This window comes from Stenella coeruleoalba, assembly GCF_951394435.1.
Source record: "Stenella coeruleoalba genome assembly, chromosome: 12".
Classification (NCBI taxonomy): domain Eukaryota; kingdom Metazoa; phylum Chordata; class Mammalia; order Artiodactyla; family Delphinidae; genus Stenella; species Stenella coeruleoalba.
Window position 1 is genome coordinate 12,159,656 of NC_137158.1, and position 144,179 is coordinate 12,303,834.

Sequence of the window (144,179 nt, forward strand, 5' to 3'; positions counted from 1 at the left end):
CAGATTACTTGACTTTTCTGTATCTCTGTTTCTTCATCCATATAATTAGGATAATAGTGCTTTAGTTATGTCATTATTGTGAGGATTATATTAACAGTGTGTGACTTGTACTAAGTTCTCAATAAATGTTAGATATTATTATATGCTTAAAACTCTCAGATTTATATCTCTTGTCTAGACCTTCTAAAGTTTAGATTCATATGCACCTGCCTATTTAAACTATACATGGATGGCTAGTAGGATCTCCAGATTAACATGTTCAAAAGAGAGGTAAAAACTAGTTGGATCCCCAAATTAACATGTTCCAAACAAACTTCAGAATTCTTCATTAACCACCAAACCTGTTCCTCTGTGTTAACTCTCTCGCTAAATGGCGTTATCTTTATCTATTCAGCAAAAATTATTCATGAATAATACATAATCTGAAATTAGGAAATTGAACTATAGGTAGAAAAAATTAAAACCATTGTAGTGTTTCTCAGATTAGATAAATCTACCATCCACCAAAAGTGCCTTGTTGAACTTTCATGATACAAAAATCCAGTGAGTGTGTGTGTGTGTGTGTAGGCATTGGTGTGTTTGCTTGCTAGAAGTTAGGAGGAAAGTGACATGCATCCTAGAAATAGAAGATCTGGTCTCATGACTTCCATTCTACAGGAATATTTTTATTTACCTGGGCAGCTAAAACACATAGTACACACAGAATCACACATATCTTTGAAACATGTATGAAACAACCATATGCTATCAAAATAATCTATAAATGTCTGTCACTTCTTCATGATTACATTAACACTTGTTCCATTTCTAGTATGTTTTCCAGGTATATTTATAACATTTTCTCTTAAGTGGTTATTTATTTTCTGCAATATTCAGTTTTGCTGGCCCATGTTTTTACAACTCTTCTTTGATTGCTTTCATAATGACTCCAGATATAGATACAAAATTCTTTATGGTACATTACCAAAGGAAAGAAATTTTGGATTCACAAAGAAAATAAATACCTTGGACTTTCATGGTCTTATAAATTCAGCAGTCTTTTAGTGATCATTGCAGACACTGTGCGATATTAATTACCAAGCACATACTACGTTCCAGCCACGGGACTAAACAATTTTTATGCAGTGTGTCGTAGAAGCATCACATTAATTCTACCAAGTAGGAGTATTATTAACTACAATACCAGATGGAGAAAGTGGGTTAAAAGATGCTAATTAATTTGCTTTCATTAAGGTCACAAAACTAGTAAAGGACACAGCCAGCATCCAGGCTCATATCCTCCTACCTCCAAAGCCAGTGTTCTTTATTATTAGCTTAATTTAAAACTTTACATAGTGATTACAAAGAAATAGTTTATTCAGTCGTGTGCCCTAACAGTTTATTAACTGGCCTATTCTTTCTGTTTAAATTTTGTCTTTTTTCCAGTTGATGAGTTCTTAATTTTTTTGAGATTTTCACATGAGCAGTTTTATTAATTCTTTTTACACATTGGACAGAAAACTTCATTACCTCATTCTTCATTATTTACTCAACTGTAAGATTCAACTTCTAAGTTCCAGCTAAGTGTTTATAGATCCCTTTCTGTTGTATTCACCATCTCTCTTAGTACTATGGTTTCATTGTATGATGATCATTTTGAAGTCTGCATTTATTGCAAAGGTAAGACTTTCCACATATTAGTTCTTTTACAAATTTAGCTCAATTCCCAGATCATGTCCTCGGGCTGCCAAAATGGCTGTGTGGCAACGCTGAAAACTGATGATAAATCGGGAATGTTTAGATTGAGACTTGTGAAACTGGACTGAAGCACTTATCTTTAGATCCAATTTTGGTGATGTATGTATTATGACTCCTGGCAAGGAAAAAGCAGTTTCTCGTGGATGGAAATCTTTCTCTGAAGTAGACTCTCACAGAAACTCCAGAGGGAGCAATGAAAAGAAAATGTTGAATTCTCTGACTTTGTTATTGAGGAATATAATAAGCAGTGTCTTCCACAGCAGCTTTACCAGTCATGCAGAAAATGTCTTCATAGGGCTGTTTCCACAATGTTGGCTTTCAATGAACGTTTAGGGAATCATTTTTACATTGTAGTGTGGAAGATATTCCCACAGGGAGCTGACACGATGAAGGCCAGGGAAGTAACTTTCCTATGACTAGACTGGATCAGAAATAGGACTGAGGTCATCGAGCCAGAGTGATTTGGCTAGAAGGCTTCTTAGATTTTGTTGCCTGTCAGTCTTAATTAATCAATACCCCATGTCTTTCTGTAAAAGATCTTAACCAAATTAACATATGCAGTTAAAAATCAAACAATTGAACAGATCTGGGTAAGGAGAAAAGCTGGGTAAGGAATTAATAAAGACAGCAGCAAGACTGATGCCCATAACACACCATCCTGAAGAGTGCCTGGAGAATGACCAAGAATGTGGCTCTAAGTTTCCTAGAGGGCAAAGAAAAAGTGAAAGATAATTATAAATGTCAGCGTCCATTATAGAGAAGCCAACTAATGGGTAATGAGAAGCATCGATATTTCTGGTATGGAGACTTGAGTTTTCCCCCAGAAGTACTCACAAACAGCCTAAAATCCCTAATGACATCATACTGAGGCAGTTACATATTGTGCTGTTTGAATATATCTTTTGGAGGAAGGTGAGTACATGAATCAGCCATATCACTGAGTGAAAGTGTTTCTGTTGCCATAGTTGGGAGTGGGCACTAAATAATTTGGCCCATATATTTAGCTCTGAGATGATATGGTGTGTTTCAAGGGAAAAATTAGACCAACTAGTTACAGCATACGTGAAGGGACTACATATTCTTAGGGCCATAAGTATTTTCTAATTAAAAATCATCTTTTGTTATTACACAGTAGTATATGTATATTGTAGAAAATCAAATGATACAGATACATAAGAATAAGAAAGAAGACATTTTACCCCTACCCAGAAAAAATGATCATAGTGTGTCTTGCAAAAAACGTAAAATAGATAGCTAGTGGGAAGCAGCCGCATAGCACAGGGAGATCAGCTCGGTGCTTTGTGACCACCTAGAGGGGTAGGATAGGGAGGGTGGGAGGGAGGGAGACGCAAGAGGGAAGAGATATGGGGATATATGTATATGTATAGCTGATTTACTTTGTTATAAAGCAGAAACTAACACACCATTGTAAAGCAATTATACTCCAATAAAGATGTAAAAAAAGAAAGTCATATAATGCATAATGTTTTGTAAATTGCTTTTTCCAGTTACATTGTTAGTTAAAATATTTAATTTTTTATGTCAAAAAGTTTTATGTCTTCTAAAAACCAGTCCATATTCCATATTCCATTTCCCAACTTCCCCCCAAATGTCCTTTATATAAATGGTTTGTTGAAACCAGAATCCAGTCCAGGTGCATGAACTGAATCTTGTTTTTATGTCATTGAAAGTTTGTTAATCTAGAACAGTGCTTTTTATCATGACACTGACTTGCTGAAGAAACTGTGCTAGTTGTCCTATATTATATTTTATCTTCTGGATTTATGTGGCTGTTCTCTTATAGAAAACCTCCTATATTTCCTAATGAACTGGAATGAATTCCAATTAAACAATTTTGGCTGGAATACACCATGGGTAATGCTGTGTCCTTCATGGTGCATCAAATCAGGAAATACATTATATCTGGTTGTCCCACACTTAGCAGTGCTGAGACTGACCTGTGGATTAGGGTGATGAAAGCCCGATCCCCTCTTTGTACAGACATGTTCTCTCATTGAATTGTGTAAGTAATCAGTAGAGTGTTGCTTTGTCACTACATAAGTGTACAGTTCTCCATCAACAATTTATCTAATGTTTTAATGAAAATTGGTAATCCTTAAAAAAATGAATATTTTTTCTATCATTTGATATTTATTTACTGGCATTTCTCCAGGCCATAGAAGAATGGGTCCAATTAGTCTATTTAGTTACCTTGAAGTACAGTTTCTACAGGAAAATCAAGATACCTACTTAACTCTTTCACTTTAATTACCAATTTTTGAACTATGAAGGTGGCTCAGAAGACACCTTAGAGAATGACAGCTGTATTTTCTGGCGTCTTTTCCTGAGCATAATGTTCTGGATTTCCAGGGGATCCATGTGTGTTAATTTACTAGAATCATTATTCTTTGTGTTGTTCGAAAGTTCACAACTTTAGCCAGTGGGAGCCCCTTCGTATTAGCTCTCATATCCTATGACCAACCCACTAACCTTTGAAAGCTTCTTGCTTCCTGTCACAGTACATCTCAGACACACCTGTACCATCCCTGCCCCAGTCTTGGAATCAGCTATTTGTCCAAGTGGAGAATGGTATTAGAGATTAAGATATGACATGAGAACTACAATGGTAATGTTTGCTTCTAACGACTATAAATATTTTTTCCAAAATGGTTTTTAATAAGCACTGGCAGCTGAAATTTCAAAGATGTGTCCACCGGATATTATCTGCTATAGCTAGGATACTTAGTAAGGGCAGATGTTTATAATAAACAACCAGTCCAAAAGTAGAATAAGGACCTCTTAAGAAAAGTGAGAAGTCTTTTTTGTTGTTATTGTTATAATGAAATCTTCAAAGTGACTCTTTACTTCTGAAAAAGTTCATCATTGGGAATTCGTGAGTTACAAATCTATGAAGAGATTGAAATACTGGCAGAATGTCACAGAATATAAAAGGCATACATAAATAAAATGGGAAGGCTATGAATTCTTGTAAGGGACAATGAAATCACCATTTTTTAAAGAGAGTGGTGCTATATATTTTGACATATTTCTTTAGATAGAACCTGATTTGTTAGTGAATATTTCAAATAAAGGTTGCATCTGTATATCCTGTATGACTTTTAATGGAAACACTAAACTAAGAGTGACCTTAAGACTTCCAAGAAGCTCCAGATTTGTACAGGTAGATATATTTTGAACCAATCTGATTGGATCTAATTTTTAAAAGACAAGTGAATTCAGCAATGAGTTTCTCTGTTCATATGACTCCTAGTCTGGATACAGCTGTAAGGATAAAGTCAACTTAAGAATCGTAGGAGTTGTCTGAGAATCCGTATTTAAGTTAAGTCATATATATATATAAACATTAAAGAAAGCAAACTGTCGAGATTTATTTATGGATATGAAGGAACAGAAAAGAGTAAGAAATTTCTTTACTTTGAGATTATTAAGCAATTACTGAATGATTAGGGCACTAGGGTATAACTTTTGAAGTGCCTTACTTTCCTATGTTCTAGTTGCAGTTAAACATTTTTTCTCAACTCTTTACTTTTTAGGGATACCATTATCAAATTCTCAATGCACTTAACCTCTCAAGTTTTCAGGATAAGAATCTCATGGAGCAGTTCCGCAGGAAGCCAGACACAAGTTTGCTCAGTTTTCTTTTTCTTTCTTTCTTTCTTTCTTTTTTTTTTTTTTTTTTTTTTTTTTTTTTTGCGGTACGCGGGCCTCTCACTGTCGTGGCCTCTCCTGTTGCGGAGCACAGGCTCCGGACGCGCAGGCTCAGCGGCCATGACTCACGGGCCCAGCCGCTCCGCGGCATGTGGGATCCTCCCTCCTGGACCGGGGCACGAACCCGCGTCCCCTGCATCGGCAGGCGGACTCTCAACCACTGCGCCACCAGGGAAGCCCTGCTCAGTTTTCTTGCCAAGACCTCCCCGTATTTCTGCCTCTGCCACCCCTGGTGGCCTGGTGGGAAAGCTGCCTTGCACATCCCTCAGGCCCAAGTGGGTTCAAGACTCAACGTCTCCTACCGGGGACCCTCCCGATACCGAGGACTGGAAGTCGTTCCTCTGAACTCTCCCTGCTTCTAAGCGACCGTCAGTCAGACTGATCTGTGCCTGTGTGCTCCCAGGATTTTGGGTCGCCAACTATAAACAGTGAGTGGAGGAGAGCTGTTGCTCATCTAGTCCTCCACACGGGGACCTGTCTTGGGGCTGCAGCCCCAAGGAGGAGAACCCACACTCTGCTGAAGATGGAGGTAGCGGGGCAAGGCCGCTATGGCTGCAGGGCCTCCAGCTTCTTCCATGAACAAGCAACTTGCTTACTTATGCACTTACTCTGCCCGGACTACTGCCTGACCCTGAGCAGACGGGCGAACATCACACATCATCCAAAATGGACAGTGGGAGCACTGCTTTCTGATTCTTCTTCACCTCGTAAACTGTCTGAATCAAAAATTTTTATTTATTCTTCCGCCAAACACAACTGATTTCCATCTACAATTATTTTTTAAGGTAAGAAACGTGAGTCAACTGAAGAAAGGCCTGTGGCCTTGAGCTACGGAAGGGTGACACTGTGACACTCGACTGAGCCCCCGGGCTGTGGGGTTGAGCTTGGGCCGCGCAGGACTGGACCCGGGTCAGCGGACCTTCTCCAGGGCAGCTCTGCAGCACTGCACGCACTGCTGGTAGATGGTCTCAAAGTGAACGTCACTGCCGTCATAGCGATCTTCAGAAATGAGTTGTTTTTGTGGCTCGTAGCTCCCAAGTAGTTCAATTTTCGCTCTGCAGTTTTTAACTTGGTTACTTTTTCTATTCAAATCTCTACGGTTGCTTTCATCCATACGTAGTATACAGTCAAAAGCAGCGGCAAAGTCTTCTTTGGTAGCCTGCCGGGCAACGTGACTCATGGGAGTACCATGCTTCTTCATGCAAGCCTGCCCCCCGATAATCAGGAGGGTTTCCTAGTTCATACGTGGACGTCGCTGCACTGTCCATCCTCCAAGTATCTGAAACGCTTTGATCAGTTACAAGTTTCCTGAAGACTGCTTCTGCAGTGGGTAATAGACAGATGTTACCCAGACACACGAACACCCCCGACTTGGTCACCTGCTTGGCCATCTTCCCCCCCTCCCCACCAAGAAGTCTTAATTAAGATTGATGCCTGAATGAATGACATTCTCGCCTTTGCATAAAAGTGAAATTAAGGACAGCAAGTCTTCAGTTCCCAGCCAATTTAATTATTATGTATATCAGAGGTTAGCAAAATCTCAGGAGAGTTGTGCCTAAGTTCAGCTTTTTTTTTCTTATGTAGTATTTTTGTTAAAGACACAGTTCTGCAGTTCATGAAAATCTTATAATTTGAGGGCCTCATTCATCAAATGGCCAAATCTGTAAGTTTAGCTAAGATATAGAAAATGGAGCTCTTTTGAGTCAGAAATTTGATCCACAATCATTACCAAATAATGTCTCTAGAATCTCTTACTTTTTTTTTTTTAAAAAAAAAATCAGAATATAAAAGTGTTTACATGTAATGGATGCTTTCTTTGGATTCTCCTTGAAATGGGATACTTTTCACTTTGCTCGACCTTTTCTTCTTTAAATTTCTTAGACTTTCTTAAGACAAGAAATTGTATGACTGTTTCCTAGTGTCTCCTATTGTCAGGGTAGGTTTTATTTATTTATTTATTTATTTTGCTGTATGCGGGCCTCTTACTGTTGTGGCCTCTCCTGTTGCAGAGCACAGGCTCCAGACGCTCAGGCTCAGCAGCCATGGCTCGCGGGCCCAGCCGCTCTGCGGCATGTGGGATCTTCCGGGACCGGGGCACGAACCCGTGTCCCCTGCATCGGCAGGCGGACTCTCAACCATTGCGCCACCAGGGAAGCCCTCAGGGTAGGTTTTATATCTTTTTTGTTTCTTTGTTCTTTTGTGCTTTTGCATTGTTTTGTGGCTTGCAATTGGTGGGTAAATATTTCCTAGAAATTTGGAGAATAAAATGATGCAAATTACTTGGAATAGAGATTAATTATTGTTCAAAGAAACCCATGCTGCACCTCAGACTTCTGAGCTCTGCCCACCTCCAGTCTTGTTATTTCAGACATGTGAGATTAAACTCATAAGACAGAATAAAAATAAGTTAAAAAAATCATTTATGGAAGTAAGGAATACTTTCTACTTAGTGTCTAAGTTGTCCATCTGATAGAAGGACATACATTAGAATATTTAATTATTAAATAAGAAATAACTCTGGCCCTTTGCATAAAATTGAATAGCCGTAGGTTGGAATTAGAGATTTTTGGCTAAACATTATTCTTTGATTAATATATCTTAACCACAGACATCTATATATCTATATTCACACTATATCTATCTATATCTCTGTTGTCTATTACTACGGGCTGAGGATTAAAAACCAAGTTATTGAACTTCTTCAACCTTAGAGTTCCCTGACTTCTTCAGAGCCTAGGAAGGCGTTAGGGAACTCCATTATCCCAGGAAAGTGTTCACTTACTTTTGAAACTATTTTGTTGCTTTCTGATACATGGGTGCCTTCATTTCAGAAGCCCTTGGACTCAGTTGTCTCCATGTTTTCTTTTGAAGCCATTCTCATGATTTATAAACCACATGTTTGTGTTCTGGGCAGAGTTGATGCATTGTCTCCATACCTTACACGGAAGCTTTGGTGTCAATCACACCACAAAACCTCACCAGGATGAGATCAGTTTGTTCTGAGCAGCACAGCAACAAGAGAAACTTTCCATTATGTTCCCTTTGATTCTTTAAACAACCAAAACATGGTTCATCCATAACTACTTTCTGTGATTTAAAATACCGAGGGTTTTAACAAAAATATTTACTGAATAATACTGCAAGTTAACAACCACTTACTTCTACTTTGAGAATATTTACATTCAGGATGAGAAATTATGCTACTAGAAAAGTTTTATTTTAAACATATAAACTGCATGGAAACATACTAATGAAAATAAACAGATTATTCTCCATGGAGTTAATGTTTTCCAAAAGTTTAATGATTTAGATTTCTCTAAGCAATATAATATTTTTAAATGCAGTTCTTCATAACTAGTGAAAAATAGAATCGAAATCACAGAATCTAAATTTCAGAGTTTTAGATATTGCAATGTTTTGCTTTGGCAATTTATAATTATTACAATGTTCTATGGTAAGAAACGTCTTTGAAAATCTTTAAAAAAATGTATCTAAGGTGAGGTTAATAGAGATGAAATAAATCTTCACAAATGAGATGAAGAATTGTTAGAAATTTAAGTAAGGACATTAAAATCATAAGAAAGGTTCATACAGGAATGCTTGCCCTCGAATCCAACATTTGCAGGTATGTTTTATACATTTTGGGAGACTTTTTAAAGAATATTCCAAACCAACCGCAAAGTCAACATTCTGTGAAGGATGATATAGTAATGTGAACATGTGATTGTCATCAACAATGAGCTCATTAGAAGGTATTGGGAGAAATGCAAATTTGAAAAATTTTTTGACTTCCAAGATTATATTTTAAATTTGAATTGGTTTTAAATCTTAATATTACTACAAATTATAGACATATATTAATTAATTTAACAAAGACAGTAAATTCTGTGTTCCAGGCACTGTAACAGGCATTGGGGATATAAATTAGCATAAATGTGCTATGAAGGAAATGGATTTCTATAGCAGTTAGAAGTAATTTTGGCTGTGCATAAGGAAATGAATAGCTTTCTCTTACTGAGGATTTCTGGGGGTTGGGAGGCTTCTGGCTTTGGTTCAATGGCACTGAATGATAGAACCATCCTTATGGTCATTCTTTCATGCTTGCAAATTCCAGGCATTGGCATTGTGACTGCTTTAAAGATAGGTAGACAGGGGCAGGGGCTGTGCTAATGACATCTTTTCTTTCTATCAGGGAAACAAATGCTTTCCTAGATGTCATCTAGCAAAATTCCATTTATTTATCATTGGCCAAAACTTGTCACATGCCCACTTCTAGCAGCAAAGGGAACTATAGCTGAGTATTTAGTTTTTTCAACTTCTGTGATAGAGATGGAATGGAGCAGGAGGGTGAATATCAAGTTGGGTTAGCTTGTCCATAAAGTCTACTGTAACCCCCCCCCCCACTTGAAAAGTAATAACTGATATATGATAAGGAAGCTAACAGTATTTTTCAGCAACTAGAGAGTGATATGATTGATAACCTCTTATATTCTCTAGCTATTGAGGTATAACAAGAAGAAGGGCTCTACTAGGAAGTTAGAATAAGCCTGTGAAGTAAGAGTAGAAGTTATTGCAGTAGAATTTCTGTGTATTTTTAAAGGGAAGAGGGTAATTTAAAAATGTAATAGAAGAACTACCTTTTTTTTTTTTGTCTTTGAATTTGTGGGAGTTAAATGCATATATTTTAAACATTTGTTCACTAGAAAGTAGGGAACTGTTTATTTTGGCTGCATGGGCTCTTCATTGCGGCACGTGGGCTTCTCTAGTTGTGGCGTATGGACTCCAGAGCATGCGGGCTCAGTAGTTGCAGTGCACAGGCTTAGTTGCCCCGTGGCATGTGGGATCTTAGTTCCCTGACCAGGGATGGAACCCACGCCCACTGCATTGGAAGCGTGGAGTCTTAACCACTGGACCACCTGGGAAGTCCCCGGGAACTGTTTTTTTTTTTTTTTTTATGTTTTCTATTCAAATAAGCTGGAGTTAGGTATTATTTTATCTTAATAAACTATAAATAGGAGGTGTTACTTCAGTTAATGGTAGAGTAGTTTGTATTAGACAAACCATTATGCAGAGAAGAATAATAAATTCTTGGTGAAGTAAAAAACATCTAGTTGAAGGCACTGGAGAGTGACCAAAAGCAGGCAGAAACAGGAGTATAGACACTTGAAAAGGGAAACTGCTCTGGGTGAGTTTTACATTGATGAATTTTCTGCCTGAGGTCATTCTCTTTGAAAGTGCCATGGAATGGCTGGAATTCAAGCAGAAATTTGCAGTCTTAGTGGCTTGAGGAGTCAAAGAATGGAGTTTGATATTGCCAAGGTAGAAGATAAGTGAGGAAAAGGCTTTCTGGAGAGGGAGCTAATTGAGGTGGAGGCCCCCAAACCAGCAGATAAACCCCACTTTGATTGGTCCCTGAACTATGCATACATGGTGGAATGCAGCAGACTTGCCAGAAAGCAAAACTGAGTAGAAATTTCAGCTGCTTACAGAAGAGCCAGAGTTTGGAATTTGAATCCAATCAAGTTAACTGACTACTAGAACAAAAATCAACACTGTAGGAAAAACTGACAGAATCCAGCATATTAAAATGCATCATTCATAATGATCAGTATGAATTGAAATGTAAAGAAACAGGAAAATGTGACCCACAGACAAGATAGAAAAAGTAAAGAGAAACCAACCACAAGATGACTCAGATGTTCGAATTAATGGAGAAGTTTTTTTTTAAGGCTGTTGTAAATATTTTCATGGGTTGGAACAAAAATATTTCATAATGAATGAACAGATGGAGAATCTCGGCAGAGAAATGGAAATTATAAAATAAGACCAAATGGAAACTATAAAACTGAATATACAGTATTTGAAATGAAAAATTTGAACTGAATGGGCTTAATATGAGATTGGAAATTAGTGAATGTGAAGAGAAGTCAATAGAACAGGGGAAAAACTAAGAGGAAAAAAAAAACCAGCTCAGGTCTTACAAAATGTATTGCTTAAATGATAAGAATTGAAAGTTGAAATTACTCTTTGATCCATGGGCTGAGGAATAGATGTTGTGCTTAGCAGGCATGAAAACATTAATCTCATTGTATATCTCCATCAGATCCCTCAGGTGACCTGGTGCATTGTCAATGAGCAGTAATATTTTGAAGAGAATTTTTTTTTCTAAGCAGTAGTTTTCAGTAGTGGGCTTAAAATATTCAGCAAACCATGTAGTAAACAGACGTGCTGTCATCCAGCCTTTATTGTTCCATTTATAGAGCACAAACAGTTAAGTTAGCACAATTGTTAAGGGCCTTAGAATTTTCAGAATGGTAAATTGGCTTCAACTTAAATTCACCAGCTGCATTGGCCCCTAACAAGAGAGTCAGTCTGTCCTTTGAAACTTTGAAGCCAGGCATTGACTTCTCCTCTCTAGCTATAAAAGTCCCAGATGGCATGTTCTTCCAATAGAAGGCTGTTGTGTTTACATTGAAAATCTGTTGTCTAATATAGCTACCTTCATGAATTATCTTAGCTATATCTTCTGGACAGCCTGCTACAGATTCTACATCAGCTTCTTCACTTTGCACTTTTATGTTATAGAGATAGCTTAAACCTCATGAACCAACCTCTGCTAGCTTCAAACTTCCTCACCTCTCTCAGCCTTCATAGACTTGAAGAGAGTTAGGGCCTTGCTCTGGATTCAACTTTGTCTTAAGGGGGTTGTTGTATCTTAAGGGGGTTTGATCTTCTATCCAGACTGCTAAAACTTTCTTCATATCAACAAGAAGGCTGTTTCACTTTCTTATCGTTCATGAGTTCACTGAAGTAGCACTTTTAATTTCCTTTAAGAACTTTTCCTTTGCATCCACAACTTGGCTAACTTTTTGGTATAAGAAGCCTAGCTTTCAGCCTGTCTTGACTTTCAATATGCCTTACTTACTAAGCTTGATCATTTCTAGCTTTTGATTTAAAGTAAGAGACATGCAACTCTTCTTTTCACTTGAACACTTAGAGGCCATTGTAGGGTTATTAATCGGCCTAATTTCAATATTGTTGACATTAGGGAGGCTGAAGGAGAGGGAGAGAGATGGAGAAATGGCCAGTGAGTGGAGAAGTCAGAACACACACAATTATCAGTTAAATTTGCCATTGTATGTGGGTACAATTCGTGGTGTCCCAAAATAATTACAGTAGTAACATCAAAGATCACCATAATATATATAATAATAATGAAAAATTTGAAATATTGTGAGAATTACAAAAATGTAATGCAGAGACCTGAAGTAAGCAAATGCTGTTGGAAAATTTGCACCAATAGACTTGCTAGATGCAGGGTTGCCACAAACCTTCAACTTATAAAAAATACAATATCTGTGAAGCATTATAAAGCAAAACACAATAAAGCAAAGTATGCTTATAGTCTAAAATGCGTGTAACTGTAAGACTAGAATGAAAAAAAATAGTGAGAGAACACAAAAAGTATGTGAAGACATCATGCCTAAAATTTTTCCAAAACTGGTGAAAAACATAAACTAAAAATTCAAGAATTTTAGCAAAACCCAAGAAGCGTAAATGCAAATAATGCCACACCTAGGAATATCATAGTCAAACTGGTGGAATCCAAAGATACAGAGAAAATCTTGAAAGTCACTTGAAAAAATTGACTCATTACATATAGAGAACAATGATGCATGTAACTGCTGACAGTGATATATACATAACTGTTCCTTGTCAGAAACAATGGTGGCCAACAGACAATGAAGCAGCATATTTAAGTTCTGAAAACTAAGGAGAAAATGTTCTGTCAATCCAGTGTTATGACCAGTGAAAATGTTTTTTAAAAATGAAGGCAAAATGAAGAAATTTTCAGGCTTAAAATAAAACTGAATTAGTCACAGCAGTCCTGCATTACAAGAAATGATAAGCAAGTTCTTCAGTCTGAAGAGAAATGACTATCTAGAAACTCAGATCTACAGAAGGAATTGAATGGCACAAGAAAGAGTGAATATGTGGGTAAATATTAAAAATTTTTCTTCTTTTAATTTCTTTAAAAGACATATGACTATTTAAGGCAAAAATTATAACACTGAATGGTGAAGTTTATAATGTATGTATGTATAACATATATGACAACAATAACACAAAGTTTGAGGTGGGGAGTATAAATAGAAGTATAATATTTTTACATTTGACATGAAGTAATACAAAATTAACTCTATGTAGACTGTGAAAATTTAAGGGTGCACATTTTAATCCCTACAGATTCACCAAAAATAATGCAAAGAGATATAGCTTCTTAGACAATAAAACATTTTAAATGGAATACTAAAAATATTCAAATCAGTTAAATGAAGGCAGAAAAATAGCAAAGGAATAAAAAACAGTGCAAATAAAAAATATCAGAGTACTAGATCTAAGTGCAACTGTTTCAATAATTGCATTACGTATAAGTGGATTAACATTCCAATGAAAAGAGGTTGTAAGACTAGGTAAAAAGGCAAGACTCAGTTACATGCTGTCTGAGAGATACTTTAGATATAAATACTAGATAGGCTGAACATTTTTACTTTTCTCACTTTTATTTCCTCTTCCCGTTTGGATAGATGAAGATATACCATTAAAACATTAACCATAAAGATCATATTAGGCCAAAGTGACTTCAAGTCAAGGAGTATTATCAGAGATAGAGAGGAACAAGTCATAATGATAAAAGGGTCCATTCAACAAGAAGACTTAATATTTGTAATTGTGTATGTGCGTAAGAGCTTCAAAATATATGAATCAAAAACTCAGAGAAGAAAGAAGATGCTAGGAAAATTCACAATCATGGTTTAGAGTTCTTTTTAAACACCAATCTCTCAGTGATATGTAGAACAAATAGGCAAAAAATCAGGCAGAATGTAGAAGACTTGAGCAACACTGCCAATCATTTGAGTCTATTATTATTTATAGAGCATTAACTCCAACAACTGAAGAATACACATTCTTTTTCAAGTGCATATATATTGATAAAAATTGCTCATTAGAACAGATTATCCTTAACTACCAAACAAGTCTCAATATATTTTAGAAGATTAAAATCTTACAGGGTATATTCTCTGATGACCATGAAATTGCATTAGAAATCAGTAACAATGAAAGGTTTAGAAAATTCCAAAATGTTTTAAAACTAAGCAACATACTTCTAATAACCCATGGGTCAAAGAAGAAATCACAGGGGGTTTTAGACAATTTTTAAACTAAATGAAAATGAAAAGACAATATATAAAAATTTGTTGGGATGCATCCAAAGCAGTGTTTTGAAGAAAATTTATGACTTTGAATACTTATATCAAAAGATAGAAGAGTTTAAAATGAAAGGTAAAAAAATCAGCGCAATAGAAAACAGATAAAAATAAAGAAATCAACAAAGAAAAATGTTGGCCCTTTGAAAAGTTTAATAAAACTTGATCAACCCCTAGCAAGACTGGGCTAAATAAATAAATAAATAAACAAACAAATAAATAAATAAATAAATAAGAGAGGGAAAGAGAGGAGAGAGAGAGATAACTAAGGTACTAATATCAAGAATGAAAGAGGGGATATCCCTACAGATTCTATAGACTTCAAACAGATAAAAAGAGAGTACTACAAACAGTGTTTTACCAGGAAGTTTAACAGCATAGATAAAATTGACAAATTCCTTGAAAAAACATAAAATATCAAAATTGGCACAGGAGAGTATAAGAAATCGGAATAGCTCTGTATATACTAAAGAAATGGAATATGTTATTACAAATCTTCCCATTAAGAAAACTTCAAACCTAGATGGATTCATTGGTGAATTCTATCAACTGAAAAAGAAATAATCCCAATCTTATACAACCTTTTTCAGAAAAACAGAGGAGGAAGAATCACTTCCCTACTTGTTTTATGGGATCAGCACAACCCTAAAACCAAAATATGAAACAAAACAAAACAAAACAAAAAACCCAGAAAAGAAAATTGCTATCCAACATTCCTAAAGAACATAGATGCAAAATCATTGATATACTATTAGCAAACTAAATTCAATAACATATAAAAAGGCTAATACATCATGACCAAGTGAGGCTTGTACATGGAATGCCAGGTTAGACATTTGAAAACCAAACAGTCTAATTAATCATGCTAACAGAATGAAGGAGAAGCACCATATAATTATCTCAATTAAAAAAATTTGTGGGAAAAGTGGTCTAGCAGAGATATACAGGATATATTGGAGCTGGAAAAGGCTAGCATCTGAGGAACCAGTTAGAAGATTATTGCATCAGTCCCATCACACAGCAAGTGCCAGGATGTCACTGGTTGTACTGAGAACACAAAAGAAGAAATGGGGAATTCCCTGGCATTCCAGTGGTTAAGACTCGACGCTCCCACTGTAGCGGGCATGGGTTCGATCCCTGGTCAGGGAACTAAGATCCCACATATACCAGGCGGTATGGCCAAAAAAAGCAAAAAATAAAAAGAAGAAGAAGAAATGGCCTGGAGGGGTGTTGCAGAGGAGGAATCGTAGACTTTTATACCTGCTTACTGTTGTTATTCCGAAAAGAATCTGTGGCTCTTAAAATTTAGACACACTATACACAAATAATTCTGAGGAGAAATCCAAAGGGAAGGTTTGAAAAGAACAAATGACATCAGGGTTGAGTCATGAATGAATGACTCATGAATGATGTCAGGCCTGTCACCTTTGCACGAAGGGACAGGCTTTTCTTCACCAACACCCCTAAGCTATTGTAAATTTCAGAGGCCCTCTTTCTCTTGATCCTGAACATAGATAACAGGTTCTTAGGAGCCCCCTGCAGTTTTATCTGACTTTGCTTTTCTGCTTGAGAATAAATATTCTTTATTCTGTTGTCTGAAAAAAAAAATTGCAAAATTCAACACCCATTCATTATAAAAATGTTGAGCAATTACAAGAAGGTAACTTCCTCAGTCCAACAAAGAACACCTATAAATCATAAACTACATCTAACTATAAAAAATGATGCAAAATTCTATAATTTTCCCCTAGCATGAGTAGCAAAGCAAGAATGCTAATGCTCACCACTTTAACAGTGTCCTAGAGGTTCCAGTCAGTACAATAAGGCAAGAGAAAGAAATAAAAAGAATAAAGATTGTAATGGAAGATGTAAAATAATCTGTATTCACAGAGGACGTAATTATCTATGTAGACATTCCTAAGGAATCTCAAAGCAACTACAAGAAATAATGAATGAATTTAGAGATTTCATAGGTAAGAGATCAATTTACAAAAATCAAAGGTATATCTATATACTGTGTACAAATAGGAAACAAGTTAAAACAACATTACATTTAAAATATAAAAACAAAATACTCTGGAATAAATCTAATAAAATATGTGAATATCCTCTGTACTGAAATCCACAAAACAATGCTGAAAGAAATGGAGTGGAAAAATATACCATATTAATGAATTGGAAGACTGAATTTCATTAATTGTTAATTTTTCCAACTTAATTTGTCAATTCAGTGAAATCCTGATCATAATATCAACAGAAAATTTTGTACAAATTATTCAGTTCATTATAAAATTTATATAAAAATACAAAGGTCCTGGAATATTCAAAATAATTTTTTAAATGAATGAAGTTGGAGGATTTAAACTTCCTCATTTCACGGGTTACAATAAAGAATTGTTATTCAAGAGAGTGGGGTATTGGCATAATAATAGACAAAGAGATCAATGAAACCAAATAGCAAGTCTGAAAATAGACCACACATATACAATCAATTGATGTTTAACAAAGGTGCTAAAGCAATTCTTTGAGGGAATGGATGATACACTTAAATGTAAAAGCTAAATCCCTGGCATTTAGAGAAGAAAATATAGCCTGAGGTTGGCAAATATTTCTTAGAAAGCAAATACAGAATAATAAAAGTAAAATTTAAAAGTGATTAATTAGGTTTCTTCAAAATTAAAAGCTTCTTCTCATCAAAATACTCTATTAAGTAATTAAAAAGCAAGATAGACTGGGAGAAAGTATGTACAAAACTTCTCTCTGACAAAGAACTTGTATCTAGAATATTTAACAAAATAATATAACACATATAATAAAATAATAAATACAACCAATCAATTAAAAAATGGGCAAAATTTTGAACAATTCATCAATGAAGATTTATCAAATGGCCAATAAGCACTTTTTCTTTTTAATATCTTTGTTGGAGTATAATTGCTTTACAATGGTGTGTTAGTTTCTGCTGTATGACAAAGTGAGTCAGCTATACATGTACATATTTCCCCATATCTCCTCCCTCTTGCGTCTCCCTCCCACCCTTGCTATCCCACCCCTCTAGGTGGACACAAAGCACCAAGCTGATCTCCCTGCGCTATATATAGCGCATTTGTTTTTTGTTTTTTATTTTATTTTATTTTTGGCTGCGTTGGGTCTTTGTTGCTGTGCATGGGCTTTCTCTAGTTGTGGTGAGTGGGGACTACTCTTTGTTGCAGTGCATGGGCTTCTTATTATGGTAGCTTCTCTTGTTGCAGAGCATGGGATCTAGGTGCGTGGGGTTCAATAGTTGTGGCACGTGGGCTCAGTAGTTGTGGCTCATGGGCTTAGTTGCTCCACGGCATGTAGGATCTTCCTGGACAAGGGCTCAAACCCATGTCTCCTGCACTGGCAGGCAGATTCTTAACCACTGTGCCACCAGGGAAGCCCAGCACATTTGAAAATGTGTTTAATACTCATAATCATCATGGAATGCAAACTAAAACCACAATAACATAGCACTACACAACCGTGAAATTGACCCATTTAAACTGGATGAAGTCATATGACGAATTCTGGCCAATGGGTTGGGAGCAAAAGTGACCTGTGTCGCTTCTGGGCTGGCCCATTTAATTATCAATGTAAAGCCTGTAGATCTCTCTTTTCCCCTCTGTATGATAACTTGTAACCCTTGAGATGATTATAAGCAGGATGGTTAATTTTATGCGTCAGTTTGATTGGGCCATGGAGTACCCAGATATCTAATTAAACATTATTTCTGGGTGTGTCTGTCAGGGTGTCTTTGGATAAGACAAACATTTGAATCAGTAGACTGGAAACAAAGATTGCCCTCCTTGATGTGGGTACCTCGTCCAATCTGCTGAAGGCCTGTATATAATACAAGGCTGAGTAAGAAAGAAGTCTCCCTCCCTGTCTGACTGTCTTCAAGGCAGGACATTGGTTTTCTACTGCTTTCAGACTCAGACTGGAACTTACGCATTGGCTCTCCTGGGTCTCCAGCTTGCCAACCACAGGTCTTGGACTGCTCAGTCTCCACAATTACATGAGCCAATTTCTTTTAGTAAATCAGTTTCTTTAGTAAATCATATATATACATATATATATACATATATATATATATATATATATATATATATGTATATATATATGGTTTTTTTCCTATGGAGCATTTGGACTAATACAGATTTCTGTACTAAGAAGTGGGGCTCAGCTGTAACAAATACCACAATGCACAAGCAGCTTTGGAACTGAATGTGGGTAGAGGCTGGAGGGGTTTTGAGGTGAATGCTAGGAATATGGACATTAAGGGTGATTCTGGTGAGGGCTCAGAAAGAAAAGAGGACTGGAGAAAATGCGTCCATCTTTGAGAATACATAAATAATCATGAATAGAATGTTGGTAGTAATATAGATATTAAAGGCCATTCTGATGAGGTCGCAGACAGAAATAAGGAACACATTATTGGAAACTGAAGGAAAGATGATCCTTGTTAAAAAGTGGCAAAGAATTTAGCTGAATTGTGTTCATGTTCTAGTGTTTTGTGGAAGATAGCACTTGTGAGTGGTGAAATAGGGTATTTAGCTGAGGTTATATCTAAGCAAAATGTGCTTGGTTCCTCTTGACTGCTTATAGTAAAATGTGAGGAGAGAAATGAATTGAAGAAGGAATTGTTAAGCAAAAAGGAAAGATTTGGAAGATTCTCAGCCTGTCCACAATGCAAAAAATGAGGAAACATTAGTAGAGAATGCCAAAAGTTTGACTGGAGTATTGCTTGATAAAAGAGATTATGGGATTATATGAGCAGAAAAATTGCCAGTTTTTTTAAAGGATATACTCCATTTATAGTTATTTAAAATATTTGATATATTCCCCGTGCTGTACAATATATCCTTGTAGCTTATTTTATACCTAATAGTTTATACCTCTTAATCCCCTACCCCTATATTGCCCCTTCCGGTTTTAACTGAAGGAGTCAGAAATGGAATGAAAGGAAGGAAGGCTATTGGACTTCTTAGATCTTACAGGACCAGACCGTAGAGTTATTTGGCTGTGAACGCATACTGTTCTTCAAAACAGGGGAAGAATGGAGCCTTATGGGTGGGCCCCCTGCCTGGCAAAGTCTTGGGGACATGACCTCACCTAGCAGAGCCTTGGGCACATGACCCCATCTGGCAGAGCCTTGGCAGTGCGACCCCTGTCCAGCAGGGCTGTGGAGTTGGGTCTGCTGCCTCAGTGAATCCAAAAGACAGAGCATCAAACCAAAGAGGATTATTTCCAAGCCTTAAGATCTTACGGAACTTGCCTTGTTAGGTTTTGGCCTTTCTTGGAACCCGTCACCCCGTTCTTCCTTCTGATTCTCCCTTTTGGCATGGGAACATCTGTCTTATGTCTGTTCCACCATTGTATTTTGGAAACACACAACTTACATGGTTCTTCAGGTTCACAGCTGGAGATGAGTTTTGCCTCAGGTTTAGTTGTACCTCAAGTCTCACGCATATCTGATTCAGATGATATTTAGATGAGATTTTGGACTTTAAACACTGGAATGAGTTAAGACTTGGGGAGATTGGGATGGAATGAATGTATTTTGCGTGTAGAAAGATTTAAATTTGGGGGACCAAGGGGCAGAATATCATAGATTAAAGATTTATGTCCCCACAAAATTCATATATTGAAGCCCTAATCCCCAATGTGATGGTATTTGGAGGTGGGGCCTCCGGAAGATAATTAGCTTTAGATGAGGATATGAGGATGGGTCCTCTGTGATGGGATTAGTGTTTTTCTAAGAAGAGGAAGAGAGACCAGTGCTTTCTCTCTTTCTCTGTCCTATGGGGACACAGTGAGAAGGCCATCTGCATAATTTTTTCCTACACAGTCAGTGTTATCCTGTTACATTGTTAACAGATTGTATAATAATGGCTATTGTCAGTTGGTGTATTTCACCTCTGAAATGTTGACTGCTGTGTGGTGATGCCCAACAGTTGTCTCCTGTCATGCAAGGCCTGGGAGATACTGAACATCAATTTCAGTCCTGGCCAGGGACTACCCCAAAGAACTACTCTTTCACTTTTTATTGTGAAAATAGGTCATCATACTTGTTATACGCTCTGATAAGATTATTTCAGTAACTCTGGTACTTCTCAAATAAATCACAAAATTCAAGGATGTCAATGTTTTAGATAAGGCCAATTCTTATACAGTCAGCCCTTCACATCCATGGGGCGCACCTATGAATAGAGGTTGCTGACTGTAAGGAAATGGACCGTGTGCAGACTTTGGTACCCACGGGGGTCCTAGAACCAATGCCTGGCGGACACTGAGGGACAACTCTATATCATTTTCTAATATTGCTATTTTTCTCTGAACTGTGTAGATCTACCATACGTATTTTCCTTTTTTATTCTCTGGTTTAGTAATTTTTGCTCAACAGAATATAAAAAATGGTATCCTAAAAAATGAGTGGCTACATCCAAGTCCTTATTTTACTGGGAAAAGTTAATGTAAGTAAGAGCAAGTCTTTTGATAATTTGTTAGTCTGCATATTTAGTGTAAAAATGAGAACTGAGTATTTTTTTAATTTTAGCCTTATATGTATGCTTCAGATGTAATCTGTTTGTCTGAAATATTGTTGGAAGTAGTTAAATTATTTGTAACAGCTGGGATTTCTGCTTTGATTTGCCAGAAATGAGGAAAAAAAAATGTTTTCTACTGAAGTCAAAGCTCATATCATTAAAAAGTTTTCCCCAAAAAACCCCTTTTCAAATTTATCATATGACTTAATGTGATATGACATGATTAAACATAATTCCATTTCTCTTATTTATTCTATCATGTCACAGTATATCACATTAACTGATTGCTCTTGGAAGAAAAGCTAACTTCAGAAGTTTTTTTGGTATCAACCAATAATTATTTTGCAGCAGCGCAATGCTACTTCTGCCCTCAGACTTTCGAATTTTGAAACACCTTTTCTGAACTTCAGAGCAAGCTAGATAGAATTCTGTCACAAAGGTGGCTGGGATCAGCCCCATAGGAGCTTGTGATGTCCTGTGTGATATCTGGAGTGGAAAAAAGATAGTGCAGGTCATTTGAGAGGCAAAATAACTGAGTATATATTAAATAAATTCATGTGCCCTCCAAGGTATGCTAATGAAATCTGCCCTCAACAGATTGGTTCTTAGGCTCTACAATATTTTAGGTGGAGAGATTAAAGATATTTGAACAGAAGCACAGTGAGGTTCAAGGTGCATTTCCCTTTTGACACCAAGGATGTACTTTTGAAAAGTCTGGTATATGTATTGTTTTATGCCACTGAAGTTTTAAGATTATTTGGAGTGTTTGAGAGGAACAAGGGGACACTGTTAATAATTATGCCAAGTAACATGCATAAACCTGGACTTTAAAAAGGCAAACCAGGATGTGTGTATACATATTCTCATTTAGTTTTAAAATAATTATATTTAATACAAATTGCACACAAAATAATACAAAATACAAAATTCATTACATAAAATAATTACAGAGGCACTTGAACTTCATTTAACTTTACATCAGATTTAGTGTTCAGTACATACATAGCTTTCTATGGGCTTGGCTCGTCTATTTGATAAACTGAAGCCAGAAATAGATTGAAATCTTCCTGTTGTCATTCTTGTTGAGCAGATCCTGAGTGGATCCTGCTCTAAGACCCCATGGTTAAGAAGTTCATGGAGGAATCAAAAGAAGTTAGAAATGTGAATACCTAGAGCTGGGTTTCATTTCCAAGGATGCTGTACTTTATGAGATGGGCACCAACCCTCAACTCTTGCTTTCACTGTACAGATAGTAAGAGAAGACACTACAGGTGCCACAGAAAAAAAGCAAGTAAGAGAATCTTCAGAAATGCTTTGTTCTCTGACTTAAGAAATCCAGATTTAAGAAATGCTTCATTCTCTGATTTAAGAAAATAATTTAAATATTTTCTTTAACATAAGGCAAGGTTAATTCTTGATTAACCAGGATAATGGTAGTGAAGGAAGTTATGAATACCCAAATCTATGGTTACAATAAAACTGGTCAAGTATAATACACAATAGAATGATTGTAAAGTTACTTTATTAAAATTGCATTAGATGTTTGAAAACATTCAGTATTCTATGGATATTTTCCATATATGAAAATAATAGACATATAATAGCTTAGGAATATAAAACATAGACATTTTTTGATGAAAAATGGCCAAAATTCTCTATCTGTTGAGAATGTCTGCTACTTGCTTTTTATTTCCTGTCTGACTCTCTCTCTCTGCCTCTTCCCCAGTCCCGTCCTGCCCGCCCTTCCTACCCTCTCCTTCTTTTTAATTGAATGAGACCTGAGTTGGGCAGAGACGCAGAGATATGTGTGTGCTCCTTTCCTCTCCTCTTCAGCCCTCATTTAATGCCTCAGAGGCTCCTGTCTCTGTTGTGTAGCTGTGCACTGGCTCTCTGGCTATTTGATAGAGGTGACACATTTGTGCATGGCAGTGAACACAAGTTGGTGTCTGTCATTGTGTGGGACCAGATGACAGAGGTAAGCTTCCTAATTTCGCTGTCTGTGTGTGGACGGAATAGTGACAGGGAGGGTAGGGTTGGTGAGAAATGGAGCCAGGTTGAGCCAGGGCTCTAGGTGATGTTATAACGTGGTGTAAGGGCCACTTTCTCAGCATGGTACACATGGTCTTTGGTCCTCACACATGCCCTAGTGGCAGGACGAGCCTCTGGTCAGTTTCTTACTGCAGACCTTCATGCAGTTTTCAGTCCATGACCCAGTGCCATTTGATGTTGCTCTTTATAATGCCAAAGAATTCCCACCAGTCACTAGATATCCTTTGACCTTTACCTCTACCAGATTCTTAAAGGTGACCGAGGTGCCATGAAATTGGATTTCTAATATTCTTGATGCTCATCTTTCCTTTGGTCCAGAATTATCATGTCCATATCTTTTCATTAGTTATTACAGATCAGCAACATAAATGGTAGAAACAGAGGTCCAAGTGCAGAAAACATGGTCCATTGCAGAACTTTCTTGCCCAGGGTGGCATGGTACAGGGCACACTGTCATGGGCATTGCTGCAATGTGCCGCTCTCACTGGCCCAGAGAGTGAGAGCTCTGAGAATGTGGCCAAAGCATGCATTGTCAGTGCCCTAGAATAAATACGATGACAATCACTACTCAACTCAACTGCTTTTGTACGTGTGTTGTTTTATATATGTGCAAACATATATGGCATTCCCGTAGTAGAGGCTGTTCAGCGGTCTCTTTCTGTGCCACCCCCTTCTGCCACTCCCATACACTTCCTTGCATTCATATGTGTCCTTAGTACACTCCCTGTCTCACTAGAAGTAGACTTTCAGATTAAAGCTTCCTTCCTGGGGCCTCTGGGGTGAACCCCTTCTTCTCATACCTCCTCAGGGACCTCATGTGATTAATTATTTCCCAAAGGGTGGGTAGTGCTCCCACGCATACACATCTTGGTAGTGGTAGCAAATATTCAACTAAAAATGGAAGGCAATGTCTCCATTTTCCTAGTTGCTTGATATTGAGAAATTCTCTTGCTTCTCATTTGACTCTAGAACTCACGGCAAATGGACTTTTCTAGGATCCGGCTTTTCTGGGCCAGCTGCTAAGAGTAGCTCTAGGGATGTGCAGGTCACTCTGTTGACAGCTTCTCTCTCCTCATTTCTTTCCCAGCAGTTCTGAGCTATTGACAGTAGAGAATTGTCTACCTAGGGACCACTGGAGCTTCTTATCTCTTTTCTCATGGTCCCAAACACATTAAAAAAAAAGAAGCATCCTTTTTCTAAATCTGAATCTTATTTTGTTTTGGGTAAAAAAGCATAATATAAGAGATGGGCATTAAAACAGGCAAATAATTTAAAAAAAACAACAACCACAGACTTACATATTTGAATCTTACCCTAGTGATTCAGAACATGGTTTTAGTCTTGTAGTAAATGGCTTAAATGGATTCTACTGAAGTTTAAAAACAGGCTGATCTCCATAAGCTATAATTGAGAAAAGGATTTCAGGTCACACGTTGGTCTTTGTAGCTATATACCCACACAGGGATACTACTGCCAGCAGCGCCATCTTTGCATAAAAAGAAAGACAGTATTTGTATCGTAATTAAATCTAAGAGGGATAATAATCTCAGGAGAGATTTATTATAGCCTGTCGCACTTAATTTTCTTTTATGTACCATTGAAAATAATGAAATCTTTTTTATTGAAATAAGAACACCTCAAGTAAAAGCATAGCATAGCAGGATGAAGATTGTAGAAAATGAAGATTGAGCAGGGAAAAGGAGCATGAGAAATTGAAGATAAGACCATGCAAAGAATTATTTTAATATGATTCAGAGCTGGAATTAAGATGGTGACAATGGCTCGTTGGTTACCTGATCTGATGCTCAGCTTATACATTTTATATAACGTTTTCTTTAATAATCACTTCAGTTCTACAAGGTAGATATTTTTCTTCCCATACTTACAGACGAGGAGCTGAGATTCAGAGAGAGCAAAGAGCCTGAGTGACAAAGCTAGTGGGTGGGAGGATTTAGTCTAGGTCTGACTTCATGGCCAGTGTCTTTCTACTTTCTCAAAAAGCAGACTGAAGAGAGAACTAAAGAGTTGGCTTGGGCTTCCCTGGTGGCGCAGTGGTTGAGAGTCCACCTGCCGATGCAGGGGACACGGGTTCGTGCCCTGGTCCGGGAAGATCCCACATGCCGCGGAGCGGCTGGGCCCTTGAGCCATGGCCGCTGGGCCTGCGTGTCCGGAGGCTGTGCTCCGCAACGGGAGAGGCCACAGCAGTGAGAGGCCTGCAAAGAGTTGGCTTACCCTGTTATCTCCAAGCTCCTCCAGCTCTCTCTACTTAAAATTTCCATGTACATTTTCTTTTATTTTTTTCAAGATTACATAATCAATAGTTACATCATGTAAAACTTGAGGAACAAATTTAGATTCGTTGAAATCATTTTAAGTGATATCACTCAAATCAACAGCCAATACTATCAGAAAACCCCATTTCAAAGGTAAATTAGCATCACCTTTAAAATTGATAAATTGAGAATCTCAATATTAAAGAACTCTTACAGTTTTCTAGTGAGTTAGAAACTCTTACAGTTTCTAGATTTAAGAATCCCCCTTTTTGAACCCTGCTACACTGTTGGTGGGAATGTAAATTGGTGCAGCCACTGTGGAAAACAGTATGGAGGTGCCTCAAAAAACTCAAAATAGAGTTGCCATATGATCCAATCCCACTCCTGGGCATATATCCATAAAAAACAAAAACAGGAATTTGAAAAGATACATGCACCCCAATGTTCATAGCAGCACTATTTACAATGGCAAAGGTATGGAAGCAACCTAATTGTCCATCAATAGATAAATGGATAAAGAAGATGTAGTGTATATATATATATATATATATATATACACACAATGTGTGTATATATATATATACAATGTATATATATATATATACATTGTATATATATACATTGTATATATATACAATGTATATATATATACAATGGAATACTCAGCTATAAAAAAATGAATAAAATTTTGCCACTTGCAGCAAAATGGATGGACTTGGAGGGCATTATGCTAAGTGAAATAAGACAGAGAAAGACAAATACTGTATGATATTACTTATATGTGGAATGTAAAAAATACAGCAAACTAGTAAGTGAAATAAAAAAGAAGCAGATTCACAGATATAGAGAACAAACTAGTGGTTACTAGTGGAGAGAGGGAAGGGAGGAGGGGCAACATAGAGCTGGGGAAAAAAAGGGTTTTTAAAGGATTATATGAAATCGTGTGTGAAACTTTTAAAAATTGTAAAGCACTATAGAATTTAAAGAATCTTTCATTCAATAAAGAAACTTTTAACCTTTGATCTAAAAATAAATGCTAAAAATGTACAGTACTTATAAATGTATTATGCACAATATTAAGCTCCAAATAGTTCACATGTTTCATGCTGTATGTTATAGATATGCTAAGCTTAATTTCAAGCAGATTAAATAAACATTGAAGTGCAGAAAAAGTCCCCCCTTTTTAATAATTTCAACCCCCATTTCTCAAGCTTGAGAATCATTACATTTCTTGCTATGTGTTATGGGAACTGATTTATATTTTTTAAAATGTTGAGAGCCAGAAAGTTACTTTTCAAATACAAAACACTAAGTCACATTTTTGCTAAAGAAAGGCTTGTGTAAGCACATGCTGTTTCATTTTATCAGCCCTCCTACCAGTGTTATTGGTGAGGGTGGATACAAGACCCCTAACTGTAACATGAATGCTTGTGGCCCAGGTGGGGTGCATTGCTAGCATGCTTTTGGGTAGAAAACGGATACTGAACCCATGAGAACTTGTCCAAACTTCCCATTTCTTAAACAATGTCTATGATTTCTGAATAACTGGTTTCTGCTTTAATCTAGCATTCCACCAGGAGCACATCGTGACATCTCTGATTTATCGATCCATTTATTTCTGAGTTTATATATGGTGACTTTTGTCCAAAGTTCTAGACACTTGAATAAGCTTCAGAAAGAGATTGTTCTTAAAAACCACTCTTTGAACAAGCATGATATAAAATGATGTAAATTTTATGTCATTAGTTCACCACAGTCCTCTAAATATCAGTTATGTGGTTTCATTTTTGTGGAATTACATATGTGTGTAAATACATTTATTTTAATCTGTATCTGTACACGATGAAAAATTACTAGTGCATTGCTGTGGACACAAGCTGGTGAATTAATCTTCCTTTTACCACAAGTGGAATATGTGCCCTGGACAAGTTAATGAATGTCTCTGAGCTTAGGTTCCCATTCTGAGTTGTTGAAAGTATATGGGGCTGGACTAACATCAATCTCTTGTCTTCCCCCCGTCCCTTTACCCTTGTCAAATGCTATGCACGTTTCCATTCCTCTGTTTTGGATATCACTGATTCCTCCCTCTGGAATACCTTCTCCTCTTTCCTGGATCCTACCCATGATTTCTTTTAGAGCATCAATAAGAAAGGAAATGCTCCAATGAGAAAGTACAAATTATACATGGATCATTGGAAGACAAGTGTAAGTTAACTAGACTTTAGGCCCTGAAATGGTGTCATTTAAAGATCAAATACCTGCTGAGCAATTGCCATGTGCCACACCCTGAGCTCAAGATAGGACTGGAAAACCAAACGCCAGCCCTCCTGTTGCTAACCAGGCAGCGTGGAAGACAGTGAGTGAGTCAATAGAAGTTTATGCAGTTCCTCTGTGGAGTCTTAAAGGCTGGTATAGATAATATTTTCTGAAGTGATGAAAGAGGAAGAATTCTCCTGATAGTCAAACACAAATATTCAATGAAGTCCACTGGGCCATTGCAGAGATCAAGTGATGAGTTAATATTTGTCTCTACCTTCACCAGCCAGAATGACATCTTACTATGAATTAGAGTGCTTATTGCTGAATCTAAGGCAGGCAGACCACCTAACCCAATCTAGCAACTAAAAATTACTTACATTTTTATCAAAGAGATAAATGCACAGAGTTTAAAAAACAAATCATTCTTCAAAGTTTATAAGAAAAAACAGCAGCCTCTTACCAGACCCCATCCATCATCTAGTTTCTCTGCTAGAGGCAACCGCTGGTGAATACTTTTACCTTTAAAAGTAGTTTATTCTGGTATTTTTCTACATATTCTAAAATAATATACTCATATTGTTATTATTCATCTATCAGTTTTAAGTATTATGTTGACTAATTAAAGAAATGGGGTTTACTCTTCTAGTAACACCACCTTGTTTCACCTTCCAAATTGTTAAATCACAATTACTGATTAAATCAATATCCAGTGTTTACATTCTTATGACATTATAACAGCATATTACTGCTAAGTAAAGTGGTGTTTTCTAAAGACATTTGCTTTTTTATACAATTTTGTTTTCCCTGGAGTTATTAATTGCTTCATATTTTTATATTCCATATTTTGCTTAGTTTTCTATGTATCTATTTCTTCCTAGATATTTAAGATCAGATTCAGTTAGAGTGACAGAAAAAAATAGCAGTGGCTTAAATAAGTAGAAGTTTATTTATCCTTGGAAAACAGAATCTGTAGGTGAGCAGTTGAGAGCTGTCGTGGCAGCGCTGTGGTCATCAGTGTTTAAGTCTTCTCCTTTTATCTTTACTGCTCTTCCATTTTCAACACGTGGCTTGTACCTTATGATTCAAGATAGCTACTCAAGTTGTATCTAGTTGCCCACCTTACATTCAGAAGCAGAGAGAAAGAAAAAAATAAGAGCATATCTCCTTTCCCCTTTCTTATTTTGTTCTTGTCTCTTGTGACTTGATAACTATCTTTAGTGTTTCGATTCTTTTTTATTTTTTCTGCACTTATCTATTATAGATTTTTGGTCTGTAATTACCACGAGGTTTTTGTATAGCAGTCTCTCTCTCTCTATATATATACATATATATGTGCTTAAGTTGCTGATCTCTTAATTTCAAATGCATTTTAGATACCCTGCATCTGTACTCTCTTCACTTCATGATTACTGTATTTGATGTCATATTTACATCTAATTGTTTTGTGTATCCCTTAACTTATCATGGATACAAATGATTTTACTATTTTTGTCTTTTAACCTCCCTACTAGCTTTTTTTAAGGGGATTTTTAAAAAATTAATTTATTGTATTTTTGGCTGTGTTGGGTCTTTGTTGCTGCGCATGGGCTTTCCCTAGTGTGGTGAGTGGGGGCTACTCTTCGTTGCAATGCACGGGCTTCTCACTGCAGTGGCTTCTCGATTTCTTACCTTTACTGTATGTTTGCCTTTGCTAGTGAGATTTTCCATTTTGTAATTTTCTTGTTTCTAGTTGTAGCCTTTTCTTTTCATTCCTTTAGCATTTGTTGTAAAACTTGTTTGGGGGTGTTGAATTCTATCAGCTTTTGCTTGCCAGTAAAGCTTTTGATTTCTCCTTCAAATCTAAATGAGAGCCTTACTGGGTGGAGTATTCTTGGTTGTAGGTTTTTCTCTTTCATCACTTTAAGTAAATTGTGCCACTCTTCTGGCCTGCAGAATTTCTGCCAGAAAGTCAGCTGATAGATAGCCTTATGGGAGTTCCCCTGTATGTTAAATATTTGTTGCTTTTCCCTTGTTGTTTTTAATATTCTCTCTTTATCTTTAATTTTTGTCATTTTGATTACAATGTGCTATGGTGTATTCTTCTGTGGGTTAATCCTGTATCAGACTCTCTGTGCTTCCTGGACTTGAGTGACTGCTTCCTTTCCCAGATTAGGGGAGTTTTCAGCTATTATCTCTTCAAATATTTTCTCAGGCCCTTTCTCTCTCTCTTCTCCTGGGACCCCTATAATGTGAATATTAGCACACTTGATGTTGTCCCAGATGTCTCTTAAACTGTCCTCATTTCTTTTCATTCCTTTTTCTGCTCTGTGGTAGTGATTTCCCCTACTCTCTCTTTCAGCTCACTGATCCATTCTGCTGCCTCATTTAGTCTACCATTGATTCCATCTAGTGTATTTTTCATTTCAGTTATTGTATTCTTCAACTCTGGTTGTTCTTTATATTTTCTGTCTTTTTGTTAAAAGCTTCTAATTTTTTGCTTTGTGCATACATTCTTCTCCCAAGTTCTTTGATCATCTTTATGCTCATTACTCTGAACTCGTTCTTTGGTAGATTGCCTATCTCCACATCACTTAGCTCTTCTTCTGGGTTTTTATCTTTTTCCTTCATCTGAAACATTTTCTCTGTCACGTCATTTTGTCTAAATTGTTATTTGTATTGTTATGTATGTGGTAGGTTAGCATGTCTCTCAACCTTGGAGTAGTGTCCCTCTGTAGGATACATCTTATGCATCCCAGCCGTGCACTCCCCGCTTGTCATCCAAGGGCCAGGGACCAGCTGGTCCCAGGGTAGTGTCTGGCCTGCATTTGCGGACTCGGTCTGCAGCCTTCAGGACTGTAGTTTTCTTGCTTCTGCCTTGTGGTGGGTGAGGCTAGTCTAGAGGCTTGTGCAGGCTTCCTGGTGGGAGAGGCCAGTGCCTGCCCATTGGAGGGTGGAGATGAGTCCTGGGCACTCTTATGGACAGGGCTAAAGGTGGCTGAGGGCTCAGAAAGTTTGTAGGCAGCCTGTCTGCTGATGGGTGGGGATGTGTCCACACCCAGTTAGTTGTTTGGCCCGAGGCATCCCAACACCAGAACCTACAGGCTATTGGGTGGGGCCAGGTCTTGGTGATAATGATCCAAGCAAGATGTCAGTCTCTGGGAGAGTTCATGCAGATAAATACTCCTGATAGAGCCGCCACCAGTGTCTATGTCCCCAGGGTGAGCCACAGCTGCCCCCTGCCTCCCCAGGAGACCCTCTAAGACCAGCAGGTAGGTTTGGCCCAGGCTCCTATCGAATTACTGCTTTTGCCCTTGGTCAGGTGCATGTGAGATTTTCTGTACACCCTTTAAGAGTGAAGTCTCTATTTCCCCCAATCCCTTGGAGCTCCTGCAATCAAGCCCAGCTGGTCTTCAAAACCAAATGTTCTGGGGGCTTCTCTTCCCAGTGCCAGACCCCTGGGCTGGGGGGCTGATGTGGAGCTCAGAACTCTCACTCCTGTAGGAGAGCCTCTGTAATATAATTATTCTCCAGTTTGTGGTTCGCCCACCCCAGGGGATATGGGATTTGATTATATTGCAAGTGCACCCCTCCCACCATCTTGTTGTGTTTCTTCCCTTATGTCTTAGTTGCAGAAGATCTTTCCTGGTAGGGTTTTCAACAATGTTTGTTTTGCAGGTGGTTGTGACTTTGGTATGCTCGTGAGAGGAGGTGAGCTTAGGGTCCTTCTACTCCGTCATCTTGGCTGCTCTCCCCAAGCATATTTCCTTTCTTTGAGGATACTTCCCAGGAGTTCAAACATCACTTCCACTTACATTCTGTTAGCCAGAGCTTAGTCCTATAACTGCCCCTAGGTGCAAAGAAAGCTGGGAAACATCCTTCTTATTCCAAGAAGGTATGTGAGTAAGAATATGAGAAAGGAAATTGTGGGACACTTAGAAGTTCTGCCACATGTCCCAAATATTCCAATAAAATTGTAGAACCTTCCAATGCTCTATTTCACAGACTTAAACACATTAGATAATCTGTCAGTGTCTTTACCTCTGAGACTTGCCTCTGGGAGACTTCAATTCCTTTACTCCACATTGGCCTGATTACTCTCTAGGCCTGGTAGCAGCCTGGAAATTTCTTCCTGAACTTTCTCTGCTAATATCCCATCTGACAGCTCTTGTTTTCTAGATTCTATGTGCTCTTCCTTCTGTTTTCTTGCTCACTTTGTCAAAGCACATCCTTCAGTAGTTTCCTGAGAAAGGGTACATAAAAAGTACGTTTTTTTGAGATTTGGCACGTGTGACTATGTCATTATTCTATCCTCAGACTTGATTGAGATTTCACTGGTTACAATATTCTAAATTGAAAAGTATTGTTAGTCAAAGTTTTGAAGAGAAAGATTAGGAAATGAAATTAACCTCAAGCATTTTTGGAAGATGGGAGGAAACCGCATTGTTTTAAAATGTCACTGAATTTCCCCAACGAAACACACAGAAAAACTAGAATTGGAAAACTAACAAAACTAGTTGACAAAACAGCAAAATATGACCAAATGGGAACAAACCACTAATAGCTCCATGTGGTATCAGAAGCAATTCAAGAGGAAGAGCAGGGAAAACAATGAGATTTTGATAATCCAGAGACCTGGAGAATACCACTACCACGATCAGGTACTCACTGGAAAGCTTCACAGGCAATTCTGAAGAGAGCAGCTGAAACAGAGAGAACGATTCCATCTTAAGTCGAGTACAAGGGGGTTACAGGAAATTCTGATGCTGCTGGAGCAGTTTGGTGGCACAACCTCAGAGAGACGAATTTTTACAAGTGACTTTGCAACACAGTGATTTGACTATACATTCTTAGCTCTGTGAAGACCAAAGAAGTGCAAAAACAGCTTAAACTATTACAGTTCTCATAAAGATGATGATAGTGTTAGTATTGTTACTCTTGAATAGCTTTGTATGCATATGAGACAAAACAGATATTAATGATGTCAGTGTCCTTTAGAATAGATATTTTGTTATTGTTGCTGTTATTATAGAAGGGAAGGAAATATGTAAGAGTTAACAGGAATAAGTAAAAAACCAATATGTTGAATTTTAATTGAAATTATCAATGATATATTATTGTTGTATTATATCATGATGTATTTTGTCTGAAAAATTACATATTACATATTTTCCAACTCTGTCAACTGAAAAAGTCTAGACACAGTGAGCAACCCAGTGTCTTTGTATCCACCTAGCACCCAGATTATTATGTTCTTTAAATGCCATTTCTTCTGAAAGAAATCAGAAAGCTCGGAGAAATGGCTTATTCCAGATCTGGGTCAGGAAATATAAAAAATAAGCCTGGAATTTTTTTATTATACTGGAAAGCAAGGAAGCTGAAAAAACTATCGGATCACATCACAAGGACTTGGGGCTTATTTAAAAAGGGTTACATGGCCAACGATGCAATGATTTGGGCATCAGTAAGCATAATAACCTCAATGGATTGAGACACATGAACACATCAAATATACTTAAAGTCATAAGTTCATATAAACCCCCCTAATTCATTGGTTACTATTGGAAGGTACCAGAAAAGAAAATTATTTTGAAAATTGGTAAATAGAGAACAATCAAGAATTTATCTTGCCTTTCCAATAGGAACCATGTCAGGTAACTAAACAGTTGATAAGAGGACATTTATTTTTCTTTTTATATAACTATTCCAGATAACAAGTTAAGAACAAAGAAAAACAAGAAAAACTAGAACAAAAGTAGTGGTGTTTTGCAATCACCAGTGAATGAATGGATGCAGGCAATGCTCAGCAGTGGCTGCTAACATCATCTTTATGTAGCTCTTGATTGAAATACAGAACACAACCTATGACGTAGTCAAGCTGAAAAAATACTTGAACCTAAATCTGTTCAAACCTCATGATCTCATGACCAATTTACAGGACTGACAAGGGAGAGAGGAACACAATAACTGACACCACAGAGAGGCAATCAGCAAAATCCAGGAATGGGAAGCTTTGAAGGAAAAATGACTCAGTTTCTTCAACAAAAATTTTACAAGGGATAAAAGAGAGATGGAGAGGAAACCTATTGATTAACAGAGATCAGAGACATATTAACAATGGCAATGTATGAATTTTACTTACATCCCGATTCAAACTGTTAAAAATAAAAAAGAAGAACATTTTGAAGATAATTATGGAAATGTGAACATTGACTTATTGGTTATTAAAGAATTTTGTGTAATTATTTGGGGTAGAATAATAGTGTTGTGATTATGTTTTAAAATGGGTGTTTTTTCTTTTTAGATATGCACTGATATATTTACAGATGATATATGTTGCCTAGATTTTATTCAGACTTTTCAGAGAGAAGGAGAAATAGGTGGGGGTAAAAAGAAACAATATTTGCAACGAGTAAATAATTGTGGAAGCTGGGTGATACGTACATTGAGATGCCTTATACTATGCTCTCTACTTTTGATATTTCCATAATCAAAATTTGTGGCTGTTTTCTATTGTCTTCCAATTTCCAGTGATGCTTTGATGAAGTCTCACACCATTCTTGCCATCAGTACTTTGTATACGGCCTTTTAAGTTTTTCTCTAGAAGCTGTTAGGCTCTAACCCTTATCCATGGTGTTTTTAAAATTCACAATGATGTGCCTTGGTCTGGGTCTTTGTTCATCCATTGTACCAAGCACTTGCTGAAATTTTGATCTAGAAACTCAGTTTTCAGCTTTGGGAAGTTTTTCTATTATTATTTATTTGATAATTCAGTTTTACCTGTTACCTATTTTTGTGACACTTATTAGTCATGCCAGATTCCTGCAGTGACCTGCTTACATTTATTGTTTCTTACCTGTTACTAATCTCTTGTTCTTTAATTCTGCTTTCTGGAAAAATTTTAATTTTATCTTTCAATCCTTGTATTAGATGTTTTTCTTTCTTCTATCATAATTGTGATTTTAAAGAGTTTTTTGTTTTTATCTGGTACCTTCTTTATTGTCTTCTCTTTTTTTCCCCTTACAAATGAAATAATTTTATGTTTCAGAGGTTGATTAAGAAGTTTTCTTCTGCTTTGCATAGTGTCCATTTTAATTTTGTATTTTCTTTTGAGGGTGGAGAATACCATTTCATGTTGGAGGCTTTCCTCAAATATCTGGCAATCTTTGCCATTTACATTTGAGAATGAGGAACTAAAATTCATAGGACTCATAAGATCAAGAATGTTGCTGTTTCATCTTGGGATCATTGAATGTCAGTCTTGGTAGCATTTTCTCTTGAATCCACCAGTCTCTTTCTGGAGAGTATAGCCCTAGCTCCCGCATTCTGGGAGCCAAAGGATGGGAGGTGAAGGAGGAAGCTAGGCATCTCCCTGTTCTGAATGTTAACTTTCATTAAATCCCCTTGACTTTAGTAGGTATGTTTCCTTCAGCTCTTCCTGATATTTTTAAATACACAGTCCCTGTTTTGCACACTCTCCAGAGAATAATCATCCTGTCTCCTGGGCTAGGGAAGATGATCTAGATCTTTGATTCCATCCCTGAGACTTTCAACTAGCCCCACCTTCTCTGCCTTGAGATGTTCCTGAATCCTCTAATCCCTGAGACTGTTGGCCTCACCCTCTGTGTTTTCAGAAGTACTAGAATCATCTAATCCCTGAGCCTTCTAGACCAGGAATAGTAAATACATTTCAACATGTGGGTGCAACATTTAACTGATAACGTGTCTCTCTGAAACTGGGTTGATATAGATTCTCTTTGGGTAAGGTTCATGATATGATGGTTTAGGACCAATGGGCTTGCCAAGTGAAGGTTTTGAGGCAAGGGTTTCAAAGAGAGTCTTGGAGAGTGAACAGTGATTTGATGGCATCAATTGAAAAGTTGAGCAGTTTGATGGTCATTTATTTGCAACTCTTTCTTCCCGGGCAAAATTGCTTGGAGTAATAAAGTCATGTTGAAGAACACAGCCCAAGAGTAGTGGCATATTATTGAAGACAGTACACCAAAGGGTGTAGATGTTTTCATTTCTCACTAATAATAGTAAGATGAGATGGATTCAAAATAGCCATTCCAGGAATCTGGAAGAAAAATACTGATTCTTGCTTTTATTAGGCAGGATTGTTTCAGTTATACTACAGTAAAGATTCTCAGATCTCAGTGGTTTAACATAAGTTGGTGATGCTGCAGTCCCTTATGGGTTGGTAGGAGACTGCTTTCTATGGACCTTGGCTGATAGAGGTTACACCATCTTTCAGCGATTCCCTCTTAAACTCATGGAGAAGGTGAGGAGAGGAAGAGAACTTTGCACCTGCAGTTAGGTCTTTTGGTCAGGAATTGAAGCATACCACTTCAGCCCATAGCCTACCAGCTGGAACTAGTTACATGGCTCTTCCTAATTACTGAGGGGCTGAGAAATGTACTTGCTCAAGTACTCGTGAAGTAGAGGTGAACAACGGTCAGTTTATCACATTGCTTAAGAAAGAGTTGAAGAGTAATTACACCAATAGAACAGCACTTTAAATATTTTTACATTTCTTAAGTACTGAGCTGTGTTTTTTATTGATGTCCAATTCTCATGGATTGCTGTTCATATTAAAACCCCAGTCTCAGCTTTTATAGGCAACATTCTAAGAAGTCTTTCATCTCCCATGGACGAAGACATAAGGATAATAACCCAGAGTTATTTATTCATTTTTAATAACACTGTCATTACTAGGCTTATGAATTAGATATTTTGCAATAACTGGGAAGGTAGGACATGAAAAGAATGGTGAAATTTATATTGCAAAATATCTAAACTTGGTTTAGTCTCAAAGGAGCCTCCTATCTCCATCTCTCACACTAAATACGCTTGTCTTATGGCATTTCCTTCATTAGGCTAGTAAATGTTTTTCCTTCCATCTGGACTCAATTTTGAGCTATGTCACTGATGACACTGTCCAGACTATAATGCAGATGGGATTAGAGAAAAGGAATGTCTATAATCACACATGCAGGCACTCTTACACAACAGAAGACCTATAATCCAACTAGTCTTATGTAATATGCTCCATGTGTTTGAGCACAGTGTGATATGGGTTTTATTGAAGATTTACCTACTTGTTTTTTGGAACAGTATGTACTTTGCATGCTAGACAGCATACACTGTTAACAGTGTATATTTTTGAAATTACATGGTATTAGATTTATTGTTCACTGTCCCAGAAAAAAATATAAAACATTTCCCTTTTAAACAGAGCTAATAGCTAAAACTTTTGAGTACTTATTATGTGCCAGAGAGTAAGTGCTTTGTATGGATAACTCATTAAATTCCCAACACAGCCTGTGATGTTGGTACTCTTATTATTTACCCACTTGGCAGTGGGGAAATAGACTCAGGGAGGCTGAGTCACCTGCCCTGGCTACGTAGCCGAAGTGAGTTCTGGCCCAGGCATCTGACTCCAGGACTGGAACTCTTAGCCATGGCCAAGCTCCTCCAGTCAAAACTTCCTTATACGCATCTTTGGCAACTGGGTGTTCCATTGGAGTTTTATGAAAAGTGGGATTAGTATAGAGCATGGTATTTAATTGTAGAGAACACTGAATGTTTTAACAATATTTTCTCAAGCTCTGTAATTCCAAGATCTTACAGGAAGCCCAAAATGGATTTTTTAAATACCCAACCCTGATTCAAGGTAAGAAGATTAAAAAACACAAGATGTGGTTTGTAAGGTTGGAAGTTATACTCTAAGATTGAGGGTTAAGGTTCAAATGATACTTAAACAAACAACAACAACAAAAACCCTTCTGACTCTGCCTGGTTTTTAGTTCTGACTCTGTTATTCTGTTTCTGTATAGTCTTTGATAAGTTAAATTCATTCAGTTTTAGTTTCCCTGTCTGAAAACTAAAGTTATAACTGCCATAAACACCTCACTGAATTGTTGGGACATCAAATGTAGTGACAGGGGTGCTTCAAAACCCACATGTAGCACTCTCCTTGTTCTCCTTCCTTCCCTCATCCCCTCCCTTTCTCCTCCTCTTCCATTTCTTCCGCATAATTTGGACATATTTTCTTCTAGCAGTTGTTACCAATGGAACTTAGGAATACCTTTTGACTGAATTTATGTGTATTAAGATGAAAATATGGATGAGATCTATGGAATTCCTACATTTTATAAAAATGTTAGCAGTAAATTATTTTGACATGTTTTTCAGAATTGAACAGTTGTTTCATTGACACATCTAGATGTTTAGAGTCTGTGTAAACATAGCCCAAAGCAGTAGAGAATTGAGGCAAAATTGAGGTATTTACGGATCATAAAATCTCTTTATTACACTCTTAAGCTGAAAATCAGTTAGCTTAAAATAAATTTGAAAAAACTCAATTCAAAAAATTTACTAAATCAATTTATTAAAATTTTGTTTCTTCTAAACTATTTTAAAAGTTTTTGTAAATTATGGAGTGACATTAACAGGTTACAATGATTCCTGCAAAATTTTAATCAGCTGTTTTATAACAGCAGTAGAAAACATTCAACCTACCAGAATCAAAGATCACAGAGTTTTAGCTACTATGAATGTTTTTAAAGTTCAGAAAAGTATATTTTAAAGTCAGTAAAAATTTTTTTTCAAAGCTTAATATGGATTTTTTTTCAGTTTGTGTTAGTTTGTCTAGTTCATATTTTGTCCAGTTCATATTTGTCTAGTTCATATTTTCAATAATTTTTCATTTTCCTAAAATTTTAGCATTTTTATGATTTTATTTTCAATTTCCTAATTAGAATATCAAACTTGATTTATAACAATTACCAGGTAAAATTTATTATTAATTCCTAGTACATTTCATATTTTATCTTTCTGTATCTGGAGATTTTTAAACAATTTATTTTTTTGAAAATTCCTTTATCATTTTATTCATGATTATTAAATACAAAATTTTAGGTACCAATCATACAATTATTTCTATTTCTATTTCACTTCTTTTCTGTTGGATTAAATATTCTCACACTTTCATTTACACTTTCTTCCCTCTTCTTTCTGCAAACTTCTACAAGCTGATTATCTCAATTGCTCCTTGTAAAGAAAATGAAAAGTTGAGTGTTGTAGTGTATGGGTATTGTTTTAGTTACTTCTGATTTATTTGGATGTTTTTGAGTATCATTTCTATTGTTTCAAACTTTAACCACTTTTAATTTTTCTTTTCATCAAGCCCTCATAGACCACATGTGTCAGAATGTCTGGCGGTAGAGCCAAAGCATTACTATTTTTCAAAAGTTCTGTAGGTGAGTCTCATTTGCAGCCAGTGTTGAAAGCTACTGACTGGAATGATGATTTTCATTACGTCCAATTTGTAAGATCCTTTCTCAGTAGAACCTGTTCTTCTCATTCAGGAGGCTCTGTGAACTAGTACATGCTTGGCAACCAGGTAAGAGGCTGAGAATTCTCATTACAGGGATGGGAGTGAGATCTTGAATTTTTCCATTTATAAATATTAAGGCGCACCAGCAATGATTTTATTCCTAGGCAGCCATTGCCACAGATTCCTGTTGGTCAAAACTGATTACTGCCTTGTCTGTACAACTGATATGGCTCTGGTGGTTAGGCCCTCCCACCTGGCCCCTGTCACCTGATCCTATGATTGCCATTAAAGGGAGACCCATTCATCTGCAACATCTCTCCCCGTCATCTATGACCTGCAGGAGACAGACATCACAGAGCTTTCCCTCGCCACTGCATTTCTTAGTGCCTTCGTGAAAAGTTGTCCCCTGAGCCCTCCAGGGGTTATGATTAGGGAGTGACTGAACAGGCTGTACATAAATAGGTCCAGGCAAGCATTCTCATCTCTGTGGAATTCTGGACTCCTTCCTCTACAGAATGTCAGGGATTTAAGTTCCGGTATTTCAATCTCACTGATTGTAAATGTCAGTTGAGTCCAAGCTCAATTCATCAACATAGCAGACTATTATTGTTACCCATATACATTATGGGTAAATCCGGAATCCTGGTGATTGTATTATATCTATTTATTTGCTCCATTCTAATGTAACATTAGAATTTATCCATTTTTATACATGCTCCCCAGATTCCTGCTGATTTATGTTGTCAGGATCCTGCATTTCTTTAGGAGAGCAGGCTCTCTCCATCTGGGCCAGGCCTTAGTCCTCCCTGACTAGGCTATACTGGTATTCAGCTTTCACTGTGGACCTGGAGACAATGAGGGATGTTGTGGATAGGTCCTCAGGGGAACAGGCATTTCCTTGTGAGTCAGCTGCCCTGGGGATAGCAGGGGAAGCTTGGTTCCTCCTCTGCCAGGAGGGATGGGGCTGCTTCTGTTGGGAGGAAAAATCCAGGGAGATATGGGGACTCAAAATTCTCAGCCTTATCTTGTCTGCACAATGTCCTCATCCCATGTCTCAGGGTCCCACTCCTTCCCCAACAGGAGGATACGAGATATGTCAAGGTTACACATTTATGTGGTGTTGCAACTCCTAAACCCTTACATTCAGGCTTTGTACTTGATCTTTGACCATATCTGCTGTGGATACAGATAAGGAACAGTTTTATAGCTGCAATAGAGGCTTTCTAATTTTTGACCTGTGCCCTGTAGCTTTCAATTTGTCTTTCTCTTGTGATGTTCTCTAGGATTATCAGAAGAAGCTATCACATGATACAGTTTTTATAATGGTCCATTATCATCATAGCAACTAACACTGCAGTCACTTGATCTCTCAGTGCCTTGGTCTCCACCTACACCGTCTTCCACAACACCGCTGATAATTCGAGTGAACATGAGGCTACTTTATGCCATGGATTACTCTCCCTCCCCCACAACGAAATAAGGTCATCTATATGCCTACTAAATATGTAAGCAAACCTATCCTAAAATCCAGTTTTCAGGTTTTGTTTGAGGTTTTGTTACCAGGGCCTTCCCTGGTAACAATTACTATAAATTTTATGATCCTGAAAGAGAATAGTTGCTGTGTGCAAAGAGAGTGATTTTGCTGCAGGCAAAGAGATGTGATTCTGGATTCAAATCTGGTCCAGGATTTTTTTTTGAAAAAATGTGAAACATGTTGAATAAGATCTGCAGTTTAGAAAATAATACTGCATTAATGTTCATTTTTTCCCCTTATTTTCATAATCATTCTATGGATATGTAAGAGAATGTCCTTGGTCTTTGTTTTTAGGAAATACATACTGAATTATTAGGGTAGAAAGGGCATCAAGCATTTAACGTACTCTTAGATAATTGAGAAAAAGTAATAAAAGTTTTATACAAAGAGAGAGAGAACTAATGTGTATGATGTTAAACATTGGGGAATCTGAGTGAAAGGTATACAGGGGTTCTTTATATTATTTTTGATTTTTAATGATATTTAAATATGTCTTTATATAAAATAAAATAAAATGTTAGAAAAAGGAGGGTTGAATGAAGAGAGTTTAATAAAGGGACAAAGACAGGGCAAGATTAAAGGGGTGGTGAAGCATCCAGGGTTGGCAACAGGAAGAAACTGTTACCTACTCCGGGTCTGAAAGAACAAGTTGACTGAGGAGTTACCAGAACCCAGAAAAGCCTGCAACTGTTAGAGGAGTGCAACCTAATAGGAGCTTCCAGCCTGTGGCCCAACAGGGAAGAACTCAGGGAAATTGCCCTTGCCTTCTCTTCTCATCCTCTATATCGGTTCAGGGCCTTCAAGAAGCAGACATCAAGATGGAATTGGTCGTGCAGTAGATTTATCAGGGAAATGCCTGTGAGAGAAATAGAGAGGGCGCCTGAGGAGGCTGTGAGTCATTAGGCCACCATCTAAAGCCTGTAGGAAGGAAGATTTGGTAGGACAAGTCAGACTGTGATACAGTTTTAATAAAGCCTTGAAAAAGCCATTGGGAAGTCCTCAAGTAAAACTATCCATCAGAGGAGTCCTAGATCTTGTAGGCATGAACCTCCCTTAGGTTCTCTGTTATGTTCAATGACTGCCGGGGTGTAGCACATGGGAAGTGCGGGGCTGGATTTTAGAATGCACCAGCTGGCCCTGCTGTTGGAGATCTGAGAGGTGCATTTTTATAGCTGTTATACTCTCCATTGCCCAACCCATCGAGAGCTAGAGGGCAAAGGACTCAGGTTAATCTGGTTGATAAAAGTCAAGAGTCAACCTAAAGAAGGTTGGGGAAAGTTGGAGTAGGATGGAGCTGGATGGATCTTCAGGGTCCAACAGAGTCCACTGAGTCAAAAAAAGAGAGGAATTTTCAGGCAGATGTAGGGCCCTAAAGACCATCTGTGTAGCTGTTCTTAGAGGTTGGGTGCAATTAAGAGGTCAGGCAAGGTACAACCAACCCTTTGCTATTGAGGTTTGAAAAGGAAAGAAGGAAAATTGCCTAATCCTGGCAGTGATGAAGACTATGGGGAAGGAAAGGAGACAAATATTTCATGTGTGGTATGGCTGGCAGCCAGGGGAATGGCGACGTAAGAAAAATTTTAAAATAACACGAGAGCTAAAATTTGTGACACTAAGAACCCAAGTGAGGTCAGCTCACTTGAGTGAGCCAGACAGCAGAGCAATGGATCGTCCTCCCTCAGAGAACTGTGGCAACCTGTGATGGAAGATGGGCCAGTGAGCATTCTCACACTGAGCATATTCTAAACCTATTAACGGCTATTTTGCTAAGGGGACGAGCTTAGAACATTGCCCCATTCTGGGACAGCAGGAAAAAACAGTGGTGGATTGATTAGAATCCAAGCTCTCCCTGTCTGCCTGAGATGCTGAGTTATGTCATCAACTCTGGACAGCTTGTCTGGTGTGGAGATGATTCCAGACCAATGTTGAGACCTTTAAAATTTCTCTAAAAAAGTTTGAAAGTAATTGACAAGCTTGGGTGCAAAAATGTTTATATCTTATATTGTGCTCAAATACAAACAATGGTCTCACCCCCAGTGATAGACTAGAAGGGACTTTTTAGGACTTTTTCTACTTTCCATACAAGAAGCCTGAAGGAGAAGAAAAATGAGTAGGTAACAAAGTAAGTGGCAAAGCCAGTTGATAAACGAAGTTTCTTGAATCTTATATGACTACTTATTTAGGAAAGTCATGTGGGGTCACTAGGGAGACAGGATATGATGGTAAGAGGGGGGACAGAGTACAGTTGTCACAGAGAGAGAGAGAGGAGTAATTGATTGTCCAAGAAGATGTAATTAAATAGAAAGAGATGCAAGTTGAAAAGAGAAAAAACAACAACAATAAACTCCAAAAAACACAACAGATGCTGGAAGCTTTTTTCTTCCATGAAAGGACCCATGATATAGTGTTTCCAAAACTCAGCCCCTTTCTATAAAAGAAAGAAAGATGAATGTAAATCCTCTGTCACTTCAGTCTTACCACCACTGTAGTGATGCATTATCTAATTTCTAAGCTTTTCTACTGATTTGGGGAAGTAAGCATTTTTTATAATAAATTTTATGATATTTCAATAGTTAGTACCATTTTGAGAATTAGCCCTACTTTGGCAACTCTTTCATTAATGAAAAAAGGATTACCCAGTGAATATTTTCTAAGATTTATAACAGATGGGAGTAGCAAAATATTAAAATAATTTAGCGTCCTAACAAAAATACCTATGAAAATTTACAGCTTTGATGTTCTGTGACACTTTTTTTTGGAGGACAGCGTGTAATTTAACACACATGCTTCTTATTATAATACTTATTTTAGATTTGTTTAGCAAAATTCCTGACCATAATTTTTCCTAGCTGAGGACTTCACTTAATTATATATACAGATGGCTTTTCTGATAGGTTGCCTTTTTTTCTAACTGTTACAATATTTTGGTTGTTATCTTCTGGGTTACCAGTCAATCCAGGCTTCCTGATGGTGGCATGTGTCCCTTTATTGGCTGACAATCAAAGGTTCTTGTTGAAAGAATGATAGTGTGAATGATTATAGAGAATAAAAAATATGCTGGACTCTACTAGTTTATTAGAAAATGAGAGTTTTAAAGTATTTTATACATCTGGATTATAATCTTTTAAGGCATTTAGTACACATAGTGTTTCATTGATATTATAATTCTATTTTTATTTATAGACTCACAGTTCTAATACTTTTAGTATTTGTATAGTTGCAATGTCAACTTGAATACTTCAAACCACTAAAAATAAGAGTCAAATGTCCAGATCAAAGAGTTTCTCTGATTTAATATTTTAATTACAAATAATGATGTTTTAACTGTAATTATAGTTTTATATTGTGTATACCACATTAAATTAAACGGGTGGAGTTTTACAGGAACAGTGTCATAGTAATTATCATTTAAATGATAAATTGTTGGGTCTTTCCCTTTAGGGCATAGAATAAGTCAAATTAGTTTCAGCAGACAAAAAATTGGCCTAATGTGTAAAAATAAATTTCAAACTTGTCCTTTGACTTTACTGATGAATTAATCATTTAGTTGATCCTTTGACATTTGCAGTTGACCTTTGTAGTTATGTGTGGTCTTAAATCTCTCATTTTTGGCACAATTCAGTGGATAAAATACTGTGGATTTTTTGGATACAGAACAGTCACCTCTTTTGAACTATTATATTAATAAGAAAATGTTAATAACATAATACATATTAATTTAGCAGTATGATTATTATAACTTGAAGTATTATTTAATGTTGACATTACTACCACTGCCATTATAACAAGATTATGTATTAACTATTCCCAAGCTTTATAACCATGCTAGCATTAACACAAACTATTTTAAACAAATATTATATTTATTCTCTGTGGGTTTTATGGCCTTTAATCCAAAACTGATAGTATTGCCCAATAAGATAATCTAAAATATTTGAAACTATTGATTTGGCAGAATGAGGTATGTTGGTGTAAAAATAAATATAAATGGGAAAAAGAAACCTCCAGAAAAAATTGGTATGAATTGTTTTCTGTAAAATGAGTTAACTTTTTGATGAGTTTGGGAACAGAGAGAAAATAAATAATTGATTCCATATAAAAAATCCTTCATAAACTGGTCTGTACCTCTATAAGCTGAGGGAAATTAGCCTTTGTTTCGTCCCTGCTCTGTGCCAGAAATTGCACTGAGTTGTTTACTTTATGGACTCTTTCTATTTGAGTTCTTTTTGGTGAACTTTTGTAGATACTTTCTAGCTCTAAGGCATTGTCCTGAGGTTACAACCACTGTTTTATACAGATAAAATAATTTCATTTTTAACTTAGTTATAAAGCATAAATTGAACTTAAATGGCAAATGCTTTAGTACTTGAACAAATAATTTTAGGTAAGGAGAAAGACTTTTTAAAAACTATAAGGTGGTTACCCATCCCCCATCCCCTGGAGTGGGTGAAACTAGATGACCAAAGATAAAATTTTGGGTGTCACACTTCCTGGTTCTGTTTAGCTGTAAACTGAAGTGGATTAAAAATAAAGGGATGCTAACATTTACAAATAGGATTAAGTCTTCTAGACATTGAAAGGTGAATAGGAAGGGCAAACCAGTTTTGCTAAGAACTTGACTTATGATTATTTATGTAAATATGGCAAGAATCAGAAAGAATTTTGCTAATTTATGTGAAGAAAACCAATTGAAACGTGATAATATTTCTAGTAAAGTAAATTTCTTTGGTTTATTTATTTATTTTTAGTTCTCAAGAAAACACGTATTTACTTTTAGGTGCTGACACCAATAAAATTCTCTTGAGAGTAAGTATTTGACCTCTTCAACAGGGGTTTATTGTGACAGAATAAGTAAGTGTACAGTATGCTTGGATTCAACCAACCATGCACCATGTAGTACTATGGTAGTTACTATTGAAAAAAATCTGCGTGCAAGTGGACCTACACTGTTCAAACGCCCGTTGTTCAAGGGACTGTACTTGTCACAGAGCCTGGCCCATAACAGACACCCTGTGTTTGTTAATTATTTTTGAAAATCCCAGATTCTGTTTGGTACGTATTGCATCTTTTTACAAAGCGTGTGTGGTTGCTTCCGTGTTTATCTCTCATGGTGTGTCACCCTAGCCATGGATCTTCATCTACAACATGGTAAACTCATCTCTTTACTTGCTTTCCTCCTAGTTTAAAAATGTGCTTATGTCTCCCCAAGCCTTAACACACAGACTGCAATCTTCCTCTAAGACTTCCTCTGTTTGAATATATCTTTGTTTCCTTTCTGTAATTTTCAACTTCTTGGTCTTCTTCATCAACCATTTCTTTTTCAAGCCTACAAATTGGCTTTGGCCACCACCACTTGGTTGAAATGTGCTCCGAAGGCTTGCAGTGCCCTCCTAGGCCTATGAGACTCATGAGAATTTATTCCTCCTGGATGCTCTAGCTGCCTCAGTGTTTGTGACACGATGCTATGTACTTTGGCTTTCCAATTGCTCCTTCCCACTCTTTTTTGCTGTCTCTTATTTTGCCACTTGTAGGGTAACCCATCATCCCATTTTGCCAGGAGTCCCCTGTCCCAGGAAACCCCAATGTCCTGGGCAAACCAAGAAAGTTGGTCACCCAAAATTTTTCCCGTAAATGTTGTCATTCCCCAGACTTCTGTCCTTAGTTCTCATCTTTTTTTACTTAGTAAGAATTTTTGTCGTTTGCAAAGATTTCGACTATTTACTACGCATCAGTGGTGACCAATTAATTCTATGTCTCCAGCCATAAGTGCTCTACCGAACCCCAAACACTGTTTCTGAGAAAAGAACATGGGCTCTGCACTGGGCTCCTAAAATCCAAACCATACTAGCTACCAAGTGTGGACCTTGTATAATTTACTTAAACTCTCTACATCATAGTTTACTAACTTGTGAATGGGGATAATGCTTAATTTAATGGGTTGTTGTAAGGATTAAAACAAAAAAAATTTAAAGGTCTCAGTGCAGTGCTGGTGCAAAGCAATATCAAAGAACTTGCAGCTCTTTTAATTTATTATTATTGGTCCTATATCCACCAATGATCCAGTGTGTTTCAGCATTTTTTCCACCTCAATTCATCATAAAAATACTCCAATCAGTACAATGGCTGACTATGGCAAGAATGTTCAATGGGTCAGAGGGAAAGAGACATGTCCAGCTTAAATAAAGCGCCCCCAGGTGATCCTGGCATTCGAGCTCTTGGGAGGTCCGTGTCTCTCCAATTCCCGCCTCCCCATGCCTTTGTTCTCTCAAGTTCAAAACACTTTGTTACTTACGGATATACATTTAAATAGCATAATTCAAAATAAATAATCATTTTATTGTATCCTCCTTACATTCCTGAATATTTCTTTATCCCATTCAGAGAATGAGCTTATTCAGTCACCTAACATCCATTAATTAAATCCACCCCGTTTTTGCTATAGTCTTAGTATTAGATAATAGAACTTAAAGCTTAGTCATAGTCCTTAAAGTTCATTGTGCCTCAGAATCACCTGGAGGTTGTATTAACACAGAGTCCCCCAACCAGGTTTTCTGGGGTGGAGCCTGAAGATGTGCATTTCTAACATGTTCTTAGGTGTTGCTGGTCCAGAGACTATATACTTTGAAAACCACTGTTCGAGGGTATTCAAATGGTATAGCAGTTAACTTAACTTTAACCTCAAGTATACGTTTTCTTTTTCCTTCTCTCCTTCTACTCATTCTTCTCCTCCTCTCTCTCCGTCTTTTGGCTTTTCTTACTTTGAAATCTGATTTCTCTCCCTCACCCTTTGACATTTTAAATGGGTCTTGGGATTCCACTAATTTTCACTTTTTAAATATAATCTTTATTTGCAAATGCAATTTATTAATAGGAATCTAGTATGTGAATTCCATATCATCACTAGGTCTTAACCATATTTACATACATGAAACCTGATACTCAGTTAAGAGCCTCAGAGAAAGTGAAGGTTAGTTATGTTTAAATGCCTTGAATTTCAGCTTTTGTTCTGTTTTCTTTTCTTGATATAAATGTATAAAACGTTTCTTTGAGTAAAAATGGTCACTCCTTTATTTTGTAGACTTAAGCACAAAAAATTTAAATGACAGTCTCAAAGTCACACAAACAGTTAATGGCAGCTCAAGGAACATTTTCGATTTCTTAGTTTAGTACATTTCCCACCTCCTCTTAATATAACAGTTCAGGTTATGGATGGTGTGATGTTTAGGTCACTGTTAAGGTAATAACAGCCCCAGATATATATATATATATTTAATTGGGGTATATATATATAAATATATATATATATATATATTTAATTGGGGTATAATTGCTTTACAATGTTGTGTTAGTTTCTGCTGTACAATGAAATGAATCAGCTATATGTACACATATATCCCCTCCCTCTTGGACCTCCATCCCCCCTCCACCCCATCTAGGTCATCACAGGGCACCCAGCTGAGCTCCCTGTGCTGTACAGCAGGTTCCCACTAGCTATCTGTTTGACACATGGTAATGTATTTATGTCAAACCTAATCTTTGGATTTCCATATTACTTAGAATTATTGACTATGCCTTCCTCGCATAGAGACATTCAGCTAGGTAAAATAAAATGAAGTGCTTCAATTTTCCCTATGATCAAAATAGTGGATTTTTGGAACCTCAGTGTTACTAATAGGAATTTTTGCTCTTCTCCTTGTGAACATAACCATTGTTTTTAAAAAATACTGCAGAGCAGAGCAGTGTGTGGAATGTGTGTGATCCGCAAATGGGGAACACAGAACCTTTTAACCTAATGAGAGCTTCCACTTCCCAGGGTGACCTGTTTGTACTCTGTGCCAAAAGACCTCTAAAAGGCCTACAGCTGCTTTCATTCTGTCATTTCAGACATGAAGTACAGCACCCTGCAGCAGCTGCAGAGACCCCCACCACCTGTTCTGCATACACTCAGGAAAGGAGCTCTTTAATCTCTGGGCTTGGGAAAAAATTTTATTAAGGAAAGAAATGGGGCCACGGAATTCCTGGGGTGAGCCTCAGGAACACAGCAGGTGGTGGCCAAGAAGCCATGACAAAACTGAGGAAAAGGATTCAGATTCTTTTCAAGGCTATGCGTGATTAGCAAAGTACATGTGGGTTCCAGCTGTCCTTTAGAGGAGACCATGTTTTTCATCTCTAAGAATGAAGGATGGCTTTCCATCTAATGAACTTGGAAGACTCTCTTGGCAGGTTGCTTTGTTATAAGCTAGATATCTCCAGTTATACTTTGTTTTTATTCTTTTCTGAAACCAACTCCATCCAGGCTAATTCTGAAAGCTCTTCTAAAGTTTACAATAGGAAATGAGATTTCTTTTCTTTCTTACTCTCATTTCATTTCTGTGTTTTTCTTTATTAAATGTGGTCTTAATTAACTCTTGGACAAGCCCGCTCTCTGTGATGCGTTGCTCTCAAGAAGATCTGCTGGTGATGGCTGTCTGTCATTCTGCTTCTGGGGTAAACTCACTGGGTATTGACATAGAGGCAGAACAGACAGAACAAAGGCTGATACCGAAGACAAATAGCAGCAGCAGTAGCAGATTTATAAAAGACTTTAAAAAATACCAACAACACTGGGAATTTTTAGGGACGATTGACTTGAGAAAAGTCAACCAACTGGCTCATTTCCTACAGACTCATTTTCGATGCTTCACAACCATGGTATCACCAAAGATATGTGTGACTCTCAATCTGTCATATACAATGAGAGATTAGGGGGAGGTTGATCTTATTCTTCTAAATCATGACCCTTTTTTGCTTCTTATAGTTATTTTGTGTGTTTGCATCCTGCGTATGTTATCTCCTGGAGCATCAGGTAACTAAGGTGGAATAAACATACTGATTTCTCTGATTGAAAATGCTGCTGTGTTCATTATTCACTGCACACGCTTCCAAATATTCTTAACATTGATTTGTTTGCATCCACATACCTGCCAATGGAGACAATTTGGTAGCAAAGTTATTTATTTTATTTTTTTTAACAAATGAAGGTATAGATCAAAATAATTTGCTCTGATATGTTATCTAAAAGTTAAGGAGAAAACAAACAAAAAAAGATAAAAGAAAAAGAAAGCTAAACAAAAACTAAACTGGCTTTTGTAGAGAACCTTTATATTGTTTGCTATATTTTTGCCCTGACAGGAGAGTGTATGGGACTCACATGTGCTTGATGCCTCCAAACATGTGGTCAGATATTGGACCCTTCCTTTCTCAAGGCGTCCTATTCATAGTTGGTGCCAAAAGCCTCCCAGGAGGACTGCAGCTACTTGCATTTCGCCATTTCAGACACAACTATAGATGCTGCCACAGCTGTGGGTCTCCCCTTCCACTCTGTAAACTGCCTTTTCTCCCTCTTCAGGGTCTCCCCTCCACACCCCAGGGCCAGGGCCTTCGGAATGACTGATAGTTCCCCAAACCTACTGTGCCGCCAAGCTGCCTGGAACCTTGGCTGCAAATGTCCTTCCTCTCTCTCTTCACTTGGCTAACTCTTACTCACCCTTTTCAATGTAGCTTAGATACCACCTGCTCCAGGAGCTTTCCTTGATCTGTCACCTCCCTGACCCCCAATCTTGTATAGATCCTCCTCTGTGCTTGTATGGCATACAAGGTTGTATCCCACAGTTACCTGTGTTGTTTGCTTATTTACTTTTCCAATCAGTTTCAGAAGCTTTTGGTGACAAAAATTGTGTTTTACTGATTTCCCTATCCTTTGTAACGATAGCGGCAAGGAGCTGAAAAAAAGTGCTGTTGAATGAAAATTAATTGATTGACTCCAGGCAGATATTCCAGTTATAGTTAAAGAGTGGTGCTTCATGCTAATGGTAGGTGCTCTTTCAAATAGACTCAAAATATGTGTGGCTCAAACACAATAGAAGTCTATTTCTTGTTCACATAGCGGTTGGAGGTGGTATTTTTGGTCAGTGGGACCAGAAATTCTCTATGGGATGGAGCAGTAACCCTGGCTGATGGAGGCTCTGCCATCTTCAATGCACAGCTTCCAACCTCTGTGGTCGTCTCAGTCCCAGGCGTCCAAGAGCCGGAAAGAGCCCTGCGAAGTGATCCAAAGAGCAGAACGCATGCATGTGAGAGGCTCTTCTGAGCCAGGCCAGGAGGGGCACATGCCTTCCACTGCCTGGAGCTCAGTCACTTGGGAGCACAGAACTCTTGCAGGGCTAACACACTAGTACACGAATTTAGCAAAACATCAGTGTGACTCCTTTTCATACTGGGCCAACCATTAATTACATTTCTATAAAACCATGAAATTGCTAGTTTCTGAATATTTTACTTTATGCCTTCAAACAGAAAGCTGCTTTTGGTTTATTATGAAACAATGTTCAAACACTAATATCATAACAAAAGAAAACTCAAAATATATTTTATTTGCCTAAGCCCCACCACATGTTTCCCTGCTCTAATCTGGATTCTGTTGTCCAACCTGGGTCTGAGAGAGAGAGAGAAAAAGAAAGTATGCTCGTTAACCCTGCTATTTATTCCTATTAGGTACCAGGTGCTGTGCTCAATGCTAAGAACACAAAATGAGTGAGGCAGTATCTGCTTTCAAGATTCTTATAATCTAGTGGCACTAACATGAATGGAAAATGATCAGTGTGCTAGGCAAGCTTCTCTCTTCCTGTTATTCATTTTCAATCTATTTCTTGACTTAATTTTCTCTTATCCAGTGTTCCCCAAATTGAACTTCAAGCTTCCAATTTTGTGCAATTATAGACCTTTATACATTCTCTTTATATCCTATCCCAAAAGAGTTATCATTTATACAGTCTCTTCAAACCAATACTGGTGATTTTTTTTAAATACTAGTGATTTATGAGAGCTACTATTAGACCTTAGGTGTTTTTATTTATGTTCTTTTTATAGAGGAAACCAGTGTTATTTAATGTCTTTTAGAAGCCTCAAATATTAGGTAGAAAATATAAGCATCACCAATCATCAGGAAAATGCAAATGCAAATTACAATGAGCTATCTTCTCATACCTGTGAGAATGGTTCTCATCAAGAAGACAAGAGAAAACAAGTGCTGGTGAGGATGTGAAGAAAGGGAACCTTTGTACACTTTGGTGGGAATACAAATTGGTTAAACCACTGTGAAAATTAAAAACAGATCTACCATATGATCCAGCAATTCCACTTCTTGGTATACACCCAAAGAAAATGAAAACAGGATTTTGAAGGAATATATACATTCCTCTGTTGATTGCAGCATATTTACAATAGCCAAGATGTGGAAACAACCTAAGTGCCCATGAATGGATGAATGGATAAAGAAGATGTGGTGTATATACGCAATGGAGTGTTATTCAGTCACGAGAAAGGAGGACATACTGCCATTTGCAATGACATGAATGGACCTTGAGCACATTATGCTGAGTGAGACAAGTCTGACAGAGAGAGACAAGTACTGTATGGTATCACTTGTATGTGGAATCTAAAAAAACCAAACTCATAAAAAAAGAGTAAAATGGTAATTATGAGGGGATTGAGAGGGGAGAAGATAGGACAAATGTTTAAGGGTACAAATTTATAACAAGTAGGAAATAGGCCTTAGAGAGCTAATGTACAGCATGGCGAATATAGACAGTATTGTATTATAATCAACAAAATTGCTAAGATACTAGAAATTAATTATTCCAGCCTCTAAAAAAGGATAATTATGTAACATGAGAGGTGTTAATTATCACTGCAATGACAATCCTATTACAATATGTAAATGTAACAAATTAACTTGGGTACCTTAAATTTACACATTATATGTCAAATATATTTCAATAAAAATATAATATTCATTATATTCACACACACGCACGTAGGATTTTCAAATAATTTTGAGAAATTCTAAAACATATCATTTATTTTCTTTTACTTAAATTTAAAAGAAATTACTAAAAAAGAAACAACTATTATTATTCATCTTATATTAGCTTTGACATAATGTTTTTTGTATATCACAGGAGAATAATTCTTTTAGAAAAGCTTTCTATATATGTCTTTTTCTATGTCAGTTTCAGATAGGTCTAGGTGAAAAAAACAAACAACAAAAACTTGTTTCATACAAGTTCTGGGAAAGTACAGGTGAAACATTTTTTTCCTCATCATTCATTTTTCCTCATTCATATAATGCAAATTCAAATCACATAATGTAAAATGAAATACTACACTAAATGTTGACTAAATGTTTTATATGGTTATATTTTGTCTCATCATTCAGATTGCAAGCTTCCTGAGGATTGAAATCAACATTTTATTTATCTTTTCAACTCCATCATGATAGTATGTCTCATAATTACTGATTATTGGATCACGTATTAATTTTCTTATGTGAAATATGCTACTAACAATTTTGCTTTTCATTTTCTGCTTATATATATATATATTTAAAATTTTTGTCTTAATAATTGCAATTTAGTATTTACTTATATGATTATGTTGATCCTGTGTTCAAAGAGTTCATTTAGAAAGTAGAGAAAATTTGAATTTTCTTTACTTCTCTCAGAAGATTCTCAGATAAGTTAAAACAAATACATTGCAAGAATAGCTGTCAAAATATTAGACAAATCATTTAAAATATAGTAAAAGGCAATATGCATATCAAAGAAGTAAACTATTCTTAAGACTTGCAAAAATGGAGAGAATAAAAAGAAAGTCAGCCTTTGCAAAAGGATCGTTAAGTCAGACGTTCCAAACTTCATCAAAGTCTTAAGAAACAAAACAAGAAAAAGACAAAGAAAGAAACCAGATGCATATTTGGGGCCCATCTATGGAAAGTATTACATTTTTTATGGTTTCAGCAAAGGTACTAGAATAATAAAATGATTATTGTTGCAGTCATCCCTCTTATCCTAAATGAATTCAATTAGATACCCTTGAAATTTTGCATTTTGCCAGGTTGGGGCTGCGTGATAGAAAGTGGACACCAACCTAACAGCTGGAAGTACGAGCTAGGTGCCCTCGTGAATTACAAGGGAAGCGCTGCCAGATGTCCTCAAATCTGAATTTGAAGAAGCCACCGCAAGGGTAAGTTAGGAGACCACTTTGAGGGGCATTGTTGCCGGTTTCCCCTGCCTATCATCTATCTATCTGACTCAACATTATTGAGGTATAATTTGCATACAGTTTTATTGAGATATAATTGACATAGTACTGTATTCATTTAAGGTGTGCAGCATAATAATTTGACTTACATACATCATGAAATGATTCCCATAATAATTTTAGTGAACATCCATCATCTTATATAGATACAAAGTAACAGAAAAAGAAAAAGATTTTTCTTGTGATGAGAACTTAGGATTTACTCTTAACTTTAATACATAACAAAAGCAGTGTTAATTATATTAACCATGTTGTACATTACTTCCCTCGTACTTACTTATCTATAAACTGGAAGTTTGTACTTTTTGACCACCTTTCTCTGATCCCACTCTCTCCCTCCACGGTGATAGCCACAAATCTGATCTCTTTTTCTATGAGTTTGTTTGTTTGTTGAAGTATAATTGACCTATAACATTATATTAATTCCTGGTGCACAACATAGTGATTTGATATTTCTGTACATAACAAAATGATCACCATGATAAGTCTAGTTACTGTTTATCACCATACAAAGATATTACATTATTACTGACTATATTCCTCATGCTGTATGCTTCAGCCCCATGACTCATTTATTTTGTAACTGGAAGCTTGTACCTCTTCATTTACCTATTTTAAATGTACAGTTGGCTGAATTTTGTTAATATTGTAATGATAATGATGTAAGTCCTGTACCTCTGCAGTTGTCCTCCTCCCTTGACACTTGGTCATGGGCAAACACTGATCTTTCTGCCACTTCAATTTTTCCTCTTCCAGAGTTTCATATAAATTAAATTATATAATAAATCTTTTGACTTCTTTGATCTAGCATATGGTTTTGAGATTCCTCCATGTTGTTGGGTACAATATTGTTTCATTTATTGCCAAGTAGTATTCTATTGTATAGATATATCACAAGCTGTTTATTCACCAGTTGATGGGCATTTGGATTATTGCTAGTTTTGGGCTATTATGAATAATATTACAATGAACACTTGTTTACAAGTCTTCATGTGGACATATATTTTTATTTGTATTAGATAAACATTCAGTAGTAGGATTGCTGTGTCCTATGATAAGCATATGTAAGACTTTGTAAGGTATTCCATACTAATTTTTCAAAAGTGGCAGTATTGGGGCTTCCCTGGTGGCGCAGTGGTTGAGAATCCGCCTGCTGATGCAGGGGACGCGGGTTTGTGCCCTGGTCCGGGAGGATCCCGCATGCCGCAGAGCGGCTGGGCCCGTGAGCCATGGTCGCTGAGCCTGTGCGTCCGGAGCCTGTGCTCCGCAACGGGAGAGGCCGCAGCAGTGAGAGGCCTGCGTACCACAAAAAAAAAAAAAAAAAAAAAAAAAAAAAAAGTTACAGTATCATTTTCCACTCCTACTAACAAAGTAGGAGGGTTACAGTACCTCCTCATCCTCACCAACACTTGTTATGACCAGTCTTCTAAATTTTAGCTATTTTAACGAATGTGCAGTGATATGTTATTGTGATTTTAATTTGCATTTCCCTGATGCCTAATAATGTTGAGCATCTTGTCATATGCTTATTTTACGTTTGTATATTTTCTGGTCAAATCTTTTAATTATTTTGTAATTGGGTTGTCTTATAATGTTGTAAGAGTTCTTTATATATTCACTATACACAAGCTCCTTGTCAGACGTATGTTTTGCAAACACTTTCTCCCAGTCTATGCCTTGTCTTTTCATTTTCTTAAGTATGTCATACAAAGAATAAAAGGTTTTAACTTTGATGTTAAAAACTGTTTCATAATTTGATATTCTAGATGTTATTTTTCAAATTTCAAATTCCAGTTGTTACACGCAGAAATTCATTTGGTTTTTGTATATTAATCTTTATCCTGCACAATTACTATATTAACTTATTATATTTACTAGCTGTGCATATTTCATAAGATTTTCTACATAGATGATCATGTTACCTGTAAATAGTACCCCCCCCCCCACAAATCTGGATTCCTTTTGTTTCCTTTTATTTTATTGCTCCTGTGCAATGTTGAATAGAAATGACCAGATCAAGCATCATTGTCTGGTCCCTGATGTTAGGGGGACATCATTCAGGCTTCACCATCAAGTATGATTATCAGTTGTAGGTCTTTTTAGAAACCTTTTAGTAAGTTGGGGTTCTCTTTTCTTTAAAACTTTTTATTCAATGAAAGATTCTTTAAATTTTCTAGTGCTTTAAAATTTACACAAGTTTCACACACATGATTTCGTATAATCCCATAATAAACTTTTTTTCTCCCTTACTCCTATGTTGCCCCTACCCCCTTCCCTCTCCCCACTGGCAACCACTAGTTTGTTCTCAATATCTATGAGTCTGCTTCTGTTTTGTTTTATTCACTAGTTTGTTGTATTTTCTTTTCTTTTTTAAACAACGTTATTGGAGTATAATTGCTTTACAGTGTTGTGTTAGTTTCTGCTGTATAACAAAGTGAATCAACTATATGTATACATATATCCCCATAACCCTCCTTCTTGTGTCTCCCTCCCACCCTCTCTATCCCACCTCTCTAGGTGGTCACAAAGCACCGAACTGATCTCCCTGTGCTATGCGGCTGCTTCCCACTAACTGTTGTACATTTGGTAGTGTATATATGTCAACACTACCCTTGCACTTCGTCCCAGCTTACCCTTCCCCATCCCCATGTCCTCAAGTCCATTCTCTACATCTATGTCTTTATTCATGTCCTTCCCCTAGGTTCATCAGAACCATTTTTTTTCTTTAGATTCCATATACATGTGTTAGCATACAGTATTTGTTTTTCTCTTTCTGACTTACTTCACTCTGTGTAACAGACTCTAAGTCCAACCACCTCACTACAAATAACTCAATTTTGTTTCTTTTTATGGCTGAGTAATATTACATTGAATATATGTGCCATATCTTCTTTATCCATTCTTCTGTCGATGGGCATCTAGGTTGCCTCCATGTCTGGGCTATTGTAAATAGCGCTGCAGTGAACATTGTGGTACATGACTCTTTTTGAATTATGGTTTTCTCAGGGTATATGCCCAGTAGTGGGATTGCTGGGTCATTTGGTAGTTCTATTTTTATTTTTTAAGGAACCTCCATACTGTTCTCCACGGTGACTATATCAATTTACATTCCCACAACCATGCAAGAGGGCTCCCTCTCCAGCGTTTATTGTTTGTAGATATTTTGATGATGGCCGTTCTGACTGATGTGAGGAGATACCTCACTAGTTTTGATTTGCATTTCTCTAATGATTAGTGATGTTGAGCATTCCTTCATGTGTTTGTTGGCAATCTATATCTTCTTTGGAGAAATGTCTTTTTAGGTCTTCTGCCCATTTTTGGATTGGGTTGTTTGTTTTTTTGATATTGAGCTGCATGAACTGCTTGTAAATTTTGGAGATTAATCCTCTGTCAGTTGCTTCATTTTATGCACATTTTAAAAGAATGTTGATTCTGCTGTTGTTGGTTAAAGAGTTGTATAAGTGTCAATCAGGCAAAGTTGGTTGATAATATCCACATCTATATCTTTACTAATCTATGGCCTATTTTTCTATCAATTATTGAGAAAAGGATATTAAAATCTGACTAAAGTTTTGAATTTGTGTATTTCTCCTTATAGGTCTAACAGTTTCTACTTTATGTATTTTGAAGCTCTCTTGTTAGTGGCATAAATATTTAGAATTGTTATGGCTTCCTTATTAATTGACCCTTTCATTATTATATCATAAACTTCTTTATCCCTGAAAATATTCTTTGATCTAAAATATACTCTTCCGGATCCAAAACCTATGTGAAGCAGCAAAAGCAGTTCTAAGAGGGAAGAACAATACAATCCTACCTCAAGAGGGAAGAACAATACAATCCTACCTCAAGAAACAAGAAAAATGTCAAATAAACAATCTAACCTTATACCTAAAAGAACTAGAGAAAGAAGAACAAACAAAACCCAGTTAGTAGAACGAAAGAAATCATAAAGATCAGAGCAGAAATAAATGAAATAGAAACAAAGAAGACAATAGGAAAAATCAATAAAACTAAAAGCTGGTTCTTTGAGAAGATAAACAAAATTGATAAACCTTTAGCCAGACTCATCAAGAAAAAGAGGGAGAGGACTCAAATCAATAAAATTAGAAATGAAAAAGCGAAGTTACAAAGGACACTGCAGAAATACAAAGCATCCTAAGAGACTACTACAAGCAACTCTATGGCAATAAAATGGACAACGTGGAAGAAATGTACAAATTCTTAGACAGGTATAATGTTCCAAGACTGAATCAGAAAGAAATAGAAAATATGAACAGACCAATCACAAGTAATGAAATTGAAACTGTGATTAAAAATCTTCCAACAAAAGTCCAGGACCAGATGGCTTCACAGGTGAGTTTTATCAAACATTTAGAGAAGAGCTAACACCCATCCTTCTCAAAGTCTTCCAAAAAATCACAGAGGGAGGAACACTCCCAAACTCATTCTACAAGGCCACTATCACACTGATACCAAAACCAGAAAAGATACTACAAAGAAATAAAATTACAGACCAATATCACTGATGAATATAGATGCAAAAAATTCCTCAACAAAACACTAGCAAACGGAATCCAACAACACATTAAAAGGATCATACACCAAGATCAAGTGGGATTTATCCCGGGAATGCAAGGATTCTTCAATATACACAAATCAATCAATGTGATACACCATATTAACAAATTGAAGAATAAAAACCATATGATCATCTCAATAGATGCAGAAAAAGCTTTTGACAAAATTCAACACCCATTTATGATAAAAACTATCGAGAAGTTGGACATAGAGGGAAGCTACCTCAACATAATAAAGGCCATTTATGACAAACCCACAGCAAACATCATTCTCAATGGTGAAAAATTGAAAGCATTTCCTCTAAGATCAGGAACAAAACAAGGATGTCCACTCTTGCCACTGTTATTCAACATAGTTTTGGAAGTCCTAGCAATGGCAATCAGAGAAGAAAAAGAAATAAAAGGAATACAAATTGGAAAAGAAGAAGTAAAACTGTCACTGTTTGCAGATGACATGATACTATACATACTCCTAAACATGGCATCAGAAAACTACTAGAGCTAGTTGGTGAATTTGGTAAAGTAGCAGGATACTAAATGAATACACAGAAATCTCTTGCATTCCTACACACTAACAATGAAAGATCAGAAAGAGAAATTAAGGAAACCATCCCATTCACCACTGCAACAAAAAGAATAAAATATCTAGGAATAAACCTACCTAAGGAGGTAAAAGAACTGTACACAGAAAATTATACGATACTGATGAAAGAAACCAAAGATGGCACAAAGAGATGGAGAGATATACCATGTTCTTGGATTAGAAGAATCAATATTGTGAAAATGACTATACTACCCAAAGCAATCTACAGATTCAATGCAATCCCTATCAAATTACCAATGGTATTTTTAGCAGAACTAGAACAAAAAATCTTAAAATTTGTATGGAGGCACAAAAGACCCCGAATAGCCAAAGCAATCTTGAGGGAAAAACATGGAGCTGGAGGAATCAGACTCCTTGACTTCAGACTATACTACAAAGCTACAGTAATAAGACAATATGGTACTGGAACAAAAACAGAAATATAGATCAGTGGAACAGGATAGAAAACCCAGAGAAAAACCCATGCACCTATGGTCAACTAATCTGTGACAAAGGAGGCAAGGATATAGAAAGGAGAAAAGACAGTCTCTTCAATAAGTGGTGCTGGGAAAACTGGACAGCTACATGTCAAAGAATGAAATCAGAGCACTCCCTATCACCATACACCAAAATAAACTCAAAATGGATTAAAGACCTAAATGTAAGAACAGACACTATGAACTCTTACAGGAAAACATAGGAAGAACAATCTTTGACATAAATCACAGCAAGATCTTTTTTGACCCACCTCCTAGAGTAATGGGAATCAAAACAAAAATAAACAAATGGGACCTAATGAAACTTAAAAACTTTTGCACAGCAAAGGAAACTATAAACAAGATGAAAAGACAACCTTCAGAATGGGAGAAAATATTTCCAAACAAATCAATGGACAAAGGATTAATCTCCAAAATATATAAACAGCTCATGCAGCTCCATATTAAAAAAACAACCACCTAATCAAAAAATGGGCAGAAGACATAAATAGACATTTCTCCAAAGAAGACATACAGGTGGCAAAGAGACACATGAAAAGGTGCTCAACAATTATTAGAGAAATGCAAACCAAAACTAAAATGATGTATCACCTCACACCAGTTAGAATGGGCATCATCAGAAAATTTACAAACAACAAATGCTGGAGAGAGTGTGGAGAAAAGGGAACCCTCTTGCACTGTTGGTGGGAATATAAATTGATATAGCCACTATGGAGAACAATATGGAGGTTCCTTAAAGAACTAAAAATAGAATTACCATATGACCCAGCAAATCCCACTACTGTGCATATACCCAGAGAAAACCATAATTCCAAGAGACATATGCACCCCAATGTTCATTGCAGCACTATTTACAATAGCCATGTCATGGAAGCAACTAAATGCCCATTGACAGACGAATGGATAAAGAAGATGTGGTACATATATACAATGGAATATTACTCAGGCATAAAAAGGAATGAAAATGGGTCCTTTGTAGAATCGTGGATGGACCTAGAGACTGTCATACAGAGTGAAGTAAGTCAGAACCCCCCCAAAAAATATTGTATATTGACACATATATGTGGAATCTAGTAAAATGGTATAGGTGAACTGGTTTGCAAGGCAGAAATAGAGACACAGATTAAAATATACTCTTCCTTGTATTTATATAGCTACACCAGCTTTCTTTTGACTACTGCTGTCATTATATATCTCATTATATATAGTTATATATCTTTCCATATTTTTACTTTTAACTTATTTGTGTCCTTTTATTTAATGTAGTTTTTTTTTGCGATATAAGGGCCTCTCACTGTTGTAGTCTCTCCCGTTGCGGAGCACAGGCTCCGGACACACAGGCTCAGCGGCCATGGCTCACAGGCCTAGCCGCTCCACAGCATGTGGAATCTTCTCGGACCGGGGCACGAACCTGTGTCCCCTGCATAGGCAGATGGACTCTCAACCACTGCGCCACCAGGGAAGCCCTTTTATTTTTTTTTTGACAGCATATAGTTGATCTTCCTTTTTGAATCCAGTATGACAATTTCTTCCTTTTAACTGGGGGTGTTTGGACCATTTATATTTAATGTGCTTATTGATATATTTGGATTTAAATGTACTATCATGCTATTTATTTCCTAATTGTTTCATCTGTTCTGTTTCCCTTTCCTCTTTGTCAGTTTTCCCTTGGATATTTTTTCTGATTTTTTTTTATTGCCTTTGCTGGCTTAGCTGTAACTGTTCGTTGTGTATTTTAGCCTTAGGTGTTGCTTTATGTTTTATAGAATTCAATGTTTTATAGAATCTTTAATTCAGCATAATATACCTTCAAGGGATATTACCTCATTTCACATATAGTATAAAAAATTTTCTATAGTGTACTTCTATTCCTTTCCCCTTGGATTTTTTTTTTTTTTTTTTTTTTTTTGCGGTACTCGGGCCTTTCACTGTTGTGGCCTCTCCCGCTGTGGAGCACAGGCTCCGGATGCACAGGCTCAGTGGCCATGGCTCACGGGTCCAGCCACTCTGCAGCATGTGGGATCCTCCTGGACCGGGGCACGAACCCGCGTCCCCTGCATTGGCAGACGAACTCTCAACAACTGTGCCAGCAGGGAAGCCCTCCCCTTGGATATTATACTGTTGTTTTCATACATTTAACTTCTACATGTGTTATAAATTACACATTTCATTACCATCTTTTTGGTTTGAACATTTACTAACTTTTAAATGGATTTAAATAATAAGAAAAACATTTTTATATTTATTCTCTAGTTACCATTTCTGGTGCTATTTATTCCATTTCATAGATAGAGATTTGCACCTAGTTTTAATTTTCTGTTTGATGGACTTCCTTTATCATTTCTTGTATAGCAGATCTTTTGTTTTTATTCGTCTACTTTTGTTTGTTTGAAAAAAATCTTTATTTTATCTTCCTTTTAGTTTAGTTTTTTTCTAAATTTTTTTTTGTAAAATATATGTAACATAAAACTTACCATTTTAATCCTTTTTTAGGTGTACATTAAGTACATTTACAATGTTGTGCAAACACAATCACTGTCTATTTTCAGAGCTTTTAAAAATCAGCCCAAGCAATAATTCTGTACCCATCAAGCAGTATGTATCCATTCTACCCTACTGATTCTTTCTTTTTTCTGGAGAGATTTTTTTTTTCTGGATAAAAAATTCCAAGTTGACCTTTTAATTTTTTTATAGAGCTTTAATAATATTTCTCCACTGTTTCCTAGCTTCCATTGTTTCTGACAAGACATATGGCATACTCCTTATTTTTGTTTTTCTCTATGTATTTTTTTATAGCTGCTTTTTAGATCTTTTCTTCACTATTTTAAGCAATTTGATTATTATCACCTTTGTTGGCTTAGCTGTAACTCTTTGTTATGTATTTTAGTTTTAGGTGTTGCTTTATGTTTTATAGAATACACCTTTAACTCAGCATAGTCTACCTTCAGGGGATATGTATTTTATTCTAGCTTTCTTCATATTTCTTGTGTTTGTGCCTCATTGAATATCTTTGATATATGGATTTATTATTTTCTAAAAAAATTTTTTTCTATTTGCTCTCTATTTTCTTTCAGGACTTCAGACACAATTATAGGAGGCTACTTGAAGTCTTATAGATCACTAGTGTTTGGTTCAATAATTTTCAGTCTTTTTTTTTTTTTTCATTTTGAGTTTTATGTTAGTATATATTGCCATGTTTTCAAGTTTACTAATATTTTCTTTTGCCATTTCTATTCTATCTTTAATCTTATCCAGTGTATTTTCCTTTAGGAAATGATGTGATGAACAAAACACTTTGACTCTACTACTATGACCCGTTTACAGTGGGACCCAGTTTGGCATGCTGCTTATATTTTTCCCAAACTCATAAGAAAAATAGTCTAAGTTGACTATTTAAAAATATTTTTAGAACATATCTCCTCAATTTTATGGCATTATTTCTATTTTAGCCTCAGGTTATTTGTTGTGCAATTTAAAAGTAAATTGTCACATCATCTTTTGGCCTTGACAATTAAGACTATCCAGGCAAATTCTATTCTATAAACATACTAGCTTACTTGTACTAACAGATATAAAAATATTAACATGTTTTTCTCATGTTAAATAAGGAAAATGATTGACCTATCCCCCAGTACTTCTAATAGGGGTACACTTTATATGCTAAATAAAAATATATTGGTTGAATGACTAGAAAGAAGCATTATACAATTTCTTAGTTGACTATAACAATTCTGCTTTTGCTTTCTCTAACTCAGCTTATATTCTGGGTCATTGAGTTGAAATTAATTATGGATAGGTGCTTCCAGGCTCCATAGAGAGAAGTAAAGTGATTAACACTGTCTTTCATATGTGAAGGGAATTGGTAGCATTCTATCTATGTTGTAGTCAATGAAAAGTTAATGTTGTTTGATTTGGTAGATACTTTAGTCATCTATCCAACAGGCATTCTTGTCTTTCTTTTCTCTTGCTGACAGAAACCACCTCCCATAATGAAGAGGGATAATACAAGATACTTGAATTTCCAACCAGCCTTGCACATCAGGTATGAGTATGTGATTCAATCCTGGCCAAAAGAAGCTGAGAGTCAATAAGCTGCAGGTTGCGATAAAAAGATAGAGATACATGAAGATATCTTATCTGGGTTGGATGTGATAATGAGATACTTGGAGTTTTTGTGGTTCCCATTTTATATTGAAGGGAAGACCAAAGAGTTGTAGACAAGGTAATTCAGAGTTCTAACATTCCTGACTTATTAAATCAATAGTGTTATCATCTTTAAGAATTGCTTGGAGTGACATTATCAACAGGGCAGAGCATGAATTTTCTGCTGTCTTTCTCCAAAAGAATAGCAGGTTAGGCAATCACCCACAAATGAGAGTGTCTTTGTGGAAGATGAAGAGTCCCCACTTCTTTCTTGCTCCATCTAGAACACTGAGAGGAGCTGTGAGACTAGGGGGAGGGCAGCCGCTGGGAAAATAGCATCCAGGGCTCTCAGAGGACATTAAATAATATGGATACTACTAACTGCTTTTCAGATTCCATCAAGGAGGACACCCCAGAGCCACTGGGGATGCCTCACCTTCAGATCCCCCCAACTGGTTCATGGGTTCCCCCAGTGCTATGCACACTTCATACACACCCCACCTATGCCATGGATGGCTCCCTGAATGCACCCTCAGGACAGCAAGAGAAAGCATTTGTAGAAAGACAATTCTAAAATTTATATGGAAGCACAAAAGACCCTAAATAGCTAAAGCAATCCTGAGAAGAAAGAGGGAGGCATCACACTTCTGATTTCAAGCTATATTATAAAACTGTAGTTATCTATTCAGTATGTTACTGGCATAAAAACAGATACATAAACAAACAAAACAGAATCAAAAGCCCAGATGCAAACCCATGTATATGCCATCAACTAATACCTTACAAGGAATCTAAGAATATTCAGTGGAAAGTGATAGTCTCTTTGACAAATGGTGATGGGTAAGCTATATATCTATATGCGAAAAAGAATAAAATGGGACACCTATATTATACCACTCACAAAAATTAATTTGAAATGGATTAAAAACTTAAATATAAGACCTGAAACCATAACACCTCTAGAAGAAAACATAGGGGAAAAGTTGACATTAGTCTCGGCAAAAATTTTTTGGATATGACACCAAAAGCACAAAGCAACAAAAGCAAAAATAAACAAACGGCAGTACATAAAACTGAAAAGCTTCTGCACAGCAAAAGAGACAATCAGCATAATGAAAATCTAACCTATGGAATGGGAGAAAATATTGGCAAATCATATAGCTGATAATTGGTTAATATCTGAAATATACAAAGAACTCATACAAAAGACAAACAACAAAAAGACAAATAGTCCTACTAAAGATGGTCAGGAGACCTGTATAAACATTTTTCTAAAGAAGACATACAAGTGGCTAATTTCTCATTAGAGAAATGTTAATAAAAATCACAGTGAGATATCACTTCATACCTGTTGGAATGGTTGTTATGAGAGGAGATAACAAGTGTTGATGAGGATATGGAGAGAAGAGAACACTTGTGGGAATGTAAATTTGTGGAGCCACTAAAGAAAATAGTATGTAGATTTCTCAAAAATTAAAAATAAAGCTATGATGTAAGCCAGTCATACAACTTGTTGGTATATATCTGAAAAGAATGAAATCACTTTTGAAAAGATATCTGTACTCTCATGTTTATTGCAGCATTATTCACAATAACCAAGATATGGAAACAGCCTAAGTTCCAAGAGTGGATGAATAGATAAAAGATTATATATATATATATATGTACATATATATATATATATATATATATATATATATATATGTAATTCACCCGTAAAAAATAAGGAAATCCTGCCATTTGTGATACATAGATGGATCTTGAAGGCATTATACTAAGTGAAATAACACAGACAGAGAAAGACATATGCTGGATGATCTCAGTTATATGTGGAATCTAGAAAAGCTGAGCTCATAAAAACCAAGAGTAGAATAGTGGTTGCTAGGGGCTACAGGACGGGGGAATGGGGAGATACTGGTTAAAGAGTACAAACTTCCAGTTATAACATGAATAAGTTCCGAAGATCTAATGTACAGTGTGGTGACTTTAGTTAACAGTACTGTCTTGTATACTTGAAAGTTGCTAAGTGATTAGGTGTAATAAACAATAAACATGGGTTAACTAAACCTATTGTGGTAATCGTTTCACAATACACACATTTATCAAGTCATCATATTGTACACCTTAAACATACACAACATTATATGTCAGTTATATCACAATAAAGCTGTAAAAAATCCATAATTGTCTATGTTACTATTTGTGAAACTTTAACATGAATATGAATCACTTGAGGATCTTGCTAAGGTGATGATTTAGATTCAGTTGTTCTGGAGACTCTGCATTTCTAGCAAGTGTTCAGGTGATCCTGATACTATTGTTTTATGGACCATACTTTGTGTAGTAAGAAATAAAGCCATTTTAGGACTTCCTTGGTGGTGCAATGGTTAAGAATATGCCTTCCAATGCAGGGGACATGGGTTTGAGCCCTGTCCTGGGAAGATCCCACATGCCGTGGAGCAACTAAGCCGGTGCACCACAACTACTGAGCCTGTGCTCTAGAGCCCATGCGCCACAACTACCAAAGCCTGTGTGCCTAGAGCTGGTGCTCTGCAACAGGAGAAGCCACCACAATGAGAAGCCCACACACCACAACGAAGAACAGCCCCTACTCGCCGCAACTAGAGAAAGCTGCACGCAGCAACAAAGACCCAACACAGCCAAAAATAACTAAAAAATAAAATAAATAAATTTATTTTTAAAAAAAGGAAGAAAGCCATTTTAATCAGGAACTATAATATATAGCTGAAACAGCCTCATGGTTTCCCTATTACCTAATGGTGAGAGCCACTAAGCCATGACAGTAAAAATTTCTGGCAAAGAATAACACTGAATAAGTTTTAAGGAATTTGATGATAGAATGCAGAGTTTAATGTATTTAGCTAAGGCTACATACAACAGTGTGCTGGTAAATGTTTAACAACTGGCTCTTTGGGGGAATAAAAAAGGCCTGGATTTAAAAAAAATCAGCTCTCTAGGGAAATGAAAGCCATGCCAACTCCTTTCATATAAATATTCCCACCATGGCTGATCACGAGCTATTAATGTGACATAGCTGAGCATAGATTTGGGAACCAAGAAACCCTGTGGTCTTGTACCAGTCAACTCACCACATCAGTTGCTCCATAAACCATAGTCCATTCAATTATACACCAAATAAAGATCTTATGAAGAAAATAATATTTTTCTCTGATTATAAAATGACATATATTTATATGAGTAATAAAGAAGTACAAAGAATAAAGTAAAACCAGCTCATAAACTTTTCAGATAACTTAAACTTAAATTTTTGGTATTACTGTAAGAGTTCTTAATCATAAGCAGTAGAAGCTGATTCTGGCTTAATTAAGCAGGAAAGGAACTCATTAAGTGAATGTTGAGTTGCTTAGAGGATTGTTGGGAGGCCAGGAGAGTCAGATGTACTAAGCAGCCAGTACAAATGGCCCAAACCCAGAACTAGTTCTCCTAGAGGAACTCTTCCTACCACATCAGATAGAATACTAGAATACTCTGTCTCTCATCTCTTGGGTCAGTAGCTCTTGAGCCAAATTCTGTGACAGTTTCACAAGCCAATTTGCATGTCTATGCCTTAACTGTGAAGGAATGTGGGAAAAACAGTATTGGCTCCTAGAATTTGGAGGCCATTCTTGCCTCCCACCAGGATTTGAAAGGCAGACAATTGTCCAAATATTGGAAGGATAATGAATAGTCGAAAAGAATAACACATTTTCACCATTATTTAAATTGGGATCACACAAACCATATAGTTACATATTTTGATTTTTAAATTATTTTGCCTTGCATAATGAGTCTTTTCTTGTCAGTCATTGGTCTTTGAGAGCACGGTTTTAATGATTGCATAATAGTCCACCATACACCACTTCCCCATTGTACAAATCCCATATTTTTTCTAAAAATACCAATCTCTTTAAATCTCTTAAAACTTTTGCAATTTTTAATTTCAATGACTCACCAAAAATTTGACTTCCTATCATTTATCAAATCTGGGAATCAACTTTCTTGGTTTCTTAGTTTTAGTCCAACGTTTTGTAATTAAAAAATTCCAACGAGGGACCTTCAAGATGGTGGAGGGGTAAGATGTGGAGATCATCTTACTCCCCACAAGTACATCAAAAATACATCTACATGTGGAACAGCTCCTATAGAACACCTACTGAACGCTGGCAGAATATCTCAGACTTCTCAAAAGTCAAGAAACTCCCCACATACCTGGTAGGGCAAAAGAAAAAAGAAAAAATAGACATAAAAGAATAGGGACGGACCTGCACCTCTGGGAGGTAGGTGTGAAGGAGGAAAAGTTTCCACATGCTAGGAAGCCCCATCACTGGTGGAGATAGGGGTGGTTGGGGGGAAGCTTCGGAGCCATGGAGGAGAACGCAGCCACAGGGTGCAGAGGGCAAAGCGGAGAGATTCCCGCACAGAGGATGGGTGCTGACCAGCACTCACCAGCCCAAGAGGCTTGTCTGCTCACCTGCCGGGGCAGGTAGGGGCTGGGAGCTGAGGCTCGGGCTTCGGAGGTCAGACCCCAGGGAGAGGACTGGGGTTGGCTGCATGAATACAGCCTGAAGGGGGCTAGTGTGCCACAGCTAGCCGTGAGGGAGTCTGGGAAAAGTCTGGAACTGCCGAAGAGGCAAGAGACCATTACTTCGGGGTGCACGAGGAGAGGGGATTCAGAGCGCTGCCTAAATGAACTCCAGAGACAGGCGTGAGCTGCGGCTATCAGCATGGACACCAGAGACGGGCATGAGACACTAAGGCTGCTGCTGCTGCCAACAAGAATCCTGTGTGCAAGCACAGGTCACTCTCCACACCTCCCCTCCAGGGAGCCTGTGCAGCCCACCACTACTAGGGTCCTGTGAGCTAGGGACAACTTCCACGGAAGAACACACAGTGCCTCAGGCTGGTGCAAAGTCATGCCGGCCTCTGCTGCTGCAGCCTCGCCGCTCATTCCATACCCCTCCCTCCCACAGAACTGAGTGAGCCAGAGTCCCTGAATCAGCTGCTACTTTAACCCTGTCCTGTCTGAGCCAATAACAGACGCCCTCAGGTGACCCACATGCAGAGGGGCCAAATCCAAAGCCCAGGAGCTGTGCGAGCAAAGAAGAAAAAGGGAAATGTCTCCCAGCAGCCTCAGGAGCAGTGGATTAAATCTCCACAATCAACTTGATGTACGTTGCATCTGTGGAATACCTGCATAGACAACGAATCATCCCAAAATTGAGGCAGTGGACATGGGGAGCAACTGTACACTTGGGGTTTGTTTTCTGCATCTAAATTGTTTTGGTTTTATGTTTATGTTAGTTTAGTATTTAGAGTTTAGTATCATTGGCAGATTTGTTAATTGATTTCGTTGCTCTCATATATATATATGTTTTTTTTTTTTCCTTTTTCTCTTTTTCTGTGTATGTGTATTCTTCTTTGTGTGATTTTGTCTGTATAGCTCTGCTTTTACCATTTATCCTAGGGTTCTTTCTGTCCGTTTTTGTATTTTGTTTACTATAGTATTTAGTGCTTGTTATCATTGGTGGATTTGTTTTTCAGTTTGGTTGCTCTCTTCATTCTTTCTTTTTTTATTTTTAATAATTTAATTTTTATTTTAATAACTTTTTAATTTAATTTTATTATTTTCTTTCTTTCTTTTTTTTTCTCCCTTTTGTTCTGAGCAGAGTGTCTGATGGGAACTTGGTGCTCCAGCCAGGTGTCAGGCCTGAGCCTCTGAGGTGGGAGAGTCGAGTTCAGGACATTGATCGACAAGAGACCTCCCAGCCCCACATAATATCAGACAGCAAAATCTTTCCAAGAGGTCTCCATTTCAAAGCTAAGACCCAGCTCCACTGAACAACCAGCAAGCTACAGTGCTGGACACCCTATGCCAAACAACTAGCAGGACAGGAACACAACCCCACCCATTAGCAGACAGCCTGCCTAAAATCATAATAAGGTCAAAGACACCCCAAAACACACCACCGGGCGTGGTCCTGCTGACCAGAAATACGAGATCCACACTCATCCACCAGAACACAGGCACAAGTCCCCTCCACCAGGAAGCCTACACAACACACTGAACCAAGCTTACCTACTGGGGGCAGACACCAAATACAATGGGAACTACAAACATGCAGCCTGCAAAAAGGAGACCCCAAATACAGTAAGTTAAGCAAAATGAGAAGACAGAGAAATACGCAGCAGAAGAAGAAGCAAGGTAAAAACCCACCAGACCAAACAAATGAAGAGGAAATAGGCAGTCTACCTGAAAAAGAATTCAGAATAATGATAGTAAAGATGATCCAAAATTTAGAAATAAAAAGGAGAAAATACAAGAAATGTTTAACAAGGACCTAGAACAGCTAAAGAGCAAACAAACAATGATGAACAACACAATAAATGAAATTAAAATTTCTCTAGAAGGAATCAATAGCAGAATAACTGAGGCAGAAGAACGGATAAGTGACCTGAAAGATAAAATAGTGGAAATAACTACCACAGAGCAGAATAAAGAAAAATGAATAAAAAGAATTGAGGACAGACTCAGAGATCTGTGGGACAACATTAAATGCACCATTGTTCGAATTATAGGGGTCCCAGAAGAAGAAGAGAAAAAAAAGGGACTGAGAAGATATTTGAAGAGATTATAGTTGAAAACTTCCCTAATATGGGAAAGGAGTCAATCAAGTCAGGAAGCAGAGAGTCCCATACAGGAAAAATCCAAGGAGAAACATGCCAAGACACATATTAATCAAACTATCAAAAATTAAATACAAAGAACAAACATTAAAAGCAGCAAGGGAAAAGCAACAGATAACATACAATGGAATCCTCATAAGGTGAACAGCTGATCTTTCAGCAGAAACTCTGAAAGCCAGAAGGGACTGGCAGAACATATTTAAAGTGGTAAAAGGGAAAAACCTACAAACATGATTACTCTACCCATCAAGTAACTTATTCAGATTCAATGGAGAAACTAAGACCTTTACAGACAAGCAACAGCTAAGAGAATTCAGCACCACAAAACCAACTATATGAATGCTAAAGAAACTTCTCTAGGCAGGAAACACAAGAGAAAGAAAAGACCTACAAAAACAAACCCAAAACTATTAAGAAAATGGTAATAGGTTCATACATATTGATAACTACCTTAAAGGTAAATGGATTAAATGCTCCAACCAAAAGAAATAGACTGGCTGAATGGATACAAAAACAAGACCCATATATATGTTGTCTACAAGAGACCCACTTCAGACCTAGGGACACATACAGACTGAAGGTGAGGGGATGGAAAAAGATATTCCATGCAAATGGAAATCAAAAGAAAGCTGGAGAAGCAATCCTCATATCAGACAAAATAGACTTTAAAATAAAGACTATTACAAGAGACAAAGAAGGACACTACATACTGATCATGGGATGAATCCAAGAAGAAGATATAACAATTGTAAATATTTATGCACCCAACATAGGAGCACCTCAATACATAAGGCAAATGCTAACAACCATGAAAGGGGAAATTGACAGTAACACAATAATAGTAGGGGATTTTAACAACACTTTCACCAATGGACAGATCATCCAAAATGACAATAAATAAAGGAACACAAGCTTTAAATGATACATTAAAGAAGACAGACATAATTGATATTTATAGGACATTCCATCCAAAAAAACAGAATACACTTTCTTCTCAGGTGCTCATGGAACATTCTCCAGGATCATATCTTGGGTCACAAATCAAGCCTTGGTATATATAAGAAAATTGAAATCATATCAAGTATCTTTTGTGACCACAACGCTATGAGACTAGATATCAATTACAGGGAAAAATCTGTTAAAAATACAAACACATGGAGGAAAACAATACACTACTAAATAACCAAGAGATCACTGAAGAAATCAAAGAGAAAATCAAAAAATACCTAGAAACAAATGACAGTGAAAACACGATGAACCAACACCTATGGGATGCAGCCAAAGCAGTTTAAGAGGGAAGTTTATAGCAATACAATCCTACCTCAAGAAAGAAGAAAAATTTCAAATAAGCAACCTAACCTTACACCTAAAGCAATTACAGAAAGAAGAACAAAAATTCCCAAAGTTTGCAGAAGGAAAGAAATCATAACGATCAGAGCAGAAATAAATGAAAAAGAAATGAATGAAACGATAGCAAAGATCAATAATACTAAAAGCTGGTTCTTTGAGAAGATAAACAAAATTGATAAACCATTATCCAGACTCATCAGGAAAAAATGGGAGAAGACTCAAATCAACAGAAGTAGAAATGAAAAAGGAGAAGTAACAACTGACACTGCAGAAATACAAAGGATCATGAGAGATTACTACAAGCAACTCTATGCCAATAAAATAGACAACCTGGAAGCAACAGACAATTTCTTAGAAAAGCACACCTTTAGAGACTGAACCAGGAAGAAATAGAAAATATAAACAGACCAATCACAAGTACTGAAATTGAAACTGGGATTAAAAATCTTCCAACAAACAAAAACCCAAGGCCAGATGGCTTCACAGGTCACTTCTATCAAACATTTAGAGAAGAGCTAACACCGATCCTTCTCAAACTCTTCCAAAATATAGCAGAGGGAGGAACACTCCCAAACTCATTCTATGAGGCCACCATCACCCTGATACCAAAACCTGACAAGATGTCACAATAAAAGAAAACTACAGGCCAATATCACTGATGAACATAGATGCAAAAATTGTCAACAAAATACTAGCAAACAGAATCCAACAGCACATTATAAGGATCATACACCATGATCAAGTGGGGTTTATCCCAGGAATGCAAGGATTCTTCAATATATGCAAATCAATCAATGTGTTAAACCATATTAGCAAACTGAAGGAGAAAAAACTTATGATCATCTCAATAGATGCAGAAAAAGCTTTTGACACAATTCAACACCCCTTTATGATAAAAACCTTCCAGAAATAGGCACAGAGGGAACTTACCTCAACATAATAAAGGCCATATATGACAAACCCACAGTCAGCATCATTCTCAATGGTGAAAAACTGAAACCATTTCCACTAAGATCAGGAGCAAGACAAGGTTGCCCACTCTCACCACTATCATTCAAGATAGTTTTGGAAGTTTTAGCCACAGAGGTCAGAGAAGAAAAAGAAATAAAAGAAATCCAAATCGGAAAAGAAGAAGTAAAAGTGTCACTGTTTGCAGATGACATGATACTATACATAGAGAATCCTAAGATGCCACCAGAAAACTACTAGAGCTAATCACTGAATTTGGTAAAGTATCAGGATACAAAACTAATGCACAGAAATCTGTTGCATTCCTATACACTAATGATGAAAACTCTGAAAGAGAAATTAAGGAAACACTCCCATTTACCATTGCAACAAAAAGAATAAAGTACCTAGGAATAAACCTACCTAAGGAGACCAAAGACCTGTATGCAGAAAACTATAAGACACTGATGAAAAAAATTAAAGATGATACAGAGATGGAGAGATATACCATGTTCTTGGATTAGAAGAATTAACATTGTGAAAATGACTATACTACCTAAAGCAATCTACAGATTCAATGCAATCCCTATCAAACTACCAATGGCATTTTTCACAGAACTAGAACAAAAATGTTCACAAATTTTTGGAAACACAAAGGACCCTCAATAGCCAAAGCAATCTTGAGAAAGAAAAGTGGAGCTGGAGGAATCAGACTCCCTGACTTCAGACTATACTACAAAGCTACAGTAATCAAGACACTATGGTACTGGTGCAAAAAAACAGAAATATAGATCAGTGGAACAGGATAGAAAGCTCAGAGATAAACCTATGCACATATAGTCACCTTATCTTTTATAAAGGAGACAAGAATATACAATGGAAAAAAGACAGCCCTTCAATAAGTAGTGCTGGGAAAACTGGACAGCTACATGTAAAACAATGAAATTAAAACACTCCCGAACACCATACACAAAAATAAACTCAAATGGATTAAAGACCTAAATGTAAGAACAGACACTATAAAACTCTTAGAGGAAAACATAGGCAGAACACTCTATGACATAAATCACAGCAAGATCTTTTTTGACCCACCTCCTAGAGACATGTAGATAAAAACAAAAATAAACAAATTGGACCTAATTAAACTTAAAAGCTTTTGCACAGCAAAGGAAACCATAAACAAGATGAAAAGACAGCCTTCAGAATGGGAGAAAATATTTTCAAATAAAGCACTGACAAAGGACTAATCTCCAAAATTTACCAGCAGCTCATGCAGCTCAATATCAAAAAAAGAAATAACCCAATCCAAAATTGGGCAGGTCTAAACAGACATTTCTCCAAAGATATACCAATTGCCAACAAACACATGAAAGAATGCTTAACATCAGTAATCATTAGAGAAATGCAAATCAAAACGACCATGAGGTATCACCTCACACCAGTCAGAATGGCCATCATCAAAAAATCTACAAACAATAAATGCTGTAGAGGGTGTGGAGAAAAGGAAACCCTCTTGCACTGTTGGTGGGAATGTAGATTGATACAGCCACTATGGAGAATAGTACGGAGGTTCATTAAAAAACTAAAAATAGAACTACCATATGACCCAGCAATCCCACTACTGTGCATATACCCTGGGAAAACCATAATTCAAAAAGAGTCATGGAGCACATGTTCATTGCAGCACTAATTACAATAGCCAAGACATGGAAACAACCTAAGTGTCCATCAACAGATGAATGGATAAAGAAATTGTGGCACATATATACAATACAAATACAATACAATACAATACATATATACAATGGAATATTACTCAGCCATAAAAAGAAATGAAATTGAGTTATCTGTAATGAGGTGGATGGACTTAGAGTCTGTCATACAGAATGAAGTAAGTCAGAAAGAGAAAAATAAATACCGTATGCTAACACATATACATAGAATCAAAAAAAAAAAACAAACCCAAAATGGTTCTGAAGAACCTAGGGGAGGACAGGAATAAAGACACAGATGTAGTGACTGGACTTGAGGACACAGGGAGGGGGAAGGGTAAGGTGGCACAAAGTGAGAGAGTGGCATGGCCATATATACAGTACCAAATATAAAATAGATAGCTAGAAGAAGCCACATGGCATAGGGAGTTCAGCTCAGTGCTTTGTGACCACCCAGAGGGGTGGGATAGAGAGGGTGGGAGGAAGACACAAGAGAGAGGAGAAATGGGGATATATGTATACGTATAGCTGATTCACTTTGTTATACAGCAGAAACTAACACACCATTGTAAAGCAATTATATGCCAATAAAGATGATTTTAAAAAAAAAGAACGAAGTGAGGAAAATAAAAGTCTCTGTGAAGGAAAAGGAAAAAAATTTTTTTCAACCATCTTAAGATTTTGGCGTATGGATTTAAGGAGTTTCGGTTTCCAAGAAGGAATTACCTTTGTTTTAGGTATTTACATCTAGTACACAAATAATGTTATAATGTCACTTTACAGGTATGTATTAGCTGGCCTATGGCAAAGTTCTGTCAAAGTCTAGATTTCTTCACCTATTATTGAATAGTTTCTCCTCAATAATTCTCATTCACCTGGGCTCTTATTCCTGAATAGCTTGTGAAACAATCTTTTATTATTATTTGTAATATTTCTAAGAACTATGGTCTCAGAAATTCTTGAACTTTAAATTTATATTCATGTGTTGTGTGAGCAGTAACCACACACATCTAGAGAAGTATAATGCCGGCGTAAAATGTGTCTACTGACTGCTAACAAAACTAGTCTTGTCAGAGACTAGTGTTGGATTATCAGTGTGTCATGGAACTCTTTTCTTTTTTTTTTCTCACTAATTTTTATAGACTTATTCATAACTTTCTCATGCAGAAAGCTAATATTTTTTCTCTTCTAAAATTCCATCATATAGCTGTGCTGATTTGCTGTTAAATTCCTTCAACTGCTTCCACAAAATGATTATAGAATGGTTTGAATTAATGTTGATTGATAGAAGAGGAAAAACATCAGTTACTGTGTGACTTTCGTCAAAGTTCAGCAACTATGTTTAATGTATGCTTAGAAGCTGAGTTTATGCAAATAAATGTCTAGTTTATGCTTTCATACTCTAGTCTAATTTCAATAAAAACTTCATTATTTTTAATTTATATATTTTTCATTATTTTAATAATGAAACTTTTAACAGGGTCTCCAACTATAAACAACTTTTGTTTATCATATATCCAGTAAATACATTCTTCTCTTATTTTTTGACCTGTACATAACAATTTTAAAATATATTTTATATAATATGCTAACATTCATATTGGGAAAATTGTAAATTGTTTTGAAAATCATATAGAAAATAAAACATTTTGTTCAAATGTGGCAGAGTTCTGGAAAATTAGAATTTTTTCTGAGCTTATGGGATTAAAAATTCACTCATTGAATTGTTAGTAATTTCCATTAATTTGGATATTAAATATTTAAAGTGCTAAAACTTTTTATCCTAATTCAAGCTAATTTTAAAGGACACTGCAACTGCTAAGTTTAGCATAAGAAAAATATACATAAAAGTACAGGCCCGATTATTTAAGTAAGAAAATTATTGTATTTTCAGGGATAGGAAATTCCAGAGAAGCTAGTAATAATGGCTCATCGATTTTTCAGCCCCCCAAGTTTGGTATTTAGACACTTTAAAAAAATAGAATATTTTTAGAATAAACAGTCTTATTATCATTAAACTTCTAGAGAGAAAAATGAAGGGGATGATATGGCAAAGATTGAGATATTAAAAGTTTTCACTTAATTCTGCAAGCCATTTTTTAATGACATTATGGAAATCCATGAAATCTGTTCCCTCAGCTACCTACTGTGCTGGGATGGTGGCTGGCACTAATTGATTGAGTGACATGAAAACTGAATCCTGTGCTCTATAGATCCACCTCTTTGTAAACAAAACAAATGACTTTAAATGTGTTCCATTTTATACATCAAAGTGGCACTTGTGCACCATCTGTGGGGCATGTGGTCTGAGATTTTGCTGACAGTGGGAGTAAACTTACAACGATTCAGCCACATCTCTTGCCAAGACCCCACTTATGACCAACAAGTTGGCCAGGGTTAGAGACTGCTAGTTACAGACATAGATCACAGAAAACTAACTGCCTTTCTTGGGTTTGGACATTTGCCCCCAGCCCAGTATTATAACCAATCAGAATCTTTATAAATAGAACTTGTTCTGAATAGTAGAGCCTATAGTGAAACCCCCCAGCCATAGCTATGCAGGTATACCATGCCTGTGCCAGGCATAGTCTTTTTGGCATAACTTCTGAGAGTGGAAAGATACAACAGAGTGCTAAAATATTTTCAAGTCTCTGGAGCTATTCTGAGCATTAATAATGCCTGACAGCCTATCAACAACACAAATGCTTTTGGAAGAGTTTGACAACATTTAAAAAGTAATTCCTAAAAGAAAAGCATTTGAGGGTAATGGGTAATAAAATACATAAAGAACACACGTGTATAAGCACACACATAAATGACATATGCTTGTACTAAGTATTCAGCTGAAAATAACAGCTAGGTATGGACATTATTTAACTTTCTACAACTCTATGCCAGAAGTATTTCTCAGTCATTGATTTTATTAATCATTGTTAGTCAATGTTTAAAACAAATAAGAAAAATACAAATTTGGAAACTATTTCAGATAAGATTCAGATAGAATATTTATTTAAAATGATCTCTAAGTTATAATAAAAATAAATTTAAAAAATGAACTCATGGTCATAATATATAAACGTACTGTCTCACATTAGCTTCTGTTCCATGGAGGTTGTATAAAATGTCCTTTACCTGCCATGTTCTATGTACTGCAGAAGGGTAAGAAGTTCTCCACTTGCTCTGTTCACATAGTTAAGTCTCCTGGAAAATTACATATATGTCCAGGGAGGGAGGCTCAAGAAATCAAAAGTTTGGAGTCATAGAAAAAATATTTTTGCTTTTGAAAACATGTTTACTACTTTTCTTGTCTGGGGAATCTTCCAAGTAGTTTGAGTAAGTATTCATTTATATTTTTCCTGGAACATGTGAACAGTAAACCTCAAAAACAATTACCACATGGTTCATAGTTAGGAAAAAAACAGTTTGTGAGTTGTATTAATTAATATTGAGTAATTTCAGATTTTAATTGTCTTATTCACCTATTTGATTTCCTTTAGAGTGTTAGTTTACTCACCGTAAGGGTCAACTTCATTATAGTTAGACTTTTTAGTTTGGTAGTATATAATTTGTTTTCTCAGTGAATGAATTAACTCTATTACAGAAGAGTACTTTTCATCAAAAATGTTTTCTTAAAATATATGCTTATCTTAAACTTTTCTCCCATTTTATGATGGACTGTGTTTGATGCTCTATGTACAATATAATCAATTAATAATCGCTTCATTAAAAAATTTATTGTAAAACAATAAACAAAATCAAGCAGTGGTATCAAATAAAAAATACTCTGTCTCACCACTAATTGCCACTATTGAAATATAAACTCTTTTAGTTGTTTTTATGTTTAGCTTTATGGTGGTTATCTCCATAACTTCAAATAAAAATTCATGCATTTGTTTCTAAATTTATGTATTTTAATCAATATTTATAGATTCCTGTTAGAAAAGATGCAACATTTTGCTTGTTTACACTGATAACTCTTGCTGCATTTTATCACTGTTTTATTTGTAATTATTTTCAGTTCTTTATTTTAAAATGTTGTATTATTACTTTTAAACATTAACTAATATACATAAAACTCCAAATTTCTGCACTCAACTTTCCTGACTCCAAAAAATGTAATAAGATGAAGTTTTTAGTGCTATAATTAACTTTACTTTTCCCTCCCACCCTCCACTTTTAAAAATTGAAGTAGAATTGATTTACAATATTATATTAGTTTTTGGTGTACAACATAGTGAATCAATATTTTTATAGATTGTACTCCACTTACAGTTATTATAAAATAATGGTGATATTTCCCTGTTCTGTACAATATATACTTGTAGCTTATTTATTTTATACATAGTAGTATCTCTTAATCCCCTATCCCTATTGTGTTCCTCACCTTTTCCCTCTCCCCACTAGTAACTACTAGTTTGTTTTCTATATCTGTAAGTCAGTTTCTGTTTTATTATAGTACTTGTTTTATTTTTTAGATTCCATGTATAAATGATGACATACACTATTTGTTTTTTCTGTCTTATTTCACTTAGCATAATACCTTCTAGGTCCACCCATGTTGCAAATATGTCAGAATTTCATTCTTTTTTATGTCTAACATTCCATTAATATATATATATATATCACTTTTTCTTTATCCATTCGTGTTTTTTTAAACTTTTTATTTTATATTAGAGTATAGTTGATGAACAATGTTGTGTTAGTTTCAGGTGTACAGCAAAGTGATTCATTTATACATATACATGTATCTATTCTTTTTCAAATTCTTTTCCCATTTAGGTTGTTACATAATATTGAGCAGAGTTCACAGTGCGTGTGAGTTCATGGTAGGTCCTTGTCAGTTATCCATTTTAAGATTTTTTATTTTTTGATGTGGGCCATTTTTAAAGTCTTCATTGAATTTGTGACAACATTGCCTCTCTTTTGTTTTTTTGGTTTTTTGGCCACAAGGCATGTGGGATCCCAGCTCCCCGACCAGGGATCGAACCTGCACCCCTTCATTGGAAGGTGAAGTCCCAACCACTGGACCACCAGGGAAGTCCCGGTTACCCATATTAAACATAGCAGTGTGTACATGTCAATTCTAAAATTCCTAACTATCCCTCCCCTCCACCCTTCCTCCCGGTAACCATAAGTTTGTTCTCTAAGTCTGTGAGTCTGTTTCTGTTGTATAAATAAGTTCATTTTTATAATTTTTTAAAACAGATTTTTCATATAAGTGATATCATACGATATTTGTCTTTCTCTCTCTGACTTACTTCACTCAGTATGACAGACTCTAGGTCCATCCATGTTGCTCCAAATGGCATTATTTCATTCTTTTTAATGGCTGAGTAATATCCCATTGTGTTTATGTATCACATCTTCTTTATCCATTCATTTGTCAATGGACATTTAGATTATTTCCATGTCTTGGGTATTGTAAACAGTGCTGCAATGAACATTGGGGTACATGTATCCTTTTGGACCATGTTTTTCTCTGGACATATGCCCAGGAGTGGGATTGTAGGATCATATGATAGCTCTATTTTTAGTGTTTTAAGGAACCTCCAAACTGTTCTCCACAGTGGCTGCACCAATTTACATTCCCACCAACAGTGTAGGAGAGTTTCTTTCTCTCCACAACCTCCCCAGCATTTATTGTTTGTAGATTTTTTGATGATGGCTATTCTGACAGGTGTGAGATGAAATCTCATTGTAATTTTGGTTTGCATTTCTCCACTAATTAGTGATGTTGAATGTCTTTTCATGTACCTCTTGACCATCTGTATGTCTTCTTTGGAGAAATGTCTGTTTAAGTCTTCTGCCCATTGTTTAACTGGGTTGTTTATTTTTATCATATTAAGCTATATGAGTTGTTTGTAAATATTAGAGACTAATCCCTTGTTAGTCTCATTGTTTGCAAATATTTTGTCCCATTCTGTGGGCTGTCTTTTCATTTTGTTTATGTTCTCCTTTGTAGTTCAAAAGGTTTTGAGTTTAATTAGGTCTCATTTGTTTATTTTTGTTTTTCTTTCCATTACTCTGGGAGACAAATTGAAAAAGATATTGCTGTGATTTATATCAGAGTGTTCTGCCTATGTTTTCCTCTAAGAGTTTTATAATGTCTGATCATACATTTACATCTTTAATCCATTTTTTTATTCTTGTGTATGGTGGTAAAGAGTGTTTTAATTTCATTTTTTTACATGTAGCTGTCCAGTCTTCCCAGGACCATTTATTGAAGAGACTGTCTTTCTTCCATTGCATATTCTTGCCTCCTTTGTTGTAGATTAATTGCACAGAGGTGTGTGGGTTTATTTCTGGGCTTTCTATTCACTTCTATTGATCTATATTTCTGTTTTTGAGCCAGTACCATACTGTTTTGATGACTATAGCTTTGTTTTATAGCCTGAACTCAGGGAGCCTGATTCCTCTAGCTCTGTTTTTTGTTTTTTTTCCCTCAAGATTGCTCTGACTATTCAGGGTCTTTTGTGTTTCCATACAAATTGTACAATTTTTTGTTCTAAATCTGTGAGAAATGCCATTGGTAATTTGATAGGGATTGCATTGAATCTGTAGATTGTTTTGGGTAGTATAGCCATTTTCACAATATTGATTCCTTCTATCCAAGAACATAGTATATCTCTCCATCTGTTTGTGTCATCTTTGATTTCTTTCATCAACATCTTATAGTTTTCGGAGCACAGGTCTTTTGCCTCTTTAGGTAGGTTTATTCCTAGGTATTTTATTCTTTTTGATACGATGGTAAATGGGACTATTTCCTTAATTTCTCTTTCTGATCTTTCCTTGTTAGTGTATAGAAATGCAACAGATTTCTGTGTATTAATTTTGTAACTTGAACTTTACCAAATTCATTTGATGAGCTCTAGTAGTTTTCTCATAGCATCTTTAGGATTTTCTATGTATAGTATCATGTCATCTGCAAACAGTGACCATTTTACTTCTTCTTTTCCAATTTGTATTCCTTTTATTTCTTTTTCTTCTCTGATTGCTGTAGCTAGGACTTCCAAAACTATGTTGAATAAAAGCAGTGAGAGTGGACATCCTTGTCTTGTTCCTGAACTTAGAGGAAATACTTTCAGCTTTTCACCATTGAGTATGATGCTAGCTGTAGGTTTGTCATATATGGCCTTTATTATGTTGAGGTATGTTCTCTCTGTGCCCACTTTCTGGAGAGTTTTTTTCTTTAATCATAAATGGGTGTTGAATTTTGTCAAAAGCTTTTTCTGCATCTATTGAGGTGATCATATGGTTTTTATTAATTTGTTGATGTGATGTATCACACTAATTGATTTGTGGATATTGAAAAATCATTTCATCCCTGAGATAAATCCCACTTGATCATGGTGTATGATCCTTTTTAATGTATTGTTGGATTCTGGTTGCTAGTTTACTTGGTGAGGATTTTTTTCATGTATGTTCATCAATAATATTGGCCTGTAATTTTCTTTTTTTGTGATACCTTTTTCTGGTTTTGGTATTAGGGAGATGTTGGCCTCATAAAATGAGTTTGGGAGTTTTCCTTCCTCTGTAATTTTTGTAAACAATTTCAGAAGGATAGATATTATCTCTTCTCTAAATTTTTGATAGAATTCACCTTTGAAGCCATCTGGTCCTGGACTTTTGTTTGTTGGGAGTCTTTAATCACAGTTTCAATTTCAGTACTGTGATTGATCTGTTCATATTTTCTATTTCTTCCTGGTTTAGTCTTGGGAGATTGTACCTTTCTAAGAATTTGTCCATTTCTTCCAGGTTGTCCATTTTATTGGCATACGGTTGCTTGTAGTAGTCTCTTATGATCCTTTGTATTTCTGTGGTGATATTTGTAACTTCTCCTTTTTTATTTCTAATTTTATTGATTTGAGTCCTCTCCTTTTTTGTTATTGATGAGTCTGGTTAAAGGTTTATCATTTTTTTTTTTTTGTCTTCTGAAAGAACCAGCTTTTAGTTTCATTGATCTTTACTATTGTTTTCTTCACCTCTATTTCATTTATTTCTGCTCTCATTTTAATGATTTCTCTCCTACTAACTTTAAGTTTTGTTTGTTCTTCTTTCTGTAGTTGCTTTAGGTGTAACATTAGGTTATTTATTTGATATTTTTCTTGTTTCCTGAGGTTAGGTTGTATTGTTATAAAACTTCCCTGTTAGAACTTCTTTTGCTGCGTCCCATAGGTTTTTGGATCATTGTGCTTTCATTTTCAATTGTTTCCAGGTATTTTTTGATTTCCTCTTTGATTTCTTCAGTGATCCATTGGTTGTTTAGTAGCATATTATTTAGCTTTCACGTTTTTTGTGCTTTTACATTTTTTTCTTGTAATTTATTTCTAATCTCATAGTATTGTGGTCGGAAAAGGTGCTTGATATGATTTCATTTTTCTTTAATTTACTGAGGCTCACTTTGTGGCCCAGCGTGTGGTCAATCCTGGACAATGTTTCATGTGCGCAAGAGAAGAATGTGTATTCTGCTGCTTTTGGATGGAATGCTCTATAAATATCAATTAAGTCCATCTGGTGTAATGTGTCATTTAAGGCCTGTGTTTCTTTATGGTTTTTCTGTCTGCACTGTCTCTCCATTGATGAAAGTGGGGTATTAAAGACCCTCACCATTATTGTGTTACTGTTGATTTCCCCTTTTATGGTTGTTAACATTTGCTTTATATACTGAGGTGCTCCTATGTTGGGTGCATATATATTTACAATTGTTATGTATTCTTCTTGGATCGATCTCATGATCATTATGTAATGTCCTTCCTTGTCTCTCGTAACAGTCTTTATTTTAAAGTTTGTCTTTAAACATTATTTATTTATTTAAACAAACTTTATTTAAAGTTTGTCTTTGTCTAGTATGAGTATTGTCACTCCATATTTCTTTTGATTTCCATTTGCATGGAATACCTTTTTCCATCCTCTCACTTTCAGTCTGTATGTGTCCCTAGATCTGAAGTGGGTTTCTGGTAGTCAGCATATATATGGGTCTTGTTTTTGTATCCATTCATCCACTCTATGTCTTTTGGCTGGAGTATTTAATTCATTTATGTTTGAGGTAATTATCAATATGTACGTTCTTATTGCCATTTTGTTACTTGTTATGGATTTGTTTTTGTAGGTGTTTTGTTTTCTTCCTTTCCTCTTTTGTGTTCTTCTCTTGTGATTTGATGACTAACTTTAGTGTTGTGTTTGGATTCCTTTTTATGTGTGTATCTATTGTAGATTTTTGGTTTGCAGTTACTATGAGGTTTTGATATAGAAGTCTATATATCAACAATATTGTTTTAAGTTGCTGGTCTCTTAATTTCAAATGAATTTCCAATATCCTCCATTTGTGCTCTCCTATTCTCACAATTGCTGGTTTTGATATATTTGTATGTGAATGATTTCCTACCTTTACTGTATGTTTGCCTTTACAGGTGAGATATTCCATTTGTAATTTTCTTGTTTCTAGTTGTGGTCTTTTCTTGGCCACTTAGAGAAGTTCCTTTAGCATTTGTTGCAAAGCTGGTCTGGTGGTGCTGAACTCTTTTAGCTTTTACTTCTCTGTAAATCATTTATTTCTCTGTCAAATCTGAATGAGAGCCTTCCTGAGTAGAGTATTCTTGGTTGTAGGTTTTACCCTTTTATCACTTTAAGTATGTTGTGCCACTCCCTTCTGGCCTGCAGAGTTTCTGCTGAGAAATCAGCTGATAACCTTATGGGAGTTTTCTTGTATGTTATCTCTTCTATGCTTTTCCCTTGTTGCTTTGAATAGTTTGTCTTCAATTTTTTTCAATTTGATTACTATGTGTCTTGGCGTGTTCCTCCTTGGGTTTATCCTGCCTGGGACTCTTTGCACTTCCTGGGCTTGGGTGACTGTTTTCTTTCCCATGTTAAGGAATTTTTCAGCTATTTTCTCTTCAAATATTTTCTCAGTTCCTTTCTCTCTCTCTTCTCTTTCTGGGACCCTTATAATGTGAATTTGGTGCAGTTCATGTTGTTCCAGAGGTCTCTTGGACTGTCTTAATTCGTTTTCATTCTTTTTTCTTTATTCTGTTCCATGGCAGTAAGTTCCACCATTCTGTCTTCCAGGTCACTTATCCATTCTTCTGCCTGAGTTATTCTGCTATTGATTCCTTCTAGTGTATTTTTCATTTCAGTTATTGTATTTTTCATCTTGTTTGTTCTTTAGTTCTTCTAGGTCTTTGCTAAACATTTCTTGCATCTTCTTGATCCTTGCCTCCTTTTTTCCCTGAAATCTTGGATCATCTTCGCTATCATTATTCTGAAATCTTATTCCTGTAAGTTGGCTATCTCCACTTCACTTAGTTGTTCTTCTGAGGTTTCATCTTATTCCTTCATCTGGGACATATTCCTCTGCCATCTCATTTTATCTAAATTTCTGTGATTGCATTTTCTGTCCTGCAGGCTGCAGGACTGTAGTTCTTGCTTCTGATGTCTGCCTTTTGGTGGATGAGGCTGTCTAAGAGGCTTATGCAGGCTTCCTGATGGGAGGGGCTGGTTCCTGCCCAGTGGTGGGTGGAGCTGGGTCTTGTTCCTCTGGTGGGTGGGCCCATGCTCAGGAAGACTTTAAGAAGCCTGTCTGCTGATGGGTGGTGCTGTGTTCCCACCCTGTTGGTTGTTTGGCCTGATATGTCCCAGCACTGGAGCCTACAGGCTGTTGGGTGGGGCCAGGTCTTGGGGAGGAAATGACAGCCTCCAGGAGGACTCACACCAATGAGTATTCCCAGAACTGCTGCTACCAGTGTCTTTGTCCCTGCACTGAACCACAGCTGTGCCCTGCCTTTGTAGGAGATCTTCCAATACTAGGCAGGTAGGTCTTGCCCAGTCTCTTATGGGGGTCACTGGTTTTATCCCTTGGGTCCTGGTGCACATGAGACTTTGTGTGCACCCTCCAAGAGTGGAGTTTCTGTTTTCCCCAGTCTTGTGGAAGTCCTGTGATCAAACCCCACTGCCCTTCAAAGCCAGATTCTTTGAGGACTCCTCATCCTGTTGCCAGACCTCCAGGCTGGTAAACCTGATGGGGGCTCAGAACTTTCACACCTGTGGGATAACTTCTGTGGTATAATTGTCTTCCAGTTTGTGGTTTGCCCACCTGGCAGGTACGGGATTTGATTTTATCATGATTGCACCCCTCCTACCATCTCATTGTGGCTTCTTCTTTGTCTTTGGTTGTAGGGTATTTTTTTTTGGTAGGTTCCAGCATTTTTTTGTCAATGGTTGTTTAGCAGTTAGTTGTGATTTTGGTGTTTTCGTAAGAAGGGGGTGAGCTCACGTCCTTCTAGTCCACTGTTTTGAGCTGGGAATCTCCCATTCATTTGTGTTTGGACACAGGTTCCTCCCATATCTTGACCATTATAAATAATGCCAGTGTGAACACTGTGATGCATGTATCTTTTCAAATTAGTGTTTTCATTTTCTTCAGGTATATACCCAGCAGTGGAATTGGTGGATCATATGGTAGTTCTAGTTTTAGTTTTGGGGGAAATTCCATACTGTTTTCCACAGTGGCTACATCAATTTACAATCCCACCAACAGTGTGCTAAGGTTCCTTTTTCTTCACATCCTCGCCAACACTTGTTATTTCTTGTCTTTTTGATGACAGCCATTTTAACAGGTGTGAGATTATATCTCATTGTGGTTTTGATTTGCATTTCTCTGATGATTAGCAATATTGAGAATTTTTTCATGTGCCCATTGGGCATCTGTATATATTCTTTGGAAAAAATGTCTATTCAGGTCTTCTGCCTTTTTTTTTTTTTTTTTTTTTTTTTTTGCAATACGTGGGCCTCTCACTGTTGTGGCCTCTCCCATTGCAGAGCACAGGCTCTGGACACACAGGCTCAGTGGCTATGGCTCATGGGCCCAGCTGTTCCGTGGCATGTGGGATCTTCCCAGACCGGGGCACGAACCCATGTCCCCTGCATCGGCAGGCGGACTCTCAACCACTGCACCACCAGGGAAGCCCTCTGCCCATTTTTTAGTTCAGTTGTTTGCTTTTATGATATTGAGTTGTATGAGCAGTTGATATATTTTGGATATTAACCTCTTATTGGGTCATATCATTTGCAAATATTTTCTCCCATTCAGTAGGTTGTCTTTTTGTTTTATTAATGGCTTGCTTTGCTGTGTGAAAGGTTTTAAATTTAATTAGGACTCACTTGTTTATTTTTGATTTTGTTTCCTTTGCCTGAGGAGACATATCCAAAAACATACTGCTATGATTTATGTCAAAGAGTTTTCTGCCTATGTTCTCTTCTAAGAGTTTTATGGTTTCCGGTCTTACCTTTAGAATTTTAATCTATTTTGTGTTTGTTTTTGTATATGGTGTGGGAAAATGTTCTAATTTCATTCTTTTACATGTAGTTGTCCATTTTTCCCTGCACCACTTATGTTATTGAAGAGACTGTCTTTTCTCTATTGTATATTCTTACCTCCTATGTCATAGATTAATTAATCATAGGTGTGTGGGTTCATTTCTGGACTCTGTATTCTGTTTCATTGATCTATGTGTCTGTTTTTGTGCTAGAACCATACTGTTTTGATTACTGTAGCTTTGTAGTATAGTCTGAAGTCAGGGAGTGTGATGCTTCGAGCTTTGTTCTTTTTTCTGAAGCTTATTTTGGCTATTTGGGGTCTTTTGTAGTTCCATATAAATTTTAGGATTATTTGTTCTAGTTCTGTGAAAAATATAGTATTTTGGTGGCAATTACATTAAATATGTAAATTGCTTTGGGTAATATGGATATTTTAGCAATACTAATTCTTCCAATCATTGAACATGGGATATCTTTCCATTTGTTTGTATTATCTTTAATTTTCTTCATAATGTTTTATAGCTTTCAGTGTATAGGTCTTTCACCTCCTTGATTAAATGTATTCCTAGATATTTTATTTTTGATGTGACTTTAAATGGATTTTTTTTTTTTTTGCTTTCTATTTCTGGTAGTTTATTATTAGTGTATAGAAAAGCAACAGATTTCTTTATATTGAACTTTAACCCTGTAATTTTACTGAATTCATTTATTAGTTTTCATAGCTTTTATTTTGTTTTTCATGGAGACTTTAGGGTTTTATATGTAGAGTATTATGTCATCTGCAAATAGTGAAAGTTTTACTTCTTCCCTTCCAATATGGATGCCTTTTTTTTGTTTTCTTTTCTTGTTGCTGTGGGTAGAACTTCCAATACTATGTTAAATTGAAGTGGTAAAACTGAGTATCCTTGTCTAGTTCCTGATTTCAAAGGAAAAGATTTCAGCTTTTCACTGTTGAGTATGATGTTAGCTGCAGGATTATCATAAATGTTATGATATGTTGAGATATGTTCGTTGTGTTGAGATATGTTCCCTCTATACCAACTTTGGTGAGAGTTTTTATCATGAACTCATGTTGAATTTTATCAGATGCTTTTTCTGCATTTATTGAGATGAGCTTGGATTTGTACCTTTCCTTTTATTAATGCAGTGTATCACATTGGTTGATTTGTGGATATTGAATCTTCCTTCCATCCCTGGACTAAACCCTGCTTGATCATGGTGTATGTTCCTTTTTATGTGTTGTTAAATTCAGTTTGCTAGTATTTTGTTGAGGATTTTTGCATCTATAATCATCAGAGATACTGGCCTGTAATTTTCTTTTTTTCTTTTTTGGAGTGTCTTTGGTTTTAATATCAGAGTAATTGTGGCCTTGTAGAATAAATTTGGGAGTGTTTCGTTCTCTTCATTTTTCTGGGAATAATTTTAGAAGGATAGGTATTAGCTCTTCTTCATATGTTTGATAGAATTCCCCTGTGAAGCCATCTAGTCCTGGTCTTTTGTTTGCTGGCAGTTTTTAAACAACAAATTCAGTTTCACTATGAATGAACAGTTTGTTCAGATTGTCTATTTCTTCCTGATTCATTCTTGGAAGTTTATATGTTTCTAAAAATTTGTCCATTTCTTCTAGGTTGTTCAATTTTTTGGCATATAACTGTTCATAGTATTATCTTGTGATTTTTTTGTATCTCTGTGATTTTGTTTGTTATTTCTCCTCTTTCATTTCTTATTTTGTTTCTTTGGATCTTCTTTCTTTTTGTCTTAATGAGACTTGCTAATGGCTTATCAATTTTATTTATCTTTTCAAGAAACCAGCTATTGGTTATATTGATGTTTTCTGTTTTTTTTTTTTTTTTGGTCTCTATTTTATCTATTTCCTTTCTGATGTTTATTATTGCCTTTCTTCTGCTGACTTGGGGGTTTGCCTGTTCTTTTTTTCTAATTCATTTAGATGGTAATTAGGTTTTTTATTTGAGATTTTTCTTGTTTATTGAGCCCTATCACTTAACTTCCACTAAGTTACTTCCTATGATTAAAGTTTAGAGCATTTATATTTTTACTTTTTATATTTAGTCAATATGTTTTATCTGTAGACTGATTCTATAAATTGATAATAATAAGTGATTTTAATTAATTTTGATATTATCATTTATTTATAATATCAGTCACTGAGAATACAAGTAGTATGACTTGATATTAGAAATGAAGAGTAAAATATTCTGCTCTTGGCCATCATAGGATAAATAGTTTGGACTAATATTCCCACTTAAAATAACTAGATGGGCTTCCCTGGTGGCGCAGTGGTTGAGAGTCTGCCTGCCGATGCGGGGGACACGGGTTCGTGCCCCAGTCCAGGAAGGTCCCACATGCCATGGAGCAGCTAGGCCCGTGAGTCATGGCCGCTGAGCCTGCGCATCCAGAGCCTGTGCTCTGCAACGGGAGAGGCCACAACAGTGAGAGGCCCGCGTACCACAAAAAAAATTAAAAAAATAAAAAAACCCCAAAAAACTAGATAAGGTGGGCAAATTTTTTTTTGAGGGATTATAAAAGTACCAAAGCAGTAAGGAATTGCACGCCCAATATCCAGGAGAGGAGAGAACCATAGAAATATGAGCCCAGAATTGGAGGCTGTTTTTATCCAGAGAAATCCTGTGATTCTGAAAGTGGTGGTGGAGATTATAAAAAGATGAACAAGTCTTACAACAGATTTCTTAGGCTGAAGGGGCAAAAATGGGAGTCAGAACCTGGGGATAATAAGCAGTATGAGGAAAAAAACCTAAGCAAACTTTTGGTTGGGTTCCAATAGCTACCCTTTAGGAGTAAGAGTAATCCATCAAAATATCATCTCTCAAGGATTTTAAGTTTAATTTCAGATTATCTCGGTACATAATTTTATTAAGATACTCTAAAATTCCTACTTTTCCTAGCCTAGCTTCTTGCCAAAAATAAAAGTAAATTCTGTCAGACATACTTGACATAATTCAGAGCCTACAATTATCTCTATAAAATTTCAAATACAGGGCTTCCCTGGTGGCGCAGTGGTTGAGAGTCCGCCTACTGATGAAGGGGACATGGGTTCGTGCCCTGGTCCGGGAAGATCCCACATGCCATGGAGCGGCTGGGCCCATGAGTCATGGCTGCTGAGCCTGTGCATCCAGAGCCTGTGCTCCGCAATGGGAGAGGCCACAACAGTGAGAGGCCCACGTACCACAAAAAAATAAATAAATTTAAAAATTCAAAAACAATGTCTGACATTCCATAAAAAAGTAACTAGACAAATGAAAAAAACAAAGAATAGCCCAAGCCAAAGAGAAACAATACAAGTTGAACATGACCCAGAGGGAATTCAAATAATTATGTGTTATCAGAGACAGATTTTTAAATAAATATGATTAATATATTCAAAGAATTCAAAACATGCTTGAGAATTTGTCAGAAAAGTGGAAACAACCAAAAAATACCTGATGAAAATGGAATAGTAAGAAGAAAAAAAACAAAACCTCAATGGATGAATTACCTGAAAATTAGAAAAGAGAATAAATGGCCTGGAAGATGGGTCCAAAGGAAATACTCAGATTCAAGGTTAGAAAGACTGAAAAACAAAGAGAACAGTGTGAGGTATGATTTAAATATCTAACACAGGCATAATCTGAATAGCAGACATAGTGGAGAGAATGGGATATAATCAATATTCAATGACATGGTGATTGAGAATTTTCCAAATTTGTTACGTGGTATCAACTAGATATATTATGGCAAAATGATTAAAACCAAAGGGGAAAAAAATTAAAAGGAGAGAAGACATAGAATATTAAAAACACTGACTTTAAGATACACAGCTGACTTCTTATTTGAAATTATGGAAGGAAGAAATCACTAGATTTTAAAATCTTTAAAGCGCTGAATGACTGGAGCCAGGTGGGGAGAAAGGGAATTCCCCACAAGCAATAATTTTAGTTCAGTCATGAGACCAAGACACCCACTTGTATCTAGGCTATGGATCTAGATAGTAGAGCGAAAAAAAATGGCTGCCAACCTAGAAGTCCATATCCAGCAACAATATGTCTTCAAAGTGAAAGCTAAATAAGTAAGTTTCTATATAAAATAAAAAGGAGAGAATTGGTCACTGGGAGAACTTTACTAAAGGGTCTTAAAATTGCTATCTGCCACCTGGCAGATGTGAAATATTTGTAACTGCAAATGCATGAAAAAATGTGTTCACAGCTATATCAAAAAGTTCTGGGGCTTCCCTGGTGGTGCAGTGGTTAGGAATCCACCTGCCAATGCAGGGGACACAGGTTCAAGCCCTGTTCTGGGAAGATCCCACATGCCGCAGAACAACTAAGCCCGTGCACCACAACTGTTGAGCCTGCACTCTAGAGCCTGTGAGCCACAACTACTGAGACCCACATGCCTAGAGCCCAGCTCCGCAACAAGAGAAGCCATTGCAATGAGAAGGTCGTGCACCACAATGAAGAGTAGCCCCACTTGCTGCAACTAGAGGAAGCCCACATGCAACAATGAAGACCCAACACAGCCAAAAATAAATAAATAAATAAATAAATGATTTTTTTAAAAAGTTCTGTTTATGTTTTGATATTTTGCCAAAAGCCCTATTCAGAATGGGTGTCAGCATCTTGGAAGAAAACTGTAACACAACATTAGAACACTTTTATATGATACACTTCTTCACTAATGTTCTTGATAATGCAGAGGACAAAGTAAGTGGAAAAACATGGATTTTGATGACTCAGTTAAAAATGATTCTCCTGGGCTAAGAAATATATGAGTCTGGAGAATCTTATAGTGACAGTAAATAAAGAAGTACTGAAAAAAATAAGCCACAATGATAAGGATGTATTAAAGAAACACTGGAGCCAACTGAAGAGCTCCCAATGGTCTAAACTGGAACAATTTGAGTAACAAAATAAGAATAGAATTGGATTATAACCCAAAGTATAAAATAAGTATCTGTCAGTACATACTGACATTAAATAAATGATTAGATAAATAAAAAAATGGGGAAGAGGAGACAAATCTCCCTGCAGAAGAATTTCAAATAATTTACATAGATACCCCACTCTCAAGGAGGTGGAGCATAAATTAATTATGGGCTGGTCACAGTAACTTTCTTCCAAAGCATATAGTATGGAACTTTACCATGGACAAACGTGACAAACATGACTTCAGCTAGGTGTTCAAGGTCAACATCAACCATGATGATGTCATCTTGATCATATGTACCCTTGATATACTATGGTATTCTTCTACAGAACCTATGACCCCAGTCTAATCATGAGAGAAACATAAGACAAATCCTAATAGAGGACATTCTACAAAATACCTGACCAGTACTTCCCCAAATTGTTAATGTCATTAAAAACAAGGAAGATTTGAGGGATTGCCACATTTAAGAGGAGACTAAGGAGAAATGACAACTAAATGTAATGTTATGTAATGGATGATATTCTGGAACATAAAGAGGACATTAGGTAAAAACTAAAGAAATTTGGGGCTTCCCTGGTGGTGCAGTGGTTGAGAGTCCGCCTGCTGATGCAGGGGACACGTGTTCATGCCCCCGTCCGGGAGGATCCCACATGCCACAGAGCGGCTAGGCCCGTGAGCCACGGCCACTGAGCCTGTGCATCTGGAACCTGTGCTCCACAACGGGAGAGGCCACAACAGTGAGAGGCCTGTGTACCGCAAACAACAACAACAACCAAAAAAAACCCCCAAAACCTAAAGAAATGTGAATAATTAGTTAAAATAATTAGTTAATAATTTATCAATATTAGTTCATTCATGGCAACGCATATATCATGCAAATACAAGATGTTAATAATAGGGGAAACTGGGTATGGGGTATATTGAAACTCTGTACTATCTTTGCAACTTCTCAGTAAATCTAAAACTATTATAAAACAGTTTATTTCTAAAAAGTGATTCAGAAGTGTTTGACTTTGAATGTGATGTTTTAAAAACAATTTAACACATTTTATTTATATATGTTATATATCTAATATACATTATATAATAAAATCATGTTTAATAGACTCTTTAAAGCATATCCAATAAAGACAATAATGTAATGGACCCAAGTATATCTACTATCTAGCTTTCAAAGTTACCAATTTCCTGTAAATTTTGTTTTATCTTTCCCTGCTCCTATTATTTTTTGGGGGGGGGGGCAACGGCGTATTCAAAATCAAATGCCAGATATCACATCATTCTTAAATTCTTCATTGTGTATCTCTAACATATAAGGAATTCAAAAAACACATAACCATCATAGTATTATTTCACTCACTAGTAGTAATAATAATTCTTTAATAAAAGTTAATATCCTGTCCATATTCAGTTTTTCCTGCTTACCTGAAAAATTAATCTGTACATTTGGTTTGTTAGAATTAGGTTTCAAACAAGATCTACATGTTGTAGTTGGTTAATATGTTTCAACTTTCTTTTAATCTATAATAGTTCACTCTTTATGCTATTTTTGTTGTGGTTAAATAAACAGGTTTGTTTTTGCAATAGAATTTCTCACATTTTGGATTTGGCTGACTATCTCTTCATGATGTCTTTTAACATGTTTTAAAATAGCTCTTTCATTAAGCATAAAATAAAATTCTAAATTATGAAGAATATTGTGTTATAATTTAATCAATGGCATTCTGTTTTCTTCCTTGGTGATGTATTAAAAAAAAATGGTGTATCTTACTATGACTTTTAGATCTAACGAAATACAGTAAAAGTCAATTAATTTCTCTGTCTCGGTTTCCTCTCTGTACGCATAGAGGATTAGATAATGATTCTCTGAGGATCTTTTTCATTCTAAAAGTCTATGAATTTGCATACATGATGAAAAGATACTATAAACACTAAGCTAGTAGACACAGATCTAAGAAACCTCTTTTCCCACCTTGAAGTACATAGAATTTCTTTGCATGTCCTTGAAACAAATCGACTGTCATGTTAGAGAGTAACAGATTTCACTAAAGATTTTGTAGGCAATGAAGTGTGTAGTCTCAAAGACCATAAAGTAAGCCTTAAAAGAGCCATTAGAAATTCTTGTTCTACTCCTTTCCAACTTCTTTTTCTGCCTTTGGTTCCTTTCTTCATGAAAACTCATCTTGCAGTTTCTCTAGCTCACTTTATCTTTTTCCACTTCCTGGAATTCTTCTCTGATATTTCTATATCTTTACATTTTTTCTTAAGCAGATAAGTTTATCTGTCTTTGTTGTGTTAGCATCATCATATCCACCACACTGATCATCACACAATCTACCTCTTAGAAGCAAGGTGTGGAGGAGGTAGGGAAGTGAGAGATTTTCTTCATAATAACAAATAATATTTCACACATACACTTATACTAAATTCATGCTCTTATGAAGCACCTACCACATATATGCCAGGAATTAGACTAAATGGTAATAATGACTAACAATAACTGCTTCCTTTCGCTTGTGAAAGTACAAATTATTTACACGCATTTAGTAAGAAGTCAAGCTTATGTACAGAATAAATGTTAGTGTGAATGACTTAAAAAAAAGAAAACCAGTATTCACATTTTAATCCACTTTTGCAAATCCATTGAACATTTGCATATTCCCTTAGCGTTTCTGGGTGACAGCAAGCTGTAGTGAAGCCAGGACTCCCCTGCCAGGATTCCATCCGGAGTTACACGCTGGCTCTCTGTCTCAGTCTGCACTCAGAGCCAGGACGAGAAAGCTTTGCCACAGGAAATGAGATAATGCATCCACAAACTCTTCTCAGGAAAAAACGTTACCCGAAGATGTATATTTATGCCCCAGACATTTTAACAGATACATAGCAATTACACTTGGTTTTTCTTCTTCTTTAGTGTTACTGACTCACAATCATAATTAAGACTGTTAAGTATACCTCTAAGAAACAAAAAAGTTTCTAGTTTTCTAGGCAAAACATTCCAAAATGGCATATTTTAAATAAAAAAGACAGTAAGGTGGTGTAGAGTGAGGGGGAGAGTGCTATAGAATTAGAAGACCTAGATGGACTTTGGTCTTGATTTTCCATTTCAAAAATGTGACCTTGAGCAAGTCTGTTAGCCTCACATTACTCATTAAATGGTAAGAGGGAATCTAGTTTGTAGGAATTTTGAGAGGATTAAATTAGATAATACGAACGAAAAGACTACTGAAATAAGAAAGCACATGCAGAGACTTTGTCAGCCTACTGGAGCGGACTGGTACTTTCAACTTTAATGGCCCCTTCTTAGGGTTAATACACAAAAAACAAATACAAAACACTTAAAATGTAAAGAGGTAGTGACATCACTGGCTGAATTGAATCAGAAGTTTCAATTCAAATTGTTCAACCTGTGTATACATGGGAGAATTTCCATTCCAATGGGAACATTTCACTAGCCAAGCAACAGCTTTAGACATAATTTCCTGTATATCTTGAAATGGATGTTGTGGTTTGTTCTTAATGATTGGAGGAAGTTCCAGTTCTTGCTGGAATGATCTCATTTAAACATAAAGCAGGATATGAGAAAGAACAATTAACTTGTTGTTCTGATTGATGTTGTATATTTTACACACAGCTGGAGAGATCTGTGAATGTGGTAATTAACAGTTTCTTGCATTGGATTATTTTTTCCTTTTATGAGTATTTATTGAATACCTATTATACTCCAGGCATTGTTGTAGGGATTAGTTATGACAACAATGAACAAAACATAGTCCTTGCTTTCAAGGAGTTGATGATCTGATTTAGAAAGCAGACAAGGAAATCAGTGAGTACAGTATAAAGAGGTGAATGTTTTGCAGAAGTTGGTGTGATCTTTTCATATTAGATGTTTCTCAGCTCCTGCCTCTGCAGTCATTTTTAATGGTGCTCCGTACGAATTATAGTGTTCACATGGGTACGTAACAGAAGATCTACAGAAGCTCAGATTCATTTACTGGCTTCTTATCCCCCTAATTCCCACAAGTACTTACTGAGTTCTTCTGTGACAAACAGTAACTGACTCTTCCCACTGTAAGCCTTTTACAGTGTCCTTCCTCTTGTGCCATACTTACAGAATTTCTGCTGTTGCAGAGAAAACCCAGTCCCCAGAAATACAGACACAGATTATTTTAAATAGTTTAGATTAGATTAAAGAGTTAGACAATAAGGGTGGAACATTGCATCCTCACAGCCGGTATTTTGTCAAGCAAATTGGAAGGAAGCCAAAGCCTTCATAGAAATCAGCTGATAATGATTCAATACTTAAAAATTATAATTTGAAAAGGTACAAGGGAAAGATGATTTCTTAGGAATGAAAGCCCAGAAGCAGCCATAGCAGTGTTGACAGCAGGGGACAAGAGGGACACAGAGATTTCTGATAAGACCAGTGTCTTTGTCTTTGTCACTCTGGGTCAGAGTTATCACTAGTTTTCTAGTGAGGAAGAACTTGAGATTAGTATCAGAATTTACTGATTATACCATATAGGTCGTTGTTTTGTGGGTACTACTTTCAGAGAAGAATGTTGAAAAATGTAACACTTCTTGCAAATCAAGTTATTGTTACCTTCTCCGTCCTCATTCTGCTTGATGGTAGGAAACTTAATCTAGTCAATTCCAGATGAGCTCAGACATCTTGCAGTGTTTTACTTCTCTTCAGGACATCATCTAAGGGCTGGGGGCTCACATCGCGAGCTGGCTCTGGGAGGACTACACGACCCATGCTGGCATCTGTCGAGATGCCTGTGTTTGCCTCACTCTGAGTTCTGCTCATTCTGGCTACACGGCCTCTGCAGACCTCCAGGTCATTTCATTTCTCAGCTAACTTCCATGTTCTTTTGCTGTTTTGCTTTGCCACTTGCAGATGGGGCTGCAAAAGACTCCCTGGGCTGTGAGCCCACAAGGTCCGGGCTGCTCCGCAGCTTCTCATCCCCTACTGCCCTATGGAAGCAGAAGGAGCTTTAGTCAGGCTGCTGCCTGGAGTTCCCGACAAGCAGACAGCACGTGCCCTGAAAATGGGGCCCTCAGAATGTGTCCTTCCCTGGAGGTCTGCCTGAAGAGAAGTGGACCATCTCCTCTACCTTCCAGTCTAAGGCTCTTCAGCTAGTTTTGGGGTAGGAGGCAGTGATAAAAACCCCTGTGCCTGGTCACGTCTTCTTTCAAATATTACTGTCATACAGCTGGACTACTTTAAAAATTAAAAATCTGAGAATATTATGCCTTATTTTTGCTCTGATTCTACTCTCCTTGGGGTGATGGAGTACTCATACCTAGTTTGGAAACACACATCATCTTCCCTCTCCATTAAATGTAAATACATATCATGAACTGAATAGGGTTCTCATTATAAAACGTGCAAATGGTCATTCTTGAGAAATTTTACTATTACCTTCATAAGGTTAGGTTTAACAATACCTCCAGGTATCTTTACAGGTAAATGTGCCCATTAGGTCTCTTTTACATACACAATTTCAATGCCCAGAGCAGGTTAAACTTGATCAGCACTATGCTTGGAGAATTCTATAGAACAGTTGTTCTCTGTCTGGGGTGGTAACAGTTGCTTATCTGAAGAGAGCAAAGAATCATGGAAGAGGGATTATGTTAACGTTTTAACTGAGGAACACAGAAAATTGTGATTGGTCTCATTTATCTTGCTACGTGTGCCCCTTTGGAAATTTATAGCTGAAAGACCTAAGATGACCACTTTATGGGAAATTCCTTAAGGAAAAGCCCTATGTATTATAGTTTTAAATTAATCCTACTGTCGAAGAGCACGTAATAGGCCTTCAATTTTGTTGCATGAATATTGTTTCAGACTACTAGAGTGCCTAGGTGCCTATAAATTTTTCAGATAATTTGATATTTTCCAAGCATATTCCTCAGAACAGAGTCCCAAGTAAAGTCAAATGACAGAAACAAAAATAAAACAACAGAATAGTTTCTTGGCTTTGAGAAGTAGCTGCATACCACATGTACTTTTGAGAGAATATGTTAATAACATTATATGAAAATTCCTCATTTTTTCCTTTGTATCCCCTCTAATTGATATGCTATTCATTTTCTCATTTATTAAACATTAGAATTTAGTATGTTAACTTTTTTCTTTTCTACCAGCTATAGCTATCATGATAATCATGATTTATTAGATCATAAGGCATGATATTGGGGGTGATATGCAGCCTGCAAGGCAAGCTTCATTTATCTTTGGGTGGTTAAATTATACTGTTTCCTGACCTTGGCAGTTTTCATATGAGACAGTACTCAAGGTTGGAGCACTTTTCACACATTGTAAATCCATTCAGAATCTTAGGAGTTTCTAACGTATAATACAAATGCCGATAATTAAGCAGTTTGAGGAGTTTTCTTGTCTACCTTCCTATTTACTGAAAATTTATTTTAAAATTAGCTTTACTGATTTTCTTCATGACTCTGCTTGACTGCATGAGTTGCTTTTACCTAGCTATCTGTACACACGTTACTATTTCTTCAAGAAAGCTAAGTTAAAGAAAGTTATACATTGTTAAAAATATTATACTGAACTGTAGAAGGAATCATCACTTAGATTCCAATATAGTTGTTTATTCTATTTATATACTACCTTATTTCAAAAACAATTTGATGGTGCTTATTATTTCATACAAAGGATTTTTTGGTGAAGGCTGTAATGAATACAGTGAGCACAGCTGTAATTACTATTCCAGCCTTGCAAGCCACTGTGATGAAATCATGGAATTATGGTCTCTTCTAAGCTTATAATTGTGTGTGAACATATGTACAAGTTTATATTACTGCAGTGGGCTCCTCAGAAAGAAGCACGTTCTGGAAACATTTAAGACAAGATAAGTCTTTCTGATCTGTTAATAAAGTAAACAATCTTGATTTAAAAAGAATAAATCACATGTTAGGGACCAAAATGTCAAGTTCTTTGTATGGGGTCACGACTCAGTGTTTTCTTCTCTTCAAAAATGGAAAAAAAGAAAAAAAGAAGCCTTGTAGTTGTTTTTATTGTTGAAATGTAAATGGTTCACATTCCAAAAGTTTCTTCAGGCTAAATGAGCATCATTTTAAGAAGAATTTTTCTTCTTTGAGTTTACCTGGGCCCTGAGCTGATCTCTTGGAGTATGTAGGCTGTGTTCTGTAGAATAATTGGGACATTAGTCACTAGTCAACCCTGAGGCACATTTCAGGGCCATTGGACACCCAACACCCACTTCCCAAGAGGCTGTGCCTGGTGAAAAAAGGGCCTGGCCATCCAAATGACTGTACTTGGAGATTCTGCAAAGAGACTTTCCCTAATAATGATGCCTTTATATAGCCCATGTTTGACTGTGCAAAGTGGTAAGACAGAAATGAAAACTGTGAATTGAGCTACCTGCTCAGGAAGCCAAACTTAAAAAGAAACCATTCATTTGAACTTTCTGACTGCTTTACCTTGTCTGAGAGGCCAAAAAGAACTGGGCCTTTTCTTCTACCATTTTTTTCTGCTTCTGCAACTTGGCATGAGTTCTGAATTGGCAACAGAGCTGGAAGTCTTTTTTGGTGGTGTTAGATTTATTCAGGGAAAACTATATCCAAGGACTTATAATTCTGAATTTTCAAGGAAAAATCCTAAATGTAGGAAAAAAACACATTTTTAAGCAAACATAAAAGCATATATACCATAATTTACTTAAGCTGCTGATGCGTTTTAAGATGTTGAAAAATTCTTTTATTAAAATGACTTGAATTTATATGCTTATTGTAGAAAACTTGAAAACTGTAGAAAAATGTAAAGAACATCTGAAGTCCCACTTCTGTCCTAAGTAAACTAGCTCTAACAAGAAAGTCTACTCCAAAAGGGACATCACAGTGTTCTGATCGCGGTATTCTTATTGAAGCCATCCTTGGAATAAGATCAGGCTACAGGGTCCTCCATGCAATAGGAAGATTCAGGATCAGTAGAGCTCAGGCACCAGAGTGCAGCACTCCTCCTAACTCATTGCTTCTCTTGAATAACATTCATTTAAACCAACAAAGATGGTTTCTAACACACCTTATACTAATTAACAAAGCATTTGGTATAAATTTGATTAGGGACATGTTGTGTGTTTTAAGTATAGTTCTCTTTAGGTACTGAGTCCTGGTTAAATAATGAACTGTTCCTGGAGTGTAGATTAGAAACAACTTGTTCAAAATACACATCCTGCTGTTTACACTAATGCATTTAAAAATAAATAGTCATATCCACAGTATAAAAACACTTTTATTTCACAAAAGTAAATTTATCTATGTAGGAAACTCCATATCAGTACTGTAACTGAAAAATGGATAACAATGCTATGAATAGAAGCCACCTCTAAAAACGAACACAGTGTATCAGAACAACACTGGGTACCATGGCCTAGTTAAGGCTCTACATGAGGCCGGTTCTCTCTTTGTTAAAAAAGATGAGTAATTGGGATTCTTTTCCTTGACTTAATTGGAAGGGAAAAAACTGAAAAGGGAGTCATTTCCTTAGATGGTTATTCAAAGTTATTTAAAGCTCTCTAAGTGTACCACCAGTGTCTAGGTCTTAGACTGTGAAAAACTGGATTAGATGATTTCAAAGTTCTTGACAAGTTTGATAGTCTCCGAAATGCAGTTTTTCTCATTCTTCTTTTGTAAAGCTGTGGGTGGAAATATATGTCATCACAGAAAATAGTACATAGGTCATTTGTATCTTATACAGATTAGTTGCTGTGAACACTCAAACTAGTGAAGTATTTATTTTCCTAATGAGCTCATTAATAAATGAGAACATTATAGGCAATAATGTAGTTTTCCTTGTGCTGTTTATATTATGTGTTTATCCTATTTACATTATAGATTTTAGGCTGTATTAAGAATGCAAGTTCAGAACTCCTGGTTTCCTAGTTTTAGTGAAAACAAAACAAAACAAAGCAACCCCCCAAATGGTTTATTTGTCTAAAAGCTTTCAGAATCTAATAAGCCAGTGATGAAGCAGCAGTGTCTGGTACAGCTTGAATCGAGGCACCACTCAGTGTTCTTTCACTGGTATAGAGCTCACGTGCTTTGATGGATAAGTACTTCCAAGTGACCGTTACAAAAGTCATCATGATGTCAGCTGAACTAAAAGAACCTATACTGATAACCAGTAGTTTGGTTTTTCATCGTCTTTGTGACACGTTTGGGAGAGTATCTGCATTCTTTACGACTTGCTGCAGGAGAGAACTGTTCTCTATATAACTTACAGGAAAATGAGAAAAAGTGTTTTATGACTTTGGGGAGTGATATAGGTTCTGGTGCCTGGAATTACTCACCCGTGGATAACCTCACCCATTCATTTACAATAGTGGGAAGTGAAGTTCAGGAACAACATTTATCCACTTCTTACATTTTTCAATTTTAAAGTTTGTCCTCAAATACACATTTTATTAGCCTCACTAAAAATTTGAGAGAGATATCTATTTGAGTTCTTTTAAAAAATTTCTCTAACAGTCTTAAATTTCTTTCATACAATTTTATCAAGAACAAAAAAGGCCAAACATTTCTGCTACAGTATTTCTCCTACAGAGTTTTATCAACGGCTGGTGAAAGGTATCTTCTGAAAGGTATCTGCTGAAACTTTCCAATCTCCAACCATCTTACATTTTGTTTTAATATTTTAGCATTTTAAACCTTTTTGAAGTTGAATATTGAAACCAGTTTTTTCTTTCTCTTTATGACTAGTTGTTACTTTCTCTTATTCCAAGGAGTGGGTTTTTTCTAGCATCTAATTCAATGTTAATAACTGAAAGTAGGTTGTATTAAGGACAAGATATAAAAGAACAAATGCAACCAAAAATAAAATTAGCAACTAATTGGTGGAGCTATCTTTGATGCTTCTCCAGATCCCTCATAGCCCTCACTCACTCTGTTTATTGATTCTCTATGCTTCCAAACTTCCATCAATATTCACATGTTTTATGTCTCACTTCTGCATGAGATAACATGAGAGCATAGCCATCTCTAAGGTATTAGTATTGACAGCTACAGTTTTCCTCAAAGGCAACATATGGTTTGACAACTGCCTTTTATCCAGTCTAGAGCAGTAACAAACAGTGACAATTTTGGCACTGAGGCAAGAAAGTGACAAAGAGCTTTCTGCTGTAATTTGTAAGTTTTTATTTGGGGGGGCTATGCATCAAACTACATCATGCGTATGGCTAAACATGGCACAGATTCTATCTGAAGTAGAGCATAATCTTTCATTAAAGTTATAATTTTTATTCACTCTGCTAACAAAGCTTTTTTTTTTTTCTGCAGAAGAATGTGTTTCTCATTGAGATACAAGCATTCCAAGTCTGAGATTTAAAATCCAAAACACACTATATTATCTAAGAGCAAATAAAGCTTTGGAAAAAATTATCTGATGGAAAATTACTAGATTGCTTTTTTCCCTTGTGCCCAAATATATTTCTTTTAAGCATTTGTCAGCTAATCATTTTGTAGTTTTAGGGAAATTAACATTTATTTGGGAAAACTTATAGGACATTAAAACCAGCAATGGCAGGGATGATAACCTTGGAAGTTTATACTATATATCCATTAATGCTGTCAGAAATGTTTGAATTTCTAAATCCATGTGATTTATTTAGCTCATTTTTTACATTGAGATATGTAATGGTTAAACATTAAAGTCATTGTATAATGTTAATCCTGGACAAATTGTACCAGTTTGACAACTGGGTGGTTTGACGTGCAAAAGAATGGATCGTTGGATATGTCTAGGTTGTATTACATGTATATGGTTACATGGATTAGGGCACAATAGATGGGTTTTAACCAAATGTTGTGTTAAATGGTTCCTACCTTTCATATCGCTTGTCCTGTGACCTATGCTTGTTCTGAGGTATAACCAATTCATACACTCAGGACAGAAATACCTTACCGAGAGTGAGAGCAGACAAAGCAGTGAGGATGCATTGTGTGTTACATTCAAACAGCCAGACTCGGTGTTATGGGAGTCATTTAACTTTAGTGTCCTTAGCTATAAAACTGGGATTATAACCTGCCTGACTATGATGATCAAATACATAAAGCAAGTAACACTTTTGCTTGGCAAATGGAAGTTGCGCAAGTAGTGCTAAATTTTATATATATTTTCATCTTAGGGATTAAAATTGTCCAGCAGGTGCTGGAGGTTGAGGATATGGTGGCTGGGATTTTGCTAGACAGAATTAATGATACTAATTCCAGTTGTACTGACCTGAATTTGATCTATTTTTCTCTTTTCTTAGGCTGATTCACTCTTTTAGAAATGTTTTCTATTTTAGCAAGACCAAAATCAGTTATGATGATGTAGTGCAAGAGCAATGTGCTCTAGGATCAGGAGATTTTATTTCTAGCTGTGGCTTTGCCACTTACTTGCTGGAAATGAGGGTGGTCTGCTGTGAGGTCTGAGACCACACCAGGTGTGGAATGGGGCAACTGCACTAATCAGATCATCTGTGCCGTTTCCCTTCCTCCCCTCTCCTGAACTCTGTCTTCCAGAGTCAGGACAGACAGTGGTATAACTCTGCAATTCAGGAAATTTGATCAGCTAGGCTCCCCTGTTAGAAACTCCCTAAACTGATTATTGACCTTGTTTTAGAATAGATACCTTCCTGTTGTCACCTCTACAATAGTTGTAGCAAAGTTGTGGTCAGCTGCCTGCTGAGTACTGCAGAAGTGCCCTCCAGCCTTTTAAACCCCAATAAATGTCACACAACACTTTCCACTCTTTTTAAGGACCATTCTACTTTAACGCAGACACTGAAACAGCCATTCGGAGTCAAAGACTAAGATATGATGCTGAAACTATGTGGTTCTCAAAAAGCAAAATGAAACAAAATTATAAAAATAAACAAACCGCCTGCCCTACCACAAACAATTCTGGAAGCCATGTTAAAATATACTCCTGAAACCTTCCTATAAGCCTGAGCCCCTCATGTCCTTCCCTCCAAGCAGAAGTCCACTGGGGAGTCTGGGCTCACCATCAGAAGGTTGCTATGTGTGCATGATTTCATTATCTCTTCTTCAAGGAGTGGGAATGCAATGTTGGTTTCAGGGTGCCTGCTTCATTTCTACTGCGGTATGCAAGACACCCTCTTCTCTCAAGTACCTCCCAGGGGTGCTTCCCACTTCTTGGTACAGTGCATCCTAGCCTACCAAGGCTTTATCAGGGTGCCAGGTTGATATCTGGTTTGTCTTTGATTTATCCTGGGAATTTCATCATCCTCTCTAATTTTTCCTCTCCATCCACACTTTCTAAAGTGCGAAACAACTAATATTTTATGGTTCATGATAATATTCTAATGGGGCTGATGACATTCACCTGATTTGGGGGAATGTGACACTTTTGCCAGTGACCTTTTTGGGACATGCAATGCGTTGCCTTTGCTTTCTAAATGCAGAGATGATTCCCCTTTCCCCTGCAGTCCACTATCTTTTTTCTTCAGGAAGGAAGGGAGGCAGAATGAAAAAGAGATGGCATAATGACATTTTATAGTCAAGTACTCTCCTATTAAAGCTGCTCTGCTATAGAAGCCATTTTGTTCCTTTTACTCTTTGGTATGATCATGAGATCTTTCGTGAGGATCAGTTAGTTTTATAACAATTCCCAGGGCCATGACATGGCTTTTCATTCTAAAAGAAAATAAATGAATGAAGGGCTTGAGAGAGTATTACACTAATTTGAGAACACTCCCGGGGCGGTTCTGTTTACTAATACCTGGATTCCCCAGTTGCAGTAAATTTAGCATCCTTCTGGCCAGCCTGTCCTTGTTCCTAGCTTTCAATGTCTGCTCCCAAACAGATGTTCTGGCTCCGCGCTCGGACTCCCACCTAGCAGCTTTTGGCCATTGCTCACTTATTTCTCATCATGAGTTTCTCCTGGGGCAGAGGAAGTCCAGATCCCAACACCTGGGAGGGTCTTTGAATGACCTTGGCTCTTGTTATTTTCTACTTGATCATCATATAATCGACTTCTTTCCATTGCTGCCACTCCTGCCCCAGCTCCCATTTCAGAGACCAGACCCCACCTTTTCTAGAAGGCATTTCTCAGACTCATAGACCATATTTAATTAGTCTTTAAATCCTCAGTGCACAATAGTAAGTAACACATAGTTAGTTCGATAAGCTAATAAAATTCCCGATGTTGCTGAGGGTACATTTCAGACATCACCCAATTCTCTAAGAAGAAACAAACAAAAAAATAGGACTTTTATTCGTTCATTGATTTCCTTACTCCCATGTTCACTTTACACAGTTTACTTTTAGTCATCTTCTCTAATGATGAGAACATAAGCCATACATTCTTTAATAGGCAATCAACTCCCCAACCCATTTGACTTTGGAACGCATTCTGTGTTCACAGGCAGATTCATATGTCTAAAGCCTGGGAGAGACACTACCAATAAATCAGGAGGTCTGGACATCTCTCAGTTTGGGAGGAACTGGGAATATCTCCAATTCCCTCTTTTATTTTTCTCTCCCTCCCTTTTTCCATCCTATAGATAAACATCCTGGTCTCATTCTGAAGCAAAGAATGAGCAGAAGTGCCCTTTCAGACTTTTACTGAAGAAGAGATGCATTTAAATGTCTGGGGTTAAAGGACTTCTTTGCATGGTATGTTCAGAATAGACTCAAAAACCCTTAGACACACAGTGTATGTACTGAGCACACTACATGCCCAGGGTATTCAGGAGATAAAGACAGAGGTTGATTTTAAGATAGGGGATGCAAATCACTATGTACAGAAAAAAAATTACATGCAATACAGTGATAATGGGCATCTGCCTGACACAGACAATAAAAGTTCTGGGCCTTCAGAGGAAGGATAAATCATTTCATCTGGGGGCAAAGAGGAGTGACCAATAGTTGGGGCAATTTTCACCTAGGCCTGCGATTATGGAATGAATGTATTGGTAGAATGGGTTAAAGGCATTCCAGTTTGAGGGAATAGCCTGAACGTAGAGGTAGAGGCCAAACATAGCCATCTGTGTCAAGAGAACAGGATAAATGCATGCAAATGGTGTCAGAAAAGCCAGCACAGTGGTTTTACGGTGTGTTTATCATTGCTGAATGAGCAAGGGCATGGCGTGATAGGATTGCTAAAATGGAAGCAGGTTATAGGAAAACTAGACAGCTGGTGTCCGAAAAGCCGGCTAGAAATTACTTTCAGTAAGAGAAAATATGTAGTAAAAAGTCTTTGGATAGGGTGGCAACCAGAGCCAGCTTCCCAGACCGGGGCCCTGTGGAGTCCCACACAGGGTCCCAGTCTAGAGGGGCCTCATGCTTGAGGTAATGCTCTGCTATGGCTGCCCTGAAATTCATAATTTTTGATCAAGAGGCTCCACATTTGCATTTTACACTGGGTCCCACGATTCAGTAGCTGATTCTTCTGCTCAACAATGGAAATTAATGAAGGGGCCATGCACAGGGGCACGAGGAAGGAAGAAGGGACGTGACTGGTGACCAGAGTCTAAAAACCCACAGGGTCATACATTGGGAATCCCACAGCACAGGCAATGCAGGAAGAGTTGGGTTGGGCCCAGGGGGTTACTCGGGGCAGGTGGTCTGTTTGGAACCATTGTGCTTAGTGTTGAAAGCCAGAGTCATGTAATAGGACAAGGTGTGCATGAAACAATGGTGAAGAAAGTGGCAGTGGTGGGCAGAGGGAAGGAAGGCACGGATTCTAGAAATCAGGACAGAGAAGAATGGGGAGCTTGTAATCCAGCACCAGGACAGGTGATCTGTGGACAAAGAAGAAAAGTAGTAGACTTGAGAGGCCCCAGTGATGTTGACTCCTTAGGGTAGGGGTGCCCGGAAGGCAGGAAGAAAGTTTCCAGGTTAGTCGTGGTGGGAGAGGCTGATCCAAGGCAGCACCTAGATCTGCAGGCCTCCTGCAGGGAGTGGAGGAGCCACTTCTCTTTCCAATCCTGTGCTTCTCAAAGGGGGTAAAGGTTCTTCTGGTTCTCAAAGCCAGGAAAATGTACGCACATTCCTGAAGCATTGATTGTATGTGTAGATGTAGGGAAATTTTTACATTAAGACAAATACTACTGAATTATGAAGTTGGAAGAAACATTCACACGGATGTTTAAGGTAAACCCTGAAACTTTCAAAGACACTTCTGCTCTCAGCCACCGGCTTGCCCCACTGCCTCCAGCTCACCAGGGACACGTTCAGGACTGACTGGCCAGGCTCGCGGCAGGAGGCGGGATCTTGAGTGTCACTGGGGAGTTTTGAAAAACCTCCATTCCTGGAAACTGAGTTAGTATGATGTGTGTTTCTTAAGGATTTCACAGGTGATAGATACATGACTGTTATAGGCCTTTCTTTCTCCTTTCTTCTCCTCTTCCCTCCCTCCCTCCTTCTACCCTTCTCTTCTCCCTCCCTTCCTTCTCTTTCTCCCCCACCCCCCCTCTCTAATATGAAGGAATATAGCTCTGTTTGGGGACAATCCCAAATAGTGTCCATCAAATGAGGGCCTTCAAGCTGAAGAGTAAGCTGTAGCTTTTAAATTAGGCCTAAGTCACTGAAAATATGCTTTTATTTCTGTGTATTTTTCCCTGTTATCTAAACCTTTAACAAAACGTTATTTAGAACATTCTATCCAAGGCTATAATGTATAGAGTGTTAAAGGAAGGGTCGTAGGTCCCCTCGAGCCGGTTCATCTAAAGGCGAGCAGAGTTCTCTGGATGGGAATTAGAGAGAGGTCTCCAGGGAACCACTAGGGCGTCTGCGCTACAAAGTCCAGCACCCTCTCCACTCAAGAGCCTCCTCCCACAGATAACTTGGGAGGGTTTGAGAGTATTTTGTCTTATTTAATAAGCCAGCAGCTTTTCTTTTCTTTCTTTTCTTTTCTTTCTTGCTTTCTCTTTCTTTTCTTTCTTTGTTTCTTTCTCTTTCTTTCTTTGTTTCTTTCTCTTTGTTTCTTTCTTTGTTTCTTTCTTTTCTTTCTTTCTCTCTCTCTCTCTTTCTTTCTTTTCTTTTTTTTTCCCTTCAGACACAAAGAGTTGCTGTGAAGCAGAACCTCTGAGGAGGAGGTGGGTGCTAAGGACGAAGCGACATTTGATTTCGGAGGCTTACAATGGCTGACCGAGACGGCATGAGGAAGAGAAAAGTGACTGAGAAGAGTGGATGTCAAGCCTAGGTGGCTGTGTTTATTGTGGTTTCACACAGAAACGGATAAGGAAAGCAACCTTTGGTGGAGAGACAATGAGCACCTTGTAGCTGGCGGGACCGCAGGGCTCAGGGAGCGTGATGCAGGATGCACCTGGAGCTTGGAAGGAAGAGAGATGGGTGCTGGACTCACCTTGTGCCACACGCTGTGCTTAGCATCTTACATGCATTTATTTACTTGTGGTAGGAAAGACATCAGATGATACAGGGCTTCTTATAGGGAAAGCTACTATCCATAGAGAAGAAAGACCTTGAAAGCTAGACTTACAAGAAATCTTGTGCTATTTTGGTTCTGTATTTAAGCCCCATTGATTCAGAAGATATTTACTTCAAGACATTACTTGCTCTTATGTTTAAGATGTTCATTTGAGCCATTACTTTTTGTGTGTGTGATAATTGAAGTATCAAGATAATTGAGAGGAGCAAGATATAGTGTAGTTGTTATTATACACTTTAGAAGTAAGTGAAAGAGATCCACTTCATTGGTACCTTTGCTTCTAGGTTTCAGAACCTCAAGTTGGTTTAAGGACAGGTAAGTTGGTCAAAGTATACTAGGGTTTAGCAGATAATTTTCATTTGTGGCCAACCAAAATTTTTGAGCATTTTCCCTGTATGTTGATAACTTATGACTCTTGACTTCTTAAGGAAATTAGAAATCTCCACCTCCTTTATAGCTAGGAGTAACCCTGTGTTCTGGTGGGAGTCCCTGGGAGAGTTCTTTCTCAAATAAAGTCTCGTGCCTGCTCTTCAGCCTGCCTGAAATTCTGATACGTCACCTTGCAGAGTCTCATCAAACCTAAGAGGTGCCACAGCCTCTTGTGCCATTGTGATAAATGCTCCAAGAGTGGAGGAGCTGGGAAGCTGCAGAGAACGTGGATACTTGATGTCATCCCTACTTCAGCTCTGGACTTCCTGCAGTCTGAAAAAAAAATTGAAGCCACTACTGATTGAGTTTTCTATTCCCTGTAGCGGAGTGGGTGATTTCTGGCTAATACGTGGGGTGTCTCAGAGAAGCAAGGGCAGTAATGTAATCAGTTCTCAAGAACAACCAGAACACAAATGAATCCAGGACTCTCCATTTCCACTTTTCTTTCTACTTTGGCTTCTTTCTTTACTTGCAGCAGAGTAGATTTTGTGGTGAAAACATGAACTCCTAGCTCCCAGCTTTAATCTTATAGCTCTGGCCACCAGGTCCACAAATCCTGAAGAATGGTTCCCTTGTCTTGGCTTAGGTCAGATTCCGTTTCTATATCAATCAATTTTGAAATTTTTTAAGAACTTAACAGTTCCCAGAAAAACCATATAGATGGAGAGATTGCTGGAGGGAGCTCTCAGAGGCATTGACAGTGGGGCATTCTGGGAACATAAGTCAATAGCTCTCCGTTATAGTCTGCCCTGGTAACAGGAGCAAACTGCATTGTGTGCCAAATTGCCCACTAGGAGCTATGTATTTTATACAGTTAGGGGTAAGAGCAGTTGTCTTATCCTTTTTTATCTTTAATTTTTGTGGCTTATTTTTTGTACCCAGGCTTAATAATCTTGAGCAAAATAGGAGATATCAGCTTTCCATGACATGATACATTATGGTAATTTCAGAAAATACTGGAATCTTTTCAACCCAAGTGGTTCTTCTGAATATAGCAGTTCAATTTTTATGTTAACAAATTCTGCACCGCCTTCCCATAGGAACTGTAATAAACCTCACTGGCATTTGAAGATGCACCCGTCACTTTCGTAACTGGTAACAGAAGCTTCTATCTTTCCGCATCCCCTTAGTGATTTCACTGTTTACTGTTAAGGCCGTACAGCAGCAGCTGTTTAATTGCTTGTGTATATAGTAGAATATGGGAATGTTCTCCTGAAATTGGAATTATTTGTGTTTCAAAATTTATATGCACTCACTATCTATGTAAAATTCTGCACAACTGTGTATTTTTTTCTTTTTTGCTGTGGATACTGTATAAATAATATTTAAAATAAGAAGAAAGATGTTTGTCTTCTTTATATGTTTGCCACATTATTTACTCTAAGTCTACGGATATTAGTGTTCTTTGCTAACAGTGATGTGCTTTGATGTGTGACACATTCTTACTGGAATCCGGCCTATGGCATATTGTACTTTCTAAAAAGTGCCACACCAATCTAGATGGCCCATTCTGTGATCTTCTTACAATGTGACATGCCCCTCTCTAGCCTAAATTCGGGATGACGCACCCTTTCTTTGAATATGGGTTGATTTTTTAAATGCCTGGACCCATAGAAGGTGGCAGAAATGATGCCGTGTGACTTCTGAGACTAGAGCATAAGATGTGCTATGGCTTCTTCCTTGCTCTCTCTTTCTCAGGATGTTTCCTTTGGGACCTCACTACCATGTTGTGAGGCAGCAACATAGAGAGGCCACATGCAGCTGTTCCAGGCTGCGGCTGCAGCGCAATTCCCAGCTGACAGCCAACATCCACTGTCAGACACATGAGTAAATGAATCTTTATGTCATTTCAGAGCCCAGGCTTTTAAGTCCTCTTGCTGAGGCCCTAAGTTATTTTATGTTTTTAATTTGGGGGGAGGTAATTTTTTTACATAATCATAGAAATCCATTCTGTTTCTGAAAGACATTTAAGGGTAAAAACATTAAAAATAAATTAAGGTCTTTCTAATAATGCTACACTCTATATAACATAAGAATCCTTTATTTAAGGATCCAACTAGCTCTTCCAAGGGGATGTTTAGATATATCACCCTCTTTGGAATAGCATGTGCTTACTAACTATTAAATTATAAAAATTATCTCAGGATGGTCATCTCCTACTGATTTGAAACAGTGGAATTTAAATAATTTAGAAAAAAGATATTTTGCAGAAGACCCAAGGAGATATTCCTGTGATGAAACACTGGAATGACTACTGATGGAAGCAGGGTTACGTTCATCTCTAAAATTATTTGAAAGTAACTGCAGGTTTATCTAGCCTAGATTTATTTAGAGAATAAACATATAGATTGGAACAGTTTTGAGGTCTTGTATTTGCTTTATTTTTATGGCTTTGGAAAGTCCTCAATTTATCAATTACTTATGAAGAGAATGTTACACATTAAAGACATAATGGCTAAAGATCAATTTTGATTAATGCTCATGAAAAGGATGTTATAAGCTTGCATGTCATGGTTTAATCTCCTACATATGAAACAGAGCTCTATATTATGGCTTCCCAGTATTTTGAAAGATTTATTTAGACTGCTAATTTTAGAGTTTCTAAAATTTTGAATTTTATTCGTACTGCTTTTAAGTTTGCTTTCTGAAGAATTTCTCAATTCTCAATGTGTGCTGGATATAACAGCTTTGTGTCCCTGAGATTAAAGCACATTTTTGCTTCTGCATTCTCACCCAGCCATATTTTTTTGGTTTGGACTGTGTTCATATTAAGCTTTATCTCTTCAAATATTTGTTGCTACATGGTCAATTCTTTACCACACTTGGGACTCTAATAAACAAAAAGAATTCAGACAAGCAACTTGACAATAGCATTATATTTAGCCAGAAACCACAAGCACCACCAACTAGAAGCTCGAACTTCTCGAACAAATTTCTGCACTGAGAGCAAGATTTATAGCTGCTCCACTCCACAATTTACCTAACATTTATTTATAAACTATGTACATATAGTTTCTTGATAGCTCTTCAATGCTCAGGTTTCCTTGTTGCCGATTTGTCACTGGATGCTCAACTTCAGGATATAGAGAATCATGCAGGTAAGCTGTTCAAAACCTCTTCTTAACCTGTTTTTTTCTATCTTTTAACAGACTGAATGGACATTCTCCCTGGTGCTTAGTGTGTCCCACAGGGAACTCATTTATTCCCCTCCTCAGAAAATGAAACTCTCTCCCTTCTGTATTTCCTATCTCAATTATGACCCAACTGAATATCCAAATGTCCAAGCCAGGGAGGTAAGGCTAATCCTAGACCCTTACTCTTTCTCAGCCATCAAATGCCGTTCCTTTACAAATCCTGCTGATCTATCTCTAGTCATTTCTCAAATCTGCCTCCTCCTTGTCTCTCTTTGCCACTGCCTCACCTCTGATCTGATACTTACAGCCTCCATCTATAGTCTGTCTCCCTGCTCTGTTCATGCTCTCTTAGGTACATCTCCCCTAGGACATCAGAACATCTACACAAAATACAAATCAGATCCTGTCAACACGTTGCTTGAAATCAATCAAAAGCTTTTCATAACCCACAAGATAAAATAAAATCTACTCATTTAGCATGGAGGAGCCTCTATAACTGTGTCTTTCAGTCTCTTTTTTTTTGTATTTTTTTCACCTAGTACTCAGCATGGATATTAAACTTCCTGTGGTTTCCCCCAAACACCATGAGTTTTCTGTCTTTGTAACAAGGCATTTTTGGTGGTTGCACTGGGATCTTTTTAGGAAGTGAAAAGAACAACTTCTCGTTCCCCACAACCTCTACCCATTTGCATTCATTTAATCCACACTTGGTGGATTAAAACAACACAAATTTATTATCATATAGTTCTGGAGGTCAGAAGTCTGAAATGGGGCAGCATGGCTCTGTTCCTTTTGGAGGCTCTAGGGGAGAATTGTTCCCTTGCCTTTTCTAGCTTCTAGCAGCTGTATAATTCCTCGGCTTGTGGCCAAGGAGATGCATCCTCACATATTCTCTGACTCTGACTCTCCTCCTAACTCCCTCTTTTCTCTAATAAGGACCCTTGTAAATACATTGGGCACCCTGGATAGTTGGTAATGTTATCAAGAAAGAAGACTAGTTAGAAAAATTGGTATAGCTCCTTTGAAAACCGGTGTGGCAATACCTTATAAATTTGAAAATGTACATACGCTATGGCCCAGAAATTCCTTTCCTGGAGTATGTTCCCTGGAGATGCTATTGTATGTTTCTGCCAGAGGTCATATATGAGACCTTTCAGGTTAGCATTGTTTCTAAGAGTGAAAACCAGACACAATTTAATGTCCATCAATCAAACAGGTGAAAAACAAATTGTTGTGTATACATACAACAGAATGGTTTACAACAGTGAAAATGAATTAACTGTAACTACACACATCAACATGTCTGACTCTCAAAATCATGCAATGCTAAGCAAAAAATGTGACTGATGAATGCATATGAAATGACTCCATTTACGTACATGACAAAATGGGTAAAACTAAACAATAGCCAACATAGGTATGTCTGTGTCTATGTGTGGTAAAATTTTTTAAAAGCAAAAGAAAGAAAAAAATTGGGATACTAGTTTACCAATGATGGAGAGAGAGGGATCCCATCATATTAGGAATAGGAGACTTCAAATCTATACTGGTGATATTGTATTTCAAGCATGGTGGTGGAGGTGCATGGGTGCTTATTTTTTTCTAATATTATATGTTATACATATATGTTTATGCATGGAATATTTAATAATAAAAAAGTGATTTTTTTTATAAAGAAAGAGTACTGGTAAAAAGCCTTAGGAACCCAGGTGCCAGTCTCAGCTACACTTCTAATGGGTGTTTACTTGGGCAAATATTTGAGTCTGAGCTTCCTCATCTATAAAGATAGAATTTGAAACAGACAATCTTGAAGAAGTCCAACAAATCAATTTCTTGGTTGTTGTGAGATATTCAGCCTTTTTAATTTGGCTGTGACGATTTTGAAAGCCAGAAGAATAAGATTCCTCTTGGGAAAAATACATTATATTCTAACAATCATAGATAAACCCAAGGAATTTGAAGGCCTCCCAGTGGTCCATCACATTTGGACTTGTCTCATTTATTCATATCTTACTCAGTATTTTCATATTGGGCCATAAGTCATTCACCATGACTTGCTGTGTTCTGATTCTGATTTCCCTGGGGCCCAAGAAGAATTTAAATATCTATGCTTATTCTGACCATATATTTATACTGATGCTACATGGAGGTGGACTGAGGGTGATGGACATATGGATGTGGCTAAGGAGTATATTGGGTGGTTGACTTGGGGCATTAGAGGTATTGTGGGAAGGAATTCATATAATTAAGAAAAGGAATTAATAAGTTACAAAGGCCAGAGGGTAGCTTCCATGCGTATATTCTAGGCTGGTTGTTGATAGGAGTAAGGCACAACCCTATGTATGTGTGTATGTATATAACAAGATGCTTACTATATTTTTTGGTAGACCTCTCTATAATTGAGGGAGATTGCATCCAGTCTCTTTACTGCTTACTGTCAAAGCTGTACTCTGAGATATCTGTGATTTCTGATCCCTAGCATACCCTGTTCTTTACTTTTGCTATTGATTGCAATAGAAAATGGCTGCCTTTTTTTTTTTTTTTGCTTTCAATTTTATTTTTTTAACATCTTTATTGGAGTATAATTCCTTTACAATGGTGTGTTAATTTCTGCTGTATAACAAAGTGAACAAGCTATATGTATACATATATCCCCATATCCCCTCCCTCTTACGTCTCCCTCCCAAACTCCCTATCCCACCATCTAGGTGGTCACAAAGCACTGAGCTGATCTCCCTGTGCTATGCAGCTGCTTCCCACCAGCTATCTATTTTATATTTGGTAGTGTATATATGTCCATGCCACTCTCTCACTTTGTCCCAGCTTACACTTCCCCCTCCCCGTGTCCTCAAGTCCATTCTCTATGTCTGCATCTTTATTCCTGTCCTGCCCCTAGGTTCTTCAGAAACTTTTTTTTTTTAGATTCAATATATATGTGTTAGCATATGGTATTTGTTTTTCTCTTTCTGACTTACTTCACTCTGTATGACAGACTCTAGGTCCATCCACCTCACTACAAATAATTGAATTTTGTTTCTTTTTTTGGCTGTGTAATATTCCATTGTATATATGAGCCACATCTTCTTTATCTATTCATCTGTCAATGGACACTTAGGTTACTTCCATGTCCTGGCTATTGTAAATAGTGCTGCACTGAACATTGTGGTACATGACTCTTTTTGAATTATGGTTTTCTCAGGGTATATGCCCAGTAGTGGGATTGCTGGGGCGTATGGTAGTTCTATTGTTACTTTTTTAAGGAACGTCCATACTGTTCTCCATAGTGGCTGTATCAATTTATATTCCCACAAACAATGCAAGAGGATTCCCTTTTCTCCACACCCTCTACAGTGTTTATTGTTTGTAGACTTTTAATGATGGTCATCTGACCGCTGAGAGGTAGTACCTCATTGTAGTTTTGATTTGCATTTCTCTAAGATTAGTGATGTTGAGCATCCTTTCATGTGTTTGTTGGCAATCTTTATATCTTCTTTGGAGAAATGTCTATTTATGTCATCTGCCCATTTTTGGATTTGGTTGTTTGTTTTTTTGATATTAAGCTGCATGAGCTGCTTGTACATTTTGGAGATTAATGCTTTGTCAGTTGCTTCATTTGCAAATATTCTCTCCCATTTTGAGGGTTGTCTTTTCATATTGTTTATGGTTTCCTTTGCTGTGCAAAAGCTTTTAAGTTTCATTAGGTCCCATTTGTTTATTTTTGCTTTTATTTCCATTTCTCTAGGAGGTGGATCAAAAAGGATCTTGCTATGATTTATGCCATGGAGTGTTCTGCCTATGTTTTCCTCTAAGAGTTTTATAGTGTCTGGCCTTACATTTAGGTCTTTAATCCATTTTGAGTTTATTTTTGTGTGTGGTGTTCGGGAGTGTTCTAATTTCATTCTTTGACATGTAGCTGTCCAGTTTTTCCAGCACCACTTATTAAAGAGACTGTCTTTTCTCCATTGTATATTCTTGCCTCCTTTATCAAAGATAAGGTGACCATATGTGTGTGGGTTTATCTCTGGGCTTTCTATCCTATTCCATTGATCTATATTTCTGTTTCTGTGCCAGTACTATACCATCTTGATTACTGTATCTTTCTAGTATAATCTGAAGTAAGGGAGCCTGATTCCTTCAGCTCTTTTTTTCTTTCTCAAGACTGCTTTGGCTCTTCAGAGTATTTTGTGTTTCCATACAAATTGTGAAAATTTTTGTTCTAGTTCTGTGAAAAATGCCATTGTTAGTTTGATAGGGATTGTATTGAATCTGTAGATTGCTTTGGGTAGTAGAGTCATTTTCACAATGTTGATTCTTCTAATCCAAGAAAACGGTATATCTCTCCATCTCTTTGTATCATCTTTAATTTCTTTCATCAGTGTCTTATAGTTTTCTGCATACAGGTCTTTTGTCTCCTTAGGTAGGTTTATTCCTAGGTATTTAATTTTTTGCTGCAATGGTAAATGGGAGTGTTTCCTTAATTTCTCTTTCAGATTTTTCATTGTAAGTGTATAGGAATGCAAGAGATTTCTGTGCATTAATTTTGTATCTAAACAATTTACCAAATTTTTTGATTAGCTCTAGTAGTTTTCTGGTAACATCTTTAGGATTCTCTGTGTATAGAATCATGTCATCTGCAAACAGTGACAGTTTTACTTCTTCTGTTCTGGTTTGGATATCTTTTATTTCTTTTTCTTCTCTGACTGCTGTGGCTAAAACATCCAGAACTATGTTGAATAACAGTGGTGAGAGTGGGCAACCTTGTCTTGCTCCTGATCTTAGTGGAAATGGTTTCAGTTTTTCGTCATTGAGAATGATGCTGACTGTGGGTTTGTCATGAATGACCTTTATTATGTTGAGGTAGGTTCCCTCTATACCTATTTCTGGAAGGTTTTTATCATAAATGGGTGTGGAATTTTGTCAAAAGCTTTTTCTGCATCTATTGAGATGATCATAAGTTTTTTCTCCTTCAGTTTGTTAATATGGTTTAACACATTGATTGATTTGCATATATTGAAGAATCGTTGCATTCCTGGGATAAACCCCACTTGATCATAGTGTATGATCCGTTTAATGTGCTGTTGGATTCTGTTTGCTAGTATTTTGTTGACGATTTTTGCATCTATGTTCATCAGTGATATTGGCCTGTAGTTTTCTTTTTTGTGACATCTTGTCTGGTTTTGGTATCAGGGTGATGGTGGCCTCATAGAATGAGTTTGGGAGTGTTCCTCCCTCTGCTATATTTTAGAAGAGTTTGAGAAGGATGGGTGTCAGCTCTTCTCTAAGTGTTTGATAGAAGTGACCTGTGAAGCCATCTGGCCTTGGACTTTTGTTTGTTGGAAGATTTTTAAATCACAGTTTCAATTTCAGTGCTTGTGATTGGTCTATTTATATTTTCTATTTCATCCTGGTTCAGTTTTGTAATGTTGTGCTTTTCTAAGAATTGGTCCATTTCCTCCAGGTTGTCCATTTTATTGGCAGATAACTGCTTGTAGTAATCTCTCATGATCTTTTGTATTTCTATAGTGTCAGTTGTTACTTCTCCTTTTTCATTTCTAATTCTGTTGATATGAGTCTTCTCCCTTTTTTTCTTGATGAGTCTGGCTAATGGTTTATCAGTTTGTTTACTTCCCAAAGAACCAGCTTTTAGTTTTATTGATCTTTGCTATTGCTTCCTTCCTTTCTTTTTCATTTATGTCTAATGTGACCTTTATGATCTCTTTCCTTCTGTGAACTTTGGGGGTTTTTTTGTTCATCTTTCTCTAATTGTTTTTGTTGTAAGGTTAGGTTTTTTATTTGAGATGTTTCTTGTTTCTTGAGGTAGGATTGTATTGCTGTAAACTTCCCTCTTAGAACTATTTTTGCTGCATCCCATAGGCTTTGGGTCATTGTGTTTTCATTGTCATTTGTTTCTAGGTATTTTTTGTTTTGCTCTTTGATTTCTTTGGTGATCTCTTGTTTATTTAGTAGCGTGTTGTTTAGCCTCCATGTATTTGTATTTTTTACATTTTTTTTCCTGTAAGTGGTATCTAGTCTCATAGCTTTGTGGTTGGAAAAGATACTTGATATAATTTCAATTTTCTTAAATATACCAATGCTTGATTTGTGACCCAAGATATGATCTATCCTGGAGAATGTTCCATAAGCACTTGAGAAGAAAGTGTATTCTCTTTTTTTGGATGGAATGTACTATAAATATCAGTTAAGTCCATCTTGTTTAATGTGTCATTTAAAGCTTGTGTTTCCTTATTTATTTTCATTTTGGATGATCTGTCCATTGGTGAAAGTGGGGTATTAAAGACCCCTACTATGATTGTGTTACTGTCGATTTCCCCTGTTATGGCTGTTAGCATTTGCCTTATGTACTGAGGTGCTCATATGTTGGGTGCATAAATATTTATAATTGTTATATCTTCTTCTTGGATTGATCCCATGATCATTATTTAGTGTCCTTCTTTGTCTCTTGTAATAGTGTTTATTTTAGTCTATTTTTTTGTGATATGAGGATTGCTACTCCAGCTTTCTTTTGATTTCCATTTGCATGTAGTATCTTTTTCCATCCCCTCACTTTCAATCTGTATGTTTCCATAGGTCTGAAGTGGTTCTCTTTTAGATAGCACATATATGGGTCTTGTTTTTGTATCCATTCAGCCAGTCTATGTCTTTTGGTTGGAGCATTTAATCCATTTACATTTAAGGTAATTATCAATATGTATTTTCCTGTACATTTTCTTAATTTTGTGGGGTTTGCTTTGTAGGTCTTTTCCTTGTCTTGTGTTTCCTGCGTAGAGAAGTTCCTTTAGCATTTGTTGTAAAGGTGGTTTGGTGGTGCTGAATTTTCTTAGCTTTTGCTTGTCTGTAAAGGTTTTAATTTCTCCATAGGATCTGAATGAGATCCTTGCTGGGTAGATTAATTTTTTGTGTAGGGTTTTCCCTTTCATCACTTTAAATATGTCCTGCCACACCCTTCTGGCTTGCAGAGTTTCTGCTGAAAGATCAGCTGTTAACCTTATGGGAATTCCCTTGTATGTTAATGGTTGCTTTTCCCTTGCTGCTTTTAATATTTTTTCATTGTATTTATATTTTGATAATTTGATTAATATGTGTCTTGCTGTGTTTCTTCTTGGACTTATCCTGTATGGCACTCTCTGCACTTCCTGGACTTGATTGACTATTTCTTTTCCCATATTAGGGAAGTTTTCAACTATAATCGCTACAAATATTTTCTCAGTCCCTTTCTTTTTTTTCTTTTTCTTTTTTTTTTTTTTTTTTTTTTGCAGTACACTGGCCTCTCACTGTTGTGGCCTCTCCTGCTGTGGAGCACAGGCTCCAGACACGCAGGCTTAGCGGCCATGGCTCACAGGCCCAGGCACTCTGCAGCATGTGGGATCTTCCTGGACCGGGGCATGAACCCGTGTCCCCTGCATCGGCAGGCAGACTCTCAACCACTGCGCCACCAGGGAAGCCCAGTCCCTTTCTTTATATCTCTTTTTCTGGGACCACTATAATTCAAATGCTGGTGCATTTAATGTTATCCCAAAAGTCTGTGAAACTGTCCTCAATTCTTTTCATTTTTTTTCTTTATTCTGCTCTGCAGTAGTTATTTCCACTCTTTTTTCTTCCATGTTACTTATCCATTTTTCTGCCTCAGTTATTCTGCTATTGATTCCTTCTAGACAATTATTAATTTCATTTATTGTGTTGTTCATCATTGTTTCTTTGCTTTTTAGTTCTTCTAAGTCCTTGTTAAATGTTTCTTGTATTTTTGTCTATTCTATTTCCAAGATTTTGGATCATCTTTACTATCATTATTCTGAATTCTTTCTCAGGTAGACTGCCTATTTCCTCTTCCTTTGTTTGGTCTGGTGGGGTTTTACCTTGCTAGTTCTTCTGCTCCATATTTCTCTGTCTTCTCATTTTGCTTAACTTACTGTGTTTGGGGTCTCCTTTTTACAGGCTCCTGTTGTTTTTGGTGTCTGCCCCCCAGTCGGTAAGTTTGGTTCAGTGGGTTGTGTAGGCTTCCTGGTAGAGGGGACTGGTGCCTGTTTTCTGGTGGATGAGTCTGGATCTTGTCTTTCTTATGGGCAGGACTGCTTCCGGTGGTGTGTTTTGGGGTGTCTGTGAACTTAATATGATTTTAGGCAGCCTCTTTGCTCATGGGTGTGGTTGTATTCCTGTCTTGCTAGTTGTTTGGCTTGGGGTGTCCAGCACTGGAGGTTCCTTGTCGTTGAGTGGAGCTGGGTCTTAGCATTGAGACGGAGATCTCTGTGAGAGCTCCTGCTGATTGATATTACATAGGACCAGGATGTCTCTGGTGGACCAATGTCCTGAACTTGGCTTTCCCACCTCAGAAGATCAGGCCTGGCACCCCGCTGGAGCACCAAGACCCTGTCAGCCACACAGCTCAGGAGAAAAGGGAGAAAAGAAAGAAAGAAAGAAAAAAATAATAAAATAAAATTATTAAAATAAAAAAATTTAAAAATTATTAAAATAAAAAATATAAAAATAATTTAAAAAAAATGAAGAGAGCAACCAAACCAATAAACAAATCCACCAATGATAACAAGCTTTAAAAACTATACTAAAATAAAAGCAGACAGACTGAACCCTAGGAGAAATGGTAAAAGTAAACCTATACAGACAAAATCACACAAAGAAGTGTATACGTACACACTCACAAAAAGAGAAAAAGGAAAAAATACATACATATAAAACAAAAGAGAGCAACCAAATCAATAAACAAATCTACCAATGATAATAAACTCTAAATACTAAACTAAGATAAACATAAAACCAGAAACAAATTAGACGCAGAAAGCAAACCTCAATTCTACAGTTGCTCCCAAAGTCCACCACCTCAATTTTGGGATGATTTGTTGTCTATTCAGGTATTCCACAGATGCAGGGTACATCAGGTTGATTGTGGAGATCTAATCCTCTGCTTCTGAGACTGCATGGAGAAATTTCCCTTTCTCTTCTTTGTTTGCACAGCTCCTGGGGTTCAGCTTTGGATTTGGTCCTGCCTCTCCATGTAGGTTGCTTGAGGGCGTCTGTTCTTCCCCTCAGACATGATGGGGTTAAAGGCATGGTTTATTAGGGGGCTCTGGCTTACTCAGGCTGTGGGGAGGGAGCAGTATGGAATGCAGGGCAAGCCTGTCATGGCAGAGGCCAGCATGACATTGCAACAGCCTGAAGCATGCCGTGTGTTCTTCCAGGGAAGTTGTTCCTGCATCATGGAACACTGGCAGTGGTGGGCTATACAGGCTCCTGGAAGGGGAGGTGTGGATAGTGACCTGTGCTTGCACACAGGCTTCTTGGTGGCTGCAGCAGCAGACTTAGAGTTTCATGCTCATATCTGGTGTCTGTGCTGATAGCCATGGTTTGTGCCCATCTCTGGAGCTCACTTAGGCGGTGTTCTGCCTTCTGTGGCCACACAGGGAAGGAGTCCCCTCTCCTCGTGCACCACGAAACAATGTTCCCTTGCCTCTTAGGCAGTTCCAGATTTTCTCCCAGACTCCCTCCCATTTAGCTGTGGTGCACTAGCCCCCTTCAGGCTGTGTTCACTCAGCCAACCCCAGTCCTTTCCTTGGGATCTGACCTCTGAAGCCCAAGCCTCAGCTCCCATCTCCCACCCATCCTGGCAGGTGAGCAGACAACCTCTAAGGCTGGTGAGTGCCGGTTGGCACTGATCCTCTGTGCGGGAATCTCTCCGCTTTGCCCTCTGCACCCCTGTTGCTGTGCTCTCCTCCATGGCTCCAAAGATTCCCCCCGCCCACTCCCCAACTCCACCAGTAAAGGGGCTCCCTAGTGTGTGGAAACTTTTCCTCCTTCACAACTCCCTCCCAGAGGTGCAGGTCCCGTCCCTATTCTTTTGTCTCTGTTTTTCTTTTTTCTTTTGCCCTACCCAGGTACGTGGGGAGTTTCTTGCCTTTTGGGAAGTCTGAGGTCTTCTGCCAGCATTCAGTAGGTGTTCTATAGGAGCTGTTCCACATGTAGATGTATTTTTGATGTATTTGTGGGGAGGAAGGTGATCTCCTTGTCTTACTCCTCCACCATCTTGAAGGTCCTCTGAAAATAGATGCCTTTTGATTCAGCTCTTCACTGTGGTCCTGTTTCTTCTGGTTGTCTTGTTCGTGGTTAACTTTGGTTGACCATCCCAAATAGCTGTGGCGTTCAGCTATCATCTCTTGATCACATACAACACAGTTCAGCTGAGTGACTGCAAGCTTTATTTCAGCACCAGCAACACTCCACGAATCTGGTTTTATTCCTTGGATAAACATTTTTTCTTGCTATTTGTTGTTGATGTGGTTTCTAGATGACCTAATGAAAATGTCCAGGAAGTTTTGCATGATATTGTTGACAATTCCAAGTCTAACAGCTGCTTATTAGGATAGATGTCTGACTTAATTTGGTGTCTGATGTTTTGTTGTGATTTAGTTTTCCACTGACTAGGTATTATTGTGGTATTCATAACAGACAGACAATTTGGTCTCTGCCTTTTGGGAACTAATGCCGTCTAATTCACAGAGCTTGAAAGGATATAGGACCACCCTCAGAATGTCTGGAAAGACAGTGAAATTTTCCTTAGCACTCTCAGCTTTTGAATCGTTTCCTTCTTTTTCCTCTTTGGTGGCCCATACCCTAATCTCACACCTTTCATCCCTACTAAAAAGAATAGTGTTCCTCAAACAAGATAAAGGACTATCCCTACTGAAGTGAATTGAATTTTAACAGTGAGCTAATTTCAAACAAATAGGAATAAGTTGTAATATTTAAATTTCAAATATCAATAACAGAGGAATAATTTTATCAATAACAGAGGAGTCTTCTCTTTATTACTTACAAGTGGCCCATGTGGCTATTGACATTGATATGATTTTCTAATAAAAAGGTTCACATTATGTTAATTTGCGTATATCCTTTTAAGTAACTCCTGTTAAAACAATTCGGTTTACTAAGAGTAGGGGCAGTTGTCAGCTGATCCATCTGTGTATTAGTAATCATACTCAGGTGACTAAGGAGACTAATATCAGAAGAACTTATCACAGCATCTGACTTGGGGTCAAGGATTATTTTTTCTAGCTTTATTGAGATATAATTGATATATAACATTGTGTAAGCTTAAGGTGAAAAATGTGAAAATTTGATACACATATATTGTGAAATGATTAAGGTATGCTTTTGATTATTAGTATCTTTTGGGAATACATGGTATGTATATACCAGGAAAGAATATATGGGTTTTTTAATTTACTTGAATGTTTTTAAATACCATATTGTATTAGTTATCAATTCCTCCATAACAAATTACCCTGAAATTTAGTGACTTAGAACAACAAACACTTATTAAATCAGTTTCTGTGAGTCAGGGGTTTGAGAGTAGCTTAGCTGAGGTGCAGCATTTGTCATGAGTCTGAAGCCCAGCTGTCAGCTGGGGCTGCATCATCTGAAGGTTTGACTGTTGCTGGAGGATCCACTTCTAAGATGTCTCACTCATGTGGCTTTTTGTAGGAGGCCTTAGTTCCTTGCCACATGGGATCCTTGAGTATCCTTAAAACATGATAGCTGGCTTCCCTCAGAGTGACTGGTCCAAGAGGAAGAACAAGGAGGACCCTCATTGACTTTTACGACCTAGTTGTAGTGCATCAGTTCTGCCATATTCTATTTCTTTAGACATTAATCACTAAATTTAGCCTATATGTTGAGAGAGGTGAATTAAGCACGAGCTCTTGAAGAGAGGAGTATAAAGGAATTTGTGGACATATTTTAAAACCACCACACAAATGGAAAAGACAGGAAGAGGGTGTTGAAGAAACCATCCAATATAACAGAGCCACTGAGGATCCAACTTTATTTTGAGAAGTTTCTTTATTTCTCCTATTACCTGGGAAATATCTTCTCTTGACTTCGGGAGTGACTGCTCTGTATCTGATTGCTATAGGTCTATTCTTAATAAAGTCTAAACTAATTTTTAGGGGAAGTGAACCCACAGAAATTATATGGTTATTCTTCTTTCATTCTAGAGCCTCATATGACCTTCCTGTTGGCACAGAGTTACAGGAGAGGCTTCAAAGCTGGCAACAATGGATTTTAAGTGGTCTCTTGTTCTGAAGACCAGTACTGACATTTCTATAGGACTTGCTAAAAGGAAAATTAAAAATGATCTTATGACCCTTAGCCCATGTTACATGAGATGATAAAAGTAGAGCAGAGGAGGAAGATGCTTTGAAAATGATGGTTGTTCTAGCCAGGAGGGAGATGTTTTTCTCTGACTCAAGCTAACTGGGGTGGGTGCCTTCTTTGAGGCTGAGGGGAAACTTGGGTTGAGGGGAAACTGACCCCTCACCCCTGGCTGGTTGCCGTCTGACCTTCAGAAATGAGTCAGCCACGAGAATGGAGTGGATTAGCAAGTTCTTTGGTGATGTTGATCCGTTTACCCTGGTTTCAGTAGGCAGCAGGCATGTGTCTGATTTTCATTTAGAAAATGGGCTTACTGCTGAAAATCCAGTGAGGAGAAAACTATAGTCAGAGCAGCCAGCTCCACCAGTGGGAGGGCAGGAGTGTGTTTTCTCGAGGCAGAGAGGGCACTGTGGAAGGAAGCAAACACAGAGCCCTGTAGAGACAATGTCTAGTGGCGGGGGTGGGGGTGGAGGTGAACCACAGTGGAGGGTGTAGGGGGTGCCATCAGGAATGTGAAGTTATCCAGGAAGAATATTGCCCACATTTTCAAACAGTGTAATGCTGAAGGTTTCTAAGGGGAGACCCCCAAAATCATCCCTTGTGTGAGGAAGCCAACGCTTGGGCATCTTCCATGGTAGAGGGTTTCTAATAACCGATACCACATAACCAATCACACAGGGCACCTACTAATTTAAAATAGATCTTTCCCTTTTAATGTTCACCCCCCCTTCCCATCTCCAGTTTGGCCAAGCCAGAAGCAGCATAGTGCATCAGGGATGATGATGGAACAGCCATGTGGGGACATAATGAAAGATCAAGCCATGCCCTTGCTTCCAGCTGCCATGACATCACAAATCAGGTTTCAGTGAAGGAGGAGAGGAGAAGTTTAAAACTTGGGTGAAAATGGATGTGTTGAGTTATATTAAACTGGAAAGGAGATAAGAAGATGGAAAAGGAGACTGTTCTAATGTCTGAAAGTAATCAGAATGCTGTGGAATCTGCCTGAGATATGACCAAAGGGTAGGGAAGGAAAATATGACAGAATAGGTTTGAAGACAGCTATGTGAAAAAATATAAATGTTTCCTACTTACAGTGTTCAGTCCATTCAATAAATTGGTTGCACAAGAGCTTGTTGAGCACAATATTTTAAAATCAATGTCTTGTGGCATGCTGGATGCCTTCCCATGTGTTCATCAAATGATGATAAATGGGAACGATGTATCTCTATTCCCACTGAGTAATCATCCTGTGAAGTCTGTGGGATGAAATGGTAAATTAAGAGGCTCATGCAAAGTGATACTGAGGGACAGGCCGGCTATGAGAAAAAGGGAAGAGGACTAGTATAACGTTGATTAACTGCCAATGAGAGGGGCTTCCCTGGTGCTGCAGTGGTTGAGAGTCCGCCTGCCGATGCAGGGGCACGGGTTCGTGCCCCGGTCCGGGAAGATCTCACATGACATGGAGCTGCTGGGCCCATGAGACATGGCCGCTGAGCCTGCACGTCCGGAGCCTGTGCTCCGCAACGGGAGAGGCCACAACAGTGAGAGGCCCGTGTACCGCAAAAAAACCCCAAAAAACAAAAAAAAAACTGCCAATGAGAGGTTGCACACACACTGGAGTGTACTAAGTGTGGCCTCATCAGTCAGAAGTGAACAGATCTGAGCAAATATGGCAATAAATGGTGACAAGTAAATAGACAACACCTTGAATACTTTTCTAGACACCATAAGGACTAATAATTGCACTGTGGTTATTTCTGATTTGTCTTGGAATTACTCAGAATCTTTTAATCCCTTCAATTCTATTACCATAAACTCCTAGTATTTGAAAGTGCACCTGGAACCACTGTGGTAGATAACAAAGGTCGAATGATGTCCAAAGTCAAGTGATGTCCAAAAGGAAAGTACAGTTAAAAAATGATGATAATAATCATAATTATAATAATAATAAATGCTGAACTTATTGTGATGCAAACCGCAATGCAAACTATGACTAAAAGCTGTTACTGTTCAAGTTTTTTTAAAAAGTACCATGTAGGCTTATTCCATAGAGAAAGATAGAATACTCTTTTCCCCTGCTTAGTACAGTTTTGCATGAAGAGCTCCTTTTAAATATTTGAGAGAGACTCTTCACCCAGAAGAGATGTTGTTTAATTTGTCATTTGTGACTCATTTGTTTCAATTAAACATATTGTAATATCAGTATTAAATGTGCTCTTAAATGACAGGGTTTTTGTTACCATATGTGGTAGTTTACTGTACATACTAGCTATTTAAAACAGATGAAAGTTAAAAAAAAAAGGAACAGATGTAAGTAAAACAAGGTTTGTTTGGGGGAGGAATAGAGTTTCTCCAGAATAAAGAATACAGAGACCAAATGGAAACATACCTGCTTCACTGCCTGTGGCTTCTGTACTTGGACCTGTTGGCTTACCATTTTATGGTTACCAGATTTATATCCTTTAAAATTATGAACATTGGATCAAATTCTCATGTTGTAAAACACTTCAAGGTGACATTAAATGAATGTGTGATTTGAACTACTTACAATTTTCACACAGGTTTGGATTACCAAAGTGAAAATATTTCCCATAAAATGCTGTAAATTTGCTAAAATTTAATACAAACCCCCTATGGTGTAATAATACAAAAAACTCTGTTTACTAAAACAAAAAAATTCTGAAATATCTTTTCTGGATTTTATTTTAAACAGTTTCTATGGAGAAACATCTCACAGATACAAAAGAAGTATGACATCTGTTCAATTCAAGGGGTTATTTTTAAACAAGAGGCTAACATCATACATTATCAGAGAAGGCTGTTATTAAAAAAACAGAATCTCAGAGTTGGAAAACTCTTAGATGACTTACATCCACTGTGTAAGAAGACTTTTTCTCAGATTAGTCATAACTGATCAATCAAGCACAGCTATCAATTTGTAAGGATTTTCTATTTCTGTAGAACAAGGTATGACAAATTTAATGGCTTAAAACAACACCCATTTATTGTCTCACAGTTGTGTAGGTCAGAAGTCTGGTCACAGTGCAACTAGTATCTCTCAGGGTCTCACTGGGCTGAAATCAAAGTGGTGTTCAGGGCTGCTCTCGTTTGAGGCTTGGGATCTCTACCAAATTCATTTGTTGCAGGCAGAATTCATTTCCTGTGGGTGTAGGACTGAGCTCCGTTGTCTGCTAGCTATCAGTGGGGGATGGCTATCAGCTTCTAGAGGCTACTCTGAGGCCATGCTATGTGGCATCCTCTATCTTCAAGTCAATGATGGTGCTTCAAATCTCTGACTTTCCCCTCTGCCACAAGTCGGAGAGAACTCTGCTTTTAAAAGGATCATGTGATTAGGTCATGCTCACCTGGCTAATCTCCTTTGGCAGTATCATGTTAACATGATCACAGGAGTGATATCTCATCTCTTTCACAGGTTCTGCTCACAATCAAAGAGGAGTTAACTTAGAATTTTGCCTACCACACATCTATATACACACCAGTGACTACAACTTTGCAAGCTGCAGGACTATTTATATCAGGAAATCTGCATTCTGGGAAGTGGTCAGGAGCTCTGACATCTTCAAGGTCCATGATGAGGGGACAGATTCTAGTTCCATAGTATTTAAAATAAAGTTCTTTCATTTTCTATTTATAAGGAGATTTTTGGTTTAGAAATTTGTATAGAAACACACTCAATTCATCCCCTTTCCTTTCTCTTGTAATGAAACAACAAATTTGTCCCTTGATCTTTTAGGTTTCAGAGAAGAGCACATATCTGACATTACCTGAGATGAGCTTGCTCAGCAAAGTACATACTCATTCCTTCTTGTTAACACCCCCATATTTTAGTGGAAGGTAAATTTTTGTTTTCATGTAGGATTTGCTTCAATTTTTCACACACGTTTCTAAGAATGTGCATATTGAGGTTGGTAGGGATTACTGTACATAAGGGGTTTATATTTATGCTATTTTTTGGCCTATATTTATTGGAAAGACCAACTTGCCAAGGTTCTAAGATGAGTTCAAACAAACGCATCTGAATATTTTCCATCAAGCGGAAGGTAGAGGATCAGGCATGAATTTTCTCTTTATAGCACTTTGGATAAGAGGCTTTGGAGTAAAATTCATGTATTCCATCTCCAACTTGGTAACCACAACATCTCTTTGTCTCCATTGGCTTTTGGCCATTGACCTACTGTCTCCTGTAGAAGACACCCACGATCCCTCATAAGGCCAGATGGTGATGAGAAACAAGCAGTTCTCAAGTGACTTTAGTCATGGAATGAGTCATAGCCAAGTCATGGCCTGGTTACATCATTTAAAGTAACTGAAGAGGGGCTTAATTTTATGTTTTTCTCTGATTTGGGGGAGTGAATTATTAATAGTAGCTATTTATTTAGAGGAGAAGAAGTCAAGAGATTTAGATTGGAACCCAGCAAACACATTCCCTACTTATTCAATATAGTACAGGATGTGTAGATATACTTTTTTGACTACAAGAACCACCAAAAGAAATTAGTTGGTTTTCATAAATTTAGGGAGTGAAAGTTTAACTTTATATTAAAAAAGTTTAATTTCATATTAAAGTTAATATAATATATATGTTTAAAGCAAACATTTTCAAAAATCAAAACACTATTTTTTCCAAGTTTTTAAAAAATGATTTTTCCATTATGTAACAACAATAGCTCATAACTTTGCCACAACATTATTGCTACTTCTAAAACTGTGATTTGCTACTGTTAGGCAAAACAATGAAAAGTCCACGAGAGGACATTGCATTCAAGATTAGTGGTGTCAGGATCTTCCAACAGCCTGGAGCCTCCAAGCTGTACTTTGATCAAGGATTCTTTTGGTATTGGTACGTCTCTCTTGGATTACTGCTTAGTTTAGCTTTGTCCTGGCTGACCACACCCTGTCCAGGTGTGATAGATCATTTAGCTGCTACTTCTTCTCCTCCTTCCCCTTCCCCTCCTCCCCTTCCTACTTCTTCTTCTTCCTCTTCTTTTGGTTTAACTGAAATTGTTTAAATTACCCTATAGAAAACATAAGCCAAGCCCCTTTAGAAGCAGGAAGACTTGGACTGGGAATCTAGGCTAGTGCTGCAAAACAGCTCCTCTCTAAGACCCTGATCAAAGCACTTTCCCTTGGATTTCTGAGCTGAGGTGCTCTGATCTGCATTCGCCTCTGCCTCCAGTCTTAGCATCTTCTCTGTTACATCTGCTGCTCATTCTGTGCACAAAATGATACCTTCTGCTACCCCTGTGTCTGCTGACACTTCCTAGTTTCTGGGTCATATCTCTTTTGTGATGATTCTCTCATATGACCTTGGTCTGTCTCTGGCCCAAATTGAGCCTCTTGAATTCTGCCTTCTTGAAGTTTCTCCCAGCTGGAGCTGTATCTTATCACCCTGTGCTAGAACAGAGGAAACCCAGAGGAAAAAGATTGATGCGGCATCCAGCCTCAAGGAACCCTCAGACTAGTAGGAAAGGCAGGCCTTCATTAATTAATTACAGTATTAATCCCTCATGCTCTAATTCTAAATGGTCTAAAAGTGTGAAACATTTTTGTTCTGTCCAGCTTTCATGTTGGTTATTCCTAAATATTCCAACACTCACTCATTTAAACTAAGGCTGGTTCCTAACATGGCTGCTTCTCTGCTTTGGGGTGCTCACTAAATCCCCAACTTAGGAGTCAATGGTAAGAAATAAAACATGGAGTAGATGGATTTGATCTTAGGCTGCCCTTTGTCATGAAAGTGCCTTGGCCCCTGAGCTTTGACTGTCCGTCGTTCTTTACTCCATGAAAACTTTCATCCATATGAAATTGCCTCTATGTGACTCTGCATGCTGACTGGAGAGAGAATAGGAAGGAATAAATCTAAGTTGTTACAGAAGAGAATGTCCCAATATAGGGGCTTTTTTTCTCTCTGTTTAACCTTTATAACTTTGCCTGTAATATTTTCTGGAAAACATCTTAGAAGGTATGCAGCGTCTTAGCTATATTTATGGTAAATTCAAATAGGATGAGATTAAAGGAATTGTCCCGGGACCTACACAAATGGAAGGCAGATCCCAGAACACCACACTCATACTCTTGTGTTCTAGCCTTTGGGATTCTTTCTTGGTCTCTCTTTGTTCTATCTGCCAAAGCATGATCAGAGCAGAAAACATCCTCAACCAATTTAGTCAAGCTCCCCATTTGGTGATTGCCTTGTTCTGAGAACATCTTGTGTATTACCACATTTGAAGCTCCAGTTGGAGCTTCATTCACATTCGGGGACAGCTTCTTTCAAAGAACTGACCTTCTGACTATGCCGGGAGGAGCAGGGCTAAGATTTTTTTTCAGCTGGAAGTTACACATTACGTATTTAAAGTGTGTGGTCATTTCAGTTCTGTATAAGGCAGGGGTGGGAAAAGCTATGCCTTACAAGGCTCCTAAGTATATCTCCAATCCCGTAAGTCCAACTTGGTCGGTACTAGATTTACTCTCATGTAAATATTTATCTGACATCTTTGTACATCTGACTATAGAAGAGTACCACTACAATATTTTAATGTTTATTAATCGAAAATCCAGGCCATTTTAATCTGGTTATGTTTAGCTATCACACCAAAATCAATTTAATTATAGTGTTTAAAGATCCTAGATTGTCCAAATATGGCAACTATGAAAATAAAACATTAGCCAAAAAGAAAAGTTTGTGTGTTAAGATACTAATCTTTCTCTCATACTTTTTTTTCTCTTCCTTGCTGTTTCTCTACTAATTTATATCTGTGAATCTCTCAGTCATCATTTTTATCTAATTTACAAATCCACACATTTCTTACAACTCTGTGATGGCAAATGCCTGGTACTTATGTCACTCCCTGCCTTCTTATACCCATGTCAGATATCATTAAACGATGACAATAATCCCTCCTACTGAGCTGTGGATCTGGCTTCAGAGTCCATCTCAACACAGTAGTCTAAGCACTATTAATCTTATAGAACTGGATCATAAACTTTAATCTGTTTGCTATTCCTGCTACTTCAACATTCTCAAACACTGTTAAAGTAGAAGATAGAAATGAAAAATGAAAGACTAAATTCAAGAAAACCTGTTAACTTAGGTTATCATAGCCACTGATTGATGAAAAGGATTAAAATGCTTTAGGGAGAACATTTATATTGAGTGTTGTACTAGACAACTTCTAACAGTAGGCCATTCTGCCTTTGTATGAATGTTTCCAAGTACAATTAATTTACTTTTTGATAAAATAGCTTATTACATGATTAAAAACCCTGAAGTTTAGAAAGAGTTTCCTTATATTGCCCGAAAGTTGCTTTCCTTATAACTCCACCTATTTGCCTTGCATTCCTTCAATTGAATGCATTCCTTGCATTCAATTTGATGAGTTTTGAAAATTGAGTAACCCATGTAACTATCACCTAATACAAGATGTAGAACATTCCTATCACCGAGAAATCTTCCCCAAGCCCACATTGATTGAACTCCTTGCCTCTCACCTCCCAAAGAGAAACACTGCCTCATTTCTATCACCATGGATTAGTGTATTAGTCAGAGTTCTCCAGAGAAACAGAACTAATAAAATATATATAGATTTGGATAAGAGGAGATTTATTGTAGGAATTGGCTTACATGGTTACAGAGACCAAGAATTCCCAAGATCTGTTGTCTGCAAGAAAGGCTAGTGGTGTAATTCAGTTCAACTTGGAAGGTCTGAGAATCAGACTGGTTGGTATAAGTCCTGATATGAATCTAAAAGCCCAAGAACAGGGAACACCAATGCAGGAGAAGATGACTATCTCAGCTCAAGCAGAGAGAGTGAATTTGCCCTTTATCCACCATTTTATTCTATTCAGGCCTTAAACAGGCTGGCTCACGCCCACCCCCATTGGTGAGGCAATCTTCTTTACTCTGTCTACTGATTCAAATTCTAATCTCTTCCAGAGGCACCTTACAGACACATCCAGAAATAATGTTTTACCAGCTATCTGGGTATCCTTTAGACCAGAGGTCTCCAACCCCCGGGGCTGCAGACTGGTACCAGCTATCTGCAGGGCTCACTCTCTTATCTCTCAAGTATGTGCCCAGATGTCACCTTCTCAATGAGGCCTTTCCATGACGACTCTGCTTGAAATTGAAATTTGCCCCCATCCCTGCCCCAGACCAGCACAATCCCTTCTTATCTTCTATTTTTATTTTCCTCCTTATAACACTAAACACCAACTGACTATATATTCTTTTTTTCTTTTTTTGCGGTACGCAGGCCTCTCACTGTTGTGGCCTCTCCCATTGCGGAGCACAGGCTCCGGATGTGCAGGCTCAGCGGCCATGGCTCACGGGCCCAGCCGCTCCCCAGCATGTGGGATCTTCCTGGACCGGGTCACGAACCCGTGTCCCCTGCATTGGCAGGCGGACTCTCAACCACTGCGCCACCAGGGGAGCCCTATATATTCATTTTTATTATTTATTGCCTGCGTATTCCCTTTGAGTGTAAGTGCCTTGACAACAAAAATTTTGTCTGCTCTGTTTATGGCTATAAACAGTTTTGGTTGCATAGTCATCTACTATACTCAATGAATATTTCCATATACATTTATTTATATAGATTAATGAGTGAAATCTTGCTATTTTATATCTTAAAGTTGGAAAGAGTTCCTAGAGGCCAGTTGATACCACTTTCAATTAGGATTTCCTCACTGGTATGTGCAAATTTCTATATTCAAATGCTATATCTCCCCAACTGTATTGTAAACTTTTGGGGAAAGTTTACTTTTGGGGAATAGAGGCCTTGTGTGTAATCTTTGTATTACCTACACTAACTTAGGGCAATAGGTTCTTAACACATATTTTTAGAATAAGTGAATAGGTATAAAGCAGATAGAAAGTGCCTTTAATGTGCTACAATTATGATTTTTTTCCTAACAATTTGTATTCATTAGGGTTTGGGAGCAACATATACCTACAATTGTGTTTCTAAAAGTCAAAGTATAGTACATTTTCATACCTAGTTTCCATTAAATTTTATTAAAATGCTTTTGAAATGCTAATTCACACTCCCAATGATATTCTAAACACATAAAAATATAAAAATTCTCTTTTTTTAAATTTCAGTTTAAACAATAAATATTCCATAACACAGATTTATATGTCTATATCATGATCTTTATCCTGTATTTTTTATGCCTTTAACTAATTTTAGAAAAGAGAAAGAACTTACACTCATACGTGTACATGTGCACGACACACATGGGAAAATAAGGGACTTTGAAACAAATGTTGAAAGGAGCTGAAGAATGCCAAATACTGTCCTAATCCACAATAGTACAATATATTATACACTTAATTATTCCCCTAGTAAAATTAAAAGAACTTATGGGAAATTGCTAACAATGAAAATGAGATCTGTTGTGTGTCGAGTAAAAATTCTCCTCAATAAAGTTGAAATATGTGTGTATGAATGTACCTAAAATTAATTCAACATTCTAAAATGGAATGACATTCTATTCACAAGATATACAAATTAGAATGAGTTTGAAAGTGAACTGTGGATTTAGAGGTGAATAAAGCAAATGATTAGCCTCTGCATTTGCTCTTGAGCCCTTCTGTGTTGGGTGCACAGCCTGGTTTCATGCATGGGGTGAGGGCAATGATTCTGCCTTGACTATTTCCAGCATTGTTTCTTGCACTATCAAATATCAGAAAGTATAAGTAAAATGAATAAATAAATACAAAAAGAGAAAAATTTAGAATATGTTGTCCAGAGGGATTGTGAGTTTTATAAGATCATACAGACATTTAGCGGACCTGCTGTAACTAACACCTAAATTCTCCTGATTTCATTGTCAAATAAAATTATTTTAGTTATATGAATAATAAAATGTTTTAGGTCAAGAGGTTATATAGTCCCCCCAATTTTTTTCAAACACATTAGTTTTCTTTTACTGATATAATATTTAAAATTACAACTAAATTTCATTTCTTTAAAAAAAAGAAGCAAGAGTTCTTTTCTTTTTCTTTTATTAAGTGCAGTTGATGTACAATATTCTATTAGTTTCAGGTGTACAACATAATGATTTGATACTTAAATAATTACAAAATTATCACTATGATAAGTCTAGTAAACTTCTGTCACCATAAAAGTTATTACAATATTATAGACTATACCCCCTCTGTATTACATCCCTGTGACTTATTTATTTTATAAAAGGAAGTTCATACCTCTTTATCCCATTCACTTATTTTACCCAACCCTTTGCCCTCCACCATGCTGGCAGCCACCAGTTTGTTCTCTGTTTCTATGAGTCTGTATCTGTTTTGTTGTGTTTGTTCATTTGTTTTGTTTCTAGATTCCACATATAAGTGAAGTTAAACAGTATATGTCTTTGTCTGTGTGACATATCATCTGTGTAATACCCTTTATGACCAACCAGGTCATCTCAAATGGCAAGATTTCATTCTTTTTTATGGCTAAGGAATATTCCATTATATATATACCACTTCTTTATCCATTCATCTATCGATGGACACCTAGATTACTTCCATATCTTGGATATTGTAAATAATGGTTCAGGAATATAGAGTTGCATATATCTTTTGAAGTAGTGTTTTCATTTCTTTGGGTAAATACCCAGAAGTGGAATTGCTGGATCATATGGCAGTGAGATTTTTAATTTTTTGAGGAATCATCATGCTATTTCCTATACTGACTGCACCAATTTACATTCCTACCAACATTGCACAAGGATTCCCCTTTCTCCACATCCTCACCAACACTTGTTATTTGTTGTCTTTTTGTTAATAGCCATTCTGACAAGAGTGAGGTAATAATCTCATTGTGGTTTTGATTTGAATTTCCTTGATGATTAATGATATAGAGCATCTTTTTCATGTGCCTGTCTTCTTTGGAAAAATGTCTATTCAGGACCTCTGTCCATTTTTTAATTGGGTTGTTTGTTTTTTTGATATTGAATTGTATGAGTTCTTTGTATGTTTTAGATATTAACCCCTTAGCAGATGTATCATTTGCAAATATCTTCTCCCATTCAGGAGGCAGCCTTTTTGTTTTGTTGATAGTTTTCTTTGTTGTGCAAAAGCTTTTAGTTTGATGTAGTCTCACTTGTTTATATTTGCTTTTGTTTCCCTTGCCTGAGGACACATATCAAAAAAATATTGCTAAGACTAATGTAAAAAAGAGTACTGTCTATGTCCCTCTAGTTTTATGGCTTCAGGGCTTACATGTAAATTATTAGTTCAGTTTCAGTTTATTCTTGTATATGGTGTGAGAAAGTAATTCAGTTTTATTCTTTCATATGCAATTGCCCAGTTTTCTCAACACTATTTATTGAAGAGGCTCTCTTTCCTCCATTGAATATTCTTGCCTCCTTTGTCATAGATTAATTGCTTATATAAGTGTGGATTCATTTCTGGGCTCTCTATTCTGTTCCATCGATCTATGTGTTTTTGTACAAGCACCATACTGTAGCTATATAATAGAGTTTGAAAACACAGAGTGTGATACCTCCAGCCTGTTCTTCTTTCTCAAGATTGCTTTGACTATTCAGGGTATCTTGTGTTTCCATATAAATTTTAGGGTTATTTGCTTTGTAGAAAAATGTCACTAGTATTTTGAAAGGGATTGCTTTGAATCTCTAGATTGCCTTGGGTGATATCGTAATTTAAATAATATTAATTTTTCCAGTCAATGAACATGGTATATATTTCCATTTGTTTGTATCATCTTCAATGTCTTACAGTTTTCTGAGTACAGATCTTTTACTTCCTTAGTTAGATTTATTCCTAGGTATTTTATTCTTTTCAATGCAATTTTAAATGAGATTTAAAAAAATTTTCTTTTTCTGATAGTTCATTGTTAGTGTATAGAAATGCAACAGATTTCTGTATATTACTTTTGTATCCTGCAACTTTACTGAGTTCATTTATTGGTTCTATAATTTTTTGTGGTGTCTTTAAGATTTTCTATATATAGTATCATGACATCTGCAAACAGTGAAAGTTTTACTTCTTCCTTTCCAGTTTGGACTCCTTTTATTTATTTTTCTTATCTTATTTCTGTGGCTAAGACTCCCAATACTATGTTGAATAAAATTGGCAAGAGTGGACATCCTTGTTCTGTTCCTGATTATAGAGAAAATGCTTTTAGGTTTTCACCATTTTGAGTATGATGTTAGCTGTGTGCTTGTCATATATGTCCTTTATTTATGTTGAGGCATGTTCTCTTTAAAACCACTTTGTGGAAAGATTTTATCATAAATGGATGTTAAATTTTGTCAAAAACTTCTTCTGTGTCTGTTGCGATGATCATATGATTTTTATTTTTGACTAAACATTTTTTCTTCAATATTTCTTTTACATTGGAGTACAGTTGCTTTACAATATTGTGTTAATTTATACTGCACAGCAAAGTAAATCAGCTATATGTATATCATCTTTTTTAGATTTCCTTCTCATTTAGGTCACCACAGAGGATTGAGTAGAATTCCCTGTACTATAGAGTAGGTTCTCATTTGTTATCTATTTTATACATAGTACCAATAGTGTATATAAGCAATCCCAATCTCCCAATTCATCCCACCCCATTTCCCCCTTGGTATCTATACATTTATTCTCTACATCTGTGTCTTTATTTCTGCTTTGTAAATAAGATCATCTACACCAATTTTTTCAGATTCCACATATATGTATTAATATACGATACTTGTTTTTCTCTTTCTGACATACTTCTCTTTGTATGGCAGTCTCTAGGTTCATCCATGTCTCTACAAATGATCCTATTTCATTCCTTTTTATGGCTGAATAATATTCCATTGTATATATGTACCATATCCTCTTTATACATTCCTCTGTTGATGGACATTTAGGTTGATTCCATGTCCTGGCAATTATAAATAATGCTGCAATGAACATTGGGGTGTATATGTCTTTCTAACCATGGTTTTCTCTGGGTATATGCCCAGAAGTAGAATTGCTGGGTCATATGGTAGTTCTATTTTGAGTCTTTTAAGGACCCTTCATAATGTTCTTCATAGTGGCTCTACCAATTCACATTCCCACCAACAGTGTAGGAGGGTTCCATTTTCTCCACACCCTCTCCACCATTTATTGTTTGTAGATTTTTTGATGATGGCCATTCTGACCAATGTGAGGTGATAGCTTATTGTATCAATAGTTTTGATTTGCATTTCTCTAAAAATTAGTGATCTTGAGCAACTTTTCATGTGTTTTTTGGCCAACTGTATGTCTTCTTTGGAGAAATGTCTATTTAGATCTTCTGCCCATTTTCTGATATTTGTTTGTTTGATTGAGTTATTTGTTTTTTTGTTATTGAGCTCCATGAGCTGCTTGTATATTTTGGAGATTAATCCTTTGTCAGTTGCTTCATTTGCAAATATTTTCTCCCATTCTGAGGGCTGTCTTTTCGTCTTGTTTAGGGTTTCCTTTGCTGTACAAAAGCTTTTAAGTTTTATTAGGTCCCACTTGTTTATTTATGTTTTGATTCTCATTACCCTAGGAGGTGGGTCAAAAATTTCTTGCTGCGATTTACGTCAAAGGGTGTTCTGCCTATGTTTTGCTCTAAGAGTTTTATAGTGTCTGGCCTTACATTCAGATCTTTAATCCATTTTGAGTTTACTTTTGTGTATGGTGTCAAGGAGTGTTCTAATTTCATTCTTTTACATGTAGCTGTCCAGTTTTGCCAGCACCACTTATTGAAAATGCTGCCTTTTCTCCACTATATATCCCTGCCTCCTTTGTCATAGATCAGTTGACCATAGGTGCATGGGTTTATCTCTGGGCTTTCTATCCTGTTGCATTGATCTATATTTCTGTTTTTGTGCCAGTACCATGTTGTCTTGATTACTGTAGCCTTGTAGTATAGTCTAAAGTCAGGAAGCATGATTCCTCCAGCTCCATTTTTTTCCCTCAAGATTGATTTTGCTATTTGAGGTCTTTTTGTTTCCATACAAACTGTAAAATTTTTTGTTCTTGGGCTTTCCTGGTGGTGCAGTGATTGAGAGTCCGCTTGCAGATGCAGGGGACATGGGTTCGTGCCCCAGTCCGGGAAGATCCCACATGCTGCGGAGTGGCTGGGCCCGTGCGCCATGGCTGCTGAGCCTGCACGTCCGGAGCCTGTGCCCCACAAAGGGAGAGACCACAACAGTGAGAGGCCCATGTACTGCAAAAAAAAAAAAAAATTTTTTTTGTTCTAGTTCTGTGAAAAATGTCATTGATAATTTGATAGGGATTGCACTGAATCTGTAGATTGCTTTGAGTGCTATAGTCATTTTCACAACACTGATTCTTCTAATCCAAGAACATGTTATATCTCTCCATCTATTTGTGTCATCTTTGATTTCTTTCATCAGTATCTTATAGTTTTCTGTATACAGGTCTTTTGCCTCTCTAGGTAGGTTTATTCCTAGGCATTTTATTCTTTTTATTCCAGTGGTAAATGGGATTGTTTTCTCAATTTCTCTTTCTGATCATTTCTTGCTAGCATATAGAAATGCAAGAGATTTCTATGTACTAATTTTGTATCCTGCAACTTTACTATATTCACTGATTAGCTTTAGAAGTTTTCTGATGACATCTTTAGGATTTTCTATGTATAGTATCATGTCATCTGCAAACAGTGACAGTTTTACTTCTTCTTTTCCAATTTGGATCCCTTTTATTTCTTTGTCTTCTCTGATTGCCATGGCTAGGACTTCCAAAACTATGTTGATAATAGTGTCAAGAGTGAGCACACATGTCTTCTTCCTGATCTTAGAGGAAGAGCTTTCAGTTTTTCACCATTGAGAGTAATGTTTGTTGTGGGTTTGTTGTATATGGCCTTTATTATGTTGATGTAGGTTCTCTCTGTGCCCACTTTCTGGAGAGTTTTTATCATAAATGGGTGTTGAATTTTGTCAAAAGCCTTTTCTGCATCTATTGAGATGATCATATGGTTTTTATTCTTCAATTTATTAATATGGTGTATCACATTGATTGATTTGCATATATTGGAGAATTCTTGCATCCCTGGGATAAATCCCACTGATCATGGTGTATGATCCTTTTAATATGTTGTTGGATTCTGTTTGCTAATTTTTTTTTGAGGATTTTTGCGTCTATGTTCATCAGTGATATTGGCGTGTAATTTTCTTTTATTGTGATATCTTTGTCTAGTTTTGGTATCAGGGTGATGGTGGCCTCATAGAATGAATTTCGGAGTTTTCCTTCTTCTGTAATTTTTTGGAAGAGTTTGAGAAGGATAGGTGTTAGCCCTTCTCTAAACGTTTGATAGAATTCGCCTGTGGAGACATCTGGTCCTGGACTTTTGTTTGTTGGAATATTTTTTTTTTTTGCGGTACGCGGGCCTCTCACTGTTGTGGCCTCTCCTGTTGTGGAGCACAGGCTCCGGACGCACAGGCTCAGCGACCATGGCTCACGGGCCCAGCTGCTCTGCGGCATGTGGGACCCTACCGGAACGGGGCACGAACCTGTGTCCCTTGCATCAGCAGGTAGACTCTCAACCACTGCGCCACCAGGGAAGCCCTGTTGGAATACTTTAAATCACAGTTTAAATTTCATTACCTGTGATTTGTCTGTTCATATTTTCTATTTCTTCCTGGTTCAGCCTTGGAAGGTTGTACTTTTCTAGGATTTTGTCCATTTCTTCTAGGTTGTCCATTTCATTGGCATAGAGTTGCTTGTAGTAGTCTCTTATGATCCTTTGTATTTCTGTGGTGTCAGTTGTAACTTGTTTTTCATTTCTAATTTTATTGATTTGAGTCCTCTCCGTTTTTTTCTTGATAAGTCTGGCTAACGTTTCATCAATTTTGTTTATCTTCTCAAAGAAACTGCTTTTAGTTTTATTGATCTTTGCTGGGGTTTTTTTCATTTCTATTTCACTTATTTCTGCCCTGATCTTTATGATTTATTTCCTTCTACTAACTTTGTGTTTTCTTTGTTCTTCTTTTCCAGTTGTTTTAGGTGTAAAGTTAGCTTGTTTATTTCAGATTTTCTTGTTTCTTGAGGTAGGATTGTATTGCTATAAACATCCCTCTTAGGACTGCTTTTGCTTCATCCCATAGGTTTTGGGTCATCATGTTTTCATCATCATTTGTTTCTAAGTATTTTTTGATTTCCTCTTTGATTTCTTCAGTGATCTCTTGGTTATTTAGTAGCATATTGTTTAGTCTGCATGTATTTGTGTTTTTTACAGGTTTTTTTCCCCTGTAATTGATTTCTAATCTCATAGCATTGTGGTCAGGAAAGTTGCTTGATATGATTCAATCTTCTTAAATTTACCTAAGCTCACTTTGTGACCCAGCATTTGATCTATACTGGAGAATGTTCCATGTGCACTTGAGAAGAAAGTGTATTCCGTCACTTTTGGATGGATTGTCATATAAATATCAGTTACGTCTACCTGGTCTTATGTGTCATTTAGGGCTTGTGTTTCCTTATTAATTTTCTGTCTGGACCATCTATCCATTGGTGTAAGTGGGGTGTTAAAGTCCCCCACTATTTTTGTGTTACTGTTGATTTCCCCTTTTATGGCTGTTAGCATTTGCCTTATGTCTTGAGGTGTTCCTGTGTTGGGTGCATAAATATTTACAATTGTTATATTTTATTCTTGGATTGATCCCTTGATCATTATGTAGTGTCCTCCCTTGTCTCTTGTGACAGTCTTTATTTTAAAGTCTATTTTGTCTGATATGAGTATTGTTATTCCAGTTTCCTTTTGATTTCCATTTTCATGGAATATCTTTCCATCCCCTCACTATCAGTACATATGTGTCCCAGGGTCTGAAGTGGGTCTCTTGTAGACAGCATATGTATAGGTCTTGTTTTTATATCTATTCAGCCAGTGTGTGTCTCCTGGTTGGAGCATTTAATCCATTTACATTTAAGGTCTTTATTGATATGTATATTCCTATTACCATTTTCTTAACTGTTTTGGGTTTGTTTTTATAGGTCTTTTTCTTCTCTTGTGTTTTCTGCCTAGAGAAGTTCTTTTAGAATTGGTAGTAAAGCTGGTCTGGTGGTGCTGAAATCTCTTAGTTTTCACTTTTCTCTAAAGCTTTTGATTTCCTCATCAAATCTGAAAGAGATCATTGCTGGGTAGAGTAATCTTGGTTGTAGGTTTTCCCCTTTCATCACTTTAGGTATATCCTGCCACTCCCTTCTGGCCTGCAGAGTTTCTGCTTAAAGTTCAGCTGATAACCTTTTGGGGATTCCCTTGTATGTTATTTGTTGCTTTTCCCATGCTGTTTTTATTATTTTTCCTTGTATTTAGTTTTTGTTAGTTTGATTAATATGTGTCTTGGCATGTTTCTTCTTGGATTTACCCTGTATGGGACTCTCTGTGCTTACTGGACTTGATTGACTATTTACTTTCCCATGTTGGGAAGTTTTCAACTATACTCTCTTGTATTCTCAGACCCTTTCTCTTTCTCTTCCTCTTCTGGGACCCCTAAAATTCAAATGTTTGTGGATTTAATATTGTTCCAGAAGTCTCTGAGACTGTCCTCAATTCTTTTCATTCTTTTTTCTTTATTCTGCTCCATGGCTGTTATTTCCACCATTCTATCTTCCAGCTCACTTATCCATCCTTCTGCCTCAGTTATTCTGCTATTGATTCCTTATAGTGTACTTTTTATTTCCATTATTGCATTGTTCATCACAGTTTGTTTTTTATTTAGTTATTCTAAGTCCTTTTTAAATGTTTCTTGTATTTTCTCCATTCTATTTCTAAGATATTGGATCATCTTTACTGTCATTACTCTCAATTCTTGTTCAGGTAGTTTGCCCATTTCCTCTTCATTTATTAGGTCTTGTGGGTTTTTATCTTGCTCCTTTGCCTGCAAGATACTTCTCTGTCTTCTCATTTTGTCTAACTTACTGTGTTTGAGGTCTCCTTTCTGCAGGCTGCACAGTCATATTTCCTCTTGCTTCTGGTGTCTGCCCCCAGTGGGTGAGGTTGTTCCAGTGGCTTGTGTAGGCTTCCTGGTGGGAGGGACTGGTGTCTATGTTCTGGTGGGTGGAGCTGGACCTTGTCCCTCTGATCAGCACAGCCACCTCAGGTGGTGTGTTTTGGGGTGTCTGTGGGCTTAGTACAACTTTAGGCAGCCTGTGTGCTGATGGGTGGGTTTGTTTTCTTGTCTTGCTTGTTGTTTGGCATGGGGCATTCAGTACTGGAATCTGCAGGCAGTTGGGTGGAGCCAGATATTGGAGTTGAGATGAAGACCTCAAGGAGAGCTGTTGCTGTTTAATATTCCCTAGACCGGGAATTCTCTGACATTCCAGCATCCGGGACTCACTGTTCCCTCCCCAGAGGCTCAGGCCTGACACCCAGACTGGGAACCAAGACCCTGCAAACCACACGGCTTGGCAATAAAAGGGAAAAAAAGAGAAAAGACAGGAAAAAAACAAATAAAAACACACAGACCAAAAATATCACACACACATACAAAAAAAGAAATACAAACAAAAACAGGGAAAACAAGGGAGCAACCAGCCCATCAAAAGAACCCAAAAATGAAATCAAACATTTAAAAATCAAATTGACCAGAACAAAAAATAAAAGACAAAACAAAAACAGAATGCAAACTGAAGGAAAAAAGGAAGAAACAAAACAAACACACAAAAATGATATAAAAAGATAAAACAAATAGAGCAAAGGAAGAAAGATATAAACAAAATTGAATAAAGGAAAGAAAAAAGAAAACAAGGAAAAAATACAGAACAACAAAAATGTAACATAGAAATAGAAATATAAAAAATTTTTAAAAAAAGAAATGAAAATAAAAACAATATTAAAACAACAACAGAACAAAACATAAAAAATAGTAATAATTATGTTTTCCTGGTGTCTCAGCTGTCCATGTCCTTGCCCCCACTGTGAGTTTAGGCCAACTCCGCCATTACCTTGGGGTAATGGAGAGAAGGAAGTATATATCTGTTTTTAGATAGCTTTGTTCTGAATTTTGAGGATAGTTTGATCATTGCAATCCAAAGCAAAAATTAGTGAAATGAAGTTGTCAAAAGATTTGAAGAATAAAACAACTTCCACTGCGTATTTGATTAGGTTTTTAAATATTTGGGATCAGAAAGGCAAAACTGTGCATATACTTGCATATGTTATCACCAAGTGTTGATCTTTTATTTAATAAACAACTTTGCCAAGAGATTAACTTTTCCTCATTATTCTCTCCTAAGAGAAGGAGAAGTAGAAGGTATGGAAATACATGCTGTTGAAGCCAACACAAATTATGTCATTACATATATATCTTTCAGGTTCTCAACAAGGAATAAATTGTGTTTTATTGTCCCACTTTTATAAGAGGGGACCATGTGGCTTAGAAATATTTTTAGAAACTTGATTAAGATCATGCATGTAAGATATGGTAGAGTTAAGATTCAAATCCAGGTCTATATCACTGATTAATTCATCCAAAAGTATTTATTTACTATGTGCCAGGAACTGTGTTAGATGTTACAGGCCCAAGAGTGAACAAAGCCAGGCGTTGTCCCTGTGCCCAAGGAATTTACAGTCTGGTTGGGGATATTAGCCTTAATCAAAGGATGACACAAATTGCATACATTGCTATGGTAATTAGTGCTCCAAAGGAAAGTTAAAGGATGCTGCAAGAGCTTATAATGGGGAGTTTGATTTCATCAGTGGGGGATAGGAAAGGCTGTTGTGAGGAAGTTGTGGCTGAGTTCACTCTGACAGTGAGTGCAGAGGCCAGTAAAGTCTGGTCCAGGCAGGTGCATCAACTTACTCAGGGAAAGCTCTTGGGCTGAGGGAGCTTGAGGTTAAAGGAGAGGAGCCTTGTTGACTTTTGGTCATTTGGTTAGGATTTTGGTCTTTATCTCAAGAGTAATTAGAAGCTATTGAAAGTTTCAAAGTTGATCTATGTTTTGAAAAGGTGCCTCCTTCTGCTTGTAAAACACTCAGCTGGCCGCATTTTCACTTACTTTTCAACTGGTAACTTTAGGCACGCTTGGGGAAAAAGAAGTTAGCTTACGTTTATACCCCTCTCAATGTTTCTAATTTTCAGTTTGTAAGAAACAAAAAAAATGAATTATAAAATTTCACCTCAACTCTTGAAAGGGAGATTCCATGATTTCAGACCTTGGATGAGAAGACAAAACACTAACAATGTGACGTTGATCAAGATATTTCTTTGGCATTTCCTGTCAGCCTCCACATAGACATTTGAGCCTAGTTTTTATACAATGGACATTACTAATTTCCTCTAGCTCCTCTATGTGCTTGCACGAAAGAGGAAAAACATGTCTGAAAGGCTAATAAAAGAAATAGTGAAATACATAGTTG

At 37.0% G+C, this 144,179-nt stretch overlaps 1 pseudogene across 1 annotated transcript; it reads right to left on the reverse strand.

Annotated features, from left to right (window-relative positions):
• Positions 1-6,376: 6,376 nt before the first annotated feature.
• Positions 6,377-6,857, reverse strand: LOC307195561 (low molecular weight phosphotyrosine protein phosphatase-like; annotated as a pseudogene). Its single transcript has one exon. The product of its transcript is annotated as a low molecular weight phosphotyrosine protein phosphatase-like (transcript).
• Positions 6,858-144,179: the final 137,322 nt, after the last annotated feature.